A 112444-nucleotide genomic window follows, 5' to 3' on the forward strand; every position below is an offset into this window, starting at 1 on the left:
CTGATTTCCAGAACATTGATCTGAAGGGAGGACTCCTGCTGAGTCCACGTACCCTGAGCCCTGTGGTGGAGAAAAACTGCTCCCCACCCTGACAGACTCGCGTCTGTCATAACCACCGCCCAGGATGGGGGTAGGAAGGACCTTCCTTGTGATAATGAGGTGGGAAGAAGCCACCATTGGAGAGTCCTTGGCCGTCTGGGAAAGGGAGACTTTCCTGTCCAAGGACGTCGACTTCCCGTCCCATTGGCGGAGAATGTCCCATTGAAGTGGGCGCAGATGAAACTGCGCAAGCGGGACTGCCTCCATTGCTGCCACCATCTTCCCCAGGAAGTGCATGAGGCGTCTTAAGGGGTGCGACTGGCCTTGAAGGAGAGAATGCACCCCTGTCTGTAGTGAACGCTGCTTGTCCATCGGAAGCTTCACTGTCGCTGAGAGAGTATGAAACTCCATGCCAAGATATGTTAGTGATTGGGTCGGTGACAGATTTGACTTTGAAAAGTTGATGATCCACCCGAAAGTCTGGAGAGTCTCCAGCGCAACGTTCAGGCTGTGTTGGCATGCCTCTTGAGAGGGTGCCTTGACAAGTAGATCGTCCAAGTAAGGGATCACCGAGTGTCCCTGAGAGTGCAAGACTGCTACCACTGCTGCCATGACCTTGGTGAAAACCCGTGGAGCTGTCGCCAGACCAAACGGCAGGGCTATGAACTGAAAGTGTTCGTCTCCTATAACGAAGCGTAGAAAACGCTGGTGCTCTGGAGCAATCGGCACATGGAGATAAGCATCTTTGATGTCTATTGATGCTAGGAAATCTCCTTGAGACATCGAGGCAATGACGGAGCGGAGGGATTCCATCCGGAACCGCCTGGTTTTCACGTGCTTGTTGAGCAGTTTTAGGTCCAGAACAGGACGGAAAGAGCCGTCCTTTTTTGGCACCACAAATAGATTGGAGTAAAAACCCTGACCTCTTTCCTGAAGAGGAACAGGGATCACCACTCCCTCTGCCCTTAGCGAGCACACCGCTTGCAGAAGAGCATCGGCTCGGTCGGGATGTGGGGAAGTTCTGAAGAACCGAGGCGGAGGACGAGAACTGAACTCTATCCGGTACCCGTGAGACAAAATGTCTGTTACCCACCGGTCTTTGACCTGTGGCAGCCAAATGCCGCAAAAGCGGGAGAGCCTGCCACCGACCGAGGATGCGGAGAGAGGAGGCCGAAAGTCATGAGGCAGCCGGCTTGGAAGAGGTTCCTCCGGCTGCTTTCTTTGGACGTGAGTGAGTCCGCCAGGAATCTGAGCTCCTCTGCTCCTTCTGAGTCCTTTTGGACGAGGAGAATTGGGTCCTGCCCGAACCTCGAAAGGACCGAAACCTCGACTGTCCCTTCCACTGCTGAGGTTTGCTTGATCTGGGCTGGGGTAAGGAAGAGTCCTTACCCTTGGACTGTTTAATGATTTCCGCCAATTGTTCACCAAACAGCCTGTCTTGAGATAATGGCAAACTGGTTAAGCATTTTTTGGAAGCAGAATCTGCTTTCCATTCTTTTAACCATAAGGCTCTGTGTAAAACCACCGAGTTGGCGGACGCCATTGACGTACGGCTGGTAGAGTCCAAGACCGCATTGATAGCGTAAGTTGCAAACGCAGACATTTGCGAGGTCAAGGACGCCACTTGCGGCACTGATGGACGTATAATCGAGTCCACCTGCGCCAGACCAGCTGAAATAGCTTGGAGTGCCCACACGGCTGCGAATGCTGGAGCAAACGACGCACCGATAGCTTCATAGACAGATTTCAACCAGAGGTCCATCTGTCTGTCATTGGCATCTTTAAGTGAAGCCCCATCTTCCACTGCAACTATGGATCTAGCCGCAAGCCTGGAGATTGGGGGGTCCACCTTTGGACACTGGGTCCAGCGTTTGACCACGTCAGGGGGAAAGGGATAACGGGTATCCTTAAGACGTTTGGAGAAACGCTTGTCTGGAGAAGCATGGTGTTTCTGGACAGCTTCTCTGAAGTCCGCGTGGTCCAGAAAAGAGCTCAATTTTCGTTTGGGATACCTAAAATGGAATTTCTCCTGCTGTGCTGCTGCCTCCTCCGCTGGAGGAGAAATATCCAGCAGTCTATTGATGGCCGCTATAAGATCATTCACCATGGCGTCACCATCAGGGGTATCCAGGTTTAGAGCGGTCTCAGGATTAGAATCCTGATCACCTAGTTCTGTGTCATCATACAGAGAATCCTCTCGCTGAGACCCTGACCAGCGTGATGACGCCGAGTGTCTCTCCCAGCGAGCTCGCTTAGGCTGCCTGGGACTGTCGTCCGAGTCCGAGCCTTCAGCCTGTGATGTCTGGGACCCCCTTGGAGCACGGATTAGTTCCAACTGAGGGGGACCTGAATCAGCCGTGCCCATGGTCTGAGTGACCGGCCTGGACTGCAAGGTTTCTAGAATTTTTGTCATAGTCACAGACATCTTATCAGCAAAAACTGCAAACTCTGTCCCCGTCACCGGGGCAGGGTTCACAGGCGTCTCTGCCTGGGCCACTAGTAGCATAGACTCCGGCTGACGAAGTGGCACAGGGACCGAACATTGCACACAATGGGGGTCAGTGGAACCTGCCGGTAGATCAGCCCCACATGCGGTACAGGCAGCATATGAAGCCCGTGCCTTGGCACCCTTGCCTTTTGCGGATGACATGCTGTTGTCTCCTCAGAGCAATATAGGGCTATAAGCCAAGAAGCGACCGTACAGTGCAATATATATATATGTACAAACAAAAGTACACAAAACAACACTGTGGCACTAGTGGGGTCAGCACTTAGGTGCTGCTTACCGCCCGCCTAATAGCGGGTGTGTGGTCGCCAGAATCCCCTGTCTGGGTCTCCCAGGGCTATGTCCGTTCTCCAGCTCAGACTGCGTGCAGGAATGGCTGCCAGCGTCCTGTGAAGAGGGGCGGGCCGTGGGCGTGTGCAGACAACGAGCGGGAAACTGGCGTCCCACTGTGCCCAGTGAGAGGGCTGGAGTATGTAAATAAGACTCCAGCCCTCGGCGCTGCTATTGTACAGCGTCTCTCCCCTGCCCTGACTGACAGGGCTGGGGGCGGGAACGAACGTAACTAGGCCGCAGAAGCCGGGGACTAGATTTATCAGCGCTGCCGTCGTAAAAGCACGGTCGGCGCGAAGTCCCCGGCGCACTACAAGTCTCAGCCGCGCCGCTGTCTCCATGGCGGCCGGCGCGGTAGTTCCCCACATAAACTCACTCAGCGAAGCTGCAGTGAGTAAAAACCCAGGCGCACAGCGCTACTGTCCCCGGCGCACTAGAACACCCAGCAACGCTGGAGTGTGTCTGTGCCTGTCTGCACGGGGACACAGAGTACCTGAATGTTGCAGGGCCTTGTCCCTGATGGTACCCAGCTCCGTATCCAGCAGGATCTCCGGGTCTGTGGATGGAGCCCGGCCTCAGAGCCTGGAGGCCGGTAAGATCCCACTTCACCAGAGCCCTCAGGGGGATGGAGAAGGAAAACAGCATGTGGGCTCCAGCCTCCGTACCCGCAATGGGTACCTCAACCTTAACAAACACCGCCAACGAAAGTGGGGTGAGAAGGGAGCATGCTGGGGGCCCCTTTAGTGTGGGCCCTCTTTTCTTCCATCCGATATAGTCAGCAGCTACTGCTGACTAAACAGTGGAGCTATGCGTGGATGTCTGACCTCCTTCGCACAAAGCTTGAAAACTGAGCAGCCCGTGATCCCACGGGGGGTGTATAGCCAGAAGGGGAGGGGCCTTACACTTTTTAGTGTAATGCTTTGTGTGGCCTCCGGAGGCAGTAGCTATACACCCAATCGTCTGGGTCTCCCAATGGAGCGCCGAAGAAACAGCAATTTAGTATTTGTTTTGTTTTATTTTACGCCGTTCACTGTGTTGTAAAAATGATAAGACAGTTTTATTCTTCATGTCAGTACGAATACAACGTTACCACATTTATATAATTTTTCTTTATGTTTTGCAGCTTTTACACCATAAAAACTATTTTATAGAAAAAAATGTTTTTGCATCGCTGTATTGTGAGAGCTATAGCTGTTTTATTTTTTCTCTGACAGCTGCATAGCCGCCTATCTTTTTGAGAAAAGATGATGTTTTCAGCTGTATCATTTTTATGTATATAACTTTGTGATCACATTTTAGTTCACTTTTTTGTCTGCTGTGTGATGAAAAGACAGTTTTTGCTACATTTTTTACCTTAATTTTTTTACGGCATTCACTGAAGGAGTTAATTAGTGGTTGTTACAGATGTAGCAATACCAAATATTTATACTTATTTTGTTTGTTTTTTAACATAAATATATATCTATTTATTGGAATTTAAGAAAAAAAAAGAAAAAAAATTAAATATATACATTTAGGTCCAGAAATATTTGGACAGTGACACAATTTTCGCGAGTTGGGCTCTGCATGCCACCACATTGGATTTGAAATGAAACCTCTATAACAGAATTCAAGTGCAGATTGTAACGTTTAATTTGAAGGTTTGAACAAAAATATCTGATAGAAATTGTAGGAATTGTACACATTTCTTTACAAACACTCCACATTTTAGGAGGTCAAAAGTAATTGGACAAATAAACCAAACCCAAACAAAATATTTTTATTTTCAATATTTTGTTGCGAATCCTTTGGAGGCAATCACTGCCTTAAGTCTGGAACAGATGGACATCACCAAATGCTGGGTTTCCTCCTTCTTAATGCTTTGCCAGGCCTTTACAGCCGCAGCCTTCAGGTCTTGCTTGTTTGTGGGTCTTTCCGTCTTAAGTCTGGATTTGAGCAAGTGAAATGCATGCTCAATTGGGTTAAGATCTGGTGATTGACTTGGCCATTGCAGAATGTTCCACTTTTTTGCACTCATGAACTCCTGGGTAGCTTTGGCTGTATGCTTGGGGTCATTGTCCATCTGTACTATGAAGCGCCGTCCGATCAACTTTGCGGCATTTGGCTGAATCTGCGCTGAAAGTATATCCCGGTACACTTCAGAATTCATCCGGCTACTCTTGTCTGCTGTTATGTCATCAATAAACACAAGTGACCCAGTGCCATTGAAAGCCATGCATGCCCATGCCATCACGTTGCCTCCACCATGTTTTACAGAGGATGTGGTGTGCCTTGGATCATGTGCCATTCCCTTTCTTCTCCAAACTTTTTTCTTCCCATCATTCTGGTACAGGTTGATCTTTGTCTCATCTGTCCATAGAATACTTTTCCAGAACTGAGCTGGCTTCATGAGGTGTTTTTCAGCAAATTTAACTCTGGCCTGTCTATTTTTGGAATTGATGAATGGTTTGCATCTAGATGTGAACCCTTTGTATTTACTTTCATGGAGTCTTCTCTTTACTGTTGACTTAGAGACAGATACACCTACTTCACTGAGAGTGTTCTGGACTTCAGTTGATGTTGTGAATGAGTTCTTCTTCACCAAAGAAAGTATGCGGCGATCTTCCACCACTGTTGTCATCCGTGGACGCCCAGGCCTTTTTGAGTTCCCAAGCTCACCAGTCAATTCCTTTTTTCTCAGAATGTACCCGACTGTTGATTTTGCTACTCCAAGCATGTCTGCTATCTCTCTGATGGATTTTTTCTTTTTTTTCAGCCTCAGGATGTTCTGCTTCACCTCAATTGAGAGTTCCTTAGACCGCATGTTGTCTGGTCCCAGCAACAGCTTCCAAATGCAAAACCACACACCTGTAATCAACCCCAGACCTTTTAACTACTTCATTGATTACAGGTTAACGAGGGAGATGCCTTCAGAGTTAATTGCAGCCCTTAGAGTCCCTTGTCCAATTACTTTTGGTCCCTTTAAAAAGAGGAGGCTATGCATTACAGAGCTATGATTCCTAAACCCTTTCTCCGATTAGGATGTGAAAACTCTCATATTGCAGCTGGGAGTGTGCACTTTCAGCCCATATTATATATATAATTGTATTTTTGAACATGTTTTTATAAACAGCTAAAATAACAAAACTTGTGTCACTGTCCAAATATTTCTGGACCTAACTGTATATAGATTGTATGTATATATATATATATATATATATATATATATATATATATATATATATATATATATATTATACACAGTGTGTCCACCGCCATTAACTTGAGAACGGCGGCAGTTATAGGCATAGAAGTGGTGTCTAGGTATAGTAAAGTAGCCATGCGCTACGCAATGAAACCACCTATAGTGCCACCTGGTGGAAAACAACGGAGTTAGCATTTTTATCTCAAACGGAACGAGAGAGAAAACACTATACCTAGACACCACTTCTATGCCTATAGCTGCCGCCGTTCTTAAGTTAATGGTGGTGGACAGGATATGGGTGGACGCACTGTATGTATGTATACAGTCACATGAAAAAGTTTGGGCACCCCTATTAATGTTAACCTTTTTTCTTTATAACAATTTAGGTTTTTGCAACAGCTATTTCAGTTTCATATATCTAATAACTGATGGACTGAGTAATATTTCTGGATTGAAATGAAGTTTATTGTACTAACAAAAAATGTGCAATCCTCATTTAAACAAAATTTGACCGGTGCAAAAGTATGGGCACCTCAACATAAAAGTGACATTAATATTTTGTAGATCCTCCTTTTGCAAAAATAACAGCCTCTAGTCGCTTCCTGTAGCTTTTAATGAGTTCCTGGATCCTGGATGAAGGTATATTTGACCATTCCTGCTTACAAAACAATTCCAGTTCAGTTAAGTTTGATGGTCGCCGAGCATGGACAGCACGCTTCAAATCATCCTACAGATTTTCAATGATATTCAGGTCTGGGAACTGGGATGGCCATTCCAGAACATTGTAATTGCTCCTCTGCATTAATGCCTGAGTAGATTTGGAGCGGTGCTTTGGATCATTGTCTTGCTGAAATATCCATCCCCTGCGTAACTTCAACTTCGTCACTGATTCTTGCACATTATTGTCAAGCATCTACGGATACTGAGTTGAATCCATGCAACCCTCAACTTTAACAAGATTCCCGGTGCCGGCATTGGCCACACAGCCCCAAAGCATGATGGAACCTCCACCAAATTTTACTGTGGGTAGCAAGTGCTTTTCTTGCAATGCCGTGTTTTTTTGCCTCCATGCATAACGCCTTTTTGTATGACCAAACAACTCAATCTTTGTTTCATCAATCCACAGGACCTTCTTCCAAAATGTAACTGGCTTGTCCAATTGTGCTTTTGCATACCTCAGGCGACTCTGTTTGTGGCGTGCTTGCAGAAAAGGCTTCTTTCGCATGACTCTCCCATACAGCTTCTCCTTGTGCAACGTGCGCTGTATTGTTGACCGATGCACATTGACACCATCTGCAGCAAGATGATGCTGCAGGTCTTTGGAGGTGGTTTGTGGATTGTCCTTGACTGTTCTCACCATTCTTCTTCTCTGCCTTTCTGATATTTTTCTTGGCCTGCCACTTCTGGGCTTAACAAGAACTGTACCTGTGTTCTTCCATTTCCTTACTATGTTCCTCACAATGGAAACTGACAGTTTAAATCTCTGAAACTTTAAGGGTGGCAATCCTTTCGCACCGGTCAAATTTTGTTTAAATGCGGATTTTACATTTTCTGTTAGTACAATAAACCTCATTTCAAGCCAGAAATATTACTTAGTCCATCAGTTATTAGATAAAAACTGATATAGCTGTTGCAAAAACCCAAGTTGTTATAAAGAAAAAAGGTTAACATTAATAGGGGTGCCCAAACGTTTTCATATGACTGTATATATATCATATATATATATATATATACATATATATTTTTTTTTTTACTTTTTTACTTAGTCTCTATATGGGACATTATCTTTTAATGTACTGATCGCAGGTATTACAATACTTTCATGCATGCATCCAAAGACATACTGAAAGGGACCTTAGATTGTGAGCCCCAACGTGTGTACATTGTTGCCATTGTATGTAAAGCGCTGTGGAATTCACAGCGCTATATAAATGAATAAATATTATTATATTATTTATTATTATACTGTCAGGGCAGTACTGATACCTGATAGAGGCCTTTAGAACCATGCTCCTGCCATGATCCAAAAGGCTTTCCATAGATCAGTGGCCTGGAGAGTCATGATGACTTCGAGTTACCATGGCAATGATTGAGCCCTTGTGATCACTTCACGGGGGCACCGATCGGAATAGAGAGGGAGCACAATCCCCCTCCCAGAGCCATAAAAATGCTGTGATTGCTATCGATCACGGTATTTAGGGGGTTAAACAACCAGGGATGGTGTCTAGATCGTGCCTGGCTGTGAGAGCCTGGGCTCAGCTGTTGGAAAAGCCAATACCAAATATTTGTTAATTTTTTTGTTTGTCTTGTTTTGCATATATTTATTGTAACATATTTTTTTTTTTTTAATTTAAGTTAAGTACTGACAGATGTTTCTGGAATCACACTCCTGGCATGATCCCAGAGGCTTTCCGTAGCTCAGTGACGACCTCTGGTTATGTCAACGATTGGGCCCTCGTGATCACATCGAGGGGGCACCGATGAGAGGGGAGCTCCTGTTCCAGTCTTAGAACAGGGGGCGTGGCTTAAAGGAAAAACCTGGAGCTGGTGGCCCCACCCCCTGTTCTATGACTGAATAGAAGCAAGTATCAGGGGGCTGGCAGGTAGGAAGAGCATGGAGCTAGCGGCCACACCCCCACTACACCGAGCTGGTCTGTGATGAGACATTCCATATAGGAGGGGTGAGGAGCAGATATTTTATTGATTTACAAGTGATCTAAAGATACTAGAACTGCAGTGGCAGCTCAGCTTCATTGTGTATGAGGTCAGGGACAGTTCAAATTTTTTTTTATCTCCCTGACATACCCCTTTAACCTGTTTACTGCAAGCGGGTTCTTGACATTTTGTGCCTCTGGTAGCCAGGACAATCTTCACTGGATGTGTAGTAATACCAGTGGAACCTTGGTTAACGAAAACAATCCATTCTGGGAGTGTGCTTGTTAACCAAGTTACTTGTTCAGCAAAGCAAGATTTCCCATAGGAAATCATTGCAATGCAGACAATTCGTTCCACAACTTGTTAAATGTCCCATCCTGGTCCCCTATTGTGCCATTCCACACATGCAAAAACACACACAAACGTGTACAAACACACACAAGCACGCACACACATATTATGCTCACCTTACTTTCCGTTCCATCACCGGTCTCCTGGGACTTGCTGTTCGCTAGAACGGGCTGTATATCGGGTTACCATCGTGACGAGGGTGGAACTTCCGCTGCCAGAGCGCTGACGTCAAAGGCAGGACCCGCTAGCCTCTGATTGGCCAGCGTGCTGCCTTTGAGTAGCGGTGACAGCCGAAGTTCCTGCCTCGTTGCGTTGGTTGCGGATACACATCCTGGAGCGGCGAACTACAGGACCCAGGAGGCCGGCGATGAAACGGAAGGTACACACATAATGCTCACCTTACCTTGCGTTCCATCGCCGGCCTCCTGGGTCTTGTAGTTCTGCAAGAATCATGAGGCCGGCGATGGAACGGAAGGTAAGGTAAGGTGAGCATAATACTGTGTGTGTGTGCTTGCGTGCGTTTGTGTAGACTGTAAGAGCGGGTCAAAGCGCGGTGGATGTACGGAACCGGAAGTGTGTGCGGTGAGTATTTTGCTCGCACAGCAAAGCTTTCTCATAAACAGAGTTACAAATTTACAGAAAGCTTTGCTTGTTAAGCAAAATTCTCGTTAAGCGAGGTTCCACTGTAAAACCTAAACTACTAAATTGATACATAAATTTTGAATACAAAAAACAATTCTTTGCTATTGCTGCATTCATAAAAGTCTGATCTATCAAAATCTTAAAAAAAATTCCTGATAGGTAGACAGCATAACGATAAAAAAACCCCTAAAAATCTAATTACGGGGATTTTTATATCCACCACAACACCCGAGAAAATGCAATAACAGGTGATCAAGATGGATCCAAAATGGCCGCTGTTGAGGGCAGACGTGGATGTGGGAGCTCCTGAACCATCATCGGACATCCTGCTCCCAGACGGAAAATACAGCCGTCCGGCTCCCTCATCCACGTCCCTAGAACACCACAGAAGAGGAGAGACCCTCATTTTCTAACTGGCCCCACTGGGACACCCTCCAGGAGCCCTCCAACACTGGGTCCGGACAGGCCGCTGAAGGCGGCAAGGCCCGAGAAGCGTGACCTCTGAGGACCGCAGACACCCGGAGGACACCTACGGACCACCAGCGGGACCTGAGAGAGTGGACCGGGAACCGGAGGCCTGACTGCCCTCACCCCCCTTCGTCCCGGATCAAGGTATCGCTGACTCGCCGCTCAGTGAAGCGACAGGAGACGATCCGCCGCCATTTTGGGAGAACACGCTGGGTCGGAGGATTTCACAGGCCGCGGGAGCAAATAGGTCGGCCGGCGGGGAACGTGAGTCCCGTCACTCACCTGATCTGACAGCGTAACCGGAGTGGAGGTGCCGGAGGGCTGCGTGGGATCCTGAGGAGACCGCTTGGAGTGCCTGGGACTGGACTGGAGGTCACGCGGCGGCTTCGAGCGGCGCTCCTATGGAATCTGCGGCACCCGGGGAGAAGACCTGGCGGTGAGTGAGTAACACCTCTTGGTCCGGTCCTGCGTCCGCTCCTCAGCCGCACCGGAGGCCCCCGGCGAGCCCTGAATCCAACCCATAGTGCCGCACGGGCCCGGCTGCGGGCGTCCGGCGTCCCAGCGTCCCCCCCCTCCACAGCTCCCCCGCTTGGATCAGTAGCCGACCACGTTGCTGAATACTGGGCCGCAGGGACTGAAGGGGCCAGTGCTGAGTGGGAGACGTCGGATTAAATCTCCCCATATTGGATATTGGCCTGGTGGGGGAGAAGAAGGGGGAACGGATCGCCGTTGAAGGAGACACCCCCCCCTCCCATTCCATTCCAGAGAAACTAAGATTCAAGAGGGGAAGATCTGTGCCCCCCCACACAACAGGGTGCTCGGTCGTCGCACAATCGGCCTAACACACCTTGGCTGGTGGCAAGCAGTCTCATTAGGACCCAGCTCCATACACCTGTCCGGGCCCCGAGGCAATCAGAGAAGTCTCATAGTGGAGTGGTTATAGAGAGTGGTCTCGCAGAAGTACCTCTAGCATAGAGACACTCTCTTCCTACCTCCTTCCCCCTATCTAGGGGCGTAAAATGTTCTAGACTCAGTGCTGTCTGGAGGGAGTAGGGTGGCCTAACCCCTACTATTTATTCACTCAAGCATAAAACAATATATGTCTGACTCTAACATGGTCAAAATCGGCAACGCTCGAGCCAGCTCTCTGCCCAGACCAGTTAAAACCACTACCCAGGCTGATGTCGATAAGTTTCTCAAAAAACACCTACATACAGCTGATTCTAAAACAGGCAGCCCCCAAAGCATGTCTACTAATGATGCACAAGATATGGATGACGACGAAAGCGACACTGAAGGTGCTGATAACAGCAAGAGTCTCCCCATCTCAAGATCTTTTATAAAACGGATCCTCAAAAATGCGCTGGAACCGGTAGCAAGGGAGCTGTCAGATATTAAACAAGAAATCGGCCAAATTGGACACAGAGTGGAAACCCTGGAAGCTGCCCAAGCCACATTAACCTCCACTTCCAACAATGTCATTTCCTGCCTTCGCCAACAGGAGGATAATATCAATCAAATTCACGCCATCCTGGAAGATCATGAAAACAGAGAAAGGCGAAACAACCTCAGATTAAAGGGACTCCCAGAATCGGTGGCAAATGAAGCTTTGATCCCGACCCTACAGGGCATCTTCTCTGACCTGATGGACTCTGACTCTGACCCTGCTCCAACTTTGGAACTGATAAGAGCTCATAGATTTTGAGACCCCGTCCCAAACAAGGGGAACCACCAAGGGATGTCATATGCCGCTTCCTGGATTACCGAGTTAAAGAACTTATTATTAAAAAAGCCAGAGAAGCGGAGTCTATAAGTCATGAAGGCTCTAAAATTCTGATTTTCCAGGACCTCGCTTCCACCACCCTGTCCAAAAGGAGATTGCTACAACCTTTCACAACAGTGTTGCGCCAACGCCAGTTTCCGTACCGCTGGTTATTTCCATTCAGCATCGCTATATCTGCTAATGGAAAACACTACCAAGCCAAAACTTCTGCGGAGATAAGGCGGATTTGTGAAGATTTGGGGATCACGTTGGAGAAATATCCGGAGCTTGAAATCCATCGTTCGACATCTACACTGCAAATGCTTCCAGACCCGGCACCATGGCATAGCCTCACTCCAAAGGCCCACAGATCCAGACGCAAAGCAGCGAAGAAACTCCAGCTGAACTCTGAAGGCGAGCCCCCTTGAAGGAGCCTTCGATTGGATCTATTGTTGCACACTACGGTTTATGCTAGTTATAACATGAAGTCATTATAGGGGTTTCGCGCCTGTTGCTCCCTCTTGATGCACACTCTTATTTGTTTGAATTTCAAATAGTTGAAAATGTTGATACTAATACCCTGTTCTCCTCTGAACCTCTCTCAACCCCCCCAATCTCTTTATCTCTTCTTCTCTCCCAATGGTCATAGGTCTGGTCCACTCATCGCGATGGAAAAAGAACAGATTGTCCTTCCGCATGTATTACCATGGCATCACATCATAAGGTATTTACGGTAATAAGCCTTAATGCACATGGGTTAAATTCCCCCATACAAAGGTCACAGACTCTACACAGCCTACATAAGAAGCACGCAGACATGATCTTCCTCCAAGAAACGCATTTCCGAGATGGCAAAATCCCAAACTTTAGCAAGGCACACTACAACACCTGGTTCCATGCCCCCTCCCCACATAAAGGTTCTAGAGGGGTCTCTATAGCCATTGCTAAAGATATACCCTTCCTAGCTCGAGATGTCGCTATTGACCCAGAGGGCCGGTTCATTTTCGTCAAGGGTATATTAGCCGGCTCCATGGTAACCCTAGGGAATGTATACGCCCCAAATGTCAAACAGATTCGCTGGTTGATATCCACACTTAAAAAATTCCGTGCTTTTTCAGAAGGTACCCCAATACTTTGCGGTGATTTTAATGTGGCTTTGGAACCTAAACTAGATTCCACTGCAAAGAAAAGTCACCTCTCTCTAAGGGACCTATCTCGGATTAAATGCTCTCTCCTTTCCCTCTCTCTAATAGATATCTGGCGCTATCAACATCCCACAACCAAAGACTATACATTTTTCTCTAATCCTCATAAATCATACCACAGACTTGACTACATTTTTCTACCTAGACATCTACTACCTAATGTCAATGACACAGAGATCCAGTCAACTCCCTACTCTGACCATTCTTATGTCTCAGTCAGTTTCTCACTCCTGAGACCGTATTGGCTTCACCGTACGTGGAGATTGAATGAATCAATTCTCTCCTCGGAAGAAAATAAGAAGCGCATATCTGACTGCCTCCGTAATTATTTTGCAGAGAACAAGTCACAAGATATTGCGGCTCCAATGTTGTGGGAAGCACATAAAGCGGTCATTAGGGGAGAGTTGATCTCCATTTCCTCACACCTCAACAAGCAGAGGAAATTGTTTCTGCAGACTTTGTATGCTGAGATTGCCACGTTGGAGGCTCAGCATAAGAAGTCCCTTTCCCAACAGACATTAGAACAACTGACCGCGAAACGTGTGGAACTTAGGGACATACTCAATAAACAGTCGGCTAAATTTTATCTTGGATGGAGGAACCGTATGTTCCTACATGGGGATAAAGCCTCTAAACTTATGATGTCCCTGATAAAAAAAAGACAGGCTCGCACTTTTATACATGTAACTAAAACCTCTCAGGGCCAACGTACGCAAGACTATTCCCAAATCTCGGACGAATTCCTTCGATTCTACAAAAATTTATATCAAATTCGGCCGGAAGAGTCGGAAACGGAGCAGGACAAGAGGAAATGCGGTATACAAAGCTACTTAGCTAAATTAAATCTCCCGAAGCTCTCTAAAATACAACAGGCGTCCCTGGAAAAAACGTTCTCTCGGGCTGAGGTTCAGTCCATCCTGTCCAGAAGCCCCATGGGGAAGGCACCAGGTCCAGATGGCCTTCCCATCATCTATTATAAAAAATTCTTTGACATCCTGGGGGATCACCTTCTGGCATCATGCAACACTCTACTACTCGGCGACCCTATACCCAAGCAAGCACTGGAGGCGCATATATCATTAATACACAAAGACGGGAAAGATCCGGAGTGTTGTGGAAACTATAGGCCCATCTCACTCTTGAATGTGGGCCTAAAGATATATGCTAGCTTAATTGCTTACCGAGTGGCAGGTATCCTTCCTGATCTCATCTCTCCAGAACAACCTGGTTTTGTTAGGGGTAGAGAGGGGAAGGATAATGCGCTAAGAGTAATAAATTTAATGCAACACGCCAGGACCCATAAGCTGCCTCTGGTGCTGCTGGGAACGGACGCCGAGAAGGCGTTTGACAGGGTGGATTGGACCTTCTTGCAGGGAACCCTAGAGGCCTTCCATTTTCCTCCAAATACCATACGCGCAATTCTACAGATGTACACATCCCCCACGGCCAGGATTAAGATAAACAATACTCTCACCGACCCCCTTGACATTAAAAATGGCACAAGGCAGGGATGCCCCTTATCCCCCCTACTCTTTGTCTTGGTCATGGAGCCACTGCTAAATGCCATCCAGCAAGACCGGGAAATCGAGGGGTTCACCCTGCAGGGAGTCCACCATAAGTCCGCCGCCTTTGCCGATGACTTGTTGGTGGTGATGTCCAGGCCGGAGAGGGGTTTCTCTGCCTTTATGAAATTATTAGAGGAATACGGCCACTGGTCTAACTTCAAAATTAACCTAAATCAGAAGCATTAAGCATTAATATCACCAGTAAAGTTACTAAATCTCTCCAAAACTCGTTTCCTTTTCGATGGCCAAATAGTCACATAACATACCTAGGCATTAAGCTAGGGAAAACCTTCAAGTCCTTGTTTGATCTCAATTACAAGCCCCTTCTTCCTAATCTTAGAGCACAAATATCCTCGTGGAAGGCTCCCTTTCTTTCGTGGATGGGCCGGAAAAACTTAATTAAAAGCATTATACTCCCAAAGTTTATTTACCTCTTTCAAATGTTGCCCATACCAATTCCCACAGCATTTCTCTCTCAATGTAACTCTTTAATCTCCAACTACGTCTGGAACAAACTTAAACCGAGAATCAACTTCCAAACATTGAACCTTCCAAAAGACAAAGGGGGCATGGGATTACCCAATATATCGCTATATTACCAAGCCGCCGTCCTCTCCAGAACGGTGGACTGGGTCAGACGTCCACCGAGTAAATTGTGGATATCTATAGAAGAATACCTAGCCCCCACCCCTCTACGAGCTATGTTACTTTCCCCCCCCCAACCAGAAAGATAAAAGAACCTTTACGAATGAACTAACGAGAACTCTTTTGCAAAAATGGAAGGAAAATAGGGAGATGTTGGCTCCACCTCTCTCCCCTCTAACCCTAGTTTCAGACATACTAGACGCCGATGTAAACCAAGCCGCGTCCTCGAAGTCCGCATTCCTGACCAATGTAACTGTTCCGTTGGCTGATCTTTTGGTAGATGGCTCTTTGATGTCTAAACAAGAGATGTGTACGAACCCCCTCCTCTCTAAGCTCACATTTCTCCATCATACGAAATTAAAACACGTGATCCACCCATTATTACCTCATACCCATCTCGACAGACCTCTAACTACATTTGAATCTTACTGCATGCAAACCCGGGCCCCCAGGAAAATTCTTTCTAATCTATACCATACTCTGCTCACAAAAAAACTGGTGGTGAAGAGAGCATATATACTGAAATGGGAAAGGGACCTGAAAACTACATTTACTGATTCACAAACGAGCCAAATTTATAGCGCCTCACATGGTCCGTCATGTTGTGTGAGAGTTCAAGAGAATTCTTTCAAAGTGATTGCGAGATGGTACATTGTCCCCACTTCGTCTAGTATGTGGAGTTCCTCCACCTCAGATCAATGCTGGCGCTGCGAGAGGGACAAGGGAACATATTTACATGTGTGGTGGACATGTCCGATTGTCCAGACCTTCTGGCGGACAGCATCACAGTTAATACTTGACCTCACAGGCAAAATGGGGGTCCTGGACCCTAGACAATTGCTCCTGAACTTCCCAATGTGGCCTAAAGATAAAGCTACTTCGAAACTAGCGTCATTTGTGGGCTCAGCTTGTAAACTTATTGCTCAATTGTGGCGCACAACGAAAATTCCCTCTCTCACGCAGCTCTTGCTGAAAATTGATCAATTATATCATGTTGAAGAACTTTCAGCCCTATCTAGTCAAAATATGCTCTCTTTCCTCCAGGTATGGAACGCATGGCAGACCTATAAGTCTAAACCCCAATTTCTAGTAGTCACCTCGCAGAAGGCAACATAGGGTACTTCAGGCCGCCTTACCCTTCCACTAGCGAGTTGAATGACGGCCTGCAGATCATTATGTCCACGGTTGGATTGGACCTATGACCAAAATCTCTTCCCCTCTTCCTGTCTCTTCTATCCCCTCTCTCTTTCTATTCGCTTCCTGATACTGCTGACTCGACTCTTATCTGAACTTCAAGTAAAACAACCTCGCTTACCTTTACTCAAGCTATCCCCCCCCTTTTCCTTTCTTTTCCTAGTTCCTTTGTTACTCAAGATTAGAAAACTGTTTAATGTTAATCCAGAAACCAGGCTGACAACCTAGATTGATCTTCCCCTTTGCCTATTGGATAGGCCTAATACTATCTGGCTTAGGTCAGATTTTGTACAGGTAATAAGAGTCATGGAGACATAAGGGAAGTCTTTGTCACAATCGTAACAATATTAGTTAAGTCTGTGCTTTCTGTTGACTATGTATTCTCTTTTTTTTTGCCTCAATAAACAAAACATTAAAACAAAAACAAAACAGGTGATCAAAACATCGTATATACGCCAAAACTATATGAACAAAAACATAAGGGCATGTATCGCCCGAAACGCATAGATTGGCTCTAGTCTACTCACTTTTGTGTTTTTAATCTTGTTCTTGTTTTAATAAATGTAATAAAATTGATAAAATTATGATGTTATGGATTTCCTTTGGACGGATGACGGATTATTTTCATCTTGATGTGGACTCATTTGCTTTCAGGAACTGACCTACTGTTTCCGAGCACCGCATCTTATTGAGTATCCCCTACGATAGTTATGAAGGAAGGATTAATTGAGATGGCCTGTAATTCAGCCACCTGTCTATCCATGATTAGGGCCACTAGGAGACAGTTTACAGGGTGAGGATCCCAATGGTAGTAGATAAAAGTGTCTTGTTAGGGCATTCAGGACTAGATTTAGATCCCAAGGAGCCAATTTAGGAGTAGACCACTTACTGGCCTAAAAGAAAATTCAACTGATGAACCTATGCACTCAAGGGTGATCAGTAGTGACGGGTGAGCACTAAAATGTAATTTCTAATCTTTGGGTGCTCATCTCGAGTAAAGAGCGTAATGGAAGTCAAGGGGAAATTCAAGCATTTTTACGGCAGACCCCTTGGGGTTCTGAGGGGGGCCTGAAAATCACTGAAATGGATGTAAGCACAATGGAAATTGAATGGGAACACCATGAGGGAGATGCCTGCACATATCTGTTTTCAGCAGTGACTTGGGGGTCAAGGGTAGTCAGAGTATTACACCACTTTTACCGACTGACAATGAAACATACAAAACCAAATCTAAAACGCATTACACTGGAAAAAAATGTAAACATTTTTTCCTGGATAATAACTTGTTATATAAGGCAAAAGAAAAGCAAAAAACACCTTTTCTACTTCCTTAGGCTATGTTCACAAGTAGCGTTTTTGCACTCTCATTGCTTGCAATGTTGACAAAATGCAGATAGCATTGACATGCTCCTTTTAAAAAAAAAAAAAAAAAACTAAAAAAAACCCAGCACTTTTCCATTTTAGTCAGGAAAAAAAAAGTAATCGTGTTCATGAGATTTTACAATTTTTTTACCATTTGTAAAGCGAGGGACTTCTAGACTAGTGAAGCCTATGCACTAAGTGCAAGGCCTATCAAAGATTGAAAGAAGGGATTGCAATACACCCTGGAATACACAGAGGATGGACTCATTTTTCCCATTTTATCCCCATTTAGAAGCATATGCACTATGTGCAATGGCTGCTAAAAAAAAAAATTATAAGGAGGAACTAAAATACACCCTGGAATACTCAGTAGGGCCTCAGAAAAAAAATTACATTTAGTAGGAATGGGATGTCTTTGCCCAACAACAAGTAGTCCCGGAGACTTCTACTCAGAGTACAAGTGGCACAACAAAGACTTACAGACATCCGACTTCAATTTTGCTCCAGCTAAGGTGGGCGGCAGTTCTTCCTGTGCTGGCTCAGGGCATCTGGCAGCCCCAAGGCTTCAACTAGATTGATGAAGCAGTTTCCAAACTTTTTTTTATCCCGTTGGAGACTTTTGCTAATGAAAAGGGGGAGGGGGTGAGTGGGGGGGGACTTCGCCAACCCATCCCATAGAAAAGACCACCACAAGTCCTTTGTCCATTTATTCACACAAAGTGCATTTAGGCCTAGATTACTGTACCAACATCCTCCGTGATTCCTCTGTGCCGTACAACTATTGGGTATCCCAGCTGGACATTTGGTATGACCTATTCCCCAGAGGTGTTGGCCTGCCCTGCCGCTAGCTTTTTGTAAGAGCAGGTTTCTAGTGCCGTCAGGGGAACAATAAATAATCAAATGAAAATGCTGACATGAGAAAACTGACAGCACTTCCTAAGAAACAAATGTGAACAGGTGCAAACTAAATATGAAATACTCTATCAAATATACAGCTGCACTCAGACAAGAATGCAAACATTGAAAAATTTTACAGGGCCAGCAGGCAGACCTCAATTTTTAGAGATCATTTTAGAGCCTTCCCTTACTCAACTGAAAACTGAAGAATCCACTATGATTATGAACGCCTATGATGCCAATCAGTAACACCATCACACTTGTGTACTCAAATAGGAAGGCATGTGGACTTTGTGGCGATTAAGTACACGGTATTACGTGCTTGCATATCCTGACTGCTTGCCCTGAAGATCTTGCTGTTTAGGCTTGTTTAGCTTAGATAACAAAAAAAAAATCTTAAGAGGACATATGTAGAAATACATGTGGTCAATACAAAAAGGACTGGCAACATGACATTCCTTCTGAAGACAATACTAAGGACCAGAGGGCACTCACTGCACAAGAAAGAAAGATTCCGGCAGCTAAATAGGAGAGGGTTTTTTACAGTTAGAGCAGTCAGACTGTGGAATGCCCTACCACAAGAGGTAGTAATGGCAGATACTATAACAGCTTTTAAAAAAGGGATGGATGATTTCCTCAGTACACACATTGTCTATTAGAAATGATTTAATCACAAAAATGTATAAATTGGTGGGAGGAAGATTGAACTAGATGGACCTAGGTCTCTTTCAACCTATGTAACTATTATATAATATATATATATAATATATAAATTAAAAGAATTACACTTGGTGTTTCTCCTTTGTAGCAAATTATTGCTAAGAGAGCCCATTGGCAAACATTTGACTGAAAACTTCCCAATTTTCCTTGACTGAGTAAATGGCAGTTTAGGTAGTCTGCTACAATGTTATCTGATCCCTTTAAGTGCAGGGCTGATCGGGATAAAATGTCTCTACAGTAATGGCAAAAACGGATTTTTGTGTACTCACCGTAAAATCGTTTTCTCTTAGCCATCATTGGGGGACACAGGACCATGGGTGTTCTGCTGCCCATCCATAGGAGGACGCTAAGTAGATGTAAAAGCATAGCTCCTCCTCTGCAGTATACACCCCCTGGCCAGGCCAGGCAGCCTCAGTTTTAGTACACAAGCAGTAGGAGAAAAAAAAAACAGTAAAAACTTCTCATCAGAGGAACAAGAGAAAAGAAGAGTCATAACCAAATAAGGTACTGAGAGAACCAAGGCCCAACAGGGCAACAGGGTGGGTGCTGTGTCCCCCAATGATGGCTAAGAGAAAATAATTTTACGGTGAGTACACAAAAATCCGTTTTTCTCTGACGCCTCACTGGGGGACACAGGACCATGGGATGTCCTAAAACAGTCCATGGGTGGGAAAAGTAAAAAACAAGATAACGCAACCCAAGGACTAGGAACCAGTCCCAGACAGCCTGGAGCACTTACTGAGAGAGGTGCTCTACTGCCGTTTGCAGAATTTTCCTACCCAGATTTGCCTCAGCTGACAACTGGGTATGGACTCTAATGCTTTGAAAAAGTATGTAGGCTAGACCAGGTCGCAGCCTTACACACCTGTTCCACTGAAGCCTGATGCCGAATGGCCCACGAAGCGCCAACTGCTCGCGTGGAATGAGCCCGCAGACCACTAGGAATGGGCTTGAGTTGCAAGCGGTAGACTTCCTGGATCGCAGAGCGAATCCAGCGAGCCAGAGTTGCCTTTGAAGCTGCCTGTCCCTTCTTAGGCCCCTCAGGAATGACGAACAAAGAGTCAGTTTTCCTAAAGGGGGCTGTCCTGGATATGTAATATCTGAGAGCTCTGACGAGGTCTAACGAATGCAGAGACCTTTCCACCCTATGAACTGGGTGTGGACGAAAGGAAGGCAGAACAATGTCCTCGTTTAAATGAAACAGGGTAGGAACCTTTGGAAGAAAATCCGGAAGGGGGCGTAGAACCACCTTGTCCTGGTGAAAAGATCAGAAAAGGCTAGCGGCAAGAGAGTGCTGCCAGCTCCGAAACCCGTCTGATGGACGTAATTGCCACCAGGAATGTTACCTTCCAGGACAGAAGAGAAAGGGAGGATTCCTTGAGAGGTTCAAAGGGATACTTCTGGAGACCATCCAGAACGAGATTGAGGTTCCATGGGTCCAGCGGCCGTTTGTACGGGGGAACTAGATGGGAAACGCCCTGGAGGAAGGTCTTGACTTGCGGTTTTTGAGCCAGGCGGCATTGGTAGAAGATTGAGAGCGCTGAGACCTGCCCTTTAAGGGAACTGAGAGCCAACCCCGCTTGCAAGCCAGACTGTATAAAGTCGAGAATTCTAGGGATGGCCAGAGGAATAGGCTGGACATTAGTTTCTCTGCACCATGAAAGGAAGATTTTCCACGTACGGTGGTAAATGCGGGATGAAGCAGGCTTTCGGGAGCTGATCATGGTGGAAATAATCGCGGGGGAGAATCCCGCTCTTGTTAATACCCAGGTCTCAATGGCCATGCAGTCAGCTTCAGGGCTCTGGTGTTCTGATGGGAAATGGGCCCTTGGGTCAGCAAGACTGGGATGTCTGGAAGGCGCCGCGGTACGTTTGCGAGCATTTGTACTAATTCGGCGTACCAGGCGCGCCTGGGCCAGTCCGGTGCTATCAGTATCACCGGGACTCCCTCTGCCTTGATCTTCCTGATTACCCACGGCAGCAGGGATAGAGGTGGAAATATGTAAGGCAGGCGGGAGTGGTGCCAGGAGCAGACTAGAGCATCCGCGCCGATGGACTGCGGGTCGCGTGACCTGGCTATGAACGCGGGTACCTTTGCGTTCAACCTTGAGGCCATTAGATCCACGTCTGGTGTGCCCCAGCGAGTGCAGATGTGTAGAAACACTTCTGGGTGGAGAGACCATTCTCCGGCGGCCAGGCCTTGGCGACTTAGAAAGTCTGCTGCCCAGTTCTCTATCCCCGGTATGTGTACCGCTGGCTGATATCACTGACCCCGTCGATTCGGCCCAGCTGAGGATCTTGTGGGCCTCGACATAAGCCGCTTTGCTGCGGGTGCCCCCCTGCCGATTGATATAGGCTACAGCTGTCGCATTATGCGATTGGACTCGAATCTGACGACCCGCTAGCAGAAGGCAGAATGGTCTGAGCGTGAGGAAGATCGCGCGGATGTCCAGGATGTTTATGGGTAGGGAAGACTTCTGGGGCGTCCAACGTCCTTGAGCAGTGTGGTGCCGGTACACTGCTCCCCAGCCTAGGAGGCTGGCGTCCGTGGTCAGGACCAGCCAGTTCACTGGGAGGAAAGATCTCCCCTTCGATAGGGATGAGGACCGAAGCCACCAGCGGAGTGCATACCTGACTGAAGGTGTCAGGTGAAGATGTTTGTCCAGGGAGAAGGGGCTCTTGTCCCAGGCAGCAGGAAGGACTAGCTGCAGTGGGCGGAGGTGCAGTTGAGCAAAAAGGTACTGCCTTCATAGCCGCCACCATCCTGCCGAGCACCTTCATGCTGAATCGAATGGAGCGAGACGGAGGACGTAGAAGGCAGCGTACCGCTTGTCGAAGAGCAATCGCCTTGTCCTGAGGGAGAAGGATCAAGCCCCGACGGGTGTCCAGGGACATGCCCAGGAAGGTGATGGATCGTGCTGGGACCGGGGATGATTTGTCTAGAATCAGTAGCCACCCTAAGCGGGATAGTGTGTCCAAGGTGATCTGTATGCTGGTTGAGCAGTCGCGTAAGGAGGGGCCTTGATGAGGAAGTCGTCCAAGTAAGGGAGAACGACTACTCCCCTGGCGTGAAGGACGCTCATGGCGGCCGCCATGACTTTGGTGAAGACCCTTGGTGCGGTGGCAAGGCCGAAGGGTAGGGCTACGAATTGAAAATGGGAGTCCTGAACTGCGAAGCGGAGGAACTTTTGGTGATCTGGAGCAATGGGTATGTGCAGGTACGCGTCCTTGATATCTATGGAGGCGAGGAATTCCCCTTCGACCATGGATGCAATAATGGACCTTAGGGACTCCATTCTGAATCTCCGTACGTGCACGTTTGTTCAAGTGTTTGAGGTCCAGGATGGGTCGAACTGACCCCATCCTTTTAGGGGACCACAAAGGTTGGAATAAAACCCCCCGTACTTCTCATCGTCCGGGACGGCTATTATCACTCCTGCTGTTTGGAGCGAGTGGATTGCTGAGAAAAAGGCCTTGTGTCGTTTGAGTCTTTGGGGGCTTTGAGAGAAGGAACCGACTCGGGAGTCTGGTCCGAAATTTTATGTGGTAACCGGAAGACATAAGGTCTTGAACCCATTTGTCGTCTGAGGTGGCAGCCCAGATGTGTTGAAAAGAGCCGCAGTCGACCCTCCTACAATGAGTGTGTCTTCCGGGGCGCCAAAGGAGTCATGAGGGGGGAAAACGTTGTGGACGAGTCTCCCTAGTCCTGGACTGTTTCGGTCTAGGCTGCCATGACGAAGTGGGTTCCGGGGAGAGCTGAGAAGGTCGGTCCCTGCGTAGTCCGCGGCTAGTGGCGGGGGGCAGAGCGGGATGTCGACCAACCAAATGAGTTCCGAAAGGAGCGGAACGAGGACTGTGGAGGTCTGGTGAAGGTCGTCCTGGGCTTCAGCTGGGGAAGGGAGGTACTTTTTCCTCCCGTGGCATCAGAAATGAGCTTGTCCAGACGTTTGCCAAACAATCGGTCTGGAAAAAAGGGAAGGCCCGTGAGAGACTTCTTGGAAGCAGAGTCCGCTCGCCATTGTCGGAGCCAGAGAGCTCTACGGATGGCTATGGTATTTGAGGCGGCAAAAGCTACGCAGGTAGCAGCATCAATGGAGGCCTGCATGAGGTACTCCGCCGCAGCGGCAATTTGAGCTGTTACCTCTGTGACGGAATGAGGGAACTGGGATTCCTCAAGCGAAGTGTTAAGGGATTCTGCCCAGACCGAGATCACCTTTGCGACCCACACAGAGGCAAAGGAGGGCGAGAGGGAGGAACCCGCAGCCTCAAAGGCAGAGGTGCTCCACCTGTCTGTCGGGTCCTTGATGGAGGAACGACAGGAGCGTTTTTGTGGCAAGGCGGGAGACCGGGGGGGGGGGGGTGTCGACCGAGGACGGATCGGCCCAGCCCTTAGGGGCAGGTGGGGCAAAAGGGTACCGGGACTCCATGAGTTTATGGTTACCGAAGCGCCTGTCAGGCTTCTCCCTTTGCTTTGTGAGGATATCCTGAAACTCTGGGTGATCATCAAAAACCTTTTGGGGTTTCCTTGCCCTCTTAAAAGGAGACCACATGGTCAGTGGTAGTGGATGGGGGATCTTCCACATGCAGAGCTTGGTTGATTGCTGCTATAAGGGAGTCTATTGCAGTTTGATCATCTGGGGAGGGTGAAACCAAGGAATCATCCTGGTACAAACAGCATTCTCCCTCCTCCATCTCTTCAGAAACCATGCAGCGTGTGGGAGAGCCTGCCCTGTGTGCTCCCGAGGGAGAGCCCGCTGGAGACTCCTGGCAGTGTGCTCTTTTCCTGATCCCTGCAACCGGTGAAGCATGACACTAAGCTAAAACTGAGGCTGCCTGGCCTGGCCAGGGGGTGTATACTGCAGAGGAGGAGCTATGCTTTTGCATCTACTTAGTGTCCTCCTATGGATAGGCAGCATAATACCCATGGCCCTGTGTCCCCCAATCAGGCGTCAGAGAAAGCTTTTTAGTATATGCTTTGGGAAAATTCTCTACATAGGGCACAATTATTGTTCTTTGTCTTTGCAACCACCTTCCTAGGCCAATGCTACAAAACACCAATAATTTCAGTCTGAATGATAGAGTACATGAAAAAGGTAGTCACCCGATCATATGCATAGTAAACTACCGTGCTAGCAGGTGGTTTTGGGTTGTTTGAATCACCACCAGGAATTATAGGCTTGTCCATGCTGCTGTCGATTTCCACATAATGGCACATCCACTGCCAATAATGAAGGGAATTTTGTTACTTACCGTAAATTCCTTTTCTTCTAGCTCTTATTGGGAGACCCAGACGATTGGGGTATAGCTACTGCCCTCCGGAGGCCACACAAAGCACTACACTAAAAAGTGCAAGGCCCCTCCCCTTCTGGCTATACCCCCCCGTGGTATCACGGGTTCTCCAGTTTTAGTGCCAAAGCAAGAAGGAGGAAGCCAATAACTGGTTTAAACAAATTAACTCCGAATAACGTCGGAGAACTGAAAAACCGTTCAACATGAACAACATGTGTACCCGCAAACAACAAAACAATCCCGAAGGACAACAGGGCGGGTGCTGGGTCTCCCAATAAGAGCTAGAAGAAAAGGAATTTACGGTAAGTAACAAAATTCCCTTCTTCTTCAGCGCTCTATTGGGAGACCCAGACGATTGGGACGTCCAAAAGCTGTCCCTGGGTGGGTAAAGAGATACCTCATGTTAGAGCTGCAAAACAGCCCTCCCCTACGGGGGTGTCACTGCCGCCTGCAGGACTCTTCTACCTAAGCTGGCATCCGCCGAAGCATAGGTATGCACCTGATAATGCTTGGTGAAAGTGTGCAGACTCGACCAGGTAGCTGCCTGGCACACTTCTTGAGCCGAAGCCTGGTGTCGTAATGCCCAGGACGCACCCACGGCTCTGGTTGAGTGGGCTTTTAACCCTGAAGGAACCGGAAGCCCCGCAGAACGGTAGGCCTCTAGAATTGGATCTCTGATCCATCGAGCCAGGGTGGCTTTAGAAGCCTGCAACCCCTTGCGCGGACCAGCGACAAGGACAAAAAGTGCATCGGAACGGCGCATGGGCGCCGTGCGGGAAATGTAGATTCTGAGTGCTCTCACCAGATCTAGCAAACGTAAGTCCTTTTCATACCGGTGAACCGGATGAGGACAAAAGGAAGGCAAGGATATATCCTGATTAAGATGAAACGAGGATACGACCTTAGGGAGAAACTCCGGAATGGGGCGCAGCACTACCTTGTCCTGGTGGGACCCCAGGAAGGGAGCCTTGGATGACAGAGCTGTCAGCTCCGACACTCGCCGAAGCGATGTGATCGCAACAAGAAACGCCACTTTCTGTGACAGGCGAGAAAAGGAAACTTCCTTCAGAGGCTCGAAAGGCGGCTTCTGGAGAGCAACTAGTACCCTGTTCAGATCCCATGGATCTAACGGCCGCCTGTACGGGGGCACAATATGACAGAACCCCTGCAGGAACGTGCGCACCTTAGGAAGACGTGCTAGACGCTTCTGAAAAAACACGGATAGTGCCGAGACTTGCCCTTTAAGGGAGCTGAGCGACAAGCCCTTTTCCAACCCCGATTGCAGGAAGGAAAGAAAGGTGGGCAATGCAAATGGCCAAGGGGATACTCTCTGTGCAGAGCACCAGGATAAGAAAATCTTCCACGTTCTGTGGTAGATCTTAGCAGACGTTGACTTCCTAGCTTGTCTCATTGTGGCTACGACTCCTTGAGATAATCCTGCGGACGCTAGGATCCAGGACTCAATGGCCACACAGTCAGGTTCAGGGCCGCAGAATTCTGATGGAAAAACGGCCCTTGGGACAGTAAGTCTGGTCGGTCTGGCAGTGACCACGGTCGACCGACCGTGAGATGCCACAGATCCGGATACCACGATCTCCTCGGCCAGTCCGGGGCGACGAGTATGACGCGGCTGCAATCGGATCTGATTTTTGCGCAGTACTCTGGGCAAGAGTGCCAGAGGTGGAAACACATATGTGAGCCGGAACTGCGACCAATCTTGCACTAAGGCGTCTGCCGCCAGAGCTCTGTGATCGCGCGATCGTGCCATAAATGCCGGGACCTTGTTGGTGTGCCGAGACGCCATTAGGTCGACGTCCGGCACCCCCCAGCGGCAACAGATTTCCTGAAACACGTCCGGGTGAAGGGACCATTCCCCCGCGTCCATACCCTGGCGACTGAGGAAGTCTGCTTCCCAGTTTTCTACGCCCGGGATGTGAACTGCGGATATGGTGGATGCTGTGTCCTCCACCCACGTGAGGATTCGCCGGACTTCCTGGAAGGCTTGCTGACTGCGCGTCCCTTCTTGGTGGTTGATGTATGCCACCGCTGTGGAGATGTCCGACTGGATTCGGATCTGCTCTCTTTCTAGCCACTTCTGGAAAGCTAGTAGGGTAAGATACCCTGCCCCGATTTCCAGAACATTGATCTGAAGGGTGGACTCCTGCTGAGTCCACGTCCCCTGAGCCATGTGGCGGAGACAAACTGCTCCCCACCCTGACAGACTCGTATCTGTCGTGACCACTATGAGGTGGGAATAAGCCACTATTGCAGATAGTCCTCGGCCGTCTGGGAAAGGGAGACTTTCCTGTCCAGGGAGGTTGACTGCCCGTTCCATTGGCGGAGAATGTCCCATTGCAGTTGGCGCAGATGAAAATGCGCAAAGGGAACTGCCTCGATGGCTGCCACCATCTTCCTTAGGAAGTGTATGAGGCGCCTTAAGGGGTGCGACTGGCCTTGAAGGAGAGACTGCACCTCTGTCTGCAGTGAACGCTGCTTGTTCAGCGGAAGCTTCACTATTGCTGATAGAGTATGAAACTCCATGCCGAGATACGTTAGTGATTGAGTCGGAGACAGATTTGACCTTGCCAAATTGATGATCCACCCGAAAGTCTGGAGAGTCTCCAGCTTAACATTCAGGCTGCGTTGGCATGCCTCGAGGGAGGGTGCTTTGACGAGTAGATCGTCCAAGTACGGAATCACCGGGTGTCCCTGAGAGTGCAAGACTGCTACCACTGCTGCCATGACCTTGGTGAACACCCGTGGGGCTGTCGCCAGACTGAATGGTAGAGCTACGAACTGAAGATGTTCGTCTCCTATCACAAAACGTAGAAAACGTTGGTGTTCCGTAGCAATTGGCACGTGGAGATAGTCATCTTTGATGTCTGTTGAGGCAAGGAAGTCTCCTCGAGACATTGAGGCAATGACGGATCGGAGGGATCCCATCCGGAACCGCCTGGCGTTCGCATGCTCGTTGAGCAGTTTCAGGACCAGAACAGGACGGAAGGAACCGTCCTTTTTTGGAGCCACAAAGAGATTGTAGTACAAACCCTCGCCCTCGTTCCTGAGGGGGGACAGGGATCACCACTCCTTCTGCTCATAGAGCGTCCACCGCCTGCAGCAGGGCATCTGCCCGGTGGGGGGTGGGGCCGTTCTGAAGAATGGAGTCGGAGGACGAGAACAGAACACTGTCCTGTGCACGTGAGCACAATGTCCGTCACCCACCGGTCTGTGACCTGTGGCAGCTAAACGTCGCCAAAGGCGGGGGAGTCTGCCATCAACCGCGGATGCGGAGAGAGAGAGAGAGCTGAGAGTCCTGAGGAGGCCGCCTTGGTAGCGGTTCCTCCGACTGCCTTCCTTGGGCGTGATTGAGCCCGGCCGGAATCTGAGCCCGTCTGAGGTTTTGTAGCCCTTTTGCACGAGGACAATTGGGACCTGCCGGAGCTTGGGAAGGACCGAAACCTCGACTGTACTTTTAGGACAGTATAAACAAGGTAAGTCGCAGTGCAGACATTGCGGGGTTACGGACGCCTCTGCGGTACAGATGTCCCTGTGCTCAAGGCCAGCTGCGCAAGAACAGCTGAAAAGGTTAGGTTGCCTATACGGCTGTGGATGCCGGAGCAACCGACACGCCGATAGCTTCCTAGACAGATTTCAACCAGAGTCCATCTGTCTGTGAAAGGCATCTTTAAGTGAAGCCCCATCTCCAGTGCAACTATGGCTCTAGATGCAAGCCTGGAGATTGGAGAATCCACCTTTGGACCCTGGGTCCAGCGCTGACCACGTCAGGGGAAACGGGATAACGTGTATCCTAAAAAACGTTTGGAGAAGACGCTTATCTGGTAAGCGTGGTGTTCCTGGACTGCTTCTCTGAAGTCAGCGTGGCCAGAAAAATACTCCATATCTGTGTGAGATACTGAAAAAGGACTTCTCCTGTTCGTCTCCTATCTCCACTGGGGGAGCTGAGGGAGAAAGATCCAACCTTCCATTGATGGGCGGTATAGGATCATTCCGTATGGCGTTACCACCCGGTGTATCCGGATTGAGAGCGATGTCAGGATCAACGCCCTGAAGAGCTGCCTTTTGGTCAAGTAGATTGCCCATGGCCTGTCTGGACTGCAAGTCTCTATATTATGACTACTCCGTCCCTGTCCATGGACAGGGTTGACAGGTGGTTTCTTTGGCCACGACTAGTAGAGACCCCGGCAGACGAAGTGCTATAGACCCCGGCAGACGACGTGCTACAGGGGAGCAGGCACACAATGGGACGGTGTCATGAACAGCATCCCATGTAGTAAAAACAGCACTGAAAATCTGTGTTGCTTTTTTGCCGCTGCCGACTAGCTATCTAGAAGTATATAGCCAAGATTGGTGACCGTACAGTGCAATGTATAGCATACAGGCATAAAGTACAAATGACCACTGCAGCACAAGCAATACAAGCAGCATAGAAGCCTGTGCCCTGGCACCCCTGCTCTTCTGCTGCTGTATACTAGTCATCTAGGGGAATATAGCCCAGAAGAGTGACCCTACAGTGCAATGTATAGCATACAAGCACAAGTACAAAAGAACACTGCAGCACATGCAATACAAGCAGCCTAGAAGCCTGTGCCCTGGCACCCCAGCTCTTCTGCTGCTGTAGACTGGTCATCCAGGAGAATATAGCCCAGAAGAGTGACCATACAGTGCAATGTATAGCATACAAGCACAAGTACAAATGCACACTGCAGCCCATGCAATACAAGCAGCATAGAAAAAAACCTGTGCCCCAGCACCCTTGGTTTTCTGCTGCTGTAGTCTAGCCATTCCAGGAGAATATAGCTAAGACTAGCGACTGTACAGTGCAATGTATAGCATATAAGCATAAACACAAATGAACACCTCAGTCGTGCAATACAAGCAGCCTAGAAAGCCTGTGCCTTAGCACACCTGCTTTCCTGCTGCTGATGTGTCGCTCCCCAAGCGGGCATATAGCGACCTATGCAGTTAAAAACAACACATGTACACACTGCAGTATATATATGTGTGGTCAGCACTATGTGTGCCGCTTACCGCCCGCCTATAAGCGGGTGTATGGTCGCCACCGTCCTGCCTGGTTGGCGAAAGTCCGAGTTCGGACTGCAGTAATGGCTGCCGGCTTCTTCCCCAGCTCGTGTGAGTAGGGGCGGGCCGTGGGCGTGCCCCAAGGCAGAGCGGGAATCCGGCGTCCGACAGTGTGCAGTGAGAGGGCTGGAGCATGTAAATAAGGCTCCAGCCCTCGGCGCTGCTGATTGCTCAGCGCCTGTCCCCTTCCCTGAGTGACAGGGAGGGGGCGGGAACGAAGCGGCACTAGGCCGCAGAAGCCGGGGACTGGATTTATAAGCGCCGCCGCCGTAAAAGCGCGGTCGGCGCCCAGTCCCCGGCGAACTACAAGTCCCAGCCGCGCCGCCGCTCCCGGAGCGTCCGGCGCGGTAGTTCCCAAAACACAAAGTCACTCAGCAAAGCTGCAGTGACTGTAACCCATTACTGTCCCCGGCGCACTAGCACACCCAGCAAGTCTGGAGTGTGCTGTGTCCGTGTGACCGGGGACACAGAGTACCTGTAATGGTGCAGGGCCATGTCCCTGAACGGTACTCCAGCTCCGTATCCAGCAGGTTCAAATGGGTCTGTGGATGGAGCCCGGCGTCAGAGCTTTGAGGCCGGCAGGATCCCACTTCCTCAGAGCCCCCCAGGGGGATGTGGAAGGAAAGCAGCATGTGGGCTCCAGCCTCCGTACCAGCAATAGGTACCTCAACCTTACAACACCATCAACGGGTGAGAAGGGAGCATGCTGGGGGCCCTATATGGGCCCTCTTTTCTTCCATCCGAAATAGTCAGCAGCTACTGCTGACTAAAATCTGTGGAGCTATGCGTGGATGTCTGACCTCCTTCGCACAAAGCTTGAAAACTGGAGAACCCGTGATACCACGGGGGGGTATAGCCAGAAGGGGAGGGGCCTTGCACTTTTTAGTGTAGTGCTTTGTGTGGCCTCCGGAGGGCAGTAGCTATACCCCAATCGTCTGGGTCTCCCAATAGAGCGCTGAAGAAAAAGAGTCTGCAGCTTTTTGTATTCCTCAGTGGGGGAGGTAAAAGCTACCCAGGCTGGCTTCAACTTGGTGTGCTTAATATTCAACCCTCAGACATTCCAAACCCGTATCGGAAAGTTCCTGCCTTATTATTCTGTAGGTTTCCTGTTGCGGGGAGACTGATACACTCTGTACGATGATGTCTGCCGCATGTGTGGAATGACCACTCTGGGTAGGGGTGCTCCCTGTCTTGCTGGTTACACTTTCAAGAATGGCAGCACAGCTCTAGCCAGCAATTCCAGCACTGGATGTCGAAGACCTTGATGACCTATAGAGGAATCATCAAGAGAATCTGAAGATCTGTAAGATGAGCTTCTAGCCAGGTAGAGATGGGCAGCTCTGACTTGGTTCGATTTGTGGAGAGATCACTTTAAAAAGGATGAGAGAAGGACAGAACAATTTCTTCACTGAATGTAAGACAACTTTCGGCAAAAATGGTGACAAGAGGTACTAGGCAGAGGCTGTGATCAGAGCATCAGGGTGGTGAGTACAGGTCGTCAGACTGACATTGTACTACAACCCCTGGCAAAAATTATGGAGTCACCTGGCTCAGAGGATGTTCATTCAGTTTACTTTTGTTTAAAAAAAAAGCAGATCACAGACACAGCACAAAACTAAAGTAATTTCAAATGGCAACTTTCTGGCTTTAAGAAACACAAAAAAAAATAAATCATGAAAACATAATGTGCTAGCCAGTAACTTACTTTTCAAGATCAAACGGGGAAAAAAAAAAAAAATTATGAAATCACTCAATTATGAGGAAAAAATTATGGAGTCATGAAAAACAAAAAAGAATACTCCATCACTAGTATTTTGCTGCAGCACCTCTGGCTTTTATAACATCTTGCAGTCTCTTAGGCATGGACTTAATGAGTGACAAACCGTACTCATCAATCTGGCTCCAACTTCCTCCGTTTGCTGTTGCCAGATCAGCTTTGCCTTGTCATGGACCATTTTCTTCAACTTCCACCAAAGATTTTCAATTGGATTGAGATCCGGACTATTTGCAGGCCATGTCATTGACCTTGCGTGTCTTTCAAGGAATTTTTCAGTTTTTTCTCTAAGGCAGGATGTATTATCTTGATAAATGATTTAATCATCCCCAAACATCCTTTCAATTGATGGGATAAGAAAAGTGTCCAAAATTTCTATGTAAACTTGGACATTTATTGAAGATGTAATGACAGTCATCTCCCCAGTGCTTTTACCTGACTTGCAGCCCCATATTATCAATGGCTGTGGCACTGTGGAAATTTAAATTTTCTCTTCAGGACGTCATCTTTTTATTGTTTAGCTTTTCTGTAACGGTCACAGACCTTGACTCCAGTTTCCTCCCATTCGTTCCACATTTGTTTTGTTGTGCATTTCCTGTTTTGGAGATATATTGCTTTAAGTTTCCTGTCTTGAAGCTTTGATGTCTTCCCTGGTCTACCAGTATGTTTGCCTTTAACAACCTTACCATGTTTGTATTTGGTCCAGATTTTAGACACACCAGACTGAACAACCAACATCTTTTGCAACATTGCGTGATGATTTAACTTTAAGGGGTACTTCTCACATAGCGAGATCGCTGCTGAGTCACAGGTTTTGTGACGTACCAGTGACTTCAACAGCGATCTCGCTGTGTGTGACACTAAGCAGCGACCTGGCCCCAGCTGTGAAATCGCTGGTCGTTACACACAGTGCTGGTTCATTTTTTGCTCGTTGCTCTCCCGCTGTGAAGCACACATCGCTGTGTTTGACAGCGAGGGAGCAACGATCTGAATGCGCAGGGAGCCAGCGTCTGGAAGCTGGTAACCACGGTACACATTGGGTAACCAAGCGAAGCGCTTTGCTTGGTAACCCGATATTTACCTTTGTTACTAGCGTACGCCACTCTCAGGCTTCCAGTGCTGGCTCCCTGCACACGTAGCCAAAGTACACATCGGGTAACCAAGCGAAGCGCTTTGCTAAGTAACCCGATGTGTACCCTGGCTACGAGTGCAGGGAGCCAGTGCTAAGCGGTGTGCGCTGGTAACCAGGGTAAATATCGGGTAACCAAGTAAAGCATTTTGCTTAGTTACCCGATATTTACCTTGGTTACCAAGCACAGCATCGTTTCCACAAGTCACTGCTGGCTGGTTACTGGTGAGATCTGCATGATTGACAGCTCACCAACGACCATGTAGCGATGCACCAGCGATCCTGACCAGGTCATATTGTGGTCAGAATTGCTAGTACGTCGATTAGGGAGACTGTACCCTAAGGCTATGTGCCCACGCTGCGGAAAATGTGTGGATTTTGCCGCAGATTTCTCGCGGAAAAGCCGCGGATTTTCCAGAAATCTGCAGCACAGCTACTCCCCAGCCATTTCTATGGCATTTGGGAAATGCTGTGCCCATGCTGCGGATTTTTTTCATGCAGCGAAAATCGTGCGGAAAAATCTGCAGCATGTCAATTATTCAAATGCACGTCAAATCCGCACCTATGAAAAGGTGTAGATTCCGGGGGAAAGCTGCGGATTTTGATGCAGAAAAATCCGCAGATACAGAGTCCCGTGGGCACATAGCCCAAGTTTGATAATCCTCTCCTTTGTTTCAATTGACATCTCTCGTATTGGAGCCATGATTCATGTCAGTCCACTTGGTGCAACAGCTCTCCAAGGTGTGATCACTCCTTTTTAGATGCAGACTAACAAGCAGATCTTATTAGATGCAGACGCTAGTTTTGGGAATGAAAATTTACATGGTAATTCCATAATTTTTTTCCCCGTTTGGTCTTGAAAAGTAACAGTTCTTGGCTAGCACATTTTGTTTTCATGATTTTTATATTTTTTTAGTGTTTCTTAAAGCCAGAAAGTTGCCATTTGAAATTACTTTAGTTTGCCACGTTTGTGATCTGCTTTTTTTTTTTTTTTTTTAAACAAAAAGTAAAAACTGAATGAACATCCTCAGACCCAGGTGATTCCATAATTTTTGCCAGGGATTGTATCTAATCAGACTATCAGACTAATGTGATGTTCTCACTGCTTGAGACAAGAATGAAAAGGATTATAAACAACATATGCATGGCTAAATTGAATGATCACTGAGGGAAACAAAACCTAGAGTTCCCACAGGGAGGGGTGCCTACTTCAAGAAACATTATAAACAAAGAGAAAAAGAAGAAAAATGGCACAAAAACGTAATGCAAAAAGTATTAAGTTTTATTCACATAAATAACAGATATAAAGAAGGGAATTTTGTTACTTACCGTAAATTCCTTTTCTTCTAGCTCCAATTGGGAGACCCAGACGATTGGGTGTATAGCTACTGCCTCCGGAGGCCACACAAAGCATTACACTAAAAAGTGTAAGGCCCCTCCCCTTCTGGCTATACACCCCCCGTGGGATCACGGGCTGCTCAGTTTTAGTGCTAAAGCAAGAAGGAGGAAAGCCAATAACTGGTTTAAACAAATTCAATCCGAAGTAACATCGGAGAACTGAAACCGTTCAACATGAACAACATGTGTACCCGAAAAAAACAAAAATCCCGAAGGAAACAGGGCGGGTGCTGGGTCTCCCAATTGGAGCTAGAAGAAAAGGAATTTACGGTAAGTAACAAAATTCCCTTCTTCGGCGCTCCATTGGGAGACCCAGACGATTGGGACGTCCAAAAGCAGTCCCTGGGTGGGTAAATTAATACCTCAAGTTAGAGCTGCAAAACAGCCCTCCCTTACGAGGAGGCAACCGCCGCCTGCAGGACTCTTCTACCTAGGCTGGCGTCCGCCGAAGCGTAGGTATGCACCTGATAATGTTTGGTGAAAGTGTGCAGACTCGACCAGGTAGCTGCCTGGCACACCTGTTGAGCCGTAGCCTGGTGTCGTAATGCCCAGGACGCACCCACGGCTCTGGTAGAATGGGCCCTCAGCCCTGATGGAACCGGAAGCCCAGCAGAACGGTAGGCTTCAAGAATTGGTTCCTTGATCCATCGAGCCAGGGTGGATTTGGAAGCCTGCGATCCTTTGCGCTTACCAGCGACAAGGACAAAGAGTGCATCCGAGCGGCGCAGGGGCGCCGTGCGGGAAATGTAGATTCTGAGTGCTCTCACGAGATCCAACAAATGCAAATCCTTTTCATACCGATGAACTGGATGAGGACAAAAGGAAGGTAAGGAGATATCCTGATTGAGATGAAAAGAGGATACCACCTTAGGGAGAAACTCCTGAATCGGGCGCAGCACTACCTTCTCCTGGTGAAAAACCAGGAAGGGAGCTTTGGATGACAGCGCTGCCAGCTCGGATACCCTCCGAAGAGACGTGACCGCTACCAGAAAGGCCACTTTCTGTGAGAGTCGAGAAAGTGAAACATCCCTCAGAGGCTCGAAGGGCGGCTTCTGGAGAGCAACTAGTACCCTGTTCAGGTCCCATGGATCTAACGGCCGTTTGTACGGAGGGACGATGTGACAAACCCCCTGCAGGAACGTGCGTACCTGAGGAAGTCGTGCTAGACGCTTTTGAAAAAATACCGATAGCGCTGAGACTTGCCCTTTAAGGGAGCCGAGCGATAAGCCTTTTTCCAAACCAGATTGCAGGAAGGAAAGAAAAGTAGGCAATGCAAATGGCCAGGGGGACACTCCCTGTGCCGAGCACCAGGATAAGAAAATCTTCCACGTTCTGTGGTAGATCTTAGCAGACGTGGGCTTCCTAGCCTGTCTCATGGTGGCCACGACCTCTTGAGATAATCCTGAAGATGCTAGTATCCAGGACTCAATGGCCACACAGTCAGGTTCAGGGCCGTAGAATTCAGATGGAAAAACGGCCCTTGTGACAGTAAGTCTGGCCGGTCTGGTAGCGCCCACGGTTGGCCGACCGTGAGATGCCACAGATCCGGATACCACAACCTCCTCGGCCAGTCTGGGGCGACGAGCAAGACGCGGCGGCAATCGGACCTGATCTTGCGTAGCACTCTGGGCAAGAGTGCCAGAGGGGGAAACACATAGGGCAGCTGGAACTGCGACCAATCTTGCACTAAGGCGTCTGCCGCCAGAGCTCTGTGATCGCGAGACCGTGCCATGAAAGTTGGGACCTTGTTGTTGTGCCGGGACGCCATTAGGTCGACGTCCGGCCTTCCCCAGCGGCGACAGATTTCCTGAAACACGTCCGGGTGAAGGGACCATTCCCCTGCGTCCATACCCTGGCGACTGAGGAAGTCTGCTTCCCAGTTTTCTACGCCGGGGATGTGAACTGCGGATATGGTGGAGGCCGTGGCTTCCACCCACATCAGAATCCGCCGGACTTCCTGGAAGGCTTGCCGACTGCGTGTCCCGCCTTGGTGGTTGATGTATGCCACCGCTGTGGAGTTGTCCGACTGAATTCGGATCTGCTTTCCTTCCAGCCACTGCTGGAAGGCTTGTAGGGCAAGATACACTGCCCTGATTTCCAGAACATTGATCTGAAGGGTGGACTCCTGCTGAGTCCACGTACCCTGAGCCCTGTGGTGGAGAAAAACTGCTCCCCACACTGACAGACTCGCGTCTGTCGTGACCACCGCCCAGGATGGGGGTAGGAAGGACCTTCCTTGTGATAATGAGGTGGGAAGAAGCCACCATTGAAGAGAGTCCTTGGCCGTCTGGGAAAGGTAGACTTTCCTGTCTAAGGACGTCGACTTCCCGTCCCATTGGCGGAGAATGTCCCATTGAAGTGGGCGCAGATGAAACTGCGCAAACGGGACTGCCTCCATTGCTGCCACCATCTTCCCCAGGAAGTGCATGAGGCGTCTTAAGGGGTGCGACTGGCCTTGAAGGAGAGAGTGCACCCCTGTCTGTAGTGAACGCTGCTTGTCCATCGGAAGCTTCACTATCGCTGAGAGAGTATGAAACTCCATGCCAAGATATGTTAGTGATTGGGTCGGTGACAGATTTGACTTTGAAAAGTTGATGATCCACCCGAAAGTCTGGAGAGTCTCCAGCGCAACGTTCAGGCTGTGTTGGCATGCCTCTTGAGAGCGTGCCTTGACAAGTAGATCGTCCAAGTAAGGGATCACCGAGTGTCCCTGAGAGTGCAAGACTGCTACCACTGCTGCCATGACCTTGGTGAAAACCCGTGGGGCTGTCGCCAGACCAAATGGCAGGGCTACGAACTGAAGGTGTTCGTCTCCTATAACGAAGCGTAGAAAACGCTGGTGCTCTGGAGCAATCGGCACGTGGAGATAAGCATCTTTGATGTCTATTGATGCTAGGAAATCTCCTTGAGACATCGAGGCAATGACGGAGCGGAGAGATTCCATCCTGAACCGCCTGGTTTTCACGTGCTTGTTGAGCAGTTTTAGGTCCAGAACAGGACGGAAAGAGCCGTCCTTTTTTGGCACCACAAACAGATTGGAGTAAAAACCTTGACCTCGTTCCTGAAGAGGAACAGGGATCACCACTCCTTCTGCCCTTAGAGAGCACACCGCCTGCAGAAGGGCATCGGCTCGGTCGGGATGTGGGGAAGTTCTGAAGAACCGAGGCGGAGGACGAGAACTGAACTCTATCCGGTACCCGTGAGACAAAATGTCTGTTACCCACCGGTCCTTGACCTGTGGCAGCCAAATGTCGCAAAAGCGGGAGAGCCTGCCACCGACCGAGGATGCGGAGAGAGGAGGCCGAAAGTCATGAGGCAGCCGGCTTGGAAGCGGTTCCTCCAGCTGCTTTCTTTGGGCGTGAGTGAGCCCGCCAGGAATCTGAGCTCCTCTGCTCCTTCTGAGTCCTTTTGGACGAGGAGAATTGGGCCCTGCCCGAACCTCGAAAGGACCGAAACCTCGACTGTCCCCTCCACTGTTGAGGTTTGCTTGATCTGGGCTGGGGTAAGGAAGAGTCCTTACCCTTGGACTGTTTAATGATTTCAGCCAATTGCTCACCAAACAGTCTGTCTTGAGATAATGGCAAACTGGTTAAGCATTTTTTGGAAGCAGAATCTGCTTTCCATTCCTTTAACCATAAGGCTCTGCTTAAAACCACAGAGTTGGCGGACGCCATTGACGTACGGCTGGTAGAGTCCAAGACCGCATTGATAGCGTAAGTCGCAAACGCAGACATTTGCGAGGTCAAGGACGCCACTTGCGGCACTGATGGACGTATAATCGAGTCCACCTGCGCCAGACCAGCTGAAATAGCTTGGAGTGCCCACACGGCTGCGAATGCTGGAGCAAACGACGCGCTGATAGCTTCATAGACAGATTTCAACCAAAGGTCCATCTGTCTGTCATTGGCATCTTTAAGTGAAGCCCCATCTTCCACTGCAACTATGGATCTAGCCGCAAGCCTGGAGATTGGGGGGTCCACCTTTGGACACTGGGTCCAGCGTTTGACCACGTCAGGGGGAAAGGGATAACGTGTATCCTTAGGACGTTTGGAGAAACGCTTATCTGGATAAGCATGGTGTTTCTGGACTGCTTCTCTGAAGTCAGAGTGGTCCAGAAAAGTACTCAATTTACGCTTGGGATACCTGAAATGGAATTTCTCCTGCTGTGCTGCTGCCTCCTCCGCTGGAGGAGAAATATCCAGCAGCCTATTGATGGCCGCTATAAGATCATTCACCATGGCGTCACCATCAGGGGTATCCAGGTTGAGAGCGGTCTCAGGATTAGACTCCTGATCACCTAGCTCTGTCTCATCATACAGAGAATCCTCTCGCTGAGACCCTGACCAGCGTGATGACGCCGAGGGTCTCTCCCAGCGAGCTCGCTTAGGCTGCCTGGGACTGTCATCCGAGTCAGAGCCTTCAGCCTGTGATGCCTGGGACCCCCTTGGAGCACGGATTAGTTCCAACTGAGGGGGACCGGGGAACCTTGAATCAACAGTGCCCATGGTCTGAGTGACCGGCCTGGACTGCAAAGTTTCTAGAATTTTTGTCATAGTCACAGACATCTTATCAGCAAAAACTGCAAACTCTGTCCCCGTCACCGGGGCAGGGTTCACAGGCGTCTCTGCCTGGGCCACTACTAGCATAGACTCCGGCTGACGAAGTGGCACAGGGACCGAACATTGCACACAATGGGGGTCAGTGGAACCTGCCGGTAGATCAGCCCCACATGCGGTACAGGCAGCATATAAAGCCTGTGCCTTGGCACCCTTGCTTTTTGCGGATGACATGCTGTTGTCTCCTCAGAGCAATATAGGGGTATAAGCCAAGAAGCGACCGTACAGTGCAATATATAGGTACAGACAAAAGTACACAAAACAACACTGTGGCACTAGTGGGGTCAGCACCTAGGTGCTGCTTACCGCCCGCTTAACAGCGGGTGTGTGGTCGCCAGAATCCCCTGTCTGGGTCTCCCAGGGCTATGTCCGTTCTCCAGCTCAGACTGCGTGCAGGAATGGCTGCCGGCGTCCTGTGAAGAGGGGCGGGCCGTGGGCGTGCTGCAGACAAAGAGCGGGAAACTGGCGTCCCACTGTGCCCAGTGAGGGCTGGAGTATGTAAATAAGACTCCAGCCCTCGGCGCCGACTATTGTACAGCGTCTCTCCCCTTCCCTGACTGACAGGGCTGGGGGCGGGAACGAAACTTAACTAGGCCGCAGAAGCCGGGGACTAGATTTATATGCGCTGCCGTCGTAAAAGCACGGTCGGCGCGAAGTCCCCGGCGCACCACAAGTCTCAGCCGCGCCGCAGTCTCCGGGGGCGGCCGGCGCGGTAGTTCCCCACACAAACTCACTCAGCTAAGCTGCAGTGAGTATAACCCAAGCGCGCAGCGCTACTGTCCCCGGCGCACTAGAACACCCAGCAACGCTGGAGTGTGTCTGTGCCTGTCTGTACGGGGACACAGAGTACCTGAATGTTGCAGGGCCTTGTCCCTGACGGTACCCAGCTCCGTATCCAGCAGGATCTCCGGGTCTGTGGATGGAGCCCGGCCTCAGAGCCTGGAGGCCGGTAAGATCCCACTTCACCAGAGCCCTCAGGGGGATGGGGAAGGAAAACAGCATGTGGGCTCCAGCCTCTGTACCCGCAATGGGTACCTCAACCTTAACAAACACCGCCAAGAGTGGGGTGAGAAGGGAGCATGCTGGGGGCCCTTTAGCATGGGCCCTCTTTTCTTCCATCCGATATAGTCAGCAGCTACTGCTGACTAAACAGTGGAGCTATGCGTGGATGTCTGACCTCCTTCGCACAAAGCTTGAAAACTGAGCAGCCCGTGATCCCACGGGGGGTGTATAGCCAGAAGGGGAGGGGCCTTACACTTTTTAGTGTAATGCTTTGTGTGGCCTCCGGAGGCAGTAGCTATACACCCAATCGTCTGTGTCTCCCAATGGAGCGCCGAAGAAGAAGGGAATTTTGTTACTTACCGTAAATTCCTTTTCTTCTAGCTCTTATTGGGAGACCCAGACGATTGGGTGTATAGCACTGCCTCCGGAGGCCACACAAAGCAATTACACTAAAAAGTGTAAGGCCCCTCCCCTTCTGGCTATACACCCCCAGTGGGATCACTGGCTCACCAGTTTTAGTGCAAAAGCAAGAAGGAGGAAAGCCAATAACTGGTTTAAACAAATTCACTCCGAGTAACATCGGAGAACTGAAAACCGTTCAACATGAACAACATGTGTACCCGCAAACAAACCAAAAATCCCGAAGGACAACAGGGTGGGTGCTGGGTCTCCCAATAAGAGCTAGAAGAAAAGGAATTTACGGTAAGTAACAAAATTCCCTTCTTCTTCGGCGCTCTATTGGGAGACCCAGACGATTGGGACGTCCAAAAGCTGTCCCTGGGTGGGTAAAGAAATACCTCATGTTAGAGCTGCAAGACAGCCCTCCCCTACGGGGAGGCAACTGCCGCCTGCAGGACTCTTCTACCTAGGCTGGCGTCCGCCGAAGCATAGGTATGCACCTGATAATGTTTGGTGAAAGTGTGCAGACTCGACCAGGTAGCTGCCTGGCACACCTGTTGAGCCGTAGCCTGGTGTCGCAATGCCCAGGACGCACCCACGGCTCTGGTAGAATGGGCCTTTAGCCCTGATGGAACCTGAAGCCCCGCAGAACGGTAGGCTTCAAGAATTGGTTCTTTGATCCATCGAGCCAGGGTGGCCTTAGAAGCCTGCGACCCTTTGCGCTTACCAGCGACAAGGACAAAGAGTGCATCCGAACGGCGCAGGGGCGCTGTGCGGGAAATGTAGATTCTGAGTGCTCTCACCAGATCTAACAAATGTAAATCCTTCTCATACCGATGAACTGCATGAGGACAAAACGAAGGCAAAAAGATATCCTGATTAAGATGAAAAGAGGATACCACCTTCGGGAGAAACTCCTGAATGGGGCGCAGCACTACCTTGTCCTGGTGGAAGACCAGGAAGGGAGCCTTGGAAGACAACGCTGCTAGCTCAGACACTCTCCGAAGAGATGTGATCGCTACCAGAAAAGCCACTTTCTGTGATAGTCTAGAAAGTGAAACCTCCTTCAGAGGCTCGAAGGGCGGCTTCTGGAGGGCAACTAGTACCCTGTTCAGATCCCATGGATCTAACGGCCGCTTGTACGGGGGAACTATATGGCAAACCCCCTGTAGGAACGTGCGCACCTTAGAAAGTCGTGCTAGACGCTTCTGAAAAAAGACGGACAGCGCCGAGACTTGCCCTTTAAGGGAGCCGAGCGACAAACCTTTTTCTAACCCAGATTGGAGGAAAGAAAGAAGGGTAGGTAATGCAAATGGCCAGGGAGACACTCTCTGAGCAGAGCACCAGGATAAGAATATCCTCCACGTTCTGTGGTAGATCTTAGCAGACGTGGGCTTCCTAGCCTGTCTCATGGTGGCAACGACCCCTTGGGATAAGCCTGAAGACGCTAGGATCCAGGACTCAATGGCCACACAGTCAGGTTGAGGGCCGCAGAATTCCGATGGAAAAACGGCCCTTGGGACAGTAAGTCTGGTCGGTCTGGTAGTGCCCACGGTTGGCCGACCGTGAGATGCCACAGATCCGGATACCACGCCCTCCTCGGCCAGTCTGGAGCGACGAGTATGACGCGGCTGCAGTCGGATCTGATCTTGCGTAGCACTCTGGGCAAGAGTGCCAGAGGTGGAAACACATAAGGGAGCCGGAACTGCGACCAATCTTGCACTAGGGCGTCTGCTGCTAGAGCTCTTTGATCGCGAGACCGTGCCATGAATGTTGGGACCTTGTTGTTGTGCCGGGACGCCATTAGGTCGACGTCCGGCCTTCCCCATCGGTGACAGATTTCCTGAAACACGTCCGTGTGAAGGGACCATTCCCCTGCGTCCATGCCCTGGCGACTGAGGAAGTCTGCTTCCCAGTTTTCTACGCCGGGGATGTGAACTGCGGATATGGTGGAGGCCGTGGCTTCCACCCACATCATAATGCGCCGGACTTCCTGGAAGGCTTGCCGACTGCGAGTCCCTCCTTGGTGATTGATGTATGCCACCGCTGTGGAGTTGTCCGATTGAATTCGGATCTGCTTCCCTTCCAGCCACTGCTGGAAGGCTAGTAGGGCAAGAAACACTGCTCTGATTTCCAGAACATTGATCTGAAGGCTGGACTCCTGCTGAGTCCACGTACCCTGAGCCCTGTGGTGGAGAAACACTGCTCCCCACCCTGACAGACTCACGTCTGTCGTGACCACCGCCCAGGACGGTGGTAGGAAGGATCTTCCCTGTGATAATGAGGTGGAAAGGAGCCACCACTGCAGAGAGTCCTTGGCCGTCTGGGAAAGGGAGACTTTCCTGTCCAGGGATGTCGACTTCCCGTCCCATTGGCGGAGAATGTCCCATTGAAGTGGACGCAGATGAAACTGCGCAAACGGAACCGCCTCTATTGCCGCCACCATCTTCCCGAGGAAGTGCATGAGGCGTCTTAAGGAGTGCGACTGACCTTGAAGGAGAGCCTGCACCCCTGTCTGTAGTGACCGCTGCTTGCTCAGCGGAAGCTTCACTATCGCTGAGAGAGTATGAAACTCCATGCCAAGATACGTTAGTGATTGGGTCGGTGACAGATTTGACTTTGGGAAGTTGATGATCCACCCGAACGTCTGGAGAGTCTCCAGTGCAAAATTCAGGCTGAGTTGGCATGCCTCCTGAGAGGGTGCCTTGACCAGTAGATCGTCCAAGTAAGGGATCACAGAGTGTCCGTGAGAGTGCAAGACTGCTACCACTGCTGCCATGATCTTGGTGAACACCCGGGGGGCTGTCGCCAGACCAAATGGCAGAGCCACGAACTGAAGATGTTCGTCTCCTATCACGAAGCGCAGAAAGCGTTGGTGCTCCGTAGCAATCGGCACGTGGAGATAAGCATCTTTGATGTCTATTGATGCTAGGAAATCTCCTTGGGACATTGAGGCAATGACTGAGCGGAGGGATTCCATCCGGAACCGCCTGGCGTTCACATGCTTGTTGAGCAGTTTTAGGTCCAGAACAGGACGGAAGGAGCCGTCCTTTTTTGGAACCACAAAGAGATTGGAGTAAAATCCTCGCCCCCGTTCCAGAGGGGGGACAGGGATCACGACTCCTTCTGCTCTTAGAGAGTCCACCGCCTGCAGCAGGGCATCTGCTCGGTTGGGGTGTGGGGAGGTTCTGAAGAACCGAAGTGGAGGCCGAGAACTGAACTCGATTCTGTACCCGCGAGACAAAATGTCTGTTACCCACCGGTCTTTGACCTGTGACAGCCAAATGTCGCAAAAGCGGGAGAGCCTGCCACCGACCGAGGATGCGGAGGGAGGAGGCCGAAAGTCATGAGGTAGCCGCCTTGGAAGCGGTTCCTCCATTTGCTTTCCTGGGGCGTGAGTGAGCCCGCCAGGAATCTGAGCTCCCTTGTCCTTTCTGAGTCCCTTTGGACGAGGAGAATTGGGGCTTGCCCGAGCCTCGAAAGGACCGAAACCTCGACTGCCACTTTTTCTGTTGAGGTTTACTTGCTCTGGGCTGTGGCAAGGAAGAGTCCTTACCCTTGGACTGTTTTATGATTTCAGCCAATGGCTCGCCAAACAGTCTGTCTCTAGATAATGGCAAGCTGGTTAAGCATTTTTTGGAACCAGCATCTGCTTTCCAGTCCTTTAACCATAAGGCTCTGCGCAAAACCACAGAATTGGCGGCCGCCATAGAGGTACGGCTCGTAGATTCTAGGACAGCATTGATAGCATAGGTCGCAAACGCAGACATTTGCGAAGTTAGGGACGCCACCTGTGGCACTGCTGGATGCATGATAGCATCCACCTGTGCTAAACCAGCTGAAATAGCTTGTAGTGCCCACACGGCCGCGAATGCTGGAGCAAACGACGCGCCGATAGCTTCATAGACAGATTTCAACCAAAGGTCCATCTGTCTGTCGTTGGCATCTTTAAGTGAAGCGCCATCCTCTACTGCGACTATGGATCTAGCCGCAAGCTTGGAAATTGGGGGATCCACCTTTGGACACTGGGTCCAGCGTTTGGCCACCTCAGAGGGAAAAGGATAACGGGTATCCTTAGAACGTTTAGAGAAACGCTTATCTGGATGAGCGTCGTGCTTCTGGATTGATTCTCTGAAGTCAGAGTGGTCCAAAAAAGCACTTAATTTACGCTTGGGATACAGGAAATGGAACTTCTCCTGCTGTGCAGCTGCCTCCTCTGCTGAAGGAGCTGGGGGAGAAATATCCAACAGTCTATTAATCGCCGATATAAGGTCATTAACCATGGCGTCACCATCTGGGGCATCCAGATTGAGAGGGGCCTCAGGATTAGAATCCTGATCACCGTCCTCAGTCTCATCACAGAGAGATTCTTCTCGCTGAGACCCTGAGCAGTGTGATGACGTGGAGGGTCTTTCCCAGCGAGCTCGCTTAGGCTGCCTGGGACTGTCATCTGAGTCAGAGACTTCAGCTTGTGATGCTTGAGACCCCCTTGAAGTACGGATTAGTTCCAACTGAGGGGGACTAGAGAGCATAGCCACAGCAGTGTCCATGGTCTGAGGAACTGGCCTGGCCTGCAAGGTCTCCAGGATTTTTGTCATAGCCTCAGACATTTTATCAGCAAACACTGCAAAGTCTGTCCCCGTCACCGGGGCAGGGTTCACAGGCGTCTCTGCCTGGGCTACCACCACAATAGGCTCTGGCTGACGAAGTGCCACTGGGACTGAACATTGCATACAATGTGAGTCATTGGAGCCTGCTGGTAGATTAGCCCCACATGCAGTACAAACAGTGCACACAGCCCGTGCCTTGGCAGCCTTGCGTTTTGCGGATGACATGTTGCTGCCTCCTCAGAGCAGTACAGGGTGTCCAGCCAAGAAGCGACCTTACAGTGCAACTATATATATATATGGTACCAAGAAAAAAATACACTAATATATCACTGAGGCACTAGTGGGGCCAGCACTACTGTGCAGCTTACCGCCCGCTTAGGAGCGGTGTGTGGTCGCCAGAAATCCCTCTAGTCTGGGTCTCCCAGAGCCTGCTGCCTTTCCCCAGCCAGATCGCATGTGTAATGGCTGCCGGCGTCCTTGTGGAGAGGGGGGGCGGGCCCTGGGCGTACACCGACGAAGAGCGGGAAGTCTGCTTCCCCTTGTGCCTAGTGAGAGGGCTGGAGCATGTAAATAAAGCTCCAGCCCTCGGCGCTGCCATTGAGCAGCGTCTCTCCCCTACCCTGATTGACAGGGTGGGGGCGGGAACGAAGCGGCGCTAGGCCGCAGAAGCCGGGGGCTAAAGTTAGAAGCGCCGCCGCCGTAAAAGCGCGGTCGGCGCAAAGCCCCCGGCGCACCACAAGTCGCAGCTGCGCCGCCGCTCCAGGAGCGGTCGGCGCAGTAGTTCCCAACACACAACGTCACTCAGCAAAGCTGCAGTGACCTAACCCCCAGCGTACAGCGCCACTGTCCCCGGCGCACTACAACGCTCAGCAAGCCCTGAGAGTGTCCGTGCCTGCCGGGGACACAGAGTACCTGAAAGTTGCAGGGCCTTGTCCCTGAACGGCACTCCCGCTCCCAATCCAGCAGGTTCTATGGGTCTGTGGATGGAGCCCGGCCCCAGGGCTTGGGGGCCGGCAAGATCCCACTTCCACAGAGCCCTCCAGGGGATGTGGAAGGAAAACAGCATGTGGGCTCCAGCCTCTGTACCAGCAATAGGTACCTCAACCTTACAAGCACCACCGCGGGTGAGAAGGGAGCATGCTGGGGGCCCTATATGGGCCCTCTTTTCTTCCATCCGATAGAGCCAGCAGCTACTGCTGACTACAAACAGTGGAGCTATGCGTGGATGTCTGACCTCCTTCGCACAAAGCAGAAAACTGGTGAGCCAGTGATCCCACTGGGGGTGTATAGCCAGAAGGGGAGGGGCCTTACACTTTTTAGTGTAATTGCTTTGTGTGGCCTCCGGAGGCAGTGCTATACACCCAATCGTCTGGGTCTCCCAATAGAGCGCCGAAGAAATATCAATTAATCATGAAAGGTAAATTGTACAATGTCAATTAAGACAGAAAATTGGAGAAAAAGGAGAAGGAAGTCACCTGGGGATGATGAATACAATTGTATATAGAACACAAAAAGCAGAATTATAAAGTCCAACCCGTCGCCATGAGGAAACCCCCGAGGGGGAAGGGCCCAAGAAGAGTAATAACAATAAGGTTTTGGATGCTAATTAACTAAGTGGTATATTACCAAAATGTATAGGACCAAAACAAGGGCCTCTGAACCCCAAGAGGTAAATAATCAGGGTTTCCCTCCACAACTAAATGTAACGAAAAATAAGTTGGCAGTAAACAATAAACAGGTAGGCAGTAATCTTTGAAAAAGGAATGAGGAAGTAATATAGAGCAGAGTAGTCGTGGGGCATAGAGAGGAGACTAAGATGGTAGGTATAATGGACAAATATAGTCGTGGAGCCGAGAGGTGCCAGTTAGCACGATCACGGCTAGTAAGGAGAAACCAGGTCCCTATGCCCAGACCAGGGGAAGATAGCAGTGTGGAAAGAGCAAGTGTGAGCAACTAGATACAAGCAGTGTACAGCCCGACCCCTGTACGGGGAAGTAAAACCGGGCAGAAAAAAGAAGAAAATTCAAGTGCCCAAGATAGTCTCTGGGTTAGAGAAAACTAGTCGTGTGGCAAGGAGAGGGGACAGAGAGAGTAGATGTGATATAGTCGTAAAGCCGAGAGGTGCCAATCAGCACAGTAGTGGGCATGAAAACAAGTCCCTGTGCCCAGACTAGTTGTGGAACAAGAAAGTGTGAGCAACTGATTAAAGCCAATATGGAGCACGGCCCCTGTGCGGGGAGGTGAAACCGGGCAGAAAAGAGAAAACCACAGATACAATTAATAATCTCTAGAATGAAAAGAACTAGACGTGGGGCATAGAAAGGGGGACTAGGAGGGTAGAAGTGGAATAGTCGTAGAGCCGAGAGGTGCCGATCAGCACAGCACGGCACAGTAATGGCCAAGAAGTGAAGAGTAAAAGACCGATAACTACCTGGAGGAGTGGAGGAAGGTGGCGGCAGGAGGACGATCCCAACAGCTGTTTCGCCTGAACGCTTTTACGAGGGAAATGAGAATCGTTCGTGCTGATCGGCACCTCTCGGCTCTACGACTATTCCACTTCTACCCTCCTAGTCCCCCTTTCTATGCCCCACGTCTAGTTCTTTTCATTCTAGAGATTATTAATTGTATCTGTGGTTTTCTCTTTTCTGCCCGGTTTCACCTCCCCGCACAGGGGCCGTGCTCCATATTGCCTTTAATCAGTTGCTCACACTTTCTTGTTCCACAACTAGTCTGGGCACAGGGACTTGTTTTCATGCCCACTACTGTGCTGATTGGCACCTCTCGGCTTTACGACTATATCACATCTACTCTCTCTGTCCCCTCTCCTTGCCCCACGACTAGTTTTCTCTAACCCAGAGACCATCTTGGGCACTTGAATTTTCTTCTTTTTTCTGCCCGGTTTTACTTCCCCCGTACAGGGGTCGGGCTGTACACTGCTTGTATCTAGTTGCTCACACTTGCTCTTTCCACACTGCTATCTTCCCCTGGTCTGGGCATAGGGACCTGGTTTCTCCTTACTAGCCGTGATCGTGCTAACTGGCACCTCTCGGCTCCACGACTATATTTGTCCATTATACCTACCATCTTAGTCTCCTCTCTATGCCCCACGACTACTCTGCTCTATATTACTTCCTCATTCCTTTTTCAAAGATTACTGCCTACCTGTTTATTGTTTACTGCCAACTTATTTTTCGTTACATTTAGTTGTGGAGGGAAACCCTGATTATTTACCTCTTGGGGTTCAGAGGCCCTTGTTTTGGTCCTATACATTTTGGTAATATACCACTTAGTTAATTAGCATCCAAAACCTTATTGTTATTACTCTTCTTGGGCCCTTCCCCCTCGGGGGTTTCCTCATGGCGACGGGTTGGACTTTATAATTCTGCTTTTTGTGTTCTATATACAATTGTATTCATCATCCCCAGGTGACTTCCTTCTCCTTTTTCTCCAATTTTCTGTCTTAATTGACATTGTACAATTTACCTTTCATGATTAATTGATATTTTATATCTGTTATTTATGTGAATAAAATTTAATACTTTTTGCATTACGTTTTTGTGCCATTTTTCTTCTTTTTCTCTTGGTTTATAAAGAATGAAAAGGAGTGATACCAGTGAGACATGTAGATCAAAATAAGACTTATTACAATTCTCACACTGGTAATGCCCTCTTTTTAATTAAAATAGGCTCTGGTGGCAGATTCTCCAGGAGATCAGTGTCCAGCCAGTAGATATTAATAACTTATTTACTTAAAAAAAAAAATAAAATAAAGAAGGGAATTTTGTTTACTTACCGTAAATTCCTTTTCTTCTAGCTCTAATTGGGAGACCCAGACAATTGGGTGTATAGGCTATGCCTCCGGAGGCCGCACAAAGTATTACACTAAAAGTGTAAAGCCCCTCCCCTTCTGCCTATACACCCCCCGTGCTCCCACGGGCTCCTCAGTTTTGGTGCAAAAGCAAGAAGGAGGAAAAAGAATTATAAACTGGTTTAAAGTAACTTCAATCCGAAGGAATATCGGAGAACAAACCATTCAACATGAACAACATGTGTACACAAAAACACAGGGGCGGGTGCTGGGTCTCCCAATTAGAGCTAGAAGAAAAGGAATTTACGGTAAGTAAACAGAATTCCCTTCTTTGTCGCTCTATTGGGAGACCCAGACAATTGGGACGTCCAAAAGCAGTCCCTGGGTGGGTAAAATAATACCTCGTAAGAGAGCCGTAAAACTGCCTCTTCCTACAGGTGGGCAACCGCCGCCTGAAGGACTCGTCTACCTAGGCTGGCATCCGCCGAAGCATAGGTATGCACCTGATAGTGCTTCGCGAAAGTGTGCAGGCTTGACCAGGTAGCCGCCTGACACACCTGCTGAGCCGTAGCCTGGTGCCTCAAAGCCCAGGACGCGCCCACGGCTCTGGTAGAATGGGCCTTCAGCCCTGAGGGAACCGGAAGCCCAGCCGAACGGTAAGCTTCGATAATTGGCTCCTTGATCCACCGAGCCAGGGTTGATTTGGAAGCCTGTGACCCTTTACGCTGGCCAGCGACAAGGACAAAGAGTGCATCCGAGCGGCGCAGGGGCGCCGTACGAGAAATGTAGAATCTGAGTGCTCTCACCAGATCTAACAAGTGCAAATCCTTTTCACATTGGTGAACTGGATGAGGACAAAAAGAAGGTAAGGAGATATCCTGATTGAGATGAAAGGGGGATACCACCTTAGGGAGAAATTCCGAAACCGGACGCAGAACCACCTTGTCCTGGTGAAACACCAGAAAGGGAGCTTTGCATGACAGTGCAGCTAGCTCAGACACTCTGCGAAGTGAAGTGACTGCTACTACAAAAACCACTTTCTGCGAAAGGCGTGAGAGAGAAATATCCCTCATTGGCTCGAATGGTGGTTTCTGAAGAACCATCAGCACCCTGTTCAGATCCCAGGGTTCTAACGGCCGCTTGTAAGGAGGGACGATGTGACAAACCCCCTGCAGGAACGTGCGTACCTGTGGAAGTCTGGCTAGGCGCTTCTGGAAAAACACAGAGAGCGCTGAGACTTGTCCCTTAAGGGAGCCGAGCGACAAACCCTTTTCCAGTCCAGATTGAAGGAAGGACAGAAAAGTGGGCAAGGCAAAAGGGCAGGGAGAAATACCCTGAGCAGAGCACCACGACAGGAAAATTTTCCACGTCCTGTGGTAGATCTTGGCGGACGTTTGTTTCCTAGCCTGTCTCATAGTGGCAATGACGTCTTGAGATAACCCTGGAGACGCTAGGATCCAGGACTCAATGGCCTCAAAGTCAGGTTGAGGGCCGCAGAATTCAGATGGAAAAACGGCCCTTGAGATAGCAAGTCTGTTCGGTCTGGTAGTGCCCACGGTTGGCCGACCGTGAGATGCCACAGATCCGGGTACCACGACCTCCTCGGCCAGTCTGGAGCGACGAGGATGGCGCGGCGGCAGTCGGCCCTGATCTTGCGTAACACTCTGGGCAACAGTGCCAGCGGAGGAAACACATAAGGGAGCTGAAACTGCGACCAATCCTGAACTAAGGAGTCTGCCGCCATAGCTCTGGGATCTTGAGACCGTGCCATGAACATTGGTACCTTGTTGTTGTGCCGGGACGCCATGAGGTCGACGTCCGGCACTCCCCAGTGGCAACAGATCTCCTGAAACACGTCCGGGTGAAGGGACCATTCCCCTGCGTCCATGCCCTGGCGACTGAGATAATCTGCTTCCCAGTTTTCCACGCCTGGGATGTGAACTGCGGATATGGTGGAGGCCGTGGCTCCCACCCACATCAAAATCCGCCGGACTTCCTGGAAGGCTTGCCGGCTGCGTGTGCCGCCTTGGTGGTTGATGTATGCCACCGCTGTGGAATTGTCCGACTGAATTCGGATCTGCTTGCCTTCCAGCCACTGCTGGAACGCTTTCAGGGCAAGATACACTGCCCGTATTTCCAGAACATTGATCTGAAGCGAGGACTCTTGCTGGGTCCACGTACCCTGAGCCCTGTGGTGGAGAAAAAACCGCTCCCCACCCTGACAGACTCGCGTCCGTCGTGACTACTTCCCAGGATGGAGGTAGGAAGGATTTCCCCTTCGATAATGAAGTGGGAAGAAGCCACCACCGAAGGGAAGCTTTGGTCGCCTGAGAGAGGGAGACGGTCCTGTCGAGGGACGTCGACTACCTGTCCCATTTGCGTAGGATGTCCCATTGAAGGGGACGCAGGTGAAACTGCGCGAAAGGGACTGCCTCCATTGCTGCCACCATCTTCCCCAGGAAGTGCATGAAGCGCCTCAAGGGGTGTGACTGGCCTTGAAGGAGAGATTGTACCCCTTTCTGTAGTGACTGCTGCTTGATCAGCGGAAGCTTCACTATCGCTGAGAGGGTATGAAACTCCATGCCAAGATACGTCAGTGATTGGGCCGGTGTCAGATTTGACTTTGGAAACTTGATGATCCACCCGAAACCCTGGAGAGTCTCCAGGGTAGCGTCGAGGCTGCGTTGGCATGCCTCTTGAGAGGTGCCTTGATTAGCAGATCGTCCAAGTACGGGATCACCGAGTAACCCTGCGAGTGTAGGAGCGCTACTACAGTAGCCATAACCTTGGTAAAAACCCGTGGGGCTGTTGCCAGGCCGAACGGCAGTGCCACGAATTGCAGTTGTTCGTTTCCTATGGCGAAGCGCAAGAAGCGCTGGTGTTCTGGAGCAATCGGTACGTGGAGATAAGCATCTTTGATATCGATCGATGCAAGGAAATCTCCTTGGGACATTGAAGCGATGACGGAGCGGAGGGATTCCATCCTGAACCGTCTGGCTTTTACGTGTTTGTTGAGCAGTTTCAGGTCCAGGACCGGGCGGAAAGACCCGTCCTTCTTTGGGACTACAAACAAGTTGGAGTAAAAACCGTGGCTCTGTTGCTGGAGAGGAACAGGGATCACCACTCCTTCTACCTTCAGAGTGCGCAGCGCCTGCAGAAGAGCCACGGCTCGCTCGGGAGGCGGGGATGACCTGAAGAATCGAGTCGGGGGACGAGAGGTGAACTCTATCTTGTAACCGTGAGACAGAATGTCTCTCACCCAGCGGTCTTTTATTTGTGGCAGCCAGGTGTCGCAAAAGCGGGAGAGCCTGCCACCGACCGAGGATGCTGCTAGAGGAGGTCGAAAGTCATGAGGAAGCCGCTTTGTTAGCGGCGCCTCCGGTGGTCTTTTTAGGACATGACTTAGACCGCCATGCATCAGAGTTCCTTTGTTCTTTCTGAGACCTTTTGGACGAGGAGAATTGGGACCTGCCCTCGCCCCGAAAGGACCGAAACCTCGACTGCCCTCTCCTCTGTTGGGGTATGTTCTGTTTGGGCTGGGGTAAGGATGTATCCTTTCCCTTGGATTGTTTGATGATTTCATCCAAACGCTCGCCAAACAGCCTGTCGCCAGAAATTGGCAAACTGGTTAAGCGCTTTTTGGAAGCAGAATCTGCCTTCCATTCCCGTAGCCACAAGGCCCTGCGGAGTACCACCGAATTGGCGGCCGCAACCGCCGTATGGCTCGCAGAGTCCAGGACAGCATTAATAGCGTAAGACGCAAATGCCGAGGTCTGGGTGGTAATGGATGCCACTTGTGGCGCGGACGTGCATGTGGCTGCTTCAATTTGCGCTTGACCTGCTGAGATAGCTTGTAGCGTCCATACGGCTGCGAATGCTGGGGCAAAAGAAGCTCCGATAGCTTCATAGATGGATTTCAACCAGAGCTCCATCTGCCTGTCAGTGGCATCTTTGAGCGAGGCCCCATCTTCCACTGCAAGTATGGATCTAGCCGCCAATCTGGAGATTGGAGGATCCACTTTGGGACACTGAGTCCAACCTTTAACCACGTCAGGGGGAAAAGGATAACGTGTATCCTTAAGGCGCTTAGAAAAAACGCTTATCTGGACAAGCATGGTGATTCTGGACTGCCTCTCTGAAATCAGAGTGGTCTAGAAACATACTCGGTGTACGCTTGGGGAACCTGAAACGGAATTTCTCCTGCTGAGAAGCTGACTCCTCCGCCGGAGGAGTTGAGGGAGAAATATCCAGCATTTGATTGATGGACGCAATAAGAACGTTCACTATGGCGTCCCCGTCTGGAGTATTAAGATTGAGAGCGCCCTCAGGATCAGAATCCTGATCAGCTGTCTCCGCATCATCTACCAGAGATTCCCCCCGCTGAGACCCTGAACAATATGATGTCGAGGGAAATTCTAAGCGAGCCCGCTTAGTCGGTCTGGGACTGGGGTCTAAGTCAGAACCCTCAGCCTGGGATGTATGAGATACCCCGGGAGGACATTGTTGGTCCAACTGAGGGGGGCCAGGGAACAATGATTCAACAGAGTCCCTTTGCTGAGATACCGGCCTGGACTGCAAGGCTTCTAGTATCTTAGCCATAGTCTCAGAGAGTTTTGCAAACTCAGTCCCCGTCACCTGGACAGTGTCAACAGGTGGCTCCCCCTGGGCCCCTCTTAGCAGAGGCTCTGGCTGAAGAAGTGCCACAGGGGCCGAACATTGCACACAATGAGGGTCAGTGGGACCTGCCGGCAGCTGGGTCGTACAAGCGGCGCAGGCAGCATAATAAGCCTGTGTTTTGGCACCCCTGCCTTTGTGGGCGCCATGCTATTGTTTTCCCTGAGTAACACAATAGGGTATATAGCCAGAATGAACTGTGCTCATACAGTGAAAGTATACTATAAACAAATAATGTATCAATACACTACTGCACCATGGGGCTAGCACCAACAGGTGCTGCTTACCACCCGCTTTAAAGCGGTTGTGAGGCCACCAGAGACCGTGTCTGGGTCTCCCAGGGTTTGTCCCTCTCTGCAGCGTCGGAGGAGCTGACAGGAATGGCTGCAGCGTCCTGACGAGAGGAGGGAGCCGTGGGCGTGGCCGAGAAAGTGCGGGAACTGGTGCTCACACTGTGCACAGTGAGGGGGGTGGAGAATGGAAATCATACTCCAGCCCTCAGTGCTGCTCGTTCCGTGCAGCGTCCCGCCCTTCCCCTGCCTGTCAGGGCTGGGGGCGGGAGAAAAGGAAACTAGGCCGCAAGAAAGCCAGGGACTCGAGTATAAGCGTGGCCGCCGTAAAAGCGCGGCCGGCGCCAAAGTCCCCGGCGAACTACAAGTCCCAGCCGCGCCGCAGTTTCCCATGGCAGCGGCGGTTAGCGCGGTAGCCCCTACATATAAACACACTCAGCGACGCTGAGTGTGTAATGGCACAGTTTAACCCGGTTAGCGCCGCGGTCCCCGGTGCACTAGCACACCCAGCAAAGCAGAGGTGTTGCCGTGCGCGGTCCCCACAGGGATACAGAGTACCTTCAAGTAGCAGGGCCATGTCCCTGAACGGTACCCGGCTCCTATCCAGCAGGCTCCACAGGAGTTGTGGATGAAGCACGGTCTCAGTGCCTGGAGACAGATAGGATCCCACTTCGCCCAGAGCCCTGAGGGGGATGGGGAAGGAAAACAGCATGTGGGCTCCAGCCTCCGTACCCGCAATGGATACCTCAACCTTAACACCGCCGACAAGAGTGGGGTGAGAAGGGAGCATGCTGGGGGCCCTATATGGGCCCACTTTTCTTCCATCCGACCTGGTCAGCAGCTGCTGCTGACCAATCTGTGGAGCTATGTGTGCAGGTCTGCCTCCTTCGCACAAAGCAATAAAACTGAGGAGCCCGTGGGAGCACGGGGGGTGTATAGGCAGAAGGGGAGGGGCTTAACAATTTTAAGTGTAATACTTTGTGCGGCCTCCGGAGGCATAGCCTATACACCCAATTGTCTGGGTCTCCCAATAGAGCGACAAAGAAATGTGGATTTCTTGGGAATAAGACATTGGATGGCAGGTATCAAGGTATCATTTTATTCAGTTTTTTTTATCACCTACATGACCATTTAGACAGCCATTGACAAGACTCCCCTTAAAATATTGCTGTCAGATTGACAGCAGCATTTAAAGCTTAAACAGTTGCAACCGTAGACAGCCAGCTTTTGTCGTTCGTATAAAGACAGCAATATTTAGCTGTTGGTAATGAGCGCGTTTCGAAATACTCGTGCTCGCGATACTCTTAAAGCGTACTGTCCAAAGACTCGCATATGCATTCCGAATAGCGTGTACAATGCAAGTCAATGGGGAATACTCGCAATGTAACGAGTAACCCGAATTCCGCACTAATTTGCTACTTGCACAAATAGTGCAGCATTCAGGTTACTCATTACATTGCGAGTTTTTCCCCATTGACTTGCATTGCACATATTTGGAATGCATACGCGAGTCTTTGAACAGTACCAGTTATGAGTATCGCGAATCCACGTATTTCGAATCACGTTCATTAGCTGTTAATCCTTACGCCACACTGGCTGTTAAGATGTGATGTTAGGAAGAGTAATATTTAATTCTCAACTTTTAAAACCTACCATTTTTTCAATGTTACCCCTTTAAACCAAACCGTAATTAAATATAAGGTAACATTTCATGTCATAATATAAGCCCATGAATTCTCAAGTAAAATCGTTTTATTTAACATTTACATTCGCACAGCTTAACTTTCTTGACAGAATATTGGGGTGTACAAAACAAGTGAAAACCATTCCAGACATGAAAAAAAAAAATTTAACTAGCAGTATAAAATTAGGAGGGTAACAAAACTGGAATCGATCAAGTTATTTTATCTCTTTCAGAGTCTTTCTCCAATTCCAGAGATCGTCAATCACCTGTAATAGAAAAAAAAGCCCCCATTAAAATAGCAGCTTTTTTAAAAAATTTTAATACATAAACATACACCAAAATAAAGTGTGAATTGCTTGTTCCATTAAGGATTGAAAATATTCCTGGTGCCTCACCTTCTTATTGTCAGCTCTGAAGCAATTCTTCACATAGTTTGTAAACTTTGCTTCAGCTTTAGGAAGAGATACACCCTAAAAGAGGAAGAATTAAGGAGAAGTTATTCATCAGTAGTCGTTACCTAGAAAGGAACATATTAGAACGGCTTAGAGTGTTTAGCAACGAAAGTTATTCTCCATATGGATCCTCCATAACTCACGTTCCAGCATTCACTGGTCTCCACTAATCTACGTCTTGCTTTAGCAATGACCTCTTGACAGTGACTGACCGCAGCTGTCATATCCATACTGGGTTGTCATGGCTGAATGATTAAGTTTGTGTGGCTTTACTTTTATTTTAATCACAATACAGAAGACAGCTGCTGACTCTTTTCACTGCCATCATCTGTACTCCAAATGAGCATGTTCTCATATCAACGCAGCTTAACCCCTTAACGAGCTAGGGCGTGCATATATACACATCCTAGGTTGCCTCCCACCCGCAACACGTGAGCCCACATCTTTCCTCGTACATGTTGGCTGATCCTATTGATCATTTAGACAGCCTAAGACTGGGTTCACAAAATAGTGGAAAACCCTTTAACACACATCCCTTTAACAGTGATATGCAAAGTTTTTCAACTTTCCGTGCTGTGCAAAATTACAACAAAAAGCCTATATCTTTGTACCATGTTAGCCAGTAGAGATAAAAAAAAAGTTTGTTTAAAAGAACTGAGAGTCCCCAGTGGTTGTCTCAGACGTCCTGTGACAAAGGTTTGTGCATAATGGGTATTGTAGGTATGTAGAATTGGGTTTGTATTCCAGAGTCCTTTGGGGATCAGATGAGGACCTTTGACACATTCAGAGCAGGAATCAATTTATTAAGAAATGTGCTCTTCAGAGCATCCGGGGGTATCACAGCCTGGACCAGACCCTAATCCGAGGACCAAAAAGAAGGGAATTTTGTTTACTTACCGTAAATTCCTTTTCTTCTAGCTCCTATTGGGAGACCCAGACAATTGGGTGTATAGCTACTGCCTCCGGAGGCCACACAAAGTATTACACTTTAAAAAGTGTAACCCCTCCCCTCTGCCTATACACCCTCCCGTGCATCACGGGCCCATCAGTTTTGGTGCCAAAGCAGGAAGGAGGAAACTTATAAATTGGTCTAAGGTAAATTCAATCCGAAGGATGTTCGGAGAACTGAAACCATGAACCAAAAGAACAATTCAACATGAACAACATGTGTACACAAAAGAACAAACAGCCCGAAGGGCACAGGGGCGGGTGCTGGGTCTCCCAATAGGAGCTAGAAGAAAAGGAATTTACGGTAAGTAAACAAAATTCCCTTCTTTGTCGCTCCATTGGGAGACCCAGACAATTGGGACGTCCAAAAGCAGTCCCTGGGTGGGTAAAAGAATACCCCGATAAAAGCCGAAACAACGGCCCCCTCTTACAGGTGGGCAACCGCCGCCTGAAGGACTCGCCTACCTAGGCTGGCATCTGCCGAAGCATAGGTATGCACCTGATAGTGTTTCGTGAAAGTGTGCAGACTCGACCAGGTAGCCGCCTGACACACCTGCTGAGCCGTAGCCTGGTGCCGCAATGCCCAGGACGCACCCACGGCTCTGGTAGAATGGGCTTTCAGCCCTGAAGGAATCGGAAGCCCAGAAGAACGGCAGGCTTCAAAAATCGGTTCCTTGATCCACCGAGCCAAGGTTGACTTGGAAGCCTGCGACCCCTTACGCTGGCCAGCGACAAGGACAAAGAGCGCATCAGAGCGGCGCATTGGCGCCGTGCGAGACACGTAGATCCGGAGTGCTCTCACTAGATCTAACAAATGCAAATCCTTTTCATACTGGTGAATTGGATGAGGGCAAAATGAAGGTAAGGAGATATCCTGATTGAGATGAAAAGTGGACACCACCTTAGGGAAAAAGTCCGGGACCGGACGCAGAACCACCTTATCCTGGTGAAATACCAGGAAAGGGCCTTTGCATGACAGCGCTGCAAGCTCTGACACTCTACGGAGTGAAGTAACCGCCACTAGAAATGCCACCTTCTGCAAAAGACGTGATAGAGAGACATCCCGCAGCGGTTCAAAAGGTGGTTTTTTGAAGAGCCCGTAGAACCATGTTGAGATCCCAGGGTTCCAGCGGACGCTTGTAAGGTGGGACTGTGGCAAACTCCCTGCAGGAACGTGCGGACCTGCGGAAGCCTGGCTAGACGCTTTTGAAAAAAAAAAAAACACGGAAAGCGCCGAGACTTGACCTTTGAGAGAGCCGAGAGACAACCCTTGTCCAATCCCGATTGAAGGAAGGAAAGAAACCTGGTTAAGGCAAACGGCCAGGGGGAAAACCCCCTCTCAGAGCACCAGGCTAAGAAGATACTCCAAGATCTGTAATAGATCTTGGCGGACGTTGGTTTCCTGGCCTGTCTCATAGTGGCAATGACATCTTGAGACAACCCTGAGGACGCTAAGAGCCAGGACTCAATGGCCACACAGTCAGGTTGAGGGCCGCAGAATTCAGATGGAAAAAAGGCCCTTGAGATAGCAAGTCTGGTCGGTCTGGGAGCGCCCACGGTTGCCCCACCGTGAGATGCCACAGATCCGGGTACCACGACCGCCTCGGCCAATCTGGAGCGACGAGAATGGCGCGGCGGCAGTCTGACCTGATCTTGCGCAACACTCTGGGCAGCATTGCCAGAGGAGGGAATACATAAGGCAGTTGAAACTGCGACCAATCCTGAACTAAGGCGTCCGCCGCCAGAGCTCTGTGGTCCTGAGACCGTGCCATGAATGCCGGGACCTTGTTGTTGTGCCGAGACGCCATGAGATCGACGTCCGTCGGTCCCCAGCGGCAACAGATCTCTTGAAACACGTCCAGGTGGAGAGACCATTCCCCCGCGTCCATGCCCTGGCGACTGAGGAAGTCTGCTTCCCAGTTTTCTACGCCCGGAATGTGAACCGCGGAGATGGTGGAGGCTGTGGCCTCCGCCCACAGCCGAATCCGCCGGACTTCTTGGAAGGCTTGACGACTGCGAGTGCCGCCCTGGTGGTTGATGTACGCAACCGCCGTGGCGTTGTCCGACTGTATGCGGATCTGCCTGCCCTCGAGCCACCGATGGAACGCCTTGAGGGCTAGATACACTGCCCTTATCTCCAGAACATTGATCTGAAGGGAGGACTCTGTCGGAGTCCAGGTTCCCTGAGCCTTGTGGTGGAGAAAAACCGCTCCCCATCCTAACAGGCTCGCGTCCGTCGTGAACACAGCCCAGGATGGGGGCAGAAAGGATTTTCCTTTTGACAGAGAAGTGGGGAGAAGCCACCACTGAAGTGAGGTCTTGGCTTCCAGAGACAGAGAGACGTTCCTGTCTAAGGACGTCGGCCTCTTGTCCCATTTGCGGAGAATGTCCCATTGGAGAGGACGCAGATGAAATTGCGCAAATGGAACTGCCTCCATTGCTGCCACCATCTTCCCCAGGAAGTGCATGAGGCGCCTCAAGGGGTGCGACTGGGCCCGAAGAAGGGATTGCACCCCTGTCTTCAGCGACCGCTGTTTGTCCAGCAGTAGCTTGACCATCGCTGAGAGAGTATGAAACTCCATCCCGAGGTACGTCAGTGACTGGGTCGGAGACCAATTTGACTTTGGAAAATTGATGATCCACCCGAACCTCTGGAGAGTCTCCAGAGCAACGGTCAGACTGTGTTGACAAGCCACCCGTGAGGGTGCCTTGACTAGGAGATCGTCTGGGTAAGGGATCACAGAGTGGCCATGAGAGTGTAGGATCGCTACGACGGATGCCATGACCTTGGTGAAGACCCGTGGGTCTGTCGCCAGGCCGAAAGGCAGTGCCACAAACTGAAGGTGTTCGTCCCCGATGGCGAAAACGCAGGACGCGTTGATGCTCTTGAGCGATCTGCCATGGAGATAGGCATCTTTGATGTCGATTGATGCTAGGAAGTCTCCTTGGGACATCGAAGCGATGACAGATCGGAGGAATTCCATGCGAAACCGCCTGGTTGTCACATGTTTGTTGAGCAATTTGAGGTCCAAAACGGGACGGAATGAGCCGTCCTTTTTTGGCACCACAAACAGATTGGAGAAAAAACCGCGACCGCGTTCCTGAAGGGGAACGGGGATCACCACTCCTCCTGTTTTCAGAGTGTCCACCGCCTGAAAAAGCGCAACGGTCCGTTCGGGGGGCGGAGATGTTCTGAAAAAAACGAGTCGGAGGACGAGAGCTGAACTCTATCCTGTAACCGTGAGACAGAATGTCTCTCACCCATCGGTCTTGGAAATGTGGCCACCAGGCGTCGCAAAAGCGGGAGAGCCTGCCACCGACCGAGGATGCGGTTTGGGGCGGCCGAAGACCGCATTAATCTCAGCCAGAGAAGCTGAGATAGCTTGGAGTGCCCTCACGGCTGCGAAGGCCGGAGCAAAAGATGCGCCTATGGCTTCCTAGATGGATTTCATCATAAGCTTTATTTGCCTGTCAGTGGCATCCATGAGATGCCACTAATACTACGGATCTAGCCGCCAGTCTGGAGACTGGAGGATCCACCTTGTGACACTGAGCCCAACCCTTAACTACGTCAGGGGGGGGAAAGGGGAACGTGTGTCATTAAGGCGCTTAGTAAAGCGCTTGTCCGGAAAGTTCTGTGCTTCTGGACAGCCTCTCTGGAGTTAGAGTGTTCGAAAAAAAACGCACTCCGTGTACATTTGGGAAACCTAAACTGGTGTTTCTCCCGCTGTGAAGCCGACTCCTCCATAGGAGAAGATGGGGAAGAGAGGTCTAGCACCTGGTTGATGGACGCTATAAGGTCATTTACTATGGCGTCCCCTTCAGGTGTTCCAGATTGAGAGCAACGTGAGGTTCAGAGCCCTGAGCTGCGACCTCCGCTTCATTCTCCCGAGAGTCCTCAAGCTGAGACCCCGAACAGCGTGATGAAGTCGTGGAAGGTTCCCAGCGAGCCCGGTTAGCCTGTCTGAGGCCGCGGTCCGTGTCGGAGTTCTCACCATGGGATCTGGGTGTTACCCCAGGAACCCCTTGTTGTACCGACCCAGAGGGGCCTGGGAGCGATGAACTCACAGCGCCCTGGCGGTGTGTTACCGGTCTGGACTGCAAAGCTTCCAGTATCTTAGCAGCCCCTCTGTTCATAGACTGGGCCATGGAATGTGGAAGCGACTCAGAGAGTTGCTCAGACAAACGTGCAAACTCTGTCCCTGCCATCTGTGCAGTGGAAACCGGTGGTACCACCTGAGCCGAGGGTCTCACCAGTGCCGGAGGCTCCGGCTGAGTGAGTGCCCCAGGGGCCATTCATTTGCAATGATAGGTGGAACCTGCCGGCAATATAGCCGCACAAGAGGTACAGGTTGCAAAGAAAGCACCCTTACTGTTTGCGGACGAACAGTGAAATATTTATATATATATATATATATATATATATACACACACATACATATATATATATATACATATATACACACACACACACACTTCAGCACCCAATGGGAAACTGGTGCCCCACAGTGCACAGTGAGGGGGGGGAGGAGGATACCAAGTATGCTCCAGCCCTCACTGCCGACGTCCAGTCGGCCGTCCCGTCGTTACCCCTGACTGGCAGGCCCGGGAACGGGAGTATATGGTACTAGGCCGCAAGAGCCGGGGACTAAAGTTAAAAACGCGGCCGGCAAACAGGCGCGGTAGTCCCGGTCTCACAAACCACACAGCAACCGCTGCGGCGTTTGCAACCCAGGTGCTGCATGCAGCGTCCCCAAAGGGGACACAGAGTACCTTATGGATGCAGGGCTCTGTCCCTGATGATGTCCAGTCTCCTGTCCGTCAGAATCCCCCAGGGGCTGCGGATGGAGCCCGGTCCCAGTGCATGGCGACCGGTTAGGAACCCCCTCTCCCATTAGCTGCAGAGCACAATCTGAGATTCTCCACCGGCAGAATCATACTGAGAGCCATATAACAATGGCTGCCGGCGTTCCGAGGGGAGGAGGGAGCCGAGGGCGGAACCACAAAAGTGCGGGAATCTGCGCCCCATAGTGAACAGTGAGGGGGGAGGAGGACAGCAAAGTGTGCTCCAGCCCTCACCGTCGGCGTTATACCGACCGTCCCGCCCTTCCCCCTGACTGGCAGGCCCAGGGGCGGGAGTTTAATAGACTAGGCCGCAAAAGCCGGGGACTAAAGTAAAAACCGCGGCCGGCAAACAGGCACGGTCGGCGCGGTAGTCCCGGTCAAAAAAACCACACCGCAGTCGCTGCAGCGTCTGAGGCCAAGGTGCTTCATGCACCGTCCCAAAGGGGACACAGAGTACCTGTAGATGCAGGGCCATGTCCCTGACGATACTCAGTCTCCTGTCCGGCAGATTCCCCCTGGGGCTGCCGATGGAGCCCGGTCCCAGTGCCTGGATGACCGGTTAGGATCCCACTTCACCCAGAGCCCCTAAGGGATGGGGAAGGAAAACGGCATGTGGGCTCCAGCCTCTGTACTCGCAATGTGTACCTCAACCTTAACAGCACCGCCGACTCAGTGGGGTGAGAAGGGAGCATGCCGGGGGCCCTGTTAGGGGCCCTCTTTTCTTCCATCCGATATAATCAGCAGCTGCTGCTGACTACAATGTGGAGCATTGTGTGAATGTCAGCCTCCTTCAACACAAAGCATAAAACTGATGGGCCCGTGATGCACGGGAGGGTGTATAGGCAGAGGGGAGGGGTTACACTTTTTAAAGTGTAATACTTTGTGTGGCCTCCGGAGGCAGTAGCTATACACCCAATTGTCTGGGTCTCCCAATGGAGCGACAAAGAAAAACAAAACTTTCACACTGCTTATCCATGAACCACAACAATATTTATGGCCACAACAGTTTGTCCCCTTGCCATAGTGATAGTTCTGCTTCACAGGACTTTTTTTTCACTGCACTATTCTATGTCCTGTTGAATATAAATATGTGACTTCAGATTTTGTGTTATACCATGCCTGATGGAGACCTGAGTAGTCTGGAAAGCTTGCTATTATTACCATCTTTTCAGTTAGCCATTAAAAGGTATTAACTACTGAGGACTCAGTTCTTTTAAACAAACTTTTTTTTAACAAAAAGCCTATAAAAAAAAAAAAAACACATTTAAAAAGATACAATTCACTGTCTGGATGCAAACATCCAAAGCTCCTCTTCCATTGTGCACCAAAAGGCAGCAAGATATTACAACCAAACCATGCAGGCATTGAGCAGGACTGTTGGTGGCGTTTTGGACACATGAAGCCAGACAAGAAGTGGTCTGACTAAGGCTGCTTTCACACTAGCGTTGTGCGGCATCCATCACAGTGCGTTGTGTGACGGATGTGACTGATGCGTTGCAAATAGTGTGGTGATAAAGGCAACAGATTCCTGTGAAAGGACGTTTTGTGTTTGTTTTTTTTTTATGTTTCTTTAGCCAGGAAAAGATTTGCAGCTCGGGAGGAGAGAGCCAGAGAGCGATCGAGTGCAAGCGAGAGACCAGAAGTGCTTTTACACAATTCATAACATTCTGCTGAACATGCGCAGTACAACGTGACGGAATCCTGCACTGGAATCCATCGCCAAATGCATGACGACAGAATCCTGCACCATAGACATTCATTATACCTCTTAACGGATTCCAACAATCCTGTCAAGTGCGTTTTTATAAAGCAACAAAAAAAACTGTTCCATTGTGCGTTCCTCCTGCCCAATTGTCAGTCACTAAATGACTGATGCACCGCAAAGATCATCCATTGCAATCTGCCCTTAATAGAAGCCTATGAGAAATAAACTGATTGCTGTAACTGTTACTGTAACTCCTCAAGGCGGCAGATTGCAACTGGTGTAAAACAACGCAAGTGTGAAAGTAGCCTAACTAGTTTTCAAAACAATTGTTTAAGGCTGGATAACTCCTGTATATTGAGAAGCCAACCCATTCACCATGCGGCAATTTTCCATTATGGTTTTTTTTCCTCCCTTTCTTCCAAGGGCCAATTTTTTCCCCATCCATATAGCCTTGAGGGCTTGTACTTTTGAATAACAATATTCATTCTGCCACATTGAATTGAAAAACAGGGAAAAAAAAAGTGCCAGGTGTGGTGAAAAGGTAAAAGAAAAAAGAAAAAAAAAAAAAGGCATTTCCATGATTTTTTTTTTATTTTATTTACAATGTTCACTATATGGTAAAACTGAACTGGCGTTCTGCTTTCTCAGGTCAGTATGTGTTTAAGTGTATAGATGTTCACTGATCGAGTACAACCGTTGCCCGTTTTGATCACTATTGATATCTTCATACTCCTTTATACACGTTTAACCTAAATAATTCTCCAGGACAAAAGCCTGTAGGTCTTCGTGGAACCAACACTGAAAACCAGATTAACAATATAGAGTACAGAAACTGTAGAGATTTAGGTTCACATTTGACTACAGAGACATATCCAAAGTGTAGACCTCGAGTACCTTGTCATACGTAGCCTGAATTTTTGCCTTCATCTCTTCAAAAGTAAGGGGTGTTTTGGGTGTCTTAGGAGATTGCTTGCCTTCTTGTTTCCCTTTTTGCTCTGGTGTCTAAAAGTAAAAGTGAACAATTCGTTAAATGGTTGTAGAATCTACAGAATCTAGAACTAGTCCAGCGAATGTTATTAAACTAAACCAATTTAGCATTTAGGGCTGTTTCACACATCCGGCTTTTCGCTGGATTCGGCACACTCAAGTACAGTGTGATACAGTACAATGGCTGCGCGACAAGCTCCGGTCACATGCTGTCAAGTGACCTGGAAGTTGTCGCGCTGCCATTGTTCTGTATCACACTGTACTGAAGTGTGCCGAATCTGGCGAAAAGCCGGATGTGTGAAACGGCCCTTAGGCTGTCAAATTCAAGTCAGGAGACATGGCCAGACATTGTGGTTTGTACCTTTTGGGGATTGGCTGTATAATACCAACATTGGCTTGCTGCAATCTACAAAAATTACATATCCAAATCAAAAAGGTCCGTGGAGCCTCTGTTAGGAGTCTCAACACAGAAACCAGCCAGATATCCCTGGAAGGACCCAGCCAAGGGGTGGCTCTTTTTAGGAGACCACCATAACCACCATATTAAATGGCCCTTTTAGTCAATATCCAACTTTTTGACAAGTATAAAGATATGACAAGGGAAATACCAAGGCCAGGTATCCATCCACAGACAGCTGTTTCGGGGTATTGCCCCTCATCAGTGTGGAGTAGGATTCTGGCTAGGTGGGAGCCACGACAAAGAAGGGAATTTTGTTACTTACCGTAAATTCCTTTTCTTCTAGCTCCTATTGGGAGACCCAGACGATTGGGTGTATAGCTACTGCCTCCGGAGGCCACACAAAGCATTACACTAAAAAGTGTAAGGCCCCTCCCCTTCTGGCTATACACCCCCAGTGGGATCACTGGCTCACCAGTTTTAGTGCAAAAGCAAGAAGGAGGAAAGCCAATAACTGGTTTAAACAAATTCACTCCGAAGTAACATCGGAGAACTGAAAACCATTCCACATGAACAACATGTGGACCCGAAAAACCAACCCAAAAATCCCGAAGGACAACAGGGCGGGTGCTGGGTCTCCCAATAGGAGCTAGAAGAAAAGGAATTTACGGTAAGTAACAAAATTCCCTTCTTCGGCGCTCCATTGGGAGACCCAGACGATTGGGACGTCCAAAAGCTGTCCCTGGGTGGGTAAAGAAATACCTCATGTTAGAGCTGCAAAGACAGCCCTCCCCTACGGGGAGGCAACTGCCGCCTGCAGGACTCTTCTACCTAGGCTGGCATCCGCCGAAGCATAGGTATGCACCTGATAATGTTTGGTGAAAGTGTGCAGACTCGACCAGGTAGCTGCCTGGCACACCTGTTGAGCCGTAGCCTGGTGTCGTAATGCCCAGGACGCACCCACGGCTCTGGTAGAATGGGCCTTCAGCCCTGATGGAACCGGAAGCTCAGTAGAACGGTAGGCTTCAAGAATTGGTTCCTTGATCCATCGAGCCAGGGTGGCTTTGGAAGCCTGCGACCCTTTGCGCTGACCAGCGACAAGTATAAAGAGTGCATCCGAGCGGCGCAGGGGCGCCGTGCGGGAAAAGTAGATCCTGAGCGCTCTCATCAGATCCAACAAATGCAAATCCAATTCATATCGATGAACTGGATGAGGACAAAAGGAAGGTAAGGAGATATCCTGACTGAGATGAAAAGGGGGATACCACCTTAGGGAGAAACCCCGTAATCAGGCGCAGCACTACCTTGTCTTGGTGAAACACCAGGAAAGGAGCTTTGGATGACCGCGCTGCTAGCTCGGACACTCTCTGAAGAGACGTGACCGTTACCAAAAAAGCCACTTTCTGTGACAGTCGAGAAAGTGAAAAAACATCCCTCAGAGGCCCCAAGGGCGGCTCCTGGAGAGCAATAAGTACCCTGTGCAGATCCCATGGGTCTAACGGCCCCTTGTACGGAGGGAGAATGCGACCAACCCCCTGCAGGAACGTGCGTACCTGAGGAAGTCGTACTATGCGATTCTGAAAGAATACAGACAGCGCTGGGACTCGTCCGTTAAGGGAGCCGAGCGACAAACCTTTTCCCAAACCAGATTGCAGGAAGGAAGGAAAAAGTAGGCAATGCAAATGTCCAGGGAGACACTCCCTGAGCAGAGCGCTAAGAGAAGAATATCTTCCACGTCTTGTGGTAGATCCTGGCAGACGTCAGCTTCCTAGCCCGTTTCATGGTGGCAATGACGACTTGAGATAATCCTGAAGACGCTAGAATCCCGGACTCGATGGCCACACAGTCAGGATCAGTGCCGTAGAATTCAGTGGAAAAAAACGGCCCTTGGGACAGTAAGTCTGGCTGGTCTGAGAGTGCCCACGGTTGGCCGACCGTGAGATGCCCCAGATCCGGGAACCACGACCTCCTCGGCCAGTCTGGGACGACGAGGATGGCGCGGCGGCAAGCGGAGCTAAGCTTGCGTAGCACTCTGGCAACAGTGCCAGAGGTAGAACACATAGGGTAGCTGGAACTGCGACCAATCCTGAACTAAGGCGCCTGCCGCCAGAGCTCTTTGCTCGTGAGACCGCGCCATGCAAATCGGGACCTTGTTGTGTCGAGACGCCATTAGGTCGACGTCCGGCATCCCCCAGCGGCTACAGATTGCCTGACACCATTCTGGGTGCAGAGGCCATTCCCCTGCGTCCATACCCAGGCGACTGAAGAAGTCTGCTTCCCAATTTCCTACGCCCGGGATGTGAACTGCGGATATGGTGGATGCTCTGTCCCCCACCCACATCAGAATCCGCCGGATTGCCAGGTAGGCTTGGCGATGCGTGTTCCGCCTTGGTAGGCGATGTCTGCCACCGCTGTGGAATTGTCCGACTGAATTCGGATCTGTTTTCCTTCCAGCCACTGCTGGAAGGCTTGCAGGGCAAGATACACTGCCCAGATTTCCAGAACATTGATCTGACGGATGGACTCCATGACCGTCTGAGAAGGGAAACGTTCCTGTCTAGGGACGTCGACTCCCAAACCCATTGGCAAGCATGTCCCATTGAAGTGGACGCAGATGAAACTGCGCGAAAGTGACTGCCTGTGCATGAGACGTCTTAAGGGGTGTGACTGGCCTTGAAGGAGAGACTGCACCCCCGTCTGTAGTGAACGCTGCTTGTCCAGCGGAAGCTTCACTACCGCTGAGAGAGTGTGAAACTCTATGCTCAGATATGTCGGCGATTGGGTCAGTGCCCGATGTAACCTTGAAAAGTTGATGATCCACCCGAAACTTTGGAGAGTCTCCAGCGCCACGTTCAGGCTGCGTTGGCATGCCTCTTGAGAGGGTGCCTTGACAAGTGGATCGTCCCAGTAAAGATCACAGAGTGACCCTGAGAGTGCAGGACTGCTCCCCCTGCTGCCCTGAACCTGGCGAAAACCCGTGGGGCTGTCGCTAGACCGAAGGGCAGGGCTACGCACTGAAGATGCTCGTCTTCAATAACGAAAACGTAGCACACGCTGGTGCTCTGGAGCAATCGGCACGTGGAGATAGGCATCCTGATGTCTATTGATGCTAGGAAGTCTCCTTGCGACATTGAGGCAATGACGGAGCGGAGGGTTACATCCGGAACCGCCTGGCCTTCACGTGCTTTGTGAGCAGTGTTAGGTCCAGAACGGAACGGAAAGAGCCACCCCTTTTTTGGCACCCCAATCAGATTGGAGGAAAAAACAGTGTCTTGTTCCTGAAGAGGAACAGGGATTACCACTTCTTCTGCCTGCAGAAGAGCAACGGCTCGGTGGGGGGAGGGGGGGAGAAGTGCTGAAGAATCGCGTCGGAGGACGAGAACAGAGTTCTATCCTGTACACGTGAGACAAAAGTCTCTCACCCACCGGTCTGTGACCTGTGGCAGTTAAATATCCCCAAGCGGGAGATTCTGCCACCAACCGCGGATGCGGAGAGAGAGAGCTGACAGTCATGAGGAGACCGCCTTGGTAGCGGTTCCTCCTGCTGCCTTCCTTGGGCGTGATTGAGCCCGGCCGGAATCTGAGCCCCTCTGAGCCTTTTGAGCCCTTTTGGACGAGGACAACTGGGACCTGCCCGAGCCAGGGGAGGACCAACCTCGACTGTCCCTCCAGGACAGCATTACTAGGGTAAGTTGCAATGCAGACATTGCGAGGTTAAGGACACCACCTGCGGCACAGATGCACATGTGCTCAAGACCAGCTGCGCAAGCGCAGCTGAAATAGGTTAGAGTGCCCATACGGCTGCGAATGCCGGAGCAACCGACACGCTGATAGCTTCACAGACAGACTTCAACCAGAGGTCCATCTGTCTGTGAATGGTATCTTTAAGTGAAGTCCCATCTTCACTGCAACTATGGATCTAGCCGCAAGTCTGGAGATTGGGGGATCCATTTGGACCCTGGGTCTAGCGCTTTACCACGTCAGGTGAAAGGGATAACGTGTATCCTTAAAACGTTTGGAGAAAACGCTTATCTGGTAAACGTGGTGTTTCTGAACTGCTTCTCTGAAGTCAGCGCCAGAAAAATACTCAATATACACTTGAGATACTGAAAGAGGGATTTATCCTGCTGTGAAGCTGACCCCTCCCCTGGAGGAGTTGAGGGGGAAATACCCAACTTTCCATTGATGGACGCTATAAGATTATTCACTATAGCGTCACCATCCGGTGCATCCGGATTGAGAGCGGTCTCAAGATCAGAGTCTTGAACAGCTACGTCTGCCTCATGATACAGAGAGTACTCCTGTGGTGACCCTGACCAGTGATGAAGTCGAGGGCCAGTCCCCTGGAGCTCACTTAGGCCGTCTGGGACTGTCGTCCGTGTCAGAGCCTGCACCCTGGGATGCATGGGACCCCCCTGGAACCCTGATTTATTCCCAATCAGGGTGGCCAGGGGCATTGAATCAACCTTGGCCAAGGTCTATCTGGACTGCAAAGTCTGTAAGACATTAGTCATAATCACAGACAATAAAGCAGCGGAAACTGCAACTCCATCCCTGTCCATGGACAGGGATCACAGGTGGTCTTTTGGCTACCTGTAGCGGAGACCCCGGTTGAGCAAATGCACATACTGGGGGCCCTGGAACCGTATCACATGCAGTACAAGCAGCATAGAAAGCCTGTGCCTTGGCACCCCTGCTTTTTTGCTGTTGTTGTCTAGCCATCTAGAAGCATTAGCTAAGAATAGCGACCTTACAGTGAATGCATACAAGCATGAAGTACAAATAAACACTTCAGCACATGTAGTACAAGCAGCCTAGAAAGCTTGTGCCTTGGCACCTTTGCTTTTCTGCTGCTGTTGTCTAGTTATTCCGGAGCATTAGCGAAGAATAGCTACATACAGTGAATGTATAGCATACAAGCATGAAAATAAACACTGCAGCACATACAATCCAAGCAGCATTGAAAGCTTGTGCCTTGGCACCCTTGCTTTTCTGCTGCTGTTGTCAAGTTATCCAGGAGCATTAGCCAAGAATAGCGACATACAGTGAATGTATAGCATACGAACATGAAAATAAACACTGCAGCACATGCAATTCCAGCAGCATTGAAAGCTTGTGTCTTAGCACCCTTGCCGTTTGCTGCCGCTGGCTAGCCATCTAGGCGGGTAGACAGCCAAGAATAGCCATTACAGTGCCATGTACAGTCTGTGCTTTAGCACCGCTGCTTTTTAGCTGCTGTTTCTAGGCCTGCATCCTGAATAGCGACTTCACAAAAAAATACAGCAGGACACTTCGGCATTAGTGGGTCAGCACTACAGCTGCCGCTTACCGCCCGCACAAAAGCAGGTGTGTGGCGCCTCCTGTGACTGCTAGCTCAGCGCTTGTCTCCGTTTTCCCGCTCTGTGTGCCGGAATGGCTGCCGGCGTCCAGAGAAGAGGGGCGGGCCGAGGGCGTGCCCGAGACAAGAGCGGGAACCCGGCGTCCCACTGAGTCTAGTGAAGGGGGCTGGAGAATGCAAAGCAGACTCCAGCTCCCTGCGCTGACATACTGTACAGCGTCCCGCCCCTTCCCTAACTGGCAGGGCTGGGGGCGGGAACGAAAGGAAAACTAGGCCGCAAAGCCGGGGACTCGAGTAATAAGCGCGGCCGTCCTATGTGCACGGCCGGCGCGGAAGTCCCCGGCGCACCACAAGTCCCAGCCGCGCCACAATGTAAAAAAAAAACCAGCAGCGGCCGGCGCGGCTGTTCCCAATACATAAATTCACTCAGCAAAGCTGCAGTGAATAATAGCACAAGCGCTCTGCGCTGTTGTCCCCGGCGCACTAACACTCCCAGCAATGCTGGTGCGTGTGTGCGCGATGTGTACGGGGACACAGAGTACCTTAATGTCGCAGGGCCCTGTCCCTGAGGATACCCAGCTCCAAATCCAGCAGGTTCTCTGGGTCTGTGGATGGAGCCCGGTCTCAGTGCCTGGAGACCGGTAAGATCCCACTTCGCCCAGAGCCCCATCAGGGGGATGGGGAAGGAAAACAGCATGTGGGCTCCAGCCTCCATACCAGCAATAGGTACCTCAACCTTACAAACCGCAAGTGGGGTGAGAAGGGAGCATGCTGGGGGCCCTATATGGGCCCACTTTTCTTCCATCCGACATAGTCAGCAGCTACTGCTGACTAAACAGTGGAGCTATTGCATGGATGTCTGACCTCCTTCGCACAAAGCTTGAAAACTGGTGAGCCAGTGATCCCACTGGGGGTGTATAGCCAGAAGGGGAGGGGCCTTACACTTTTTAGTGTAATGCTTTGTGTGGCCTCCGGAGGCAGTAGCTATACACCCAATCGTCTGGGTCTCCCAATGGAGCGCCGAAGAAATTTACATATCTACAAAAATTACATATCCACTGGCTAGGTGACATTTGTTAAGACTGGGTGGGGTTGGGGAAGGGGGGGGTGTAGTCCTCATCCCTGGGACACCCACCACTTGCTGGAATGGGGGATTGTGTTCTCAGTAAAGTGGCTGGTTACACATCTGCCCTGCTGCTGTATTCATGGTGTTTGGCAGTGACCAATGGCAAAGCACAGCACTCTGCTTCTGCACTGCCATATGCAACTGGCCATACTGAAAGGGATTTTGGGTCACAAATTAAAACACGAAATCCTCTGAATTGTCACAATTTAAGTAAAGCATTTTATTTCATAAATCAATAGTACAGATATTTTATAATAGATTTTATCAAATCTGCTTCTTTCTCTCCCAGAATTGGTCATTAAACTTCTCAATTCTGAGGTGGTAAAATCTGTATTTAGTGAAGACTTTCCCATTACTGACAGCGGATGCTACAGAGATTCTATGTAGATAGAAGAGGGGGAGGGGCGGAGCTCTGTCTAACTCCTCCCTCTGACTCTAGCTCCTCCCTCTGCCAGATTCTCATCAGTAACAGACGCCATATAGCTCACTAATGGGAAAGTCTTCACTGAATACAGATTTTTACCTCAGAATTGAGAATTTTGTTAATGATGAATTCTGGCAGAGAAAGAAGCAGATTTCTCTGATCAGATGTATTACAAAGCTGCTTATTTTCATGTGTACTATTGATTCATGAAAAAAAAAAATCAATAAAATTCTATTGAGACGTAATGTGGTGATGTGACCTGCAGCCCTTTACTGCTCTACTCAGGTAATCACTGTACGTTTTAATTTAAAGCTATCTGGCAGATTCAAAGCACAGCCCTCCATATAGGAGCAAAGACTGAGCCAGCAGCTCTCCGCAGTGTGCGCTCAATGGTCATGTCGTGAGGACAGAACAGGAGCCTCCAGGCGCCACACTGTGCTGCTTGTTCTGTGAAGGCTTTGCACTGTCAGCCAGTGTCTTTGGATCGTCCAGCACATTCCCTATGGCCAGTGTGTTAGCTTACATTAGAATTAATTACACTGCTCCCTTAGGCTATGTGCGCACGCTGCGTATTTCATGCAGTTACACTGCGATCTGCACACGTCCTGCGTCCCCAGCATAATCTATGAAGATTATGTAGGAGACGTGAGCACGTGGTGTATTAGAGCGCAGCGCTTCGGCTGATGACCGAAGCGCGCATTCTAAAAAAAAGACATGTCACTTATTCCGTGCGCTCTGCATGCAGCCCCCGCTGTGTCTATGGGAGGGGCTGCCCTCAGAGCACATGAAATCGGCTTTTTTTTTCATTACGGACTGTTTCTGCAGCGATTTGAAGCACTGTGCTGTTCAAATCGCTGCAAAAATTTCTGCAGGGACAGAACGCTACGTGCGCACATAGCCTTACAGCACACAGACCACATTCAAGACCAGTGTCAGCACCGGGCCCCACATCCACAGTGTGACAATAGCACATACTAGTTCAAGTGGATGGATTGTTAAGATGGAGAAACTGGACAGCAACTTACTCATGACATGATATGGAGGTCTTCGGATGGTGCTTTTTTTTAGCATGGGCAGGTAGATTTGCCAGAGTTGTATGACAAATCAGAGCACTCTGCCATTGTCTTTGGAAGTTGAGAAGACATGAACGTTAGTCTTCTGAACGTCTGATTATACGTAGTATGACTAATGAAGCTGGGACACATCCACCCTGCTGCCGAGCAGCACTGACATGGTCGACATGAGCCATGCTCAAGATTTCCAGGAGATAGTGATGCAGGCTCGTGAAAACCATGTTTTCATGCCCACAGGGGGGAAACTCACCCTGTGACTAATCTGGGGAAACAATGCCCCTGCGACTAGTGAAGGCACCAATTAGCACAGGGAAGCAAAGTTTATAAGTAGTTTTTTTTAATATTAGTGAATAGCATTACACAGGGATGGTTAGACAGGAAATTTGGGCATAGAGCAATGAATGCTGCTGGGTTGAAGGGCAGAGGGGACATGACCGGTTTCCTTTATCAATAGCATTCTGCCATAGACCTTTAAGCACACCAGCCTCACCAGGTATAAGAACTCTTTAGTAATGTATATAGCATGTATTGTGAAGCCAGGGGACACATTCCCTTTAAGTGTACCTTACGTCTATGCCAAGGATCCTCAATTTAAACAAAACCACTTACTTTTGGAGATTTACCAGGAGTGGACGGTTCAGACGCCTTTCCATTGTGACTTGACTTTTGAGCAGATTTTACTTTTGTTACTGGAACAGGCTGTAAAAAAAAAAAAAAAAATGTAATGGTTTACACTGTTAATAAATTTAGGGAGGCTGTACTACATGGAAAGACAAAATGCACATAAAAGTGCAGAATGTGAGAATCAGGTGCAGTTACAGAAAAAAAATCATTGCTTTAATAGCATCAGTGCACTTGTTCCTCAATTGAATTATGCTGCCCCATATTGAGGGCATTGTGATCTTCCCAAATGCTTCCTTACAGGCCTTTAAACATTTTTAGCAATAACTGACATCTTAATATTTTTATTTATCCCAGGTTAGCTTTTCACCTACAGTTTATGTAAAATTTGTCAAACGTGTTCATAAAAAAAAATAAAAACCCACATTATCTGATGTCCCATGGCACAATTTAGGAATTCTACCTAAAATTCCATATAAAATAAAGTACCTTTTTAACTGGCGTTTCTTCTTCATCTTCCTCTTCATCCCTGAGAAAAAAAAAAAACATGCATTTTAAGATACAAAAAAAAGCTATTTCGAAATGCTAAAATACAGACGATCACTGAATTATAGAGGGAAGGTAGAAGAGCACAGCCTGGAGTCATCACTGATGCTCACGAAAATGAAGAAAAGGAATTTACGGTAAGTAAACAAAATTCCCTTCTTTGTCGCTCCATTGGGAGACCCAGACAATTGGGACGTCCAAAAGCAGTCCCTGGGTGGGTAAAAGAATACCTCGATAAAAAGCCGAAAAAACGGCCCCCTCTTACAGGTGGGCAACCGCCGCCTGAAGGACTCGCCTACCTAGGCTGGCATCTGCCGAAGCATATGCATGCACCTGATAGTGTTTCGTGAAAGTGTGCAGACTCGACCAGGTAGCCACCTGACACACCTGCTGAGCCGTAGCCTGGTGCCGCAATGCACAGGATGCACCCACGGCTCTGGTAGAATGGGCTTTCAGCCCTGAAGGAATCGGAAGCCCAGAAGAACGGTAGGCTTCAAGAATCGGTTCCTTGATCCACCGAGCCAAGGTTGACTTGGAAGCCTGCGACCCCTTACGCTGGCCAGCGACAAGGACAAAGAGCGCATCAGAACGGCGCAGGGGCGCCGTGCGAGAAATGTAGAGCCGGAGTGCTCTCACTAGATCTAACAAATGCAAATCCTTTTCACATTGGTGAACTGGATGAGGGCAAAAAGAAGGTAAGGAGATATCCTGATTGAGATGAAAAGGGGATACCACCTTAGGAAGAAATTCCGGGATCGGACGCAGAACCACCTTATCCTGGTGAAAAACCAGGAAGGGGGCTTTGCATGACAGCGCTGCAAGCTCAGACACTCTCCGGAGTGATGTAACTGCCACTAGAAAGGCCACCTTCTGCGAAAGACGTGATAGAGAGACATCCCGCAGTGGCTCGAAAGGTGGTTTCTGAAGAGCCTTTAGCACTCTGTTAAGATCCCATGGTTCCAGCGGCCTCTTGTAAGGTGGGACTATGTGGCAAACTCCCTGCAGGAACGTGCGGACCTGCGGAAGCCTGGCTAGACGCTTTTGAAAAAACACGGAAAGCGCCGATACTTGTCCCTTGAGAGAGCCGAGAGACAAACCCTTGTCCATTCCGGATTGCAGGAATGAAAGAAAAGTGGGCAAGGCAAACGGCCAGGGAGTAAAACCCTGATCAGAGCACCAGGATAAGAAGATCCTCCAAGTCCTGTGATAGATCTTGGCGGACGTTTGTTTCCTGGCCTGTCTCATAGTGGCGATGACATCTTGAGATAACCCTGAGGACGCTAGGAGCCAGGACTCAATGGCCACACAGTCAGGTTGAGGGCCGCAGAATTTAGATGGAAAAATGGCCCTTGAGACAGCAAGTCTGGTCGGTCTGGGAGTGCCCACGGTTGACCCACCGTGAGGTGCCACAGATCCGGGTACCACGACCTCCTCGGCCAGTCTGGAGCGACGAGGATGACGCGGCGGCAGTCGGACCTGATCTTGCGTAACACTCTGGGCAGCAGTGCCAGAGGAGGAAATACATAAGGCAGTCGAAACTGCGACCAATCCTGAACTAATGCGTCCGCCGCCAGAGCTCTGTGATCTTGAGACCGTGCCATGAATGCCGGGACTTTGTTGTTGTGTCGAGACGCCATGAGGTCGACGTCCGGCGCTCCCCAGCGGCAACAGATCTCTTGAAACACGTCCGGGTGGAGAGACCATTCCCCTGCGTCCATGCCCTGGCGACTGAAAGTCTGCTTCCCAGTTTTCTACGCCCGGGATGTGAACTGCGGAGATGGTGGAGGCTGTGGCCTCCGCCCACAGCAGAATCCGCCGAACTTCTTCTTGGAAGGCTTGACGACTGCGTGTGCCGCCCTGGTGGTTGATGTACGCGACCGCCGTGGCGTTGTCCGACTGTATGCGGATCTGCCTGCCCTCCAGCCACCGATGGAACGCCTTTAGGGCTAGATACACTGCCCTTATCTCCAGAACATTGATCTGAAGGGAGGACTCTGTCGGGAGTCCAGGTTCCCTGAGCCCTGTGGTGGAGAAAAACCGCTCCCCACCCTGACAGACTCGCGCCCGTCGTGACCACAGCCCAGGATGGGGGCAGGAAGGATTTTCCCCTCGACAAAGAAGTGGGAAGAAGCCACCACTGAAGAGAGGTTTTGGTTGCCAGTGAAAGATACGTTCCTGTCTAGGGACGTCGACCTCCTGTCCCATTTGCGGAGAATGTCCCATTGAAGTGGACGCAGATGAAACTGCGCAAAGGGAACTGCCTCCATTGCTGCCACCATCTTCCCTAGGAAGTGCATGAGGCGCAGCAAGGGGTGTGACTGGGCCCGAAGAAGAGTGCACCCCTGTCTGTAGCGAACGCTGTTTGTCCAGCGGAAGCTTGACTATCGCTGAGAGAGTATGAAACTCCATCCCGAGGTAAGTCAGTGATTGGGTCGGTGTCAATTTTGACTTTGGGAAATTGATGATCCACCCGAACCTCTGGAGAGTCTCCAGAGCAATGGTCAGGTTGTGTTGGCATGCCGCCCGGGAGGGAGCCTTGACTAGGAGATCGTCTAAGTAAGGGATCACCGAGTGGCCCTGAGAGTGTAGGACCGCCACCACGGATGCCATGACCTTGGTGAAGACCCGTGGGGCTGTCGCCAGGCCGAAAGGCAGTGCCACAAACTGAAGGTGTTCGTCCCCGATGGCGAAACGCAGGAAGCGTTGATGCTCCGGTGCAATCGGCACATGGAGATAAGCATCCCTGATGTCGATTGATGCTAGGAAGTCTCCTTGGGACATCGAAGCGATGACCGAGCGGAGAGATTCCATCCGAAACCGTCTGGTTCTCACGTGTCTGTTGAGCAGTTTGAGGTCCAGAACGGGACGGAATGATCCGTTTTTTTTTTGGCACCACGAACAAGTTGGAGTAAAAACCGTGACCACGTTCTTGAAGGGGAACGGGGATCACAACTCCTGTCTTCAGAGTGTTCACCGCCTGAAAAAGTGCATCGGCTCGCTCGGGGGGCGGGGATGTTCTGAAGAAACGAGACGGAGGACTAGAGCTGAGCTCTATCCTGTAACCGTGAGACAGAATGTCTCTCACCCATCGGTCTTGGACATGTGGCCACCAGGCGTCGCAAAAGCGGGAGAGCCTGCCACCGACCGAGGATGCGGTTTGGGGAGGCCGAAAGTCATGAGGAGGCCGCCTTGGAGACGGTGCCTCCGGCGGTCTTTGGAGGACGTGACTTAGACCGCCATGCATCAGAGTTCCTCTGGCCCTTCTGTGGCCTGTTGGATGATGAGGATTGGGACCTGGCTGAGGGCCGAAAGGACCGAAACCTCGATTGAATTTTTCGTTGCTGAGGTCTGTTTGGTTTGGACTGGGGTAAGGACGAGTCCTTTCCCTTGGATTGCTTAATAATTTCATCCAATCGCTCGCCAAACAAACGGTCGCCAGAAAATGGCAAACCGGTTAAGAACTTCTTGGAAGCAGAGTCTGCCTTCCATTCGCGTAGCCACATGGCCCTGCGGACTGCCTCCGAATTGGCGGACGCTACCGCTGTACGGCTCGCAGAGTCCAGGACTGCATTCATGGCGTAGGATGAAAATACCGACGCCTGAGAAGTCAAAGACGCAACTTGCGGAGCAGAGGTACGCGTGACCGCATTAATCTCAGACAGACAAGCTGAGATAGCTTGGAGTGCCCACACTGCTGCAAAGGCCGAGGCAAAAGACGCGCCTGTGGCTTCATAGATGGATTTCATCAGGAGTTCTGCCTGTCAGTGGCATCCTTGAGCGATGAACCATCTGCCACTGATACTACGGATCTAGCCGCCAGTCTAGAGACTGGAGGATCCACCTTGGGACATTGAGCCCAACCCTTAACTACGTCAGCGGGGAAGGGGTAACGTGTGTAATTAAGGCGCTTAGAAAAGCGCTTGTCCGGAAATGCTCTGTACTTCTGGACAGCATCTCTGAAGTTAGAGTGATCGAAAAACGCACTCAGTGTACGTTTGGGAAACCTGAACTGGTGTTTCTCCTGCTGAGAAGCCGACTCCTCTACAGGTGGAGGCGGGGGGAGATAGATCTAACACCTGGTTGATGGACGCTATAAGGTCATTTACTATGGCGTCCCCTTCCGGTGTATCAAGATTGAGAGCAACGTCAGGGTCAGAGCCCTGAGCTGCGACCTCCGCTTCATCCTCCAGAGAGTCCTCAAGTTGAGACCCCGAACAGTGTGATGAAGTCGGGGAAGGTTCCCAGCGAGCCCGCTTAGCCGGTCTGGGACTGCGGTCCGTGTCGGAGTCCTCCCCGTGAGACCTAGGTGTCACCCCAGGAGCACGCTGCTGCGCAGACTGAGAGGGGCCTGGGGGCGATGAACTCACAGTGCCCGAGGCCTGTGTAAGGACCGGTCTGGACTGCAAGGCTTCTAGTATCTTAGCAGACCATCTGTCCATAGACAGCCATGGATTGTGAAAGCGACTCAGAGTTTCTCAGCCAAAACTGCAAACTCTGTCCCTGCCACCTGGACAGTGGAAGCAGGGGGTTCTACCTGAGCCGAGGGTCCCACCAGTGCCCGAGGCTCCGGCTGAGCGAGTGCAACAGGGGCCGAGCATTGCTCACAGTGAGGGTAGGTGGAACCTGCAGGTAACATAGCCGCACAAGAGGTACAGGTTGCAAAATAACCCTGTGTCTTGGCACCCTTGCTCTTTGCGGACGACATGCTGTTGTCTCCACGGAGAGTGATCACTGAGGGTATATAGCCAAAAGCAAAACAGTGCGGCCGAAAAGAGAAAATGTATACAAATATATATATATATACACTTCGGCACCCCAGGGGGACCAGCACCGGGTAACCGGTGTGGCTTACCGACCGCCCAAAGCGGTTGTGTGTCCACCAGATTCCCTGCCTTGGGCCTCCCAGAGCTGCAGAGCTCGTTCTGAAATCCTCCACCGGCAGAAGTGATTGTAAAAATGGCTGCCGGAGCTCTCAGGGGAGGAGGGAGCCGTGGGCGGCGACTAATAAAGTGCGGGAATCTGGTGCCCCACAGTGATCAGTGAGGGGGGAGGAGAACACCTAAGTATGCTCCAGCCCTCACTGCCGACGTCCAGTCGACCGTCCCGCCCTTACCCCTGACTGGCAGGCCCGGGGGCGGGAGTTATGGTACTAGGCCGCATGAAGCCGGGGACTAAAGTTAATAACGCGGCCGGCAAACAGGCGCGGTCGGCGCGGTAGTCCCGGTCGTCACAAAAAAACAGCAGCCGCTGCAGCGTCTGTGACACAGGCGCTCCATGCACCGTCCCCAAGGGGACACAGAGTACCTTTAGATGCAGGGCCTTGTCCCTGATGATACCAAGTCTCCTGTCCGGCAGATTCCCCCAGGGGCTGCGGAGGGAGCCCGGTCCCAGTGAATGGTGACCGGATAGGATCCCACTTCTCCCAGAGCCTCTAAGGGATGGGGAAGGAAAACGGCATGTGGCTCCAGCCTTTGTACCCGCAATGGGTACCTCAACCTTAACAGCACCGCCGACTTAGTGGGGTGAGAAGGGAGCATGCCGGGGGCCCTGTGGGGGCCCTCTTTTCTTCCATCCGATACAATCAGCAGCTGCTGCTGACTAAAATGGGAGCTTGAGTGAATGTGTGCCTCCTTCAACACAAAGCATAAAACTGAGGAGCCCGTGATGCACGGGAGGGTGTATAGGCAGAGGGGAGGGGTTACACTTTTTAAAGTGTAATACTTTGCGGCCAGCATGCCAGAGAGACTGTGAGACACCCCGATTTGCCTGGAAAAGGACTGCTGTAGGATTGTAACTCATCCCCGGGACATTTATGCCATAATTGGAATATTTTACCCTCTGTATGGTGGATTATTTGATGGACATTCTGTATTTCTTGGAATAAATGCTCTTTGGATTGTGTAATATGGGAGAAGGACCCCATGACAACTGGTGGCAGAGGCGGGATCAATAGAGCGCAGCCTAATGGAGATCAACCAACAGAGTGAGTACAGAAACTGGACTGCTTCCAGTCTAAAGGACAGAGCCAAAGATCTGGGCCTCAGCTACCAGGGACTGAGTAAAGAAGCCTTAATTGATCTACTTGTGGGTGAGAGCCAGTCCACCTCCTCCCAGATGTTTGACGGACAAACACTGGGGACAGGGATCCCTGCCCCAAAAAGCCAGTGGGTGGTGTGGTTCGAAGAAGAGATGGCAGCTCTTGGCCCCAGTGTATCTCAGGAATACAAGGAGCAGGCTGCTCGCCAAGCACAGAGGAGACAAGAAGCAATGGATTCCGACAGAGGGAGTAATGTGAGTTGGAGTGTAAACTCAGCGATCCAGGAGCCTGTGTGGATCACCCGGGCGGACTTCAAGCCATTTGATGAGGCTTCCGGAGATGTGGAAGGGTTCTTCAAGGACTTTGAGCAGCAGTGTGTCATGATGGAGGTTCCCCACTCTGGCTGGGTGCGTTTGTTAGTGGGACTCCTGAACGGAAGCCTAGCAGAGGCTTATCGCACCATTGACTCACAGCAGAACTGGGATTACAACATTGTAAAGCGGACTATCTTGGATTCCCATGCCATCACCCCAGACTTACATAGGGCACAGTTCCGAAACCTCCCATGCACCACGGGAGGATCGTTTAGGATGTATGCTCATAAGATGTCCCAGGCATGTTGGAGATGGCCGGAAGCGGAAGACGCCTTCACTGTGGAAGATGTTATACAGATATTTATTATAGAACAATTTCTGTACAAGTGTCCCTCAGAAATACGGGAATGGGTCAGAGAATGCACGCCGTGCACCTTGGATGGAGCTGCAGCCCTGGCTGATGAGGCCCTTACTATCTGACCGCAATGGAGGGGGATTCTGGACAATAAGACACAGCCTGGTCCTGCTCCCCGACCCTCTCCAGTTATATCTGCCCCTCCAACCAGCTGCAGGCCGATGACAACCACGGCTCCCAATCCTGGGCCCCAACAGTACCAACCATGCCCTGGGGGGATCACAGAGAGGAGATGTTATGGGTGTGGGAAACCTGGGAACCTGCAATCCAGTTGTCCCACAAGGACTCGGAGGGAGCCACAGGCACCTCCATCTCGTCCGGTGCATTTTGTGCATTCCATCCCGCCTGAGGAAGAGTTACCACCACCTCCACTGGAGTGTACAACTGACCCCTGAACCATAGATGCCCCTGTTGGAGTGTATGGCCTCTGACCTTTGTCACCAGGTTTTCCTACTGCCTTCTCCAGAATACACATTGGAAGGAGCACGACACAGAGGAGATGTTATCGATGTGGGCAACCTGGGCATTTGCAAAAAACTTGTTCTGCTGGTCAATTGAGGAATGACCTTGCACCAAATTGACCTGTTCATTCTCTACAGCCGAACTACCATCAGAGGAAGCACTTACAGGAGGTTACGCTGGATGGACAGAGAGTCATTGGATTGTGTGACTCTGGGGCATTTCTCACAATAGCTGATCCCCGAGTAGTTCGGCAAGAGGCGATACATCATGGACCAGGGATTGTTATTGAACTGGCTGGAGGACAAAGGAGGACTATCCCAAAGGCGACTGTAGATCTGGACTTTGGCTTTGGGAACAAGCAATGTGTGGTTGGGGTGATGAGCGGACTGCATGCAGATATTCTCCTAGGAAATGACCCCACAAGAGGGGGAGCACTACTAGACCTTGTACTAACCAATAGGCCAGACCACATATCAAATATACAAGTTGGGGGTTACTTGGGGAATAGTGATCACAAAATAATAAGTTTTCATGTATTCTTTAGTAAGATGTATAGTAGAGGGGCTACAAGGACACTAAACTTCAGGAAAGCAAATTTTAAACGGTTGAGAGATGATCTTAGTGCAATAAACTGGGATGATGTACTAAGTAATAAAAGTACACAAAGCAAATGGGAGACTTTTATGAGCATCCTGAATAGGGCTTGTGCAGAAAATATACCCTATGGGAACAAACATGCTAGAAATAGGAAGAAACCCCTATGGCTAAATAGAGCTGTAAGGGAAGCAATAAAAGAAAAACAGAAAGCCTTAAAATAATTAAAGAGGGTAGGTAGTGATGAGGCATTATATAATTATAGAAAATTAAATAAAATATGTAAAAAGCAAATTAAGTTAGCTAAGTTTGAGACAGAGAGACTCATTGCAAGAGAAAGTAAAAATAATCCTAAAATATTCTTTAACTACATAAACAGTAAAAAACTGAAAAGCGATAGTGTTGGCCCCCTTAAAAATAGTCTTGGTGAAATGGTGGAAGGGGATGAGGGTAAATCCAACCTGCTGAATGAATTTTTTTCTACGGTTTTTATACAAGAAAATGCCATGGCAGATGACATGACCAGTGATGCCATAAATTCACCCTTGAATATTACCTGCTCAACCCAGCAGGAAGTACGCCGCCGACTCGAAATCACTAAGGTTGACAAATCTCCGGGCCCGGATGGCATACACCCCAGAGTACTACAGGAATTGAGTTCTGTGATAGATAGACCACTATTTTTAATCTTCACAGAATCCTTAATAACAGGGTCAGTACCGCAGGACTGGCGCATAGCAAATGTGGTGCCAATATTCAAAAAGGGGACAAAAACTGAGCCGGGAAATTATAGGCCGGTAAGTTTAACCTCTACGGTTGGTAAAATCCTTGAGGGGTTCTTGAGAGATGCTATACTGGAGTATCTCAAGAAAAATAACCTTATGACAGAGTATCAACATGGGTTTATGAGGGATCGATCCTGTCAAACTAATTTGATCAGCTTCTATGAAGAGGTAAGTTCAAGCCTGGACCAGGGAAATGCAGTGGATGTTGTGTATATGGACTTTTCAAAAGCTTTTGATACGGTGCCACACAAAAGGTTGGTACATAAAATGAGAATAATGGGGATAGGGGAAAATATGTGTAACTGGGTTAAAAACTGGCTCAGTGATAGGAAACAAAGGGTGGTTATTAATGGTACGTACTCAGACTGGGTCTCAGTTCATAGTGGGGTACCACAGGGGTCAGTATTGGGTCCGCTTCTTTTCAACATATTTATTAATGACCTTGTTGGGGGCATGCGGAGTAGAATTTCAATATTTGCAGATGATACTAAACTCTGCAGGGTAATCAATACAGAGGAGGATAAGTTTATATTACAGGGAGATTTATGTAAATTGGAGAATTGGGCTGAGAAGTGGCAATTGAAGTTTAATGTAGATAAATGTAAGGTCATGCACTTGAGTAGAGGAAATAAAATGTATGATTATGTACTTAATTGTAGAACACTGGGTAAAACAGGCACAGAAGAAGACTTGGGTGTATGGGTGGATGGTAAACTTCACTTTAGTGGACAGTGTCAGGCAGCTGCTGCCAGGGCTAATAAAATAATGGGATGTATTAAAAGAGGTATAAGTGTTCATGAAAAAAATATAGTTCTACCTCTGTACAAGTCACTAGTGCGACCGCACTTAGAATACTGTGTACAATTCTGGTCACCGATATATAAGAAGGACATAGCTGAACTGGAGAGGGTGCAGAGAAGAGCCACCAAGATTATTAGAGGAATGGGTGGGCTGCAATACCAAGACAGGTTATTAAACTTGGGGTTATTTAGTCTGGAAAAACGAAGGCTTAGGGGGGATCTAATCACAATGTATAAATATATGAGGGGACAGTACAGAGACCTTTCCAAAGATCTTTTTACACCTAGGCCTGCGACTGGAACACGCGGGCATCCACTATGTCTTGAGGAAAGAAGGTTTAATCATAATCACAGACGAGGATTCTTTACTGTATGAGCAGTGAGACTGTGGAACTCTCTGCCACATGATGTTGTAATGAGTGATTCACTACTAACATTTAAACAGAGCCTGGATGCCTTTCTTGAAAAATTTAATATTACCAGTTATGTATATTAGATTTTATGACAGGGTATTGATCCAGGGAACTAGTCTGATTGCCGGATGTGGAGTCAGGAAGGAAATTTTTTCCCCATTGGAACTTGTTTGTCACATTGGGGTTTTTTTGTTTTTTTTTTGCCTTCCTCTGGATCAACATGTTAGGCTACGGGTTGAACTAGATGGACTTAGAGTCTCCCTTCAACCTTAAAACTATGATACTATGTGGCCTCCGGAGGCAGAAGCTATACACCCAATTGTCTGGGTCTCCCAATGGAGCGACAAAGGAAAAACGTTATTACTTTCATATTATACAATTTTATAACAGGGATGGGTAGAGAGGTGTAATTAGGGCAAATATGCGTCTTCTGTTAGGTCAGAACGCATATTCTAGGTGACAGGTTCCCTTTAAGTAGCCTGTAAACTGACATAAGAGGGAGAGCAGAGTATCAAAACCAGCAACCTACTCCAAGAAAAGTCTATAGTATAACATCAGAGCAAAATGACCTATATACACCATTGAGTGGGTTTTTGTATGTGGAGAGAGCTCAAAAGGCATCACTGGCAACTCCGTGAAACCTACAGATGTGAAGAATCACACTGCCATGTCATTCTAACCATAGAAAACTAAATCCCTAGAAGATGGGGGTATTAAACGTTATAAAAAGCACTCAAACAGCTGTGGAGGGGGAAAAAAAAAAAAAAAGTTATGGCTTCTCGATGGGGTGGAGGGAAAAAGTGAATTTACTTGGCAAGCAAGGGATTAAAAATGATCATGCTTGAAAGGGACTAATCCCATTAGTGGAGGCAAGCTCAAACAGCAGGGGCAAAGCAGAATGGGAGTTGACCTTTACCCCTGCACCCGTCAGTGTTTTCACTGTCTTGACAAGGCCAATTTTTTTTTTTTTTATCCTGACTAGTGTCAGTTAATGAGGTCATTAACTCTGGAACACATCAACAGATCGCATTGATGTTTTTTCATGACATTGTACTTTATGTTGGCGGTAAATTTCGGATTTTTTTTGCAGGAGTAAAATGTGAATTGTGAAAATTTCGCAAGTTTCAAACTTAATTTTTATGCCTTTAAACCAGAGGGGTATATATATCACACGAGTTACTAAACATTACCCACGTTTACTTTGAAATCAGTACAATTTTTGAAGAAAAAAAAAAAAAATATTGGGTAGATAAAAAGAATAGTTTATCAGCAATTTCTCATTTTTCACATCACACTTTGAAGTTGCCTGAAAGGCTTAAGTGACCGAAAATTCCTAAAAGTGACCCCATTCTAAAAACTGCACCCCTCAGACTGCTCAAAACCACATCAAGAAGTTTCGGTGCTTCACAGGAACTGAAGTTTCACTTGAATTTTAAATTTTTCCCACAAAAATATTACTTTTGCCTTAAATTTTGCATTTTCACAAGGGTAACAAGAGAAAATAGACCATACAATTTGTTGTGCAATTTCTCCTTAGTAAACAGATACCTCATATGTGGTGGAAAACTACTGTTTGGGCGCACGACAGGGCTTGCAAGGGAAGGCATTGCATTTGAATTTTAGATCACAAAATTGTTTGGACTAGAAAGCGGAAGCCATATTACGTTTTGAGACACCCCCCCCACCCACCCCCAGAGGTGCCTAAACATTGGAAAGCCTCTCAAGTGACCCCATTTCCATTTTAATAACTAGAGCCCTCAAGGATTTTACCTAGCTGTTTGGTGAGCACCTTGAACCCCCAAGGTCTTCACAGATTTTTATAATGTGAAGCCTTGAAAACCACAAAAATGTTGCTTTAACCCCAATTTTGCATCACTAGGGTAACCGGAGATAGGGAGCCATACAATTTGTTGTGCAATTTCTCCTGAGTATGCGCACGAGATAGCGAATCACGCCAGACTGACTTCTCGGCATGCTCAGTAAAAGATCCTTTCTATCAGCATACCACCATTCACATGCGGTTGCGTGCGGTATACTCAGGATCCAGTGGCATGCAGTATTTGGACACAGGTAAAAGATGCTACAAGTAGCGTTTTTGAAGAAAGTTATATTACTGCAAGTCGCTGGATCCTGAACCGCACGCAAACGCATGTGAATGCATGTGGATGCGAGTCCATTGGAAATGCATTAAAATTAAAACGCATTTATACTGGATCAGTTTTTGCGTTAAAAAAACTGCCAGCACACGTTAAAAAAATGTAGTGTGAAAGCAGCCTAATAGAATACTTTGGATTAGTTCACATTTATCCAGTGATCTATGCTGAGCACTTACACTTTGTGCTTTCCAATACAAAAAAAACAAAACATGGCCAGCACTGACATTTCACACAAATGTGACCACGCATTTATAATCTCAAATAGCTAAACATTTTTATATTGTGAACACCAATCTGTTGTAAAACTGATGCAAACAGATGGAATTTTAGAATATGTTTTTAAAATGTGTTGCACCCATTTAAAAAAAAAAAAAATGGATGAGTTTTTATAATGGCATGTTAGGAGATCATGTATTGTGTAATGTAAAAAAAAAAAAAAGAAGATAAAAATTGTGGAAAGCACAGCAGACCGCTATCCAGCAAATTAGCAGCTCAATGTGCATTTGTACACTAGTATACAGTATGCTAATCAAACGCCCATTTGATAAGTTTGTGTTTAGCACCACTCCAGCGGGTTTTATTTTTTCCCAGCATCACAAATCAGAAGAGTGACGTTGGAAAAAGATTAAAACAGTGGCAGGTGAGTATAAAACAGGGTGGGGGGACTTACATTTAAAGCACCACTTCAGCTGTGCAATAAATAATAAAAAAAAAGAAACCCGCTGGCATTGTGCTTTAAATATTTTTTTGACAGACCAAGCTGACATTTAAAATACATCACAAATACGTGGCATGAAATAAGACAATTATATTAGCCACAATATTGTATTGCTTATAGGGTCGATCCCAAACACTTTCCATGTTCTGACCAATGCAAAAGTAGTGCTAATATGGGGATATGGGGTTAATCAGCAGGTTAATAAAGTTCTGACGCCATGCAACTGCTGCACTGAGAGCCCCACTGCCAGGAGGAAATTATCTTCACTCCTCTGGGCAGCTCAGGCTTTTCAGTCATCGGGAAATGGGTTTAACCCTATATCTGCAGATTAATAGCTTAATAGCTTTTTTTTTTTTTTAAAAAAAAAGGGAATTTTGTTTACTTACCGTAAATTCCTTTTCTTCTAGCTCTAATTGGGAGACCCAGACAATTGGGTTGTATAGGCTATGCCTCCGGAGGCCGCACAAAGTACTACACTTAAAAGTGTTAAGCCCCTCCCCTTCTGCCTATACACCCCCCGTGCTCCCACGGGCTCCTCAGTTTTGGTGCAAAAGCAAGAAGGAGGAAAAAGAATTATAAACTGGTTTAAAGTAACTTCAATCCGAAGGAATAACGGAGAACTGAAACCATTCAACATGAACAACATGTGTACACAAAAAAACAGGGGCGGGTGCTGGGTCTCCCAATTAGAGCTAGAAGAAAGAAGGGAATTTTGTTTACTTACCGTAAATTCCTTTTCTTCTAGCTCCAATTGGGAGACCCAGACAATTGGGTGTATAGCTATTGCCTCCGGAGGCCACACAAAGTATTACACTTAAAAGTGTAAGGCCCCTCCCCTTCTGGCTATACACCCCCAGTGGGATCACTGGCTCACCAGTTTTAGTGCCAAAGCAAGAAGGAGGAAAGCCAATAACTGGTTTAAAGACCAATTCAATCCGAGGAAACATCGGAGAACTGAACCATACCACATGAACAACATGTGTACCCGAAAAAAACAGAAAAACCCCGAGAAAACAGGGCGGGTGCTGGGTCTCCCAATTGGAGCTAGAAGAAAAGGAATTTACGGTAAGTAAACAAAATTCCCTTCTTTTTCGCTCCTAATTGGGAGACCCAGACAATTGGGACGTCCAAAAGCAGTCCCTGGGTGGGTAAAAGAATACCTCGTGATAGGGCCGTCAAACAGCCCTTTCCTACAGGTGGGCAATCGCCGCCTGAAGGACTTATCTACCTAGGCTGGCGTCTGCCGAAGCGTAGGTATGCACCTGAAAATGCTTGGTAAAAGTATGCAGACTCAATCAGGTAGGTGCCTGACACACCTGCTGAGCCGTAGCCTGGTGCCGTAATGCCCAGGATGCACCCACGGCTCTGGTAGAATGGGCCTTCAGCCTTGAGAGAACCAGAAGCCCAGTAGAACTGTAGGTTTCAAGAATTGGTTCCTCGATCCCCCTAGCCAGGGTGGATTCAGAAGCTTGCGACTGTTTACGCCGACCAGCGACAAGGACAAAGAGTGCATCCGGGTGGCGCAGGAGCGCCATGCGGGAAGTAGAACCTGAGTGCTCTCACCAGAACCAACAGATGCAAATCCTTCTGAACTTGATGGACTGGACGAGGACACAAAGAAGGTGAGGTGATATCCTGATTGATATGAAAGTGGGATACCACCTTAGGGAGAAATTCCGGAATCGGACGCAGAACTACCCTGTCCTGGTGAAGGACCAGGAAGGGAGATTTGTATGAGAGCGTTGCTAGCTCGGAAACTCTCCTAAGAGACGAGACCGTTACTAGAAGGCCACTTCCCGAGAAAAGCGGGAAGGGAGACCTCTTTCAAAGGCTCGAAAGGCGGCATCTGGAGAGCAATTAGAACCTTGTTCAGATCCCAGGGCTCTAACGGCCGCTTGTACGGAGTGCTGAGACGACAAACTCCCCGTAGGAACGTGCGTACCTGAGGAAGTCGTTTCTGAAAAAATACAGATAGCGCTGAGACTTGTCCCTAAAGGGAACTGAGCGACAACCCTTTTTCCAACCTAGATTGCAGGAAGGAAGGAAACAGACGATGCAACCGGCCAGGGAGAAACACCCTGCGCCGAGCACCGAGATAAGAATATCTTCCACGTCCTGTGGTCAATCTTGGCGAACGTTGGTATGCTAGCCTGTCTCATGGTGGCAACCACGTCCTGAGGTAATCCTGACGACACTAGGTTCCAGGACTCAATGCCACACCATCAGGTTGAGGGCCGTAGAATTCAAATGGAAGAATGGCCCTTGAGACAGCCAGTCTGATTGGTCTGGTAGTGCCCCCGGTTAGCCTACCATGAGGCACCACAGAACCGGGAACCACAACATCCTCGGCCAATCTGTAGCGACGAGGATGGCGCGGCCGCAGTCGGTTCTGATCTAGCGCAGCACTCTGGGCAACAATGCCAGAGGTGGCACATAAGGTAGCTGGAACTGCGACCAATGCTGAACTAAGGCGTCTGCCGCCAGAGCTCGATGATTGTGAAACCGTGCCATGAAGCTGGCACATTGTTGTTGTGCCGTGACGCCATTAGAACGACGTCCGGCCTCTGTCAGCGGCGCCAGATCTCCCGAAACCCGTCCGGGTGAAGAGACCATACCCTTTCGGCCACACCCCGGCGACTTAGGAAGTCAGCTTCCTAGTTTTCCACGCCTGGGATGTGAACTGTGGATATGGTGGATGCCGTGTCTTCCACCCACATCAGAACCTGCCGGACTTCCTGGAAGGCTTGCCGGTTGCGCGTTCTTCCTTGGTGGTTGATGTATGCCACCGCTGTGGAGTTGTCCGACTGAAGTCGGATTTGCTTGCTGTCCAGCTGCTGTTGGAAGGTTTGTAGGGCAAGATACACTGCTCTGTGTTCAAGAACATTGATCTGAAGGGTGGACTCTTGCTGAGTCCACGTACCCTGAGCGCTGTGGTGGAGAAAAACTGCTCCCCACCCTGAGACTCGCGTCTGTCGTAACTATCGCCCAGGATGGGGATAGGAAGGACCTTCTTTTTGACCATGAGGTGGGAAGAAGCCACCACCGTAGAGATTCCTTGGCCGCCTGAGAAAGAAAGACGACTCTGTTGAGGGAGGTCGACTCCCCGTCCCATTGGCGGAGAATGTCACATTGTAGTGGACGCAGATGAAACTGCGCGAAAAGAACTGCCTCCATTGCTACCATCTTACGTAGGAAGTGCATGAGGCGTCTCAATGTGTGCGACTGGTTCTTAAAGAAGAGATTGCAGCCCGTAGTGAATGCTGTTTGTCTAGCGGAAGCTTCACTATCGCTGAGAGAGTATGAAACTCCATGCCTAGATATGTTAGCGATAGGGTCGGGGTCGGATCTGACTTCAAAAAGTTGATGATCCACCCAAAACTCTAGAGAGTCTCCAGCGCAACGTTCGGGCAGTGTCGGCATGTTTCCTAAGAGAGTGCCTTGACAAGTAGATCGTCTAAATATGGGATCACAGAGTGACCCTGAGAGTGCAGGACTGTGACTACTGCTGCCCTGACCTTGGCGAAGACCAGTGGGACTGTCGCTAGCCGGAAGGTAGAGCTACGAACAGAAGGTGTTCGTCTCCTATAACGAAGCGTAGAAACGCTAGTGCTCTGGATCAATCGGCACGTGTGGATAAGCATCCTTGATGCCTAATGATGCTAGGAAATCTCCTTGGGACATTGAGGCGATGACATGGCGGAGGGATTCCATCCGGAACCGCCTGGTGTCCACGAGCTTGCTGAGCAGTTTTAGATCCAGAACGGGACGGAACGGCCCGTTCTTATAGGCACCGCAAATAATTTGGGGTAAAAACCGTGACCTTGTTCCTGAAGAGGAACGGGGGTCATCACTCTTTCTGCCTATAGAGTGCACCCTGTTTGCAGAAGAGCAGCGGCTCGGCCGGGAGGTGGAGAAGTTCTGAAGAATCGAGTTGGAGGACGAGAAGTGAGCTCTATCCTGTACCCGTGAGACAGAATGTCTCACACCCAACGGTCATTGACCTATGGCAGCTAAATATCGCCAAGGCGGGTGAGCCTGCTACCGACCGAGGATGCGGAGAGAGGAGGCCGCAAGTCATGAGGAAGCCGCCTTGGAAGCGGGTTTTCAGACTGTCTCTTTTTTGGGCGTGACTGAGCCCGCCAAGAATCTGAGCTCCTCTGATCCTTTTGAGTCCACATTGGACGAGGAAAAATGGGACCTGCCCGAGCCTCGAAAAGACCGAAACCACGACTGCCTCCTGCTCTGTTGGGGTTTGTTGTGTCCGGGCTGAGGAAAGGATGAATCCTTACCCCTGGACTGTTTAATGGTTACATCCAAACGCTCACCAAACAGTCGGTCAGCAGAAAAAGGCAACTGGTTAAGCAACCTTTTTTGGAAGCAGAATCTGCCTTCCATTCACTTAACGAGCAGACCAGGCTCTGCTTAAAAACACGGAGCAGCGGAGGCTACTGCCGTACGGTTCGCAGAGTCTAGGGCAACCTGAATCGCGTAAGAAACAAATGCAGACATTTGAGAGGTTAAGGATGCCACCTGCGGCACAGATGTACGTGTAACCTTGTCAATCTGTGTAAGACAAGCTGAAATAGCTTGGAGTGCCCCAAGGGTGAGAATGCTGGAGCCAACGGTGCGCCGACAGTCTCATAGATGGATTTAGACCAGAGATCCATCTGTCTGTCAGTGGCATCTTTAAGTGCAGCTCCATCTCCCACTGCAACTATGGATCTAGCTACAAGCCTGGAGATTGGAGGATGCCGCTTGGGACACTGGGTCCAGTCCTTGACCACGTCAGGGGGCAGGGATAACGTGTATCCTAAGCCGTTTGGAGAAGCGCATATCTGGATAAGTGTGGTGTTCCTGGACTGCCTCTCTGAAGGCAGAGTGGTCCAGAAAAATACGTGAAGCTGACTCCTCCACTGGAGGAGCTGGGTGAGAAATAACCAACATTCTATTGATGGACGCTATAAGATTATTCACTATGGCGTCACCATTAGGTGTATCCAGATTGAGAGCGGTCTCAGGATCAGAATCCTGAGCCGCTACTTCCGCCTCATTACACAGAGAGTCCTTCTGCTAGGACCCTGATGAAACCGAGGGCCGCTCATAGTGAGCCCGCTTAGGCTGTCTGGGACTGACGTCTGTGCAGAGCCGTGACTCTGGGATGCGTGTGACATTCCCGGAGCTGTTAGTTGTTCACACTGAGGGGGGCCATGGATCAATGATTCAACAGTGCCCATGTTGTGAGAGACATGTCCGGACTGCTAGGCTTCTAGTATCATAGCCATAGTCTCAGAAAATCTGTCAGTAAATACTGCAGACACTGTCCTCATCCTCTGGCCATTAGCAGAGACTCCGGCTGAGTTGGATATAATGGGGGTCTATGTAACCTGCCGGCCGTATAGCCGTACATGCTGTACCGGCTGCATAGAAAAACATGTGGTTCTGCACCTTTGTTTTACACAGAGAATATGCTGATAACTCCTCCGCACAATCCAGGAGGGTATATACAATCGTGCGACCAAACAGTGCAATGTATATAGTACAAGCATATCTATAAGTGCACTTCTGCACTAGTGGGGTTAGCACCACAGGTGCTGCTTAACGCCTGTTGCAGCGATTGTGTGACTAACAGAATGCCAGGGTCTTCCACACTTGTCTCTGTATCGTACAGAAACTGACACTAATGGCTGCCGGCGTCCTTGTAGAGAAGGAAGCCGTGGGCGTGCCTGAGAAAGTGCGGGAATCCGGTTTCACAGTGCACACAGTGAGAGGGGTGGAGTATGCAAAACATACTCCAGCTCTCAGCGCTGCTGTGCTATGCAGCGTCACGCCCCTACCCTGACTGTCAGGCCTGTGGGCGGTAACGAAGGGAGACTAGGCCCAGAAGCCGGGGACTCGAGTTAATAAGCGCGGCCGGCATATCAGTGCTGGCCGGCGCGGAAGTCCCCGGCGCACCACAAATCCCAGCGGCGCCTTAAATAAAAATGGCAGCGGCGGTTAGCGCAGTAGTCACCCAATACACTAACACACCCAGCAACGCTGTGGTGTGCGATGGCACTAGTGCGGACAGCGCCGCTGTCCCTGGCGCACTAACACACCCAGCAGTGCTGCCGTGTGTCTGCGCGGTCCCCACAGGGACACAGAGTACCTCCATGTAGCAGGGCCATGTCCCTGAAGATACTCCGCTCCATGTCCAGCAGATACCAGGGGCTGTGGATGGAGCACGGTCTCAGTGCCTGGAGACCGATAGAATCCCACTTCACCCAGAGCCCTGTAAAAAGGGATGGGGAAGGAAGCAGCATGTGGGCTCCAGCCTCCGTACCCGCAATGGGTACCTCAACCTTAACAAACACCTCCGACATGAAGTGGGGTGAGAAGGGAGCATGCTGGGAGCCCTGTATGGGCCCTCTTTTCTTCCATCCGACATAGTCAGCAGCTGCTGCTGACTAAACAGTGGAGCTATGCGTGGATGTGTTGCCTCCTTCGCACAAAGCACAAAACTGGTGAGCCAGTGATCCCACTGGGGGTGTATAGCCAGAAGGGGAGGGGCCTTACACTTTTAAGTGTAATACTTTGTGTGGCCTCCGGAGGCAATAGCTATACACCCACTTGTCTGGGTCTCCCAATTAGGAGCGAAAAAGAAAAGGAATTTACGGTAAGTAAACAAAATTCCCTTCTTTTTCGCTCTATTGGGAGACCCAGACAATTGGGACGTCCAAAAGCAGTCCCTGGGTGGGTAAAATAATACCTCGTAAGAGAGCCGTAAAACGGCCTCTTCCTACAGGTGGGCAACCGCCGCCTGAAGGACTCGTCTACCTAGGCTGGCATCCGCCGAAGCATAGGTATGCACTTGATAGTGCTTCGTGAAAGTGTGCAGACTCGACCAGGTAGCCGCCTGACACACCTGCTGAGCCGTAGCCTGGTGCCTCAAAGCCCAGGACGCGCCCACGGCTCTGGTAGAATGGGCCTTCAGCCCTGAGGGAACCGGAAGCCCAGCCGAACGGTAAGCTTCGATAATTGGCTCCTTGATCCACCGAGCCAGGGTTGATTTGGAAGCCTGTGACCCTTTACGCTGGCCAGCGACAAGGACAAAGAGTGCATCCGAGCGGCGCAGGAGCGCCGTACGAGAAATGTAGATTCTGAGTGCTCTCACCAGATCTAACAAGTGCAAATCCTTTTCACATTGGTGAACTGGATGAGGACAAAAAGAAGGTAAGGAGATATCCTGATTGAGATGAAAGGGGGATACCACCTTAGGGAGAAATTCCGGAACCGGACGTAGAACCACCTTGTCCTGGTGAAACACCAGGAAAGGGGTTTTGCATGAAAGCGCTGCTAGCTCAGACACTCTCCGAAGTGAAGTGACTGCTACTAGAAAAAACACTTTCTGCGAAAGGCGTGAGAGAGGAATATCCCTCATTGGCTCGAATGGTGGTTTCTGAAGAACCATCAGCACCCTGTTCAGATCCCAGGGTTCTAACGGCCGCTTGTAAGGAGGGACGATGTGACAAACCCCCTGCAGGAACGTGCGTACCTGTGGAAGTCTGGCTAGGCGCTTCTGGAAAAACACAGACAGCGCTGAGACTTGTCCCTTAAGAGAGCCGAGCGACAAACCCTTTTCCAGTCCAGATTGAAGGAAGGACAGAAAAGCGGGCAAGGCAAAAGGCCAGGGAGAAATACCCTGAGCAGAACACCACGACAGGAAAATTTTCCACGTCCTGTGGTAGATTTTAGCGGACGTTGGTTTCCTAGCTTGTCTCATAGTGGCAATGACGTCTTGAGATAACCCTGAAGACGCTAGGATCCAGGACTCAATGGCCACACAGTCAGGTTGAGGGCCGCAGAATTCAGATGGAAAAACGGCCCTTGAGATAGCAAGTCTGGTCGGTCTGGTAGTGCCCACGGTTGGCCGACCGTGAGATGCCACAGATCCGGGTACCACGACCGCCTCGGCCAGTCTGGAGCGACGAGGATGACGCGGCGGCATTCGGCCCTGATCTTGCGTAACACTCTGGGCAACAGTGCCAGCGGAGGAAACGCATAAGGGAGCTGAAACTGCGACCAATCCTGAACTAAGGCGTCTGCCGCCAGAGCTCTGGGATCTTGAGACCGTGCCATGAACATTGGTACCTTGTTGTTGTGCCGGGACGCCATGAGGTCGACGTCTGGCACCCCCCAGCGGCAACAGATCTCCTGAAACACGTCCGGGTGAAGGGACCATTCCCCTGCGTCCATGCCCTGGCGACTGAGATAATCTGCTTCCCAGTTTTCCACGCCTGGGATGTGAACTGCGGATATGGTGGAGGCCGTGGCTTCCACCCACATCAAAATCCGCCGGACTTCCTGGAAGGCTTGCCGGCTGCGTGTGCCGCCTTGGTGGTTGATTTATGCCACCGCTGTGGAGTTGTCCGACTGAATTCGGATCTGCTTGCCCTTCAACCACTGCTGGAACGCTTTCAGGGCAAGATACACTGCCCGTATTTCCAGAACATTGATCTGAAGCGAGGACTCTTGCTGGGTCCACGTACCCTGAGCCCTGTGGTGGAGAAAAACCGCTCCCCACCCTGACAGACTCGCGTCCGTCGTGACTACTTCCCAGGATGGGGGTAGGAAGGATTTCCCCTTCGATAATGAAGTGGGAAGGAGCCACCACCGAAGGGAAGCTTTGGTCTCCTGAGAGAGGGAGACGTTCCTGTCGAGGGACGTCGGCTTCCTGTCCCATTTGCGTAAGATGTCTCATTGAAGGGGACGCAGGTGAAACTGCGCGAAAGGGACTGCCTCCATTGCTGCCACCATCTTCCCCAGGAAGTGCATGAGGCGCCTCAAGGGGTGTGACTGGCCTTGAAGGAGAGATTGTACCCCTTTCTGTAGTGCCTGCTGCTTGATCAGCGGAAGCTTCACTATCGCTGAGAGGGTATGAAACTCCATGCCAAGATATGTCAGCGATTGGGCCGGTGTCAGATTTGACTTTGGAAAATTGATGATCCACCCGAAACCCTGGAGAGTCTCCAGGGTAGCGTCGAGGCTGCGTTGGCATGCCTCTTGAGATGGTGCCTTGATCAGCAGATCGTCCAAATACGGAATCACCGAGTGACCCTGCGAGTGTAGGAGCGCTACTACAGTAGCCATCACCTTGGTAAAAACCCGTGGGGCTGTTGACAGGCCGAACGGCAGTGCCACAAATTGCAGGTGTTTGTTTCCTATGGCGAAGCGCAAGAAGCGCTGGTGCTCTGGAGCAATCGGTACGTGGAGATAAGCATCTTTGATATCGATCGATGCAAGGAAATCTCCTTGGGACATTGAGGCGATGACGGAGCGGAGGGATTCCATCCTGAACCGTCGGGTTTTTACGTGTTTGTTGAGCAGTTTCAGGTCCAGGACCGGGCGGAAAGACCCGTCCTTCTTTGGGACCACAAACAAGTTGGAGTAAAAACCGTGGCTCTGTTGCTGAAGAGGAACAGGGACCACCACTCCTTCCGCCTTCAGAGTGCCCAGCGCCTGCAGAAGAGCCTCGGCTCGCTCGGGAGGCGGGGATGACCTGAAGAAGCGAGTCGGGGGACGAGAGGTGAACTCTATCTTGTAACCGTGAGACAGAATGTCTCTCACCCAGCGGTCTTTTATTTGTGGCAGCCAGGTGTCGCAAAAGCGGGAGAGCCTGCCACCGACCGAGGATGCTACTAGAGGAGGTCGAAAGTCATGAGGAAGCCGCTTTGTTAGCGGCGCCTCCGGTGGTCTTTTTAGGACGTGACTTAGACCGCCATGCATCAGAGTTCCTTTGTTCCTTCTGAGACCCTTTGGACGAGGAGAATTGGGACCTGCCCGCGCCCCGAAAGGACCGAAACCTCGACTGCCCTCTCCTCTGTTGGGGTATGTTCTGTTTGGGCTGGGGTAAGGATGTATCCTTTCCCTTGGATTGTTTGATGATTTCATCCAGACGCTCGCCAAACAGCCTGTCGCCAGAAATTGGCAAACTGGTTAAGCGCTTTTTGGAAGCAGAATCTGCCTTCCATTCCCGTAGCCACAAGGCCCTGCGGAGTACCACCGAATTGGCGACCGCAACCGCCGTACGGCTCGCAGAGTCCAGGACAGCATTCATAGCGTAAGACGCAATTGCCGAGGTCTGGGTGGTAATGGATGCCACTTGTGGCGCGGCCGCTTCAATTTGCGCCTGACCTGCTGAGATAGCTTGTAGCGCCCATACGGCTGCGAATGCTGGGGCAAAAGAAGCTCCGATAGCTTCATAGATGGATTTCAACCAGAGCTCCATCTGCCTGTCAGTGGCATCTTTGAGCGAGGCCCCATCTTCCACTGCAAGTATGGATCTAGCCGCCAGTCTGGAGATTGGAGGATCCACTTTGGGACACTGAGTCCAACCTTTAACCACGTCAGGGGGAAAAAGATAACGTGTATCCTTAAGGCGCTTAGAAAAACGCTTATCTGGACAAGCATGGTGATTCTGGACTGCCTCTCTGAAATCAGAGTGGTCTAGAAACATACTCGGTGTACGCTTGGGGAACCTGAAACGGAATTTCTCCTGCTGAGACACTGACTCCTCCGCCGGAGGAGCTGAGGGAGAGATATCCAGCATTTGATTGATGGACGCAATAAGATCGTTCACTATGGCGTCCCCGTCTGGAGTATTAAGATTGAGAGCGCCCTCAGGATCAGAATCCTGATCAGCTGTCTCCGCATCATCAACCAGAGATTCCCCCCGCTGAGACCCTGAACAATATGATGTCGAGGGAAATTCTAAGCGAGCCCGCTTATTCGGTCTGGGACTGGGGTCTAAGTCATAACCCTCAGCCTGGGATGTATGAGATACCCCGGGAGGACATTGTTGGACCAACTGAGGGGGGTCAGGGGACAATGATTCAACAGAGTCCCTTTGCTGAGATACCGGCCTGGACTGCAAGGCTTCTAGTATCTTAGCCATAGTCTCAGAGAGTTTTGCAAACTCAGTCCCCGTCACCTGGACAGTGTCAACAGGTGGCTCCCCCTGGGCCCCTCTTAGCAGAGGCTCTGGCTGAATAAGTGCCACAGGGGCCGAACAGTGCACACAATGAGGGTCAGTGGAACCTGCCGGTAGTGGGGTCATACATGCGGCGCAGGCAGCATAATAAGCCTGTGTTTTGGCACCCCTGCCTTTTGTGGGCGCCATGCTATTGTTTTCCCTGTGTAACACAATAGGGTATATAGCCAGAATGAACTGTGCTCATACAGTGTAGAGTATATACTATAAACAAATAATGTATCAATACACTACAGCACCATGGGGCTAGCACCAACAGGTGCTGCTTACCACCCGCTTTAAAACGGTTGTGAGGCCACCAGAGACCGTGTCTGGGTCTCCCAGGGTTAATCCCTCTCTGCAGCGTCGGAGGAGCTGACAGGAATGGCTGCGGCGTCCTGACGAGAGGAGGGAGCCGTGGGCGTGGCCGAGAAAGTGCGGGAACTGGTGCCCGCACTGTGCACAGTGAGGGGGGGTGGAGTATGCAAATCATACTCCAGCCCTCAGTGCTGCTCGTTCCGTGCAGCGTCCCGCCCTTCCCCCTGCCTGTCAGGGCTGAGGGCGGGAGAAAGGGAAAACTAGGCCGCAAGCAAGCCGGGGACTCGAGTATAAGCGTGTCCGCCGTAAAAGCGCGGTACACGCCGAAGTCCCCGGCGAACTACAAGTCCCAGCCGCGCCGCAGTTTCCCATGGCAGCGGCGGTTAGCGCGGTAGCCCCTACATATAAACACACTCAGCGACGCTGAGTGTGTAATGGCACATTTAACCCGGTCAGCGCCGCGGCCCGGTGCACTAGCACACCCAGCAAAGCTGAGGTGTTGCCGTGCGCAGTCCCCACAGGGATACAGAGTACCTTCAAGTAGCAGGGCCATGTCCCTGAACGGTACCCGGCTCCTATCCAGCAGTCTCCACAGGAGTTGTGGATGAAGCACGGTCTCAGTGCCTGGAGACCGATAGGATCCCACTTCGCCCAGAGCCCTGAGGGGGATGGGGAAGGAAAGCAGCATGTGGGCTCCAGCCTCCGTACCCGCAATGGATACCTCAACCTTAACAACACCGCCGACAAGAGTGGGGTGAGAAGGGAGCATGCTGGGGGCCCTATATGGGCCCACTTGTCTTCCATCCGACATGGTCAGCAGCTGCTGCTGACCCATCTGTGGAGCTGTGCTGTGCGTGTCTGACCTCCTTCGCACAAAGCAAAAAACTGAGGAGCCCGTGGGAGCACGGGGGGTGTATAGGCAGAAGGGGAGGGGCTTAACAATTTTAAGTGTAGTACTTTGTGCGGCCTCCGGAGGCATAGCCTATACAACCCAATTGTCTGGGTCTCCCAATAGAGCGAAAAAGAAAAGCCATGTTCCTTTAATATGCCAAGTAACTTTTCGCAGTCATGAAACTTACTCATCATCCTCATCGTCGTCATCATCATCATCATCCTCATCGTCGTCATCATCATCATCGTCGTCGTCGTCGTCATCATCGTCATCTTCATCTAACTTGATCTTTTTCTATTTAAAATCAGCAAACTGGTGGTTAAGTTTTCTACAAACACAATGGAAGGGTAAATAAAAATTGAAAGCGACCATACCTGTGGAATCTTAGATGGTAAAGCTGCAGGCCTTTTTGCATTCTTTGTGGTTTCTGTGGTTTCTTCTTCATCTTCATCCTCCTCTTCATCTGATGAGCCCAAATCTTCTAATGCTGAAAACATTATTAGAAGGTTATAAGGCTACAAAGAAAAGGATTTCACTACACAATTATTCCTAATAATGTGGCAATTAGAATGACTATTGGGTCTCCCATCGCAAAGTTGTGAAAGGTGGTAGCCTTCATTTCTATAAAGCCACTGGAGGATCTCATGCAAGTATTACAAATTGCCATTTCAGGCAGATTAAAGAATAAGATGCAGTGTGGGAGGTTAGACAAATTAAAGAAATTAAAGGGGTATTCATAATTTGAAAATGTTCCCCTATTCATGGGACAGGGAAAAACTGCCGATCAGCAAAAGCCCGACCACAGACCGCCACCGATCCAGAGAACCAAGCCCGGTGTGAACGGCACAGTGGTCGATCATGCTCAAATCCGCAACATTCATTCACATGAAAGCATCGAAGACAAAGTGCAGCGCTCAGCTTTTTCCACCAGTCCCCATTTAGAGCTAATGGAGGAGTGGCAGCGAGCGTGGTCTACCACCGATCCATTCACAAAGGGCTCTTTAGAACCGCTTTGCTCAGGATCAGCGGAGGTCACAGTAGTCATACATCAATGTATCAGAACGTTATCCCCTATCCAATGCAGAATAGGTGATAAACTGTAAATAAACTTGTAATTTATGTTTTGATTGAGGAAAATGTGAAAAAATTGAAGCAAAAAAATTTGGTCATGGCGCACATGGGGGGAATCCTGTTGCCCAAATTGGGCCCCTTCCTGATATACATTTTATCAAAACGATTTTTGGATACTGAGGGGGTCCTCATTAAACAAAAACTCATTTACCCCCATAAAATACTTTAATAGTCATTCAAAACATATAAAAACACCCACATTAGTCAGAACAGGGTAAGATAATCAGAGTACCTATATGGGGTAGGAGTGGGTGTGACAGTTGTCACCCTATTTCATTGCCTCAACACTAGAAGTCCCAGAGAGGGGACATTTAACATTTCTACCTTTAGAACCCATAGAGCTCGAAATTTCAGGGACTTCTAGTGTTAATCAACCCCTACCTAACCATGGAGAGGCACCGTATGATAGAAAGGTGCCCCTTGTTCCTACAACTCTGACCCTATACTTATCACTCCTCTATCCTACGCAAAATAATCTTATACCTTAGTCATAGAGGTGGTAAGATAAGAGAAAGATATAGAGGAAAGGAAATAATTAATTCTTGATGATCATATACATCACACAACCCAACACTACATTTATGATCGCGGTATCCAGCTCAGGATCAGAAACCTTTTGCCACCAATAGGAAGCTTCTTTGGTTGGCCACACTAACCCAATGGCCACCCTAGATTGCTAGGGTCCACTGGTTCTCTATGTGAATAACGAAATCAACACCTAAAATACCAATAAAAATTAGGACCCCCTAAATACTTACAATAGGGTCCAACGTAACTATGTGGACCGTTGAACCCTAGTAACATATGGTGGCCATTGGGTTTGTGTGGCCAACCAAGGAAGCTTCCTATTGGTGGCAAAAGGTCTCTGATCCCGGGCTGGATACCTCTGTCATAGATGTAAAGTGTTGGGTTGTGTGTGTTATGTATATGATCATCAAGAATTAAGTAATCTTTCCTTTCCTCTATATCTTTCTCTTCTCTTTATGATTACGGTATAAGATTATTTTGAGTAGGATAGAGGAGGGATAAGTATAGGGTCAGAGTAGTAGGAACAAGGGGCACCTATCTATCATACGCACGGTGCCTCTCCATGGTTAGGTAGGGGTTGATTAAGAGGGAAAGAAATAGGGTGACAACTGTCACACCCACTACTATCCCATATAGGTACACAATGATTATCTTACCCCGCTCTGACTAATGTGGGTATTTTTATATCTTTTGAATGACTAAGTATTTTATGGGGGAGGCCTCTATAGGCCTCTATATCTATCTTCCTGATATACATGTCCCCATCATGGGCCCACCCTGGTATGACACACACTAACACTCCCATTTTCTTCCTGAATTGGGGGGGGTGGAGAGAGGAGAGGGGGTAATACAGGTAGCAAAGGACATGCTAAGCCTAAAATGTAGGTTCTGTAACAAAAGAAGCCATTGTAAAGTTTGATTCATCTGCATTCTCTAGGTAACACTGGAGTCCACAATTAAAAACGGTCTGAAATATTACAACGATTTCTTAGATTTCTTACTCCTCCATTCAAAAAGGAAAATAAATACTGCAGGCCACATACCAACGAGATGCTGTCCACTGACATACACAGGACCGGACCCAGATTTCAGACGAATAGTCACAGGGGGGGTGATTTCAAATCCGCCAAGTGAAACCTAAAACACATTAAAAAATTATAATGTATATAACATTTTTCACGGTAGCCTTAGGCTAAACAGATTCAATGACGCCCCAACACCATAAGATCACTAACCCACCAGTTTCGATTAATAAAGTGCACAGCTATTTTATTAATGAATTTATCTGCGAAATTGGCTGTTTAAGTCACTAATAGAGGTTTTTGCTGTTCACCTACAGCACAGGCAAGGTCCTGCTTATCGCTCTTAACTAGTCTTACTAACTAGTACTGAAACTGCAAACGCTGACTCATAGCAAACTGCAAACTAGTGGCACATTGCCTCTTAGTATGGCACGGTCTTGTGCTGTGGGTAAACAGCAAAAACCTCTAACAGAGGGATTTAGAAAAAAAAAAAAAAATTGTGTAGGCCTGCACTATATTAATTTTCCTTTTGAAAGTTGAGATAATAAATTTATTCATTTATATAGCGCTATTAACGCCACAGCGCTTTACATACATTGGCAACGTATGCCTTTTATACTTGGTAACATTTATTGCTTTATGATTTAATAATTTGTATTAGGTTTTCAAATTTTGTAAATAGAACAGTTATAACAAACAAAATGGAACACATCGCATCGCATTAAATCATGCAATGTCAAACATTTATTGCATTAAAGGCAATCTGTCAGCAGGTTTGTGCTACCTCATCAGCATAATATAAGGAAAGACATCCTGAATCCAACTATCACTTAGATGACTATCTGCAGCCGTTCTTACAAAGATTTAAGTGTTAGCATGTGGCAAAGCTTAACAAGTGCAAAGTGTGGAAAGTAGTTTAAAAATGTATGCTGCTGGTTAATGAAACTTAGAGGTCTTACAGTTTATATCACTGTTGGGACACTATGAATCAATATAACAGTACCGCACGCCTCCTATCCTTCTCACTGAAAATTAAGGTTCGAACAGTATGGTTGCACATGAATGCTGCTGTTCCATTCATGGTCTAAGAAAATGACATAGTACAGCTCAAAATCATGGCAACGAGTCTGGGACAATGAGTAGTAAACTGATGTAATCCTCCCCCCTCAAAAAGATAAAAAAAACCATCATCCATCAAAGGGATAACAAGTGTTTAGATGATTGTTAGGGGTCTGACTAGGGGAACTTCTGGTGATACGAGCTCAAGGACCCCATGAATAGGAGTCTCAGAGACCCATCCTGGAACATAACTGCATATGCCCGGCCTGCACTCATTCATCGCCAATGGTACTGCTAAAAATACCCAAGCACTGTGCGCGATCCCATACACTATGAAGGGAGGAAAGGCAGAGTATGCTCATTTCTGCTCCATTCAGAGCAGGGCTCTGCAGGGGGTTATTTCCAAAGCTCAAATTATCTGATCTCAATGACAGGGGGTGCAAATAGTCGAACACCCAGAGATCAGCAAGACAGATTCAACGGATAGGAAAAAAAAATAAATAAAATTAAATTTATTTATTTAGTATACACACACACACACACAACTAAAAATGATATATTATATTAATAATATATATTTTTTTATTTTATTTTTCGGGGGAAAATAAGCCTTTAAGCGATATTTAACCAAGATCTGCAAAACAATTGCGTAATGCTACCAGTACCATGCAAGGATTATTTCCTACATTTTTCCAAATTTTCTTAACTATAAGTAAACAAATCACAATGCAATCATATACTACTAATCTACATTATGAGTATTTTTCCCAATCGTATAAATCATTCGATCAATGGTTGGAAACTGTATGGACCAACCTAAACATGCACACTCATGGAATCTTCTGGAAAAACAGCAGAATATTTAAGAGTAGAGGTGCCATTAAATATATGGACACATTTTAAATTTGAATCTATACACTTATGACCAGATCCTCTATACATCAATACTCACCGTAGGCTGGACAGATGGTCTCAGGGACGCAAGAATGATCTTCAACTGTTTTCCTTCATAGTTCAATCCTTCTGCCTCAACAATGTGCAGTTCATCTTTAGCGCCAGCACCCAAGCTAACCTGAAAAGCAAACCAAGGCATATATACAGTTGGGTATAATAAGAGGGTGCACTGAGCTTTAGGCACATTTGCTACACTCTGTATATTACACTTATGTCCTCTATTACACTATGTGCACACGTTGAGTACTTTGTTGCAGACATTTCTACACCATTTCAGCACCTCTTGGCAGAAAAACAGAGCAATAAAAGGCGTTTTGGCATGTGTATTTCATTGCTTACAATGGTGAAAAATGCAGAAAGTTGACATGCTGCAGATTTTCTCTCTCCACCAACTCTGCAAGGGATTTAAAAAAAGGGCACAAAACTTCAGGTGTCTCTGACTTTGCAGGTAAAATACCTTTGTACCGTTTTAGCCAGTAGAGATTCTGACTTTGCATGCAGTTTGGAGACAAAATGACAGATCTATGGAACTTTATGACTGAGCTTCACAGGAGTACCTAGATGGAAAACCCAGAAGCCATGGGAAAGCATCAATCCCCTGCTACAGTGATTGATGAAGACAATCAAGGGGTTAAGCTACTACAGTGCGCAGAGCTTGCTCTAATTGTAAAGGCAGACACTGGCTACACATCAGCCAGCATCTGCTGCATATGAAGGAGGCGCAACTCCTCTGCTTGCTTCATACTGTAATTATTTATGATGAAAACGTACATCATAGGTCCAGTTAAGCAATTTCAGATACATTATATTTTATATTATACCTCCCTTCTGATGGTCAGTGCTTGCTTCCAAGGCAGCTGCCTAAACACAACCACATGGTCCTCCTTGTCTTTACTTTTGACACCACTCATTACACTAATATAAACCAGAAGGATACTGATCACCAGCAAGCAGAAGAAATTAGACCGGAAGGTGAATGTGCCGGACCACTAAGCACATGCTGTCGGACACAGCCAGTATGTATGCGCACACAAGCCAGGAACATTCAAACAGAGCCCTCTGGGAAGAGCGCACAGTCCATCAGACACAAGGGAGCCCTCCAGTATGCAACATGCTTTTGGTTGTAAGCCCCCTACAACATTACTGTTAACTTACAATGCATTTTGGGGCTCCCTTTAAGGGTCAGATATGTACCCTATGGGGCCGAAAACCAAGCAGATCCGTTGTTACCACCAATAACAGTTTATTTTATTGTTGAATTTCAATTTGCCAGAAAAGAACTGCATTCAACCATTTGAAAACCAAGCCAATATACAGTACCACCACAAGTGCTAAGCCCATATAGTACCTGCATCTAAAAGCTTCTCAAATGTTCCATTATAGAGTAAACCAGACATTTACACAACTACATATTAACCCATACACATCCTGCACTGCCAATATACAGATCCCATACGTACCGTCCTCAGTGACAACTGATGCTCACTCTCGTTATCATCCACTTTAAATGCATACTCCTTCTTGTCTGTCTTGAGTTCACACCCTACAAAGCAAAAATATTAGTGAAAAGGCTTGCAAGCAAGAGAACACAAAGCCAGCATTTACCCAACAGCAGCAATCCGCTTAAAGGGAACCTGGCAGCTGATCCATGCTGCTTAATCCCAGTTGTATGATTCAGTTATGTATCATTTTCTTTGAAATGCAGCAGATTATAGCAAAAAATATAGTCTCCTTTGAAGCTCAGCATATAGCAGAGGAGAACCAAGATGGTAATGATGGATGTCCTTCAACAGGACCTTAGCTGTCCTGGTAACCCCCGCAATTACACCAGAAAGAGCCATAAGGAGCTAACAAAGCACCAGGAGATGTCAAGACAAATGCCAGCTATACACACTATCCAGTATCTACAACATGTGGTGGGCGCCCATCTTGAGCCCCCTCCACAGAAGGAACCACGGCAATGATGTACATGTAATTTATATTGTGGTTAACATATGACATACTGGTATGTAAAAGGTTGTGTTACTGGCTTTGACTCCGGCTCAAACACTGAGCCCATATCTTTCCCTCCACGTGTCAGCTTATCTGATTAGCCGACATGTGCCTCTAACAGGTGTAAGTGGATTGGAGATCAGTCAACGGCCATTATTGGGCGACCCCTAGCCTAAAAATAGGCTGTAGCTGTGCACTCAGTGGCTACGTCACTCAGGTGATTTGCGGTCACAGGTGGACAGTGGAACCTTCAGCTCTGGCAACAGCTACCCTGAGTGACGTCACCGCTGATCGCAGCTCAGTCTCTGCCTGACCCTCACAGTGGGCAGTCATGTTCTATGTAGCAGAGCTGAATCGTCATGGGACCTCATGTGGATTAAGTCAGAGCTTCAGGGGTGTTTTGGAGGTTAATAAAGTGGTGAAAGAGTATGCTTTTTTGTCTTTTATTTCAAATAAAGGATTTTTTGGGTGTTTCTTTACTTTCACTTACAGATTAGTGATGGGGTGTCTCAGACACCTCCCATTACTAATCTAGGGCATAGTAGCAGCTGTGAGCTGCCATTAACTCCTTATTACCGCGATTGCCACCGCACCAGGGCAACGGGAAAAGCTGGGTCGAGCGCCAGGATTGGCGTATCTAATGGATGCACCAATTCTGGGGCAGCTGCAATTGTTTGGCTGGAAAAGTCCAAACAACCATGGCGCTTCCCACACTAATATTAGACCCAGTTGTCTGCTGTACCTTGGCTGGTATTAGAAAAATTGGGAGGGGGGGGGGGGGGGACGTCTTTTTTAAATAAATCAAACTTTAAAAAAATCTGCGGGATCCAATCCCCTGCTGCTGCTGTGCTGGATATGAAAAATGGGGGGGGGCCCATGTCATTTAAAAAAAAAAAAAAAAACAGCTGGCCAAGCTATCGAGCTATTCTGTTATTTCTTTCTATCCTCTCTATTTGTTCAATTTATTCTAGCTATATCAACTATCCAAACCTATTGTGTTTCTACTTTATGCATTTTTCTTAAACACATTAACAAAAACGCAGCAAGAACGCATGTGTTCTTAAATGCGTTTTCTGGGCCACAAGCTGCATTTCTATGACCACAGGATAAAAAGATGCACTAAGATGCAGCATGAAGGCATCATTGTATTCAGCATCCTAGCGCCAGTATGGCATTGGCTTTACTTTATATAGCAAAATTCTGCCGATTCATTCCCTTTAAATCCAGAGTCAATGTCTGACAGCAGGATTTAACACGTGTTGGTGGGAAACGTACGACTCCATGTCTTGATGTTCCAGTGTGAGGCCGATGGGGTGTCATGACAGCCAGGGGTCAGTTGATGAACAGTTAACCATTTGCACGGTCATAACCATACCCAAGGTCCTGCAATGCCCTGCACCTGAGGTAAGAGACATGGCTATATCAGGAGCGGTAAGAGACAGTGAATCGGGAGAACTATACTACATTTCTAATTAGAGGTATTTGGTAATATTATTACACCTACTACATATTAGGATATGATCTTGGAGATGGGAATACCCCTTTAAATCACTTCAGAATATAGTATTTAACAAAGGTTGTCAGTAATGGACGACCACAATGAAGGGAACTTTCCACTAGATCCATTTTGCTGAAATCAAGGACAGCAATAAAAGGGGGGGGGGGGGGGTTACCCAAGAACAAAGTTCATTTTTAAGTTCATTTTAATCAATAGATCTTGGCATAATCTCCACAATTGCATGTGTTTAAGAAAAAAAAAAGTTCCTGTGCCGAGATAATCTTAGAAATATGCCCCTGATATGTAGTGTGTAATGGACACAGGGGGCAGTGGAGAAGCCCGCCCTTGACAAGGTGGGAAGTGTGGCATAGGAGGGGACAAGCCTGCTGCTACCAAGAGAAGACGGGTGAAGGGGGGGTAGACACGCGAGCACGCCATGGACAGGGGGGGGGGGGCAGGCGCGCGAGCCCACCGTGGACGGGGGGGGGCAGGCGCGCGAGCCGGGGGGGGGGGGGAGAAAGACACGCGAACCCGCCGTGGGGGGGGTAGGGAAGGGACGCGCGAACCCGCCGGGGGGGGGTGGGGGGGTAGGGAGAAAGACGCGCGAACCCGCCGGGGGGGGGGTAGGGAAGGGACGCGCGAACCCGCCGTGGGCAAGGGGGTAGGGAGAAAGACGCGCGAGCCCGCCGTGGGCAAGGGGGTAGGGAAGGGACGCGCGAGCCCGCCGTGGGCAAGGGGGTAGGGAAGGGCCGCGCGAACCCGCCGTGGGCAAGGGGGTAGGGAAGGGCCGCGCGAACCCGCCGTGGGCAAGGGGGTAGGGAAGGGCCGCGCGAACCCGCCGTGGGCAAGGGGGTAGGGAAGGGCCGCGCGAACCCGCCGTGGGCAAGGGGGTAGGGAAGGGCCGCGCGAACCCGCCGTGGGCAAGGGGGTAGGGAAGGGCCGCGCGAACCCGCCGTGGGCAAGGGGGTAGGGAAGGGCCGCGCGAACCCGCCGTGGGCAAGGGGGTAGGGAAGGGCCGCGCGAACCCGCCGTGGGCAAGGGGGTAGGGAAGGGCCGCGCGAACCCGCCGTGGGCAAGGGGGTAGGGAAGGGCCGCGCGAACCCGCCGTGGGCAAGGGGGTAGGGAAGGGCCGCGCGAACCCGCCGTGGGCAAGGGGGTAGGGAAGGGCCGCGCGAACCCGCCGTGGGCAAGGGGGTAGGGAAGGGCCGCGCGAACCCGCCGTGGGCAAGGGGGTAGGGAAGGGCCGCGCGAACCCGCCGTGGGCAAGGGGGTAGGGAAGGGCCGCGCGAACCCGCCGTGGGCAAGGGGGTAGGGAAGGGCCGCGCGAACCCGCCGTGGGCAAGGGGGTAGGGAAGGGCCGCGCGAACCCGCCGTGGGCAAGGGGGTAGGGAAGGGCCGCGCGAACCCGCCGTGGGCAAGGGGGTAGGGAAGGGCCGCGCGAACCCGCCGTGGGCAAGGGGGTAGGGAAGGGCCGCGCGAACCCGCCGTGGGCAAGGGGGTAGGGAAGGGCCGCGCGAACCCGCCGTGGGCAAGGGGGTAGGGAAGGGCCGCGCGAACCCGCCGTGGGCAAGGGGGTAGGGAAGGGCCGCGCGAACCCGCCGTGGGCAAGGGGGTAGGGAAGGGCCGCGCGAACCCGCCGTGGGCAAGGGGGTAGGGAAGGGCCGCGCGAACCCGCCGTGGGCAAGGGGGTAGGGAAGGGCCGCGCGAACCCGCCGTGGGCAAGGGGGTAGGGAAGGGCCGCGCGAACCCGCCGTGGGCAAGGGGGTAGGGAAGGGCCGCGCGAACCCGCCGTGGGCAAGGGGGTAGGGAAGGGCCGCGCGAACCCGCCGTGGGCAAGGGGGTAGGGAAGGGCCGCGCGAACCCGCCGTGGGCAAGGGGGTAGGGAAGGGCCGCGCGAACCCGCCGTGGGCAAGGGGGTAGGGAAGGGCCGCGCGAACCCGCCGTGGGCAAGGGGGTAGGGAAGGGCCGCGCGAACCCGCCGTGGGCAAGGGGGTAGGGAAGGGCCGCGCGAACCCGCCGTGGGCAAGGGGGTAGGGAAGGGCCGCGCGAACCCGCCGTGGGCAAGGGGGTAGGGAAGGGCCGCGCGAACCCGCCGTGGGCAAGGGGGTAGGGAAGGGCCGCGCGAACCCGCCGTGGGCAAGGGGGTAGGGAAGGGCCGCGCGAACCCGCCGTGGGCAAGGGGGTAGGGAAGGGCCGCGCGAACCCGCCGTGGGCAAGGGGGTAGGGAAGGGCCGCGCGAACCCGCCGTGGGCAAGGGGGTAGGGAAGGGCCGCGCGAACCCGCCGTGGGCAAGGGGGTAGGGAAGGGACGCGCGAACCCGCCGTGGGCAAGGGGGTAGGGAAGGGACGCGCGAACCCGCCGTGGGCAAGGGGGTAGGGAAGGGACGCGCGAACCCGCCGTGGGCAAGGGGGTAGGGAAGGGACGCGCGAACCCGCCGTGGGCAAGGGGGTAGGGAAGGGACGCGCGAACCCGCCGTGGGCAAGGGGGTAGGGAAGGGACGCGCGAACCCGCCGTGGGCAAGGGGGTAGGGAAGGGACGCGCGAACCCGCCGTGGGCAAGGGGGTAGGGAAGGGACGCGCGAACCCGCCGTGGGCAAGGGGGTAGGGAAGGGACGCGCGAACCCGCCGTGGGCAAGGGGGTAGGGAAGGGACGCGCGAACCCGCCGTGGGCAAGGGGGTAGGGAAGGGACGCGCGAACCCGCCGTGGGCAAGGGGGTAGGGAAGGGACGCGCGAACCCGCCGTGGGCAAGGGGGTAGGGAAGGGACGCGCGAACCCGCCGTGGGCAAGGGGGTAGGGAAGGGACGCGCGAACCCGCCGTGGGCAAGGGGGTAGGGAAGGGACGCGCGAACCCGCCGTGGGCAAGGGGGTAGGGAAGGGACGCGCGAACCCGCCGTGGGCAAGGGGGTAGGGAAGGGACGCGCGAACCCGCCGTGGGCAAGGGGGTAGGGAAGGGACGCGCGAACCCGCCGTGGGCAAGGGGGTAGGGAAGGGACGCGCGAACCCGCCGTGGGCAAGGGGGTAGGGAAGGGACGCGCGAACCCGCCGTGGGCAAGGGGGTAGGGAAGGGACGCGCGAACCCGCCGTGGGCAAGGGGGTAGGGAAGGGACGCGCGAACCCGCCGTGGGCAAGGGGGTAGGGAAGGGACGCGCGAACCCGCCGTGGGCAAGGGGGTAGGGAAGGGACGCGCGAACCCGCCGTGGGCAAGGGGGTAGGGAAGGGACGCGCGAACCCGCCGTGGGCAAGGGGGTAGGGAAGGGACGCGCGAACCCGCCGTGGGCAAGGGGGTAGGGAAGGGACGCGCGAACCCGCCGTGGGCAAGGGGGTAGGGAAGGGACGCGCGAACCCGCCGTGGGCAAGGGGGTAGGGAAGGGACGCGCGAACCCGCCGTGGGCAAGGGGGTAGGGAAGGGACGCGCGAACCCGCCGTGGGCAAGGGGGTAGGGAAGGGACGCGCGAACCCGCCGTGGGCAAGGGGGTAGGGAAGGGACGCGCGAACCCGCCGTGGGCAAGGGGGTAGGGAAGGGACGCGCGAACCCGCCGTGGGCAAGGGGGTAGGGAAGGGACGCGCGAACCCGCCGTGGGCAAGGGGGTAGGGAAGGGACGCGCGAACCCGCCGTGGGCAAGGGGGTAGGGAAGGGACACGCGAACCCGCCGTGGGCAAGGGGGTAGGGAAGGGACACGCGAACCCGCCGTGGGCAAGGGGGTAGGGAAGGGACACGCGAACCCGCCGTGGGCAAGGGGGTAGGGAAGGGACACGCGAACCCGCCGTGGGCAAGGGGGTAGGGAAGGGACACGCGAACCCGCCGTGGGCAAGGGGGTAGGGAAGGGACACGCGAACCCGCCGTGGGCAAGGGGGTAGGGAAGGGACACGCGAACCCGCCGTGGACAAGGGGGTAGGGAAGGGACACGCGAACCCGCCGTGGACAAGGGGGGGGAGGGGAAGAGACATGCAAACCCGATGAGGGGGGGAGGAACGCAATCCCGCTGTGGACAAGGGAAGGGGGGGGGCACAAATGCACACAAAGTGCACACAAAGTGCACACAGGGAGGGTGGGGGGGGCAAGCTCGCCGTGGACAGGGGGCCAGTCACCTCGCTCCCCACAAACTTCCTACACAGCACTCTAGTAATCACACAGGCTCCTGGTTCCCGCTACAGATGTCCCTTGCACTCACGTCACCATGTTCCCTTCAGCAAATCACTTATGATTTTAATCAGACACTTGGTGATAGTAGCAGCGGCGGGGTGGGCAGCACACGGTGTGGGGGGCTACTACTCGGGCACGCAGTGATGCACACGATGTACGCCCGATCACAGCCCGCACTCCGGCCAGACACGTGGTACACGCATGGCGCCTCGTCACGTGAGCGCACTTACCGCGGCTCCGCGCTGCCGTGATCTGCCTACAGAGCATACATTCCCCCCGCACCAGACCGTGTGTGCCGCCACATCCGACACGCTGCCAATAGGCGGCCATAATGATTGTGGAGAACAATACAAAGAAGGCGAAGATAGATTACAGGCCAAATACCGAATAGGAAGTTCTGTGGGCGCAGCGGAGCCATGTTGTCCATATCCATGCTGTCTTCCATCACTGTTCCTCGAGCGCCGCACGCCAACGTACTACAATGGACGGCGTAATGAGAACAGGCGCGGGCTAGACGGCGATTTATATAGATATCCGGCTCTCGCGAGATCCGGAGTCTATGGGGGCGCCGTTTCTGCACTGCCCAATAAGCCACGCTGTGATTGGTTGGAGTTTTATCACTGTGGGTCTTGTCTTTGGCGTCATCATATAGGTTCTGTCTGTAACGGCGGTCGCAGGGTCGTCCAGACTGCGCATGTGCTGGTCAGGGGGCAGCCGGACACCGCACGTTCTGTGCGCAGGATTGTTAACCCCCTCAGGCCCAGGCCCCTACCAATCTCTGTCCGTTTCCCTCCGCGCAGCTGGATGAGGCTTCTAGTTTTCTTGCAGGACGAGTTGTATTAGGCTATGTCCGCACTTTGCTTTTTACCTGCTTTTTTGCTGCTTTTTCAACTGCAGCGTTTAATGGCACAATGGTTGTGTTCTGCTTTTCAAGCAAAGTCTATGGGAATTTGGGTTTCTTGTCCGCACTATGCAGTTCAAACTGCAGCCTTTTTGTTGCAGAAATTTGGTCAAAAACTCAGCTTTTTAGTGCAAAACCCAAATGGCAAAAACAATTGACATGTGAATTGTTTTTGCCATTTGGGTTTTGCACTGCAAAGCTGAGTTTTTGACCAAAGTTCTGCAACAAAAAGTAGGTAAAAAGCAACGTGCGGACATAGCCTCAGGCTAGTTTCACACTTGCGTTGAACGGGATCCATAGCATTGCATTGTGTGACGCATGCAACGGATGCTACAGATCGTACAATATAACGCAGTCCGTTGTAGTTTTTTTTTCCTTGACTTTACACATCTGAGCATGCGCAGTTGTGTAAAGTCAGGTGCGTTAACGGAATCCGTCAAATGACGCAATCTAACAGAATCCGCCACCATAGGCGTCCATTATAAAAACAACGGACGCCTAACGGATTCCTGCAGATTGCGTTTTTTTGACACTCCGCCAAGCGCA

General features: G+C 50.1%; 1 protein-coding gene across 1 annotated transcript; it reads right to left on the minus strand.

The window, feature by feature from the left end:
- Positions 1-55348: 55348 nt before the first annotated feature.
- Positions 55349-111571, minus strand: NPM1 (nucleophosmin 1). Its single transcript, XM_075344463.1, has 11 exons — positions 111382-111571; positions 104824-104906; positions 103362-103481; positions 101372-101465; positions 99044-99156; positions 98857-98963; positions 73704-73743; positions 73203-73292; positions 64143-64250; positions 55694-55768; positions 55349-55564 (listed from the first exon to the last, which is right to left on the minus strand). The coding sequence occupies exons 1-11, from the start codon at positions 111440-111442 to the stop codon at positions 55514-55516; spliced, it is 942 nt and encodes a 313-aa protein (XP_075200578.1). The 5' UTR covers positions 111443-111571; the 3' UTR covers positions 55349-55513.
- Between the last annotated feature and the right edge of the window lie 873 nt (positions 111572-112444).

Source organism: Anomaloglossus baeobatrachus, chromosome 4 (genome assembly GCF_048569485.1).
Source record: "Anomaloglossus baeobatrachus isolate aAnoBae1 chromosome 4, aAnoBae1.hap1, whole genome shotgun sequence".
NCBI classification, from domain to species: Eukaryota; Metazoa; Chordata; class Amphibia; order Anura; family Aromobatidae; genus Anomaloglossus; species Anomaloglossus baeobatrachus.

Excerpts from the sequence above, each read along its gene's own strand:
- NPM1 (XM_075344463.1), bottom strand. The coding sequence starts at position 111,442 with ATGGAAGACAGCATGGATATGGACAACATGGCTCCGCTGCGCCCACAG. Across the intron at positions 64,251-73,202 it reads CTCCTGGTAAATCTCCAAAA|ACACCAGAGCAAAAAGGGAA; the intron begins GTAAGTGGTTTT and ends TTTTACTTTTAG. Across the intron at positions 55,769-64,142 it reads TTCAGGCTACGTATGACAAG|GGTGTATCTCTTCCTAAAGC; the intron begins GTACTCGAGGTC and ends TTCCTCTTTTAG.